At 38.2% G+C, this 144,179-nt stretch overlaps 8 protein-coding genes and 1 long non-coding RNA gene across 24 annotated transcripts in view; 3 read left to right on the top strand and 6 right to left on the bottom strand.

Annotated features, from left to right (window-relative positions):
- The window catches only part of LOC136828962 (uncharacterized), a 26,120-nt gene extending 19,440 nt beyond the window's left edge, over positions 1 to 6,680 (bottom strand). Inside the window, exon 1 of one of the 2 annotated variants that reach the window (XM_067087359.1) lies at positions 5,924 to 6,680. The gene's annotated coding sequence lies outside the window, so the exon portion shown is untranslated. The remainder of the gene's footprint in view (positions 1 to 5,923) is intronic. The other variant, XM_067087358.1, reaches the window with a different exon arrangement.
- The window catches only part of LOC136828964 (uncharacterized), a 52,469-nt gene extending 13,993 nt beyond the window's left edge, over positions 1 to 38,476 (top strand). The window contains exons 2-3 of the long non-coding RNA XR_010850270.1: positions 31,428 to 32,253; positions 38,340 to 38,476. This is a non-coding gene — a long non-coding RNA (uncharacterized lncRNA). The remainder of the gene's footprint in view (positions 1 to 31,427; positions 32,254 to 38,339) is intronic.
- On the bottom strand, positions 14,261 to 27,685 carry LOC136828955 (zinc finger and BTB domain-containing protein 24-like). 2 transcript variants are annotated; one of them, XM_067087344.1, is made up of 4 exons: positions 27,509 to 27,685; positions 21,530 to 21,624; positions 16,491 to 17,072; positions 14,261 to 15,259 (listed from the first exon to the last, which is right to left on the bottom strand). In XM_067087344.1, the coding sequence occupies exons 2-4, from the start codon at positions 21,614 to 21,616 to the stop codon at positions 14,777 to 14,779; spliced, it is 1,152 nt and encodes a 383-aa protein (XP_066943445.1). In that variant the 5' UTR covers positions 21,617 to 21,624; positions 27,509 to 27,685; the 3' UTR covers positions 14,261 to 14,776. The 2 variants fall into 2 exon arrangements, with proteins under 2 accessions (XP_066943445.1, XP_066943446.1); XM_067087345.1 differs by lacking the exon at positions 27,509 to 27,685 and adding an exon at positions 26,294 to 27,475.
- On the bottom strand, positions 30,444 to 45,387 carry LOC136828960 (sodium-dependent multivitamin transporter-like). 4 transcript variants are annotated; one of them, XM_067087350.1, is made up of 11 exons: positions 45,186 to 45,387; positions 39,722 to 40,364; positions 39,381 to 39,569; positions 38,361 to 38,515; positions 37,985 to 38,125; positions 37,563 to 37,787; positions 37,019 to 37,137; positions 34,900 to 35,054; positions 32,005 to 32,234; positions 31,472 to 31,572; positions 30,444 to 30,818 (listed from the first exon to the last, which is right to left on the bottom strand). In XM_067087350.1, the coding sequence occupies exons 2-11, from the start codon at positions 40,046 to 40,048 to the stop codon at positions 30,577 to 30,579; spliced, it is 1,884 nt and encodes a 627-aa protein (XP_066943451.1). In that variant the 5' UTR covers positions 40,049 to 40,364; positions 45,186 to 45,387; the 3' UTR covers positions 30,444 to 30,576. The 4 variants fall into 4 exon arrangements, with proteins under 4 accessions (XP_066943451.1, XP_066943452.1, XP_066943453.1 ...); XM_067087351.1 differs by having other exon boundaries at positions 45,147 to 45,292; XM_067087352.1 differs by lacking the exon at positions 31,472 to 31,572 and having other exon boundaries at positions 45,186 to 45,336.
- Positions 45,388 to 47,355: 1,968 nt separating this feature from the next.
- ND-B15 (NADH dehydrogenase (ubiquinone) B15 subunit) lies at positions 47,356 to 54,327 on the top strand. The gene is made up of 3 exons (XM_067087349.1): positions 47,356 to 47,558; positions 51,246 to 51,389; positions 54,136 to 54,327. The coding sequence occupies exons 1-3, from the start codon at positions 47,439 to 47,441 to the stop codon at positions 54,202 to 54,204; spliced, it is 333 nt and encodes a 110-aa protein (XP_066943450.1). The 5' UTR covers positions 47,356 to 47,438; the 3' UTR covers positions 54,205 to 54,327.
- Positions 54,048 to 69,891, bottom strand: mTTF (mitochondrial transcription termination factor). Of its 3 annotated transcripts, none has more exons than XM_067087347.1 (9): positions 69,552 to 69,891; positions 67,200 to 67,308; positions 64,604 to 64,805; positions 61,976 to 62,160; positions 60,993 to 61,089; positions 60,599 to 60,752; positions 57,909 to 58,115; positions 56,158 to 56,336; positions 54,048 to 55,673 (listed from the first exon to the last, which is right to left on the bottom strand). In XM_067087347.1, exons 1-8 carry the CDS (start codon positions 69,755 to 69,757, stop codon positions 56,177 to 56,179), a joined length of 1,320 nt encoding a protein of 439 aa, XP_066943448.1. In that variant the 5' UTR covers positions 69,758 to 69,891; the 3' UTR covers positions 54,048 to 55,673; positions 56,158 to 56,176. The 3 variants fall into 3 exon arrangements, with proteins under 3 accessions (XP_066943448.1, XP_066943449.1, XP_066943447.1); XM_067087348.1 differs by having other exon boundaries at positions 56,173 to 56,336; XM_067087346.1 differs by lacking the exon at positions 54,048 to 55,673 and having other exon boundaries at positions 56,124 to 56,336.
- Positions 69,892 to 73,396: 3,505 nt separating this feature from the next.
- LOC136828953 (micronuclear linker histone polyprotein-like) lies at positions 73,397 to 102,129 on the bottom strand. 9 transcript variants are annotated; one of them, XR_010850266.1, is made up of 8 exons: positions 101,967 to 102,128; positions 98,255 to 98,329; positions 91,145 to 92,893; positions 82,489 to 82,594; positions 79,280 to 79,440; positions 76,573 to 76,657; positions 75,001 to 75,148; positions 73,397 to 73,521 (listed from the first exon to the last, which is right to left on the bottom strand). XR_010850266.1 is itself a non-coding variant. In XM_067087341.1 (7 exons), the coding sequence occupies exons 2-7, from the start codon at positions 98,282 to 98,284 to the stop codon at positions 75,144 to 75,146; spliced, it is 2,136 nt and encodes a 711-aa protein (XP_066943442.1). In that variant the 5' UTR covers positions 98,285 to 98,329; positions 101,967 to 102,128; the 3' UTR covers positions 73,397 to 75,143. The 9 variants fall into 9 exon arrangements, 3 of the variants coding, with proteins under 3 accessions (XP_066943442.1, XP_066943443.1, XP_066943444.1); XR_010850265.1 differs by having other exon boundaries at positions 73,397 to 73,518; XR_010850264.1 differs by having other exon boundaries at positions 75,005 to 75,148.
- A 361-nt stretch (positions 102,130 to 102,490) lies between these two features.
- Calr (calreticulin) lies at positions 102,491 to 110,360 on the top strand. Its single transcript, XM_067087339.1, has 4 exons — positions 102,491 to 102,717; positions 106,342 to 106,460; positions 107,969 to 108,155; positions 109,110 to 110,360. Exons 1-4 carry the CDS (start codon positions 102,633 to 102,635, stop codon positions 109,931 to 109,933), a joined length of 1,215 nt encoding a protein of 404 aa, XP_066943440.1. The 5' UTR covers positions 102,491 to 102,632; the 3' UTR covers positions 109,934 to 110,360.
- Positions 110,361 to 126,057: 15,697 nt separating this feature from the next.
- Gabat (4-aminobutyrate aminotransferase) overlaps positions 126,058 to 144,179 on the bottom strand; it is a 51,489-nt gene continuing 33,367 nt past the window's right edge. The window contains exons 2-11 of the mRNA XM_067087336.1: positions 136,116 to 136,261; positions 135,384 to 135,551; positions 134,813 to 134,893; positions 134,239 to 134,437; positions 132,247 to 132,419; positions 130,766 to 130,903; positions 130,343 to 130,500; positions 129,336 to 129,474; positions 128,925 to 129,054; positions 126,058 to 126,574 (exon numbers count right to left, since the gene is read on the bottom strand). Coding sequence (XP_066943437.1) covers positions 126,456 to 126,574; positions 128,925 to 129,054; positions 129,336 to 129,474; positions 130,343 to 130,500; positions 130,766 to 130,903; positions 132,247 to 132,419; positions 134,239 to 134,437; positions 134,813 to 134,893; positions 135,384 to 135,551; positions 136,116 to 136,261 — 1,451 coding nt within the window. The 3' untranslated portion in view covers positions 126,058 to 126,455. The remainder of the gene's footprint in view (positions 126,575 to 128,924; positions 129,055 to 129,335; positions 129,475 to 130,342; positions 130,501 to 130,765; positions 130,904 to 132,246; positions 132,420 to 134,238; positions 134,438 to 134,812; positions 134,894 to 135,383; positions 135,552 to 136,115; positions 136,262 to 144,179) is intronic.

Genomic DNA, 144,179 nt, shown 5'->3' with positions numbered 1-144,179 from the left:
TTGAAAACTCGCGGAGACACAGCACAGCCACGCCCCAGACACATTCGCCTGCAAACCAGTTACTCCGATGGCTACATAGATGACACGTTTTTCTTCCATCGTGATAACTTAATTGCTCTTAACAACTTATCTTCTATGCCATTTATGCATCCTCAACGCTTTCCCCGCCGTCTCTTTCTTGAGTGTTTCATGAGCTTCCCTTGATCCATGTGTACCATGTGCAGGTCTTCTCTTTACTTTCAAACTTTCACCTGACTTTCGTAACATACATTAATTCATGATGTTACACAATGGACTTACGTCCATAACATATATTCTTTAAGGTTCCTGTTTGTTTTCATTTCAGTGATGTTCTGATGGCCTACCTCATCGTTTTTAATTATTGCCCCTATTTTAATCTTTAGTCTTTACCACTCTCTTTAACCTCTACGGCGCTATTGTTTCATATCTTAAACTTCCAGGTTTCATTGCAGCTTCTATTAGACATTCATCGCCACTTTTTAAGCCACTTCCTTTCACTATGCACTTTCACTTCCTATATTTATGTTCAGAACTAGCTTGGCAATCAAGAAGAGAGAACTACCAATAAACGGAGAGTTTCTGCCTCAGTACTTAGCTATTATGAAATCATTTTCACAATGATGGGTCCTGTTCGTGCGTCTAATACATTGTTTTTCGATACAGCCTGCTAAACTCAGTTTTGAAACCTAAAGCATTTCTATAGAGAAGGCTGGTCTGCATATGACCTCGTAGCTGGGTAGCGATGACACCCTTTCAGTTTCAGATATTCTTCTGCATTGGAGCAGGTCACATCTCCCTGTCTCTGATCAAACTGACACAAGGCCATTGCTTCAATAACCAGAATGAAAACCTCACTTGTTGCAAAGACTCTGTCATTAGTGCTTTTTCACCCGCTCAGTAAGTTGGCAAAACACTAGTTAACAATGGGTTACCTCACAAGGTCATCGAGTTTTTCTCTATGGAATCGCACAGGCTTGAAGATCAACCGAGCTGGGAATCTGGAACAGCCAGCGAGAAGAAGCTGTTATGTAAGTGCGAAGTTCTTTGCCTACAGAATCATTGGAATATCCTCGAGGACCCTGTGGATGTAAATGTCATCGATTTGATGGAGAGAATGGGCCGCAATTTGAAATGAGGTACTTGACGAACATAATGACCGCTCATTGCTCTTCATCATATATTGCGAGACATAAAAGTGCTTTGCAAATGTCACCTACAGGAACCAGTCTCTAAACGTCTGTGGTTTCTACCCTTCACTATCTAACACATTATGGAATTAGCCCACCCCTCAAAAGCATCCACTTAAAAGGACGAAACGATAAATGAATGCCTCCCAGAAGAAATCATGTATTTTCCCTCCCAAGGACAACAACGACCCTTCGTGACGTGAAAAAAGTAAATAAATAAAAAGATGGCGCCAGTAGCACTCGACGCCCCGCTTCTTAACTGTCAGCTGGCCGCAGCATTCCTCTTAATTTGTGGTTGATTCTTGACCAAGGCTCAGTTTTAATTGGTTCCTAAATCACCAACTTTATCCACGGGTATCATAAATTATACACCGACACGAACTGGGACAAATTGTCAGAATGTCATTTGGTGTATTGTACTTTCTTTCAAAACTTAATCATGTTAGGGGAAACCAGTTTGAAAAATGTTCCTATTGTAACGATACCATTAACACCTCATGTGTAATATGTAGAAAAATCTTATGTGATTCCTAACAGCAGGAGCCCGTGTTGCCACAAGGCCGATGTAATTTAGCACCGAGAACATCTGTGGCCAAAACTCGTCAAAGCTCGAAATCCAGGACTCGGTTATTTCCAGTTAAAACGTCCTTGTAGGCTCTGGAAACCTCAGAGCAGGAATTTGGAAGTGCGAAAATACTGGCAGAGAGAGCAGAACTGCTTAACTTTCATTTTATATATATATATATATATATATATATATATATATATATATATATATATATATATATATATATGTATATATATATATATATATATATATATTATATATATATATATATATATATATATATATATATATATATATATATATATATATATATATATATATATATATATATATATATATATATATATATATATATACATACATTAAAGACACAGCCGAAAGCCTTCCCAGCAGAATCACCCTCAGAATTAGCTGATACTCGAGATACGTTTTTCCCAAGAAACGATGAAACGCCTGTATAAAGAATTTGGAATATTGAAACAGTCGGGGAGAGAGAGAGAGAGAGAGAGATGGCGGTCTTTCATTGTCGAAAAGATAGGCAGCAAAAACCAAGACAGCTGGTTGGATTCAGCAGGTGAAATGTCTTCTTAAATAGTGTAATTTGCAGCCAAGCAACAGAGACCAGCCAGACCACGAGACAATCTGCGTGACGTGAACTGGGAGGCTTCCCTTCGACCTTGCAGGTTGGCACTTCCTGGGTAAGACTGCTGCGGGAGTTGGGGGGTGGGGAGGGGTCAAAGGGCCAGATGGTGAGGGAACGAAGACTCAGGAGGAAACGGAGAATGTGTCACTCAAAGATGGAGAATAAAAACGGAAACGGAAGACATTGCTGGGGAGGAAGGTCGTGTGTGACACCACCGGATTGATTCTCTCTCTCTCTCTCTCTCTCTCTCTCTCTCTCTCTCTCTCTCTCTCTCTCTCTCTCTCTCACATGTTCATTAACTTTATCACATACACAATTGTTCTGTGCATTAGTAGAATCACTAAAAGGACCTCATTCAAACTGGATGGTATGTAATGGAGTATTTATTCAGAAAAAGTTACAAGCTTTCTTGGACAATGTGGACTGTTTGTCCAAGAAAGCTTGTAACTTTTTCTGAATAAATACTCCATTAGATACCATCCAGTTTGAATGAGGTCCTTTTAGTAACAAATGTTCATATATATGTATGGCGAGGACTGTCTGACAGTGCCTGTTGTCTTTCCTGACAAGAACAAGTACCTTATACCTTCTAGTAAATAACTGAATTAGGTTTTGAAACGAGATCGATTCCGCATCATGGAAGTTCTTAACTGCATGCAAATCGCACGTTTTAAAATAATTTCCCTCCGCAGAATGTCTTCTTACGCCTGCAAATATCGGGCAAAATACGTCTTTTTATTTTCATTATTACAACAAAGCGTGCACAGGCAACATTCCGAAACAATTTTTCCATGTATGAAGAGACCTCAGGATTTTTCAGTGAACAACAGAAAAATAACAAAACGGAATAGGAAGGTGCAAAAAGAAAGTCGAAAAATATGACTTCCTCTTCTTGGGGCGAAGTCGTTAAATTGAAAACGGGGTTAACTGCCGTATCTGCGTTTGGAATCTCTGTGAGTTTCTTACTGGTGTTGGTAAATAAAAGGGAGTTCATGAGGACATGAACTTTTTGCAGCTAACTTCTTGTGATCATCAAGACACGCCCCTGATTTACAGAAGAAAACTTGGATGGTGTTGATGGTTCAGGGAGTTGACTTCAACCCTAAACTCTTCTTTTCACGCTGGAATATGGGGCACAGATTCCTAAGGACGATAAGCAGTGACGTGATTGGTTTATATAGAAAGGTAGGAAAGCAAACACCTGAATGCATTAACTAGTTTCCATAGGTGATTTTTAAAAGGAAATATCTATTGAACAGCGTTCCATGGAAATTTACAGTGCAAGACAGCAGGAGTTAAGATTATGTGCATTCCGAACGATATAAAGTGGGGGAAAGTAAATGTAAAAAATAAAGATCAGAAAGCTGACATGTAATTCAGGATTGATATGTTTGTTAATACTTTATATCCAGTCTGTGAAGAACTGCATCGTAATCACCATCGTCATCTCGGCATTGCTCTAGTATTAAAAAATGGAGGGACAGAAGCTCCAAGAATTTTCCGGCAAATAGAATCATAGAGGAAGCATTCGGGAAATAGGTGTATTCCTCTTAGAACTTGCCCAAGGAAATTTTCGAAAGATACCTAAAGGCGATGTGTTATTTGTGAATCTTCAAAAAGTAAAAAAGGGAATCATGATGAAAACAGGATACGTCTTATTTGGCACGAGCTTGCCGGCGCGTGCTACGCGTGCTGGGACCCGGGGCTGCTTTCTCCCTTACCCTCCCGATCCCCTACCTACCCCTCCCCTACCTGGGCGGGCAAACAGGTTTGCAGGAGGAGGGTGGATGTCTCCCCTTCCCTCCCATCCCCCTACCTACCCCACCCAGGGCGGACAAACCGGTTTTCAGGGAGTGGGTGGCTGTGTCATGTCTCCCCTTCTGGATGTCTTGGAAAAAATTTGCGAACTACGTGCCAGACTCTTTAGCAAATGTGAAGGCGTAGAAAAAAATGTCATAAAACCAGGCTTCGCATTATACTGTACTGGTCATTGCTAGAGATCAGTCAGATATCTCAGAGGCTGGAACATTTCTCTAATAGGAAGCAGAATGTTCAGTAATTTGTAATGATATACAATACATAAAGTTCTATATATTTATGTATACACACATATATATGTATGTGTGTAATAAGTGTACGTGTGTGCGTACAAAAACTTACAGGAAGTAAATAGATGATTATCAACGAGATTACTTATGTATACTAAGCTTCACATATGTTGCGTTCTTGGAAGTATTCAGTATATCTAAATATCCATCATTATCTTAACAAATGGCATTTTTGAACTGCCTTTTACGCATGACCTTCAGTCAAACCCTAACTGCCCGTAGCTGGTTAGGTGATACTCACCAGGAATAAGAGAATAGTATTGCTTTCATAAAGTGTGACTTCCCTCCCTCTAAAGTGTTTTGCAAAATAATTCTTTTGGTTATATTGAACTCTTGTCTTCCTTATTATGTTTATATATATATATATATATATATATATATATATATATATATATATATATATATATATATATATATATATATATATAATAGACCTGTCCTCTGTTGACTTAGGTAATGATTTTTATACCTGATAGCTGGTGAACTGCAATGGTTGGCAGTCTCAGCCCAAAATTATTACTGGGAATTATATGAATATGTATACGAGTAAATACAGTATATATATATATATATATATATATATATATATATATATATATATATATATATATATATATATATATATATATATATATATAAAGAAACAGTAAATGTTGTACAAACAATGAAGCCTATTCACTGGAAGGGAAATCCTGCCTCACAGGAAATTAAGCTGTCAAGACGATTATGAGTATTAAGAGCTGAACGAAACCGACGAGGAGTCACATTCTTGTACTTCCACGAGTTTGCTCAAAGGATTTGTTCTTCGAGGAGCGAAAACTGGAGCGAGGTGGAGGTGGCAAAGGTGGACATCTGAGTGAGGAAGAGACGAAAGGGAACGGCTGATAGGTAAAAGGCACAGGGCGATGAAACTGGGGCCAGGAGGAAGCTGCAAAGAACCTTTAGCAGCGTCAGAGAGAGAGAGAGAGAGAGAGAGAGAGAGAGAGAGAGAGAGAGAGAGAGAGAGAGAGAGAGAGAGAGAACCCTGAACACCAGGAAATGTTACGGCGAGGCAGCATCGTGTATTACATTTGATTTAAAGTATTAAGCTTATTAACATCCGTCTTCAGTAAAGCTGATAAATTTTGTTTTTTTAATTTTCTATCATGAAAAAAAAAAGATTTGAGGTCAGAGTATGCCACTGTAATAAGGACAGTGCATTGATAAATAACTGTCCTCATCAGTATGCAAGCAGTTCTATGCAACACAAACCATGGAGACACGCGCTCTGAGAGTAGATAATGAATATTGAAAACTAAAAGACATCCGTAACAAGATTACATTGCAGCACAACAAGGATGTACAAAGCTCTCTCTGTCTGTCTCTCTCTGCAACTTCAATACAATCTCATACTTACGAGAACAAGAACGTTACCTTATATTTCACATCTTTTGAAATGCTCACACCACCTTGATCACTTCTTTATTTTCTCCGTCATGTTGTGTCTGTTCAAAATCATGCGTAATAATTCCCAGTGATGCCTCCTTCTGCCCCCCAAGAAAGATTCTTATCAGTTTCTCCCGAGACGAAACAACACAGGCTTACTCTTGCCTCGCCGTGGGTTCAGGCATGACTGAATCGCCCACTATAATATCAAGAGATTCACTTTCACTCCGCTGTGACTCATGCTCCTATACGGTCTTCGTGTGTCTTTAAACACTTCCCGTTGATGTCTTTAGAGGCGTCTTTGATGTCCACAGCTCATATTTCCCTCGCTGTGCTCATTTTCCACCGAGCTTTTGCGGGATGTCGTGAATTGTAGCACTAGCCTGGCACGCGCTCAGAAAGAAACTAACTGTATGTGCAGTGCAGCATTGAAGTCGCCGTAGTGGGAGCGTCTCGGAGCAGCGAAGGGGAAGGTAATGAGGAGAGCTCCTCCAATGGAAACGCAGCGTCGGGCAGATCTCGAATCTCATTGGCTCCCTCCGTTTCCTTGAGAGTAGGTGTGGTTCGAGATTTTGTTGCCTTCGCCGTAGGATCAAGTGGTATACTTGCTCTCTCTTCTGAAAAGCCAGAGTTTAGGATATGATTTTTTTAGGTATATCGTGATTGTGAAGGATGATGTATTTATCAGCCCCTGAGAATGACGCTGACTAATACATTAGGCTGGTAGATAAAGGTTGGATTAACAGGTGGACGACGGCCAGGAGGAGTAAAATACGAATAGAGGCGTATCCTTCTGCCGAATAGAGGCGCTGCGCGCTGGTACGCCTACTACTGACGTGAACGTCTGAACGAACACACCTGGCAAGCCCCTGGCAAAGGAAAAACAGTCAGATGTAGGCCATACATATCCTTGTTTTGCTTCCATTTCATTTCGCCTCAAAATATCTTCGTTGTACGTTGTAATATTTTATATTTATATTTTAAGAATCTAGCTGTCACAGTTATCGTATACAGCGAGTTATGTCTTTAATTTAATAATTTATGATGGTTTTCTTTTTTTATAAAGTTTGCATTTATCTGTTCATTCTAACTAGTATAACAAAATAGAGCTTTTAACACTACAAACTGGGTTATCGAAATACAACTTAATTACTGATTAACACGCGCATGCACTGTCAGCGACAGCTGCTTGAAAGTTATTTTATTACACGCGCACGCGAGCGCACACACACATATATATATGTGTGTATATGTATATATATATATATATATATATATATATATATATATATATATATATATATATATATATATATATATATATATATATATATATATATATATATATATATATATATATATGTATGTATGTATAAATGTACCATTTGGGCATATTTTCTCTCTTATGCAATTTCTAATGAAGTCAATGGCATTATTTGCAGAGACTGTATTTTTTTTTTTATCTAGGCTTCGAATCAGTCTTGACTTCTTTTCCTCTTCAGTTAAGTGTCTCAGGGATGATTTGTCCTTATTCCTGAGAAACTTGCCTGAAGAGAAAAGAATAAGTAAAGACTGATCCAAAGTCTAGATAAAAAGATAGTCTCTGCAAATAGGCTGATGCCATTGACTATAGATTGAGGAAAAAGATGTGGATGTCTGAGGAAACGTGGAGTACGATCATAAAGAGAGGTGAAGCAAAACTGAGGAGTGAGGTGCATTTTGTTCGTGATGAAGATTTTGAATTAGCCAGAACTAAGTACCCGAGTTTGGATTCAGAAGTTAGAAGACTAAGAGCGATAGAAGAAGATCTGTTAATGAAAAGGTTGTGGAAATTGAAAAATTAATGAATAAAAATGATGGTCAGAGTCAAAGGATAGCGTATAAAGCAATTGAAGAGCTGATTTGCAGTGCTGGTAAGCGTAAGGATATACCAGTCAGGGATATACCAGTCAGAAAGAGATGGAAAGATCGCTCTGAGACAGTTCTTAATAGACCAGTCCCCCCAGAAGAGGGTACACTGCCTGCTCAGGAAGATTTAAATATTGATGACGGTGGGATCAGGCTGGAAGAAGTAGTTAAGGCAATAAAACAGTGAAAGAATTATAAGGCATCAGGAGAGGATGGTTTATTCCCAGAAATGTTTAAAGTGGAGGAGGATAGATTAGTATTCGTCTTGAAGATATTATTCAGTGAGATATGGGTGACGGGGATAATACCATCAGGTTGGAAGAATAGTGTGATCATTAAAGTTCCAAAGAAGGAGATGTGAGTAGGTGTGGTAATTGGAGGGGAATCACTTTGTCACCTGTAGCCTTGAAAATTTTCCATAGGATATTATTGAACAGGTTGGAGTCAGTGGTTGATGGTATTCTGAGGGATGACCAGGCCGATTTTACTGTAGAAAGGGACGGGATTGCAATGATCATAGTTAGGCATTTAATGCAGCAACCAAATGAAATGAAAACTCCGTTGAGTCTTTGTTTTGTTAGTTTTGAAAAGGCCTTTGATAGTATTTCGAGACGGACTATGGGAAAAATCAAGAGCCACTATGGAATACCCGAAAAGTTTGTGACGGTTATCAGGAACATGCATGAGGGCACATCTTGTAAAGTGATGGTTGATGGGTGTTTGAGCGATCCATTTGAAGTCAAGTCTGGTGTGATTCAGGATGGCATTCTGTCTTCTCTGCTGTTTGTATTGGTCGTGGATTACGTTCTGAGAAGGGTTAAAAGAGAAACGGATGTAGGTATATTCTGGGGATAAAATGTGAAACTTCCTGACGTGGATTATGCTGATGATAGGGTTTTGATCTGCGAGGAACCGGAAAATATGCAGAGTATGTTGGATTGTCTAGTGAGTGAAGGTCGAAATATATGTGTGTATATATATATATATATATATATATATATATATATATATATATATATATATATATATATATATATATATATATATATATATATATATATATATGTGTGTGTGTGTGTGTGTGTGTGTGTGTATGTGTATGTATGTATGTGTGTATACACGTGTAAGTGTGTATGAGCAAATGGGAAGACGAGAGCAACCGATATGTTTATTCAAGATCATCGTAGCTTCAGATCAATTTATAATCAGTTTCACTCTCCGCGTGGATTAGATAAGATTGTAAATAATGTTATTCGAAACAGTTTAAAGATAGATATAAAAGTATGTTCAAACGGATTTGTATACTGTGTGAAAAGAATAAAAATGGAAGGTTGATCATCAACGTTCATTGTCCAATACCTCGAAATCGCAAGGAGATGGGTACACGTCGATTCAATTCGGCATCTCATCTCGGTTTCATCGGTTCGCCATGTAAATACTTTTCAGAAAAATATGAATGGCTCCAAGGAGTATTATACTCTTAGGGGTAACACAGATCTGGCAAGATATCATCTCTTGGGAACCCAGACGACCTTTTAACCATACGTCAGAAAAATGTTATTGTGTTTCAGAAAAATTGAATGGCTCCAAGGAGTATTACTCTTAGGGGTAACACATTTCTGGCAACATATCATCTGAAAACCCAGTTGACCTTTTAACCATACGTCAGAAAAATGCAAATGTTTTTCAGAAAAATATGAATGGCTCCGAGGAGTATGAATGTTAATGGAATTCGTTCAGGGTACGCCTCTCCTTCAGGCTTCTTCCACCTCTCTGTACTAACGCCAGCAGTCCTCTCTGAACCTCTGGTCTCCAGAGACGACCTTCGGTCCTGGCCACTTCAGAGCCGGAGTAGCACAGTATATAGATCATCTCATTATTCTCTTCCCACCTGTTACTATATTTCACCACAGTATTCTCGGGATTTTGCAGTCATCCATTCTTTTCCTATTTATATGGATATATATGGGATGAAGTGTGAGACTGAAGCTAAACCAGACGCATCGTATATCACCCGTAAAGGAAATCGAAAGTGATTTTCTTTTTTTTTCTTTTTAGCTGCACCTGACCGGACCGAGCACTTTCACGGGCCACATAACATAGACGATGCCGGCACGGGGAAGTGAACACGGCCAAAGGAGTTATAGTGTCCTTTACATCATTTATTCAAACTTTCTTTAAACTTTCTTTTATAGAGCTGATAATGGCCGTTAGCCAGCGTCAAATACTGCAACTGCAGTAACGATTCGGATTGGGGTAAATACAAGATACTGGTGCTGTCATCAGCATGAGACAAAAAAAAAAAAGAAAATAAATAAGGGTCTGATCTAAGCGCCACAAAAGATTATTATAAGTTTTTACATTGCCCTTTTGCTGAGGGGGTTCATTCTTGATTTAGCATTGTGGATGAACGTGTTTTCTCTAGAAGCATCCCTCTCACGGGAAATAGTTTATATATATATATATAATATATATATATATATATATATATATATATATATATATATATATATATATATATATATATATATATATATCGCCCCATTTCTGGCAGAGTCGAATAAGCATGTAAAATTGATTGAGTCATTTGCATCGATGATGATCTTACCATTGACTTCGTGTTTAAGCCAAGTATCAAACGTGTCTCTTTCACCATATATATATATATATATATATATATATATATATATATATATATATATTAGAGAGAGCGAGAGAGAGAACTGGCAACGCAAGATGTACGTACATCAAGTAAATTAAGGACAGTGATGAATGTAACAAAAGCACAAAAGCTTTTTGCCAGTGCATGCAGACCTAGACTTTGGACGATGTAATAATTTAAAATTTCTTCTCTGCACAGGACCATAAGTACTACATACATTGTATGGGTCTTGTTTTTACAGAAATTTTTATTAGTTTATTTTTAATACCCACAGGGTAGTGTGTGTGTATATATATATATATATATATATATATATATATATATATATATATATATATATATATATATATATATATATATATATATATATACACACACATTACATCATAGTAGGATGTATGCATAGGAAGAACAATTAGGTCATCATTGACATATGTATCAATAGCTGCACTTCAGGATCACCCATATTCCATCTTTTCTTGCTAAAAAGATACAGAAATAAAAATGCTAATTAAAAATTTACAACAGAGCTTACAAAATTAAAATGCTTTAGAGACAGGAAAATGACTATGACAAAGCAAGAAATAGATTACCTTCAGTAGTAAAATAGATTACCTTCAGTAGTAAAATAGATTACCTTCAGTAGTAAAATAGATTAACTTCAGTAGTAAAATAGATTACCTTCAGTAGTAAAGCCCAGAGGACGAAAGTTTAATAGGAGTAAGCAAGATTAGGAAGTAAACAAGAATTGGGGGGGGGTACTAGGCTCTGTATAAGGGGGTAGAAGTTAAATGATTATTGATTGATGGAACAGTTTTCTTGATAACCAAGGATTCTAAAATATTAAGGAGGTGCTCCTTCTGCATTGTGGTCACTATTTCAAAGTTTTTATGGTCTATTGGGTTTTTACAAATTAACGAATGATTTCTAAAGTTAGACATTTCAGGTTTTGCTGGCGTAAGACCTGAAATGTCTAACTTTAGAAATTATATATATATATCTATATATATATATGTGTGTGTGTGTGTGTATATATATATATGTGTGTGTTGCATCCTTCTCTTATAAATTTCCAACTAATTTATCATAAACCCCATTTCGCTTTCCTACGAGGTTCAATAAACTCCTCCCAGAACTCATCTACCGACGTAGCTGCCATGCTTCCCTTTCAGTGTCTAGTTGAAACAGAAGTAAATCTTGAGATCACGCCATAGACGTGGAGGTTTCAGGCCACCTGAACTGAAATGGAAGCCATGAACCTGGCAACAGCAGATTGCGAGCTGGTTGGAGAGGCCGACTGACTCCGCCCACTTTTGGTCGGAGAACACCATACACAGTGAGGTTTACTTCTGGTTCAGGCGACCTGATCCGGCGATCGTGTCGTCTGTGGGGCCCTTAATGCAGCTCTAACCAGCAACTTTATCAAAGGAAAAAGTTCCTTTATATATCAGGCAACTTCTCACAAGAGTTAACCTCTCTATCAGGAGTCATAATTAGAATTGACAAGGCAAAATAATCATTAAAATGATCAAGTGTCGACTTTGTATACTTCATCTGGGCCTTAGCCCCTCTCAAGTAATATATATATAGTATATATATATGTATGCACACACATATACTGTGTATATATATATATATATATATATATATATATATATATATATATATATATATATAGATAGATAGATATATTATATATTATATGTGTTTATATACACCATCAAGAATAAAGGTGATATATGCGAGGGTCTTCCTATGTACCATCCCCAAGAAGTTAGGACCCAAGTCCCCTTTCTGCATAATAATAACGTTTACTCCCTACAGAATACATTTTTTACGGTCACCTGTCAGGAGATCAGCACCTGTCTGCCATTACTGTCGAGGCTATTCATAAATAGTTATTATTATTACGGAATATAAAAAGGGTTTCTGCAGTATTCAATTTGTACAGAGTCTTCTCCAAGCTTCTTGTAACCTGCCTTCCTGTCATCAGCTTGTTATTGGTACATGAGGTTTCCTTGGGTCATATGAAGAAGTTCTCTTGAAATGCTTTCATTTCCCCCCCCCCTTCTCTCTCTCTCTCAGCTTACCTCATCCGACTAACCAACCCCATAGTATCTTTTGCCACTTTTCCTGCAGCTAATCTCCTGGATGGTCTCAGTGTCCAGCTTTGCCCCACAATGTGAAGTATTGACAAAAAACATTCTTTTTATTTCCCCATCCACACAGAATATTGTGATATTTTTATTCAAAATCAATCTTCTCATTCAAGCCATCACTTCTAATTACTTATAAATAATGATTTTGTAAGAAAACAAAGTAATTAACACCCAATCTTACTGCTTTGTCTACCATTCACTGCAGGACACAAGCTTATGTGCCCAACCTATGACCAAAACGGCCTTCACCAAAAATAGGTTTATACAGTACTGGAGTACTTTGGATTTTTAGGATCACGAAATATTTGTTCATTGTACACACACTTTATTTGTTAGTTTTCATTGTATTATTGTTTTGTGTCCAATTTTCTGCTTTCTGCAAAAACACATAATAGCATCATCTGTAAGGGCCATGTAATTATACGTTTGTAAAGTAAATAAAGTAAGAAAACCAACTTATGAAAAGTATGCAAGTTCATATAATATGTAATTGTCTTAATCCACTTCTCACTTATCGAACATGGTTAGATTCCCATGACTGGCTTTCATGAATATCTACATTACAGTATTCGGAATTTAGTTAGCCCAGCATAAGAATATGCTGAAGAGTTAACTTCAAGCTATGTATTATCATAATATACATTTATCCTTTTTGAAATGGCCTTCATTATAAAATTTGATATGAGCTGCAGTATTCCAAACATCTTTTCAGGTCCATCACATTTAATAATCCCTCCCAGAGATCAAAAATGCTCCTTTAACTATTTTCAGTTCAGTGTGATATGAGTAACTTCACGCAGAAAGTATCACTCTCAAATCAAGCACCTTTATGAAGGATGCCACATGGAATCATACATCAAGTATTATTTCAGTCTGTGGTCTATTCAAGCCTAAGCTGACTTACCTTAGCTCAGCTGAATCCATTCAAGGAAGTCTCGAATATCTACCAAGGTTCCTTTTTTGTATTTCCTCATACTGTAAAACTCAAGATGCTTTGTACGGGTACCTTGATTTTACATTGAAGTTTTAAATAGCTTTTCCTTTCTTTCAAAAGACACTCATTACTTTCTTTGTATGGATAAAATAAATCATTTTTTATCTAACACCACATTGTTTCAGCACAAAACCATTGCTTTGTAGGCTATTGTAAAGTAAAGGGTTTGTATGAAAATATAACAGTTTTGTTTCTTAAAAGAATACAAATATTGTGTTTTATGCATTTCATACTTTCTGGCAAAATATTTTCCTCATTTCATAATGTACAGCATTTAAGCTTTTAATTTTTCAAGGTCATAAAAATTATACTCTGACCTTCCAACTTGCTTAATAAAGAAAATATATAAGGTATGCAATCAAACATTCAAGAAATTAGAATGTGTTACGTTGATCTCCAGGGATGTGGAATCCTTTCATTTCCATGTGTTGCCTGATGTTAGTGGCGAAAGAATGATCATCACTTCTAAAATACCGCAACAAGAAAACTGTGAGTGGAGAAATTTCTCAGAAAACACTGGCTTTGCCTTAAAATATGAAAAGTGTTCATGTCAAATACTTACCTTATCCTGTGAGGATTAAAAAACAAGATTTTTTCAAAGGTTCTGTCATTTTATATCAATCTTTAACTATCTTTTAGTCTCTGATATTACATAAAAGAGAAATAATTGCTCCAAATCTGGAAGTACATACCTGGAAGTAAATACTGCAGTGTTAAATAAAAATATATATATTAAAATAAAATTGAATACTATCTACTCACAAATAGTACTTTGCCAATTTACTAAATGCTAATGGTGAACCAACTGAGAAATCTAATTATATTAACTCTTAAAAATATATCTATACAGTGCTAGTAAGCATATCCAGTAGATTAATCAGTTCACCACGTAAGCAATTCACTCAGTAATATCAAAGCTAACACTGTAGCCGTCTGCACCGACAAAGCATTTTAGCTAGTTTCCCGTCTACGGCACAACCCTTCACAAGACTCTTTTACTACTCTATTTTCTTTATACAGTATTCATTTAACTGAAGTCTCACTAAACTACAGTAAAAATGTGAAGAACCGCATAAATAAGTCCGCACGGGAGATTACAACCTATTCGTACTGCATTGCATTCTGAAGCTGGTGTGGCGGGTCTTCCAAGTGCTGGCCACCGCCAGACTGCATGGGTCTGTAGTTTTCCCCACCCTGCCTTAGAACATTGGATGGCACTGATTCACTGGTGTACGAATTTGTGTCCTGATGACTTTCGTTGTTAGGGGAATTGTGTTTTCTGATGTGAATCTTAAGGGAACCTGGATCTCGAGTCTTGTAGTCACAGTATTCACAATGGTACGGCTTTTCTCCGGTGTGGATGCGCATGTGTCTCTTCAGAGCCTCACTGTAACTGGTTCTGTAAGTACAAGTGTTACAACTGTACGGCTTTTCTCCCGTGTGAGTGCGCATGTGTTTGGTTAGGTTACTCCTCCACTGGAATGTTTTACTGCAAGTGCAGCAGGTGAAGGGCCCGGCGTCCTTTAGGCCTCCTTCGGATTTGTCTCCGTGGTGGCCGCCTTCTCTTGCCTGCTTCCTGCCTCCCTGTGAAAGCCAGTGACAGGATTACTTCTGGTTTATTTTATTAAACATGAGTGAATGCATGGCTGACGAGAGGAGTATTATGAATGATTAATGGAAGGTGTAAGAAGTGAATTGTATATTTTTAAAGAAGTTCCAAACCTTTAAGGAAAAAAAATAATAGACACTTTCTAAAAAAAAAATCTATTTTTCCATATACATCCAATACTTAAAATTTAGTTCAAATTCCCAGTCAGCATTTTTCATAAACACTTCATTTCTGATTCTAAACAGTCAACTGGTCAGAATTATTGCGTATGCACCTCCTGCATCAAAGGGAATCTCAGTGGCGGCTTCATTTAACAAGATTGAATTGTTTCTATAAAAATACTGTACGAGAGAGAGAGAGAGAGAGAGAGAGAGAGAGAGAGAGCTCAGTAAGAGCTAAGTGCTTCAGAACGTATGTTCACACAAAGACACAAAGATGTCTATGGTCTTTCATACTGAATGACTTTTGTGTATTTTACTTGGTCATACCTAGAACTACTGCAATTAGCCACATTAATGGTTAGGCTAAATTGTACAGAGTTGTACTGTACATATTTTTAAAAGCAATTTACAGACTTTTCTTTGAAAATGAGTAATAAGCAAATCGATATGTTAAACTGAATGATAGTTACAATTAGGATAGGCTATTAACAACTCTATACAGAATTGCTTTACATTATAAGGTAAGACAGTTGCACCAGGGTACTGTGTGGTATAGACTGTATGTTAATTGTTTTTACTTAATGGATTTTGTTACTTATTCATAAGGAAAGACCCTCCGTTATGTGTTATGCTGAGGTGCCACTTTAGAAATGAACACTAACACAGAAAGAAGACAAGAAAATGTAGGCTAGGTTTATGTTTGTCACTGTGTTAGGCAAAGGTCATTACAGAGATTCAGGAAAGTATGTAAAAACTGTGAAGAAAAAAAAAAAAGAGGGACATTTTTATTTTTGCAGAATGCATTCTTCATAACTAAGGTGCATCTCGTACGCATGCTGGAAAATACGTTATATTGAGATATTACAATAAACTGGGAGGATCCTGATAAAAATGTACATAATCAACTACAACAGAAAAATGAAATAAATAATATTCAGTGAGGAAAACCAACTTCATCAATAAACTTCGAAACATCACTGGATTTAGAATAGCTTTCTCATTTCCAACTACAGAAATACTTACAATAGGAAATATAATCACTCACCTTCTCAGGAGCTTTGCCAATTAAGACTTTCAGCATGGCATTAACTTCCGCATTAGAACTTGTGACTTGGCAATTCTGATCAGGCCTCCTACAGCTGGTTGATGGATTCATATGTTGCCCTGAGGGTACCTCTCCATACATTTCTCCTTCTGATTTAACAAAGTACTCAACTTCATTAGCCCTTCTTCTCTTATAATTTTCATTCTTGGGACACTGAGTAACACCAGTTTTTGAAATGTCTGAATTCACTGCAAAATCCTTACTCTCAGTCTTTATATTTGGGTACTCGTCTTCGGAATCCTCGTCCTCATACGGTACAGCGAGGCCTCGAATCATCAGTGTTTCGGCAGCTGCCACAAGGGTGGGCAATTCATGTTGCAAAACATCTACTATTCCAAGGTACATGAAATCAAGTAATGAAAGTAGTTCTTTCTGTTGGATTGACGGAGCGAGGGTAATAGAGCCTTGATACGGAACGTCGTTTAATATGGTTTCAAAATACTCACTACATGCTGATAAAACAAACTTATGCACCCAGTGTTCTTGCCCCTCGCATACTAGCCTGACATCTGCATACTGATTCTGGAAATAGAAATGAAAGTAAACTATACATATTGAGCTGATAGTGAAAACTAAAGTTTTGCAACTCAACAGAAGTATTTATTCCTCTTCTCCCCATAAGTAAGGTTCGTAATGCATATGTTTCATCTTGAAGAACGTCCACATACTTTCCCACAAGAATGTCCAGGAAAAAAAAAGACAAATTTCAAAAATATATTTCATTTTCCATAAATACAAACCTCCTGTTCATTTTACATTATAATGCCAGTACAGTCCAGCTTAACTCTGGCCACGGGGATAAACTGTAACTGGTTTCAAAGTTTTGACTAAAGGACAGAATGTGTACAAGCTGTGAGCCTTGTTTCCTAGCATGAAACTACACAGCCTTGTGATAGACTATTTATTTAAAGGCTCAGGAACCTCCAACCAAAAGAAAAGGCATTGGTGTGAATGAGCTTGGAAAACAAAAGAAGATTCCAAATCTTTTGTCCCAGCCAGAGCCAGGATGGCCTTACTCTTTAGCCAGCCTGGCTATCTTACCACTTCAAAAGCAAAAGGAGGTTCCACATAAACGGGGACTAAACAACCTAAGCCAGCTACCAGCTTTCACAGGTCTTGCATATGTGTAAATGCCGAAGGTCTTGGTGTGATGATAGTAGGTTTGGAAAAGGGGCAAAAACAACCACTGAGTCATGCTGAAGAAACCAAGTTGCATGCACACCATGAACAGTAATGATCAATGGAACCCTTCATTTACTTACACAGTAGAATGTTAGCTGAGAATGAAAAGTCATCACCAGCTAAAGAAGTCTGGAATCTTCCTATCTGAGTACTCCTCACCATAGGGAGCTCCCTACTCAAATCAAAAGTCAGTGCTACTTAGCTGAGCTAAAAATTGCAGAAAAACCTAAAAAAAGCATGGAGGAGGGCATTCCCAGTAAATTGCAAGTAGTTTTATCCATTTTACAGAATGTATGTTGCCTCACATACTGTACTGTAATGTGCAAACTTGTAGATCAACCATCCCCCACACCATTCACTCTCACAGTATGAAATTTTCTGCCTTTCTTTGTGTTTCCTGATTCATTTAACCAGCCTTCCTATTACAGGCTTGTATATCATAGTTTCTGAGGAGAACTCATTATTTCATACCTTTCATGTAGCAGATGAGCTTCATTTGAGCATCCATACCTGTCTTGGCCACTTTATTATAATAAAAAACTTATTTTATTGCTAGGTATCTGGTTGAGCCTTGGAAGAGGTCTGGCATCTTCCTAGGCCCAATGTCAATGGAACAGCCACCCCCCAGAGGCTTGCTTGCAGTTCCCTTTGCAGACTCCAAAGGTACTTTAAAGGAAACTGCGAAGTGGATGATGGAGTCCTAAACACCAGTCCCCTGTTTTTTCACTGCTGCCTTGGCCTTACCTTTTGAAAAAATGAAGAGGTTCCCAGAACTGAATCCGAACAACTCTGTAAGGAGAGATTGCCCCAGCTGCTGTCTCAAAGAAAAGACCACAGACAGTGTCATGTCTCTTCTAAGCAAATTTTGCTCACAGGTCCTCAAACTGATATGAGGCATACCTTAAGGTTCTTTGCAGCGTGCCTTCGGCCCCTAGCTGCAACCCCTTTCAGTCCTTTTACTGCACCTCTGTTCATATCCTCTTTCTTCCACCTTACTTTCCATCTTCTCCTAACAATTGATTCATAGTTCGACTGCAAGGTTTTCCTCCTGTTGCACCTTTCAAACCTTTTACTGTCAATTTCTGTTTCAGTGCTGAATGACCTCATAGGTTCCAGTAGTTGGCCTTTGGCCTAAATTGTATATTCAGTTCTATATTCATATATGAGAGGAGGATAAACATCCTTCCTCTCAACATCAATGATCTTCGAAACTTCACTTTGTTTTCCTTGAAGGAAAGCAGAATCTACCACTGTGTTAAGCCAGAGGTGCAACCACAATGACACTTGGAATGAAGCCATGGAAACCAATTCCAAGGCTCCTGCTTTGGCAACCAAGAAGTAATACCTTCTGCATGAGGTCATTCTAAGGAAAGATTGTTCATCAAGCCACAAACTGATGGGTCCATTTGTAGGGAACAGGTGTCCGCATCCTCTAAATTGTAGTGTCTCTGCTGCCATATAAGAGGTGGGGGATGCAGCTTCGCTAAGTGACAGACAGACTGATTCGGAGAATAGACATTCCACCTACTCCAGCAAACCACAAGCAAGTGGAGACCTGGGTAGCTAATACAAAGATGAAACCTCTGGAGCAATGTCTATGGTGTGTCATAATGTCATCATGAACCAGGATGTGCACGTTTGCTTCTTTGAAGTTACTCTACTCACAAATGAACTCAATGACCTAACAAAAGTACCTCTTTAACTCAGTCTGCAATGATGCCACAGCTGCGCAGAGAACCAGCAAGTTCTGTGAGCTCTGTTGCCTAACAAGTAGGTCCTCGACTGAGGGAGAAGACATAACAGCTTAAACCTGTCTAGGCTCCAAGGACAAGTGACAAGTGTTTAGAATAAGCTCTGGAAACTTAAAAGGTGACTGAACACATTCACTATCTCTATTTCAGGCCTACAGCTGGAAGGAGAACTGGCCAGGCTGGCTCTGCTAACTGATCTAGAGAAGCAGGTAAGCGTGTTGCCTGACCCATACAGAGCAGTACACCGTCCAAGATGGACCTGGGTCAAGATGAAGCTCTAAGCCAGGCACAGTCCAAAAACACTCCATGTTGATACCGAACATAGATGAATGGCCATGCCAATGACGGTCTACAGCCTGGTCACAAGCACATCTTGAGACATACCGCTAGCTCAGAGGAACTAGGACAGCCAATATTCTGGGGAAGTGTAGATACTTCCCTTTATGCACCCAAAAAAGCATGGACACAGGAAGCGTCAGGATTGGTCCTTTTCTCCAGGGAACAGGTATGAGCAGGCTTGTGCACTGGTGATCAGTCATGAGCAAGCTCATGTACCAATCCACCCATGATCACCTGTCCCTGTGAGCAGTTGCAGAGAATGTTGTCATTCTCAGCACAAGAGCAGTCTGTAATAAGACGTCTTACCCTTCTTCATAAGATCTGCTTTCTGGGTCTCAATCCTATGCATCTGGTGGTCTAGGAAGAGAGAAGATGAGGAGGACGAGGAAGATAAAGTGTAAAGGCACTTTCTTTTTTTACCCCTTGCAACCTCAGGCCTCTCCAGCCCACCAGGAGAAACATCAGGAGATACCAGAGAAGCAGCATCAGCAACACTAATCCCTGATGGAGAAGCTACAGAGGCTCCACTGAGCCCTAGGTAAGCAAAGAGCTCTTGAGCCTAGCCAGGTGCTTGAGGAAAGCATAGAGAAAAAGGTCTGGAAAGAAGGCAACAGTTTCTCCAATGGTTCCATCTTTTCCTGGGGATGTCTCAGAGCTGTCAGCACAGAAGGAGGAGAGGGAAAAACAAAAGTGATGATGGGGTTGTAGAACTACCTTTGCACCAGTCAGACCTCCAGTTTGAGGGTTTTCGTCAATCCCTATCTGGTCTGCATGTACCGTCCTCGAACTGAGCTACGGAAAAACGAAGGGAAACCATCCCAGCTCAAATCAGAACCAGCAAACGTTGAGGAAGACCAGGAGACAGCAATGCATTCCTCTCTGAACACACCGACAACACCTTCCTTAACGTCTTCTGTTCTGACCGATTCTTCTTTTCACTGAGCCATAGACCATGCATGACAGTCCACACCATTAAAGGACAGCATGCATTCATGACCTTTACACAAAGAACAGTAAGAATGAGCATCTACATCAAAGGGTGATATAAACCTACTCTTCAGCCTTCCTCACAAAAAAAGAATTAGATATTCTTAACAGTCATAACCAAAAACAAAATGCAATCCAAAGTCATCAACCACTCAATCCAGAAAACATATGGACAAAAAACTTAAACCACAGTCATGAATTATCGTCCAACAAAATGCAGACTGCCAAGTTAGTTGACAGCAGGCCAGCTGAAGTAAAAGTCAAGTGAGCAAGTGGGTCCCACACCCCTCGCTCACTTACCACTAGTTAGTTACCTTGTTACTAAGCTTCAACAACCAGACAAGATTTCAGTGAAGGTAATCCATATAAAAGAGGAGGTTTGTATTCTCGCAGGAACAAAGACGGGGACAACCAAACACTTTTAAGTGTTCACAAAACAATTAGGAACACTTACCAATGCAAAGGAACTGCACTGCAATAGAACATGAGAACTTACAAAGATTATCTTCACATCTGAACCCATGGTGAAAACCCTCATCTGGCATGATCTTGCAAACTTGAACGAAGAATTCTCATTGTGGCTAATAACAATATAACGCAATGCACTGCAATACATGAAAATATGAAAAATAATGAACCCTTTACCTCTTTATCCTAAGTACACTCCCACTAAGCAACATATACATATACTATTGATGCATAGCACTTCACAGCACTTACTTTCATGTACATGTCTCTTATTGAACGACACATAGCACTCCGGTGATTCCACCATTTCACAGACACAGTCTCCTTCTCTCCTTCCATTATGGGCGCTGAAAGAAAAAAGTTTACACTGCAATACATTGAGTTCCTACATATACTTAAACTTCATTTCAACTGAACGTCCTATTAGTGAAATTTTAAAATAAAATTACTGCAAATCGATAATTTAAAACTGATCAAATCTTGCAGTTAGGAGCTCCCTGGACACACTCAAAAGAAAAGGAGCACCATCCATTTGGCACACACCCCTCTGTGCTATGCCTTTAGTGGCAGTATCAGTAGTTTGGTCATTCCATCTTGTCCAGACTTAGTACAGTAAACCCCGTATTTGCGTTCTCACTATCTGCGGACTTACGTATTCTTCAATGAAGTTAAAACTCAACTTTTGTTCTTCAAGAAAGTCAAAACTTAAGTTTTGTTCTTCAGTTCTCTGTGGAAAGTATCTACCCATTATTCATGGAAAATTCGCCCGTTTGCGGTATTTTTCACTGAGAAATATTCACTAATTACTGTATTTTCATATCGTTTTCACGACTAAATGCACTTTTTGTGATAAAACTATTAAAATACTCAGGTATAAGCATTTTTAGAGGTTTTTTTTTGTGTTTAAACTATCAAAATAGGCAGTTGTAAGTGTTTTTAGAGGGATTTTAAGTATTCGCTGATTTTAGCTATTCGCAGTGCGGGGGGGGGTGGGGGTGCAGCACGCATCCCCCGCGAATACAGGGGGTTTACTGTACAAGAATTATGGGTTTAGGAGGCAGGCACTTATTTTTGTAAAGTAATGGGTTTGTATTAAAATATATATAAAAAACCACCAAATTCCTCAAATAATTTGCATTTTTCCTAAGGATACAAACCAGAGCTTTTAAAGCAGGAATATACCTCAGCATAAGCTGAAAATAGTCACTGAGGCTTGGTAACAAGGTGGTTAACTGGTGGCAGGTGGGTGATTTGGGGGTGCCCTCCACTAACCTGCCATAAGCAAACACTTTTTCTTTTTGCATCAGGGATTGTGTGATGTCTTTGAAATGGGGTTTTAAAATACAGTACTCTGGTTTGTATGCAAAGGAAAATATAGATTTCTTGAAAAATTTAGTATCTGTCCCTACAGAAAAAATCAAAATGACATTTTTATAATAAAATAAGGTTTTATATATATATATACTTACCAAGTAATTACATAGCTATTAGTTTCTACTTTACAGCAACTTTAGATTTGAAATTCGTGGTAGCGCTTTATTGTTTTGGTGCAGGTAAGTGCCCCACCCACTTCCGGGGGAAGTATAGGTACAAAATAGCTGAAGAGCTCAGTTCGTTTATGCTCTGTGTTCATGTGGCCCCCACCGAGTCAAACTGGCCATGCGAACGTGGCCAGGGACTGGGATAAGTCAAGCGCGCGTCTGGCTGGCGAGAACTTGCGTTGTCCTCTAGATGGGCCCCAGTCTTCTTCGAGGCCAAAACCTCTTGGGAAGACTGAGCAGGGGACCTCTTCTCTGTCTCGCCAGGTGTCCGGACCTGAGAGACCAGCGCACCTTCCCGGGAACCATGCTTGGTACTTAAAGAAGTGCTAGCAGGAAGAGTTGGAGCACCTGCTTGCCCGGACTCTTTCTCCCGTCCAGTGCCCGAGTCGGTATGGAGAGAGGTTTCTCTGGTACCAGACCAGGGTACCCGGGTCACCTTAGAAACCCATATACTTGGCACGGCTCGCGAACGAGTGTCCAACACAGCGCTGTCCTTAGGAACGGGCTTCTTCGGCATAGCGGCGGGAGTGCAAACCGTGGTCTGCATGCCCTCGGCTCCTGATACGGCTGACCCGGGGGTCAACGAATCAGTTCCCTGACCCGTGGACCAGGAAGAGCCAAGGAGAGATCCTATTGCCTTCCCTGTGGAAGGAGGCAGTCGCTTAGAAGTCTTGGGGTGAGACTTCTTGGGGGGGGGAGGCTTCTTCTTCTTTGGCTGGCGAGCCTCAGAAAAAGAAGAAGAAGAAGGTAGCAGATGATGAAGACAAAGATGAAGACACCTTCCTAGACCTCTTCTTCAACTTCTTCGTCATCATCTTCAGGATGGTGGTCAGGTCCCCCATCCAAGAGGGAGCAGCAGAAGACACACAGGCGCAGCCAGGGGAGCCAGGGAAATGGGCGCAACCCGGGTAGCGGAGACGTCGGTGCTCGGGCCAGCAGCTCGGGAGCCAGGAAAGCCAGGAGCAGTGCGTGGGTCGAGGGCATCGGTGAAGCATGAGCGGGCCTGGAGAATCGGTACAAGCAGGAGCCGGAACCGGAGTCGGGAATGAGCGTGGGTCGGCAACAGTAGGAGCAGGCACGGAGATGTATAACACCGATGACGTGACCATTCTTGAGGGGCCAGGAAGCCAGGAGGCAGCGGCACAGCATGGAGCGTGGCAGGAGCGGCAGACACCTGGGTGCCCAGGTGTGAGGCCACCGTCACAGGCAGCTTGCCAAATGATGTCATGGTGACGGTAGACGTGGTGGCTGCGTGGGTCGTCAGCAGAGCACTGGACAGATGTGATATGAGGCCCTCCAATGATGGAACGCCAGGAAGACCCAGGTACAGCCAGGTAGATGTGAGGTCAGATACCTGGCCACTGAGAGACGCCTCCACCACCAAACCTGAAGAAAAGGTTGGATCAAAAGCGGGATCCTCTACTTGTTCCAGGGGAAAAAATTCACCCCTGGAGTGAGTAGAGGCCCAGAGAGGATGTCCTGATCATCCACTCCCCCGCAGCCTTCCACACCCGACAAAGCGAATGAGGAAGGGGAGGGAGAGTACTCGCCCAAGAGAGAGGCAGCAAGAAGGGGAAGCTTGCCGGGAGGGAGAAGCAGTCCCGACGGATTAGCCACCAGGGGAGTCGTCGGGGGCATATAACCCTCAGACGATGTCTTGGCAGGCTTCCTTCGGTACTGTCTCCTCCCCTCAAACTTCACCCACTGCTCACCAGACCAGGAACAACACTCAGAGCACAGGGAATTGCGAGAATGCACAATTCCTCTGCAGGTGGGACAAAGGGTGTGTGGGTCCATATCTATGCGTGAGCAGAAGGTATTGCACTTCTTCCCTCCCACCCCAGGACATACACGCTGTGGGAAGGAGGGCTTATGGGGTTTATCAACATTCATGATGAGAGCAATACAAGCAAGATCCCACTGGGAAAACAGCTCAACAGCGGTCAGGGTAGAGAGCGAGAAACACATCTGCAGCGCACGATGGCCGAAACCAAAATTGGAATGTTTACATCCTGGCAGGAGGTATTCCCTCCTCCCGGACGGTAGTTAACTGCCTAACCATCTTGTTCGAAAGTTCAACGGCCGTTTCCAGCTCTGCTGAAAGTAATTCCTAATGTAAAGGACTGACGGTTTGTATATCGTGTCGGAACAAATGTCATTTGCAAGAGAACCTTGGTAAGATTTTTTGAGTGTAGAGTAATTCAACTAGATTTTAGTGCTGCCTTCAGTTTAGTAAATCATAAGGCACTTACAAGTATATATAAACTTCAGAATCTTGGAGTGGATGGAAATATTTTAGAATTACTTCAAGATTTCCTTACAGGTAGGCAGCTGTGAGTTGCTGTTGATGGGATCTTTAGCGAACCAAGACCTGTTGCGCCTGAATTCCACAGGGTGGTGTTCTTGGCCCATCGTTATTTTTAATGTATATGTACAAGTGATATGGTTGTTGGCCTGGAAAACAAGATTGTTCACTATGCTGATGATGCAACATTTGTGGGTCTAGTGAAGTCTCCACTTATTAGAAACGAAGTAGTCCTTAGTCTCAATCATGAAATGGAGCAGATTAATGAATGGTGTAGTCGGTGGGGTATGAGGCTGAACTCCAGTAAAACGAAAACACTATTGATTACTAGATCTTGTATAGATTTTCCACCCCATCCTCCCCTTCAAGTGGGTGAGACTCTGCTAAATGAGTCTGAACCCTTATCTATAACTGGTGTAACTTTTGACTAACATCTTACTTTGAACCCTTATCTATAACTGGTGTAACTTTTGACTAACATCTTACTTTTGAAAAACATATGGTGAAAGTGTCAGGAAATGCTGCACAGAAGTTGGGTATTGTACATAAGGCCTCTTATATTTATAACTAATGATATCAGTGCAACCTGTTTTAGGTCAATTGTCCTTCCTTTACAAGAATACTGTTCTCCAGTGTGGATGTCTGCCTCTGCCAGAGACAGAGTGGTTCATGGTGGTACCTTACTGTTTCTTAACATTCACAACTATGACTCCGACCATAGTCGGATGGTCTCCTGTTTGTCAATTTTTCATAAGTTATATTTTAATGGAGATCTTTTACATTCACAATTGATTCCTGATCCATTTTCCTGCCAAGAGTGACCAGATTTGCTGAACAGCAGTACGGAACAGTCTCAGTGAGGTTATTGTGCAATTGGAACCTCAAAAGTTCAAATGAATATGCAATGCATTACTACCCTAAAGCAATTCTCTTTGTATTTTATAATTTGCATACATTTTTATCTAATTATTTTTTCTTATCTAATAACTGATGTCTTTTTTCTCTATTTTCTGTTACTTTCGGTTATTTCTTCCAAATGAATACCATATTCATTGGAAGCTTGAATTTCAAGTCAATGGCCCCTGTGGGCTTGTTCCATTTGAATAAGGTTCATCTTCTGAGCAGTGAAAATAATAATACTTGTGCCAGCTGGAGAAGGGAATAGTTTACCTTAGAATCCCCTTCTTTGTTCTTCCCCTTGCCTACCCCTCCAGCCAGAGCTGGAGTTGGCGACTGAAAGGATGTGGAAGACCCTTGGCCCTTCTATGAAGAAGAAATCTGCAGGCTCCTTGTTGCATTTTTGAGACTGTCGGGAATCAGGCCGGGCAAGTTAAGTAAAGTTTTACCCAATTTCCAGCTGGAGCCGGGAAAATACCTGTATGAAAGACAATGATTTGTGTTCTCGCGGAAAACACGCAGCCTTAGTTGAGGGGGTGTCCTTTTAACTCTTAAGCTAAGTACTGGCAAACAATAGTGACATATACATTAAAATAGATAAAAATTCACAATACACACCATATTTCCAAAAACATCTTCATACCTACTTTAATTATATATATATTTACTGTTTGGTTTGTTGGAAAAAATGCACACCATCATCAATTTGGCCACTAGCATTAACCGATTTGCTTTGTCTTAGCTAGGAATTAGGCATAGGCTAGTTTATCATAGGTCTCTCAGTGATTCCAAACATGGTGAAGTCAAATAAAATTTATCCAAATTTAGGCCTGTAACCTACCCTAATGAAAAGTTCGGGTACGAATCTCTGCAAGGTAAATTGAGCCTCGGTCGGCTTCTCAAAATGCAAGCTTAAAAAGCTTTTGCGATATTTCTAAGTAACAGCTCCGCACAGACTGTACGGAACGGTTCCGCGAAGACGGAAGTCATATGTTCAAGAAGGGATTGCCTAAGGAAATCTATTATAAAAGGAACCACACTAACCTAATGTACCCTACCTAACCTAACCTAGTAGGCCGCGTTGCTTAGGCGGGGGGCGGAGCCCCCGGAGAAGGAGAAACCACTTTAAACCAAAAGTTCCCCTATAACAGCACATGCTATAGCATCTCAGGATACAAAAACATAATCAGCTCTGAGGTTAATTACGGGTTAATTACAGTCGGGCGACAATAAATAACGGTAAATTATTGATAAACAACCAACGTTCACTTATCTAATAACCTACAACCAACTACAACAAAAATTAAGGTAAGGCGAGCACAAAAAAATCATCAAAATCACTTGACTTTCATCTCAACCCGGACAATGAAATAAAACATTTTAGCTTATTACAACCGATTGTCTTCTTCAACAGAGTACAATTTTACAAGGGTACGAATACAATAGGGTCTGTCCGTTTGAAAACACGCCCGACCATCTTTATATTACCTGAATACCAATGTTACAGAGTACAATCTCGGAATTCTGATCAGTAAATAGAGATAAAATCTTCGTTGTTTATGTTTGATTGATCTAATTCCGCTGTCAGATTTGATGCCTTTGTATCGGCACCTCCTACGAACTGGCTGGGCTTGGTTGTGGATGGTTATGCCTCTCTCTCTCTCTCTCTCTCTCTCTCTCTCTCTCTCTCTCTCTCTCTCTCTCTCTCTCTCTATCATAAATTCAAGTACACTTCACCGTCGTAAAATCGTTTTTATATATTTCCCCGAACAACGCTTCCTTACAAATCGAATACCCCGTAGCGGGGCAGTGCTGTCAGTGCACCTCACACAGTGCACTGTAGGCATTACTAAAGGTTCTTTGCATCATCCCTTCTGCCCCTAACTGCAACCCCTTTCATTCCTTTTACTGTACCTCCGTTCATTTTATCTTTCTATCTTACTTTCCACCAACTTCTGACAATTGTGTCACAGTTCAGCTGCGAAGTGTACACCTTTAAAGCCTTCTTTATTCTCAGTTTCCTTTTCAGCGCTGAATGACCTCATAGGCCCCAGCGCTAGGCCTTCGGCCTAAATTTTGTATTCCAATTACAAATCGACTATTTAATTCTGAGCAATTCCCTTAATAATAAATAAGAGTTTCTGGGGACACAACCTAAAAAAAAATCCTGTTGCCCTGAAGTTCCTCTGAAAGCCAAATTGTAATCAGCGAAATAATGTTTATCAGACTCTCCAGAACGTTATGCAACTTCACAGTGAATAATGTTTTGCCTCTGCAATTCTCATTCAGTTGTTTATTTTTAAAAGAGCTATTGTTCATCTCTCCAATATATAAAAGAACTATTATTTCTCTCTCCAATATATAAAAGAACTATTGTTCATCTCCAGTATATAAAAGAACTATTGTTCATCTCTCCAATATATAAAAAAATTATTATTCATCTCTCCAGTATATAAAAACTATTATTCATCTCTCCAATATATAAAACTATTATTCATATCTCCAATATATAAACGAATTATTACTCGTCTTTCCAATTTTTAAGGAAATCTTTTACAATCCAGAAACATTTCAAACAATATATTAAATTTTCGTTAATTTTCCTATAGACATCATTATCAAAGAGAAATTTATTTTATTTACAGTTTTTTTTATGTTGAAACCAAATTGTTTATTAATATAATGCTGCCCGTTCATATTTACTAAAGTTTCCAACTACCAGGAATTCATTTAGCAGGCATTCCTTGTGATATGTTTATTTTGTATTTTTTTCTTCACATTTTCCATTTGTATTTGGCTCCGTAGGGGGTCAGTGCCGTCAGTACACCTCAGGGGATGCACTGTAGGCATTACTTTAGGTTCTCTGCAACGTCTCTTTGACCCCTAGCTTTCATTCCTTTTACAGCATCTTCGTTCATATTCTCTGTCTTTTATCTTACTTTCCACCTCGTCTTAACAGTTGTTTCATAGTGCAACTGCGAAGTTTTCCTCTTGTTACACCTTTCAAACCTTTTACTCTCAGTTTCTCTTTTAGCACTGATTGACCTCGTAGGTCCCAAGTGCTTGGCCTTTGGTATACATTTTACATTCCGTCCCATTTGTATTTGGAAGACCCCAAAGACATGGTAAACATTTGAGCCTCGAGCGATAGCCCGAGTAGCTGGTGCCTTCAGCCAGAATCGGTTGGCAAGTCAATGGTTCCTTGTAGTCAGAGAATACCCACTTTCTCTTCTCAAATGGGAAGAGCACATTCCAAGGCCTATTGCTGTTGTATCTCATTTTAATGTAAGCTGCTGCATGAGTTATTAGATTACTAATATAAAATTACAGCTACACGACTCCTTTGGTATTGACTTTTCCAAAAATCTCATTTCTGTGCATGCTACGCTTTGTACCCAATCACCAACTGCATGGTTAACCAGACCTCTTACACTCACTGCAAAATTTACCTGTGCTCTGCAGATACTCTCTTCCATCTGGGATATTGGGGCCAGTCTCCTTTCAGCGCTTCTTTCTAGGTAATTTTTTCCTCCTCCCTCCTAATTCTTTTAAACTGTACGTCGGATTCCATTCTCACACATAACGAAATTATCTCATGCCACTCTGAGCCATCCTGTCGTCCACACTAATCTTTTTACCACCTCTGTATCTCCTTGTTTCTTAACCTTTCAGTTCTTTTCTCACATATAGTGTGCAAAGAATTCGTCTCTACATCTTCAACTTTTTCTTTCATATACCTTCAGCATCTAAACTCCTCTTTCATAAAGGAGAGTTGGCTAAACAGTTCCTTCATGCTTTTCCACTTTGGCCTCAATGGGCGGTTCAAGCTTCCTTACAGTCTTTAGCACACATCCTGCTGCCTTTCTTGTTCCACCTATTCTGAGACTTGCCTCTTCTTTCATTGTATCATCATCTGATATATTTACCACCAGATACTTACAGTATATGAATATAATATGAATATATATATGTATATATATATATATATATATATATATATATATATATATATATATATATATATATATATATATATATATATATATATACTAGCTGACCAACCTGGTACTGCCTGGGAAATCTCTGAATGACAACCGATAAACTCTCTCTCTCTCTCTCTCTCTCTCTCTCTCTCTCTCTCTCTCTCTCTCTCTCTCTCTCTCTCTCTCTCTCTCTCTCTCTCTCCATTCCTGTTAAGATAGTTGCTTCAGGTTACATTAGTTCTTCTTCATATTTTTTAAAGTTCTGAATCCGAAGAGGATATTTCAATTAAACGTATCCGAAGAAGACATTTCAAATAAATGTCCACCAGAAACTGCGATACACACAAAACAGCAATCGCAGCTCCTGTAAATGATACAGTTCCCTTACACAGTTTTCAAGTGCCACAGGATTTAAGCAGACAGCTTAGGCAAACACCTCAGTCATTGATGAGACTTTACTTAACCTCACAACAGGGCACCATAACCAGAAGTAGATTATGCAACGCACCATCAACAAAACAAAGAAAAAACAGGAAGTATCTTGCTTGCAATCCTGTGACTTGGTGCAGGCCATCAATCATCGTCTTCTGCATTTTTCACCTTCTGCCCACCTACGCCGTCAGAAGATAATTCTAACGCCGAAGGGTTTTCCGTGTCTCCTTTGTTGCAGCTATTGGACCTTTGGGATGTAGAGGACCTCCTCAAAACACTCTTGACAAGAGGCTCTCTGCCCTGCAGGACAGTGGTTCTTTCGAACAATGCCCAAGACTTCGCATCGACTAGCTTTTTGTCGATATCGTCCAGTCCATTTGTACCTGAGAGAAACAATTAGATGATATTTGAGTAGAAGAGAGAGATTTTGAGTTCCATGACTCACCCTTGGAGGAGAAGATTATTAGTATTGCTATTCAAAATGAGAAAATATTCATATGGAATGACCCCAAAGACCATTAACAGAGAAAGCAAGCTTTCATTGCATGGAGTGCCCAAATGTAACAAAAGGAAAATCAATATAAAAAAAGAGAATAAATAGGAAAGTCATATATAACCAGTGATGAAGAAAAAACTAGTAAACATACAAGTAATGAGAAATATAACTACTCTATTATCAATACTGAATAAAATTCCTTCAAGTAATGTTATATAAAAAAAAATTACCTGTTTCCTATTATAATGTAAAGAAATTTCTTTGGCCTAGGTTTGAAGATGTTCAGTATTTTAATTATTCAAAATATGTCAATATTCGACTGAAATACAAATAATGATGATTTTAAAAATCTGGAATGTACTTTTCAGCAACTGAAGCAAATTTCGAATTTCTCTTAGAATGTTGGCCCACTGGCATGATGCGATTGGGATTGACCTCGCTTCAGTAACTGCCTTTAGAGAGTTTAATTTCATTAACTTCTGATGTCTCCTATCAGGTACTGACTGTGCCTCACAAAAGTAACAGCTAAGCAGCCCTTACCTGTGACAGCCGTAACGATAACAGCTATGACCATGCAAATAAGCGTTCCCCAAACCGAGTTCAGGCAGTAGGAGAGGCCGTACAAGTCACCATCGGAGTGCCTGAAAACCAAACGTAAGTTTTTCTGTAGGTAGACCCTCACTAGCCTGGTCGCCCCTTTATCTGACCGTTTCATGTATAAAGTAGATAAGCAGAACCCTCACTCGTTCTCTGCCATGTTATCAAGTTGTAAATAGTGAAAAGTGTAAATAATTTGACACCAGAAAAATGTACAGTGTACTTTCCTCAGAAATTATGAAAAGCAGTGTTGGAGCACCATTCAGCAACATTCTGTTAAACTAATCCACATTTTGAATATCTGTTAAGAGAATTGTTTTGGTGTCACTAGAATGTAGAAGGAAGAGGACAATACAAAGTTGAAATATCGAGGAAGAAAAGACCTCTTTAATAGAAAATAACGTCTGGTGGACAGATGATAGCCTTTGTTAAGCCTATACTTTAGAGCAGAACTGTGTAGTTTTCTGACTACTTACTCCTCATCGTCCATTAAGGCTGGCTCTGTGGTCGTGGTGATATTCACGAGCTCAGCTGCAGTGGTAGTCAGGTCTAAGTGGGCTATGGTCGTGACATTCAGAGGAGAAGGAGGACTTGGACATTCTTCTCTAGACAAGACAAGATACTTTGAGGGAAGTTGCGTGAACAGCTGACCAAAGACGATCCATAAGTTCAAGATGATAGAGATGACAAAGCCGAACGCAGCGCCCTGCGGAACAAACGGAAAGGTAAAGAGCAGTCACAGTTTGAATTTAGTTATTTGTAAGGGTCTATACAAATTTCGTTCTGAGGAAAGGTCGAAATACTGATGGCAGTGTTTTCCAGTCACATGAAAAGAGTGCTTTAATTATGTTTAAGATGCCAGTTTATACTTATTCTGAACTGTGCTTTGCGTGTTGAATGTATATTCCTCCTCTTTGTTCAGAGCTTGGAGGAAAGATTTTATTAATACAAGATGCCAGGAAAAATGTTCCTGCATTATGAAGGCCCATTTCGCCCCTTCACGTGGTTCTTCAATTACCTTTGACCCTCCAAAAGCGATTTATTATTTCCTGGTTGTAATTGCACAGATGTTTACATTTATCCAAAATCTGCCTTTTTTCAATGGAGTGGTAAGAGTTGAGAACTGTTTTCTTTTTGATTAGCATAATTCCCAATATACGTGAGAAAAATTACATCGCATCTACTTATTTGTAGACCTACAAATACCAGTTGGTAGTGATTGCAGGTGAAAGTAGGTTACCTGAAGTGGAAATGAAAGTAAAATAGATTAGATATAGTTTTTCTGGACTTTCTAATAAGAGGACGAACTCTGAAACGAACAAATTGAACTTGGTTTGAACTTATCATATTGCCAGATAAAAAAAAAAAAAAATAGGCAAACACTGCAGTTAACGAAAACTGACCTGTTAACTAGAAATTTGTCCATTGAATATATTTTGTATGTGCAAAATGTATCAGAAATTATTGTAACTTCATGAAATTTCCGTTCGTGATTGTTCGGTCATTCTTTGCTTTGGATGATCATTCTGAATTTTTACCGGACAGTAGTATTTATGATCATAAATGAAGATTAAATATATATTATATATATATAATGAGTGTGTGTGTATTTATGTATATATATATATATATATATATATATATATATATATATATATATATATATATATATATATATATATATATATATATAATTACAGTTTGAAATTCGTCTAATCATTGTCCTAGACTAGGATAGGTAGGATCCGGTGTACCACGCCTCTAGGAAAAACTTTCTTCGCGTCTTTTTAATTGACACAGAAATTTCCCTGTCATGTTGAAGATTTTTAAAGTTCCGTTCATATACCTCCATGTTTTGGGTTCTAAAATAGACTGCACTGAGAGATCGTGTAAATGGGATTCAATCTGTACAAGGGTGTGCTCGGTAGATGGCGCTTATGGTACTCATCTTCACCGCCCTTCACATCTGTGAGGTCTCATCTGCCTTTGTACAGAGAACTGGGGAAACCTTGTACTTCTGTCCACAATAGCGATGAAGCGGAAACATTCCACCTTAAAAATAACAGGCCTCTTTCAGCCTGGATTCACTTCAGCCAGTTTCAGAATCTCATGTGTGCACCATTTTTCTCTTGAGTTTAATTGTTGCTCTCAAGAGCTCCTTGAGGAAATGCATGAACGTTTTGCATGGCTGAAAGATAACTTAATTTTCTTATCACGGCAGATATTGTTTAGAAAATTTTACCCATAAGTCCGCAGGTTGACTTTTTCCATCCTCTAAGGCAACAGAACTAGTTTTTTGCTATTTTTGGGGGGTCGCTTAAGCCTAGTATGACCTCAACAAACAGGTGCTAATGATCATTGCTTGATTGCGTTGCTTTTTCCACTCTGGTGTAATATCGTGGTAGGCTACACGCATCTATTATATTGATTTCGTTGGCTGCCTTTCTGCCTGTGTAGTGTGTCTGTGTGTGTATCCCCATTCCTCTCACTTTCCTACCCCTAAAAACCAGTTTTAAGTAGGGTTGTCCCTTAACACCACCCGGCACCCCTCTCCCCGGGACCTCAACTCCCTCAAGGGAAAACGATAATCCCCTTCCCCCCTTCCTCCTCCCCTCCCCTCCTCCTTTCCCATCCCTCTTCCCTTTTCTCTTTTCATGTTTTATTGATGGAATAAAATATGCTGAGATTGAGTACTGTTAACAAAATTATAGATTTGTAAAGAAATAATTTTTTTATACAAGTAATGTACAGGTTTATCACATCAAAATTTGACTTGCCTGACCTTTGGAATTTATTATGAAGTGTTTAATGAACCTCATGTGGTAACTATGAACCACCTGCATTATGAGGATCACAGCAAATACTACTCCTGTTACACAGCTGCAGTCTTGAAGATTAAAGAAGACTTTATAATCCAGTGGGCGTTTCTCCAGGGTATGGGTATCGGCGTGGGTATGGGTATTGTATGGATATGGGTATGGAGCAGATATGGGTATATGATATGGTACAGATATGGATATGGGCATGGGTATGGATATGGGTATGGGTATGGATATGGGTATGGGTATAATACAGATAAGGGTATGGGTCTGGTATGGATATGGGAACCAGCAAATGCGAGCGATAGCGAGCATCTGCTAGTCTTCAAATTAAACTAGTGCCCATTCATCGTCACTGATTAGTATTAACTATCTTTGTTGTCATTGCCCATGAGAATAAAATCGTAATGAATATATCAGAAGCTGACATAATTCTCTTAGCATTCCTGAACTTGATCATAGAAGGTAACTGAACATAGGCTTTGTCTTTAATAGTAATAATAATAATAATAATAATAATAATAATAATAATAATAATAATAATAATAATACCGCTGCATTTATCCATGGGAAGTAAACTGCAACAAGAAACAGGCCAATGAGAGGTCCTGTCAGGGCGCCGTTGATTGCCAGCAGAGTCCTAAAGAATGAGCCCATCTGGGATACAGCCAAACCAAAGGCAAGTCCTATGACTCCGGAGATGAGCACTGTGGATATAAAAAAAAGAGTTGACACTATAGCAGGTTCACTCAAGGTAGATTCTTGAACGATGCAAAATCCGATAAGTAAAAACAGGTATAAAGAATTAAATGCTTCTCTCTTCACTTTTACTCGTTGTAATTCCTTTGTGTTTTGTCTTATTGATTTCAGGAAATCATGATTTAGTTGTACAATTAATGCCGAATCCTATGGTACGGCCAAAACTTTCCCATCTTGTGCAAAACGTGAGATAATTGAAGAAATGTAAACATTGCTGGTGTTCTGAGCTACAGACGTAAAAATGGGACAGTGAGCGAGCCGCCTACCTCCCGGTACCAGCCAATCAGAGGCTGCCAAACAAACGTCTCATAGGCTTAAGAATCTACCTTAAGTGAACCAGATATAGTCTCCCTTAAGAATGAGTGAATACAAATGATCTGTTCATTTTTGCATCAAGAGGCTTCATAATGAGGAAAACAGAAATACAAATGAAATATTGATAAGAACATCAGAGTCCAATGGAAAAATCCTTAAATATGTGTGCACAAACATTTGTGCAAATATTTTTTGCTTAAAAATACCTAATCTACTATAAATGTGTAAGTTTAGTTTGTATAAAGATTATGTGCTAGCTGAAAGTCCTTATATAATATAATCCAAGTAAGAAAATACTTTTTCAATGAATAACTCCAAAGAGGAACTTCATTCCCAATACAGGCGTCAGGAGATTAGCAAAAGAGAATCCTACCAGTTCGAACAAAGACGCACTGATTGCTTGCTGTGACATTGCCATGCTTCCTCCTCATTCCTTCTGATCTCTCCTTCATGGGGGCTCCTAAGTGCATCTTGCAAGTAAATGTTCTTTCACACTTGGTCGTTAAGAAACGGGGACTAATGCTTCTGTTATTCAGAAGTTGTCATTTAATCTCCTATTCACTGTCAATTTTGCTCTTTGCACTTCAGCTGATATGAGTTAATAAATAGTTCCTTCGGTGTCAGTCGATAAAGAAACCAAGTTTCATTTGCTCGGAGAGAAATAGAGGGGATTTACACAGGGTGGCTTATTTCAAAACTTTTGTGCTCCTATTAGGGACGTATTGCCCTCAAGACTGATGGCAGTTTAACTTCGGTCCCTTGATGTAGCCACTTTTTAGCCTTTTACTTCACATCCTTTTCCTATTCCTTTCTTTCATCGTGCTGTTCAACTTCTTTGACCATTACTTCCTAGTGCAACAGTGGAGTTTTCTCCTCGTTTGACCCCCTTAGAGCTTGTACTTCAACTCTTGTTGTCCAGCCTTCAGACTCAGTCTTCACTCTCTTAACGCCGAATGGCAGGAAGTACCTCAGTGTTCAACTTTATAGCCAAAATTTTATAATCCCTCCGTTCGTTTGAAATTGCTTTACACAGGTTGCCAGTAAGACGAGAAATGGATTCCACGGAAAGTCGGGCTCTGACTTGTACTTTCCTTGTAGATCCCACCTTGATCCCTTTAAGCTCGTCCAAAGCAACTCACTGACACGACCATTCCATACCGAAAGCACTGTTTGGACCGCGATTGTCTGACGTCTGTATTGTCACTTTATTCGCTATCTGCAACTGGGGGCCTACGGTAACCCTCTGTTTTATAAGATCGCGACCTAAAATCAGCGTTCTTTAAGCAGGAAAGAAAGAAAATTGGCTACCAGAGAGAGAGGGAAGATGGCGTTTTAATGTTTGGCCAATGAATGAGCAAATAGTAGAGTTGAACAACGAAAAATCATGAGGAGTTTGGGATGGATGGAGCAAGCTAGAAGCATGGCAACAGTAGGCATTTCATCTGCCTTGATAATTATAAGCCAAAGAAGAAGATCTATAGAGAATACATATAGTGACAGGATCTTGACATTACTGTATGGACGGGACTGTCAAACAGCGCTTACAAACACTAGCGCATGCAAAAAGGCAACGGAACTAGAAGATGTTGCAACTCACCTAAAATCTTTTGAATCAGTCCTTTCTTAACTTCAGAATACTCGGAGAAGATTCTGACTTCTTTCAGGAAATCCTCCCAAAGCAATGCCGTCATTGAGTTGAGTTGAGTTGACACCGAGCTGGCCAAGAGATAAAACTATGAAATGGCAAAATCCATTGTTATAAAAGAATTCCAGGTAAACTTATTTATTTCACTAAAAATACCACGCTCTTAAGCAATGCACTCATTAACAAACAAACAAAAAAAGATAGGCCAAGTTGAGCATCTGAACTCAGACCCGTTAAGTCTTTTTTCTGAAGTTATGGAATTTTATCTAATTTCGATTTCTGTCCATCTCACTCCCCCCTTGAACGCGTTAATCATTCCGTTGGACTTCAAAAACCTTTGCAGTCCCAACAGAAATTCCTTAAAATTAGCTACAATATGATTTAATATTTACGATTTCAGTTACTCTGACTCCATGATGTGATGCTATGGGCATCTGTAGCGCGCAGCTAGTGCTGTTTCTCTCAACACTAGTATTGGTTCCTTCACAAATCTTACCTGAGGACAGCAGCGTAAATGGCCCCCACGAAAACTCCCGACATCCCAGGGATCTTCGTGAGGACCTCCAGCACATAATTGATCACGACAATAGACGGTTCCTTCATCACATTCTGGGGATGGGTGATGGGATCGCAGCCCTTGAAGTGGGCATACATCACAAGGCCTGCCAAGTTGATGATCGCCTTGAGGAACACCATCCCTGCAGCAGCGTAATATAAGACCCTGGGAGCACAGAGGTAGAAATACATCAGGCGTGAAGGCTCTATCGGAGCATTTTTTCTATTCATAACCATCTCCTTTCAAAACCAGATCAAAATGCGAATTTAGACAGAGTCAGAGACCTTGCACTCCTAATCTTGACAAACTTCCCCTGGTAGCAGATCCACTCTGCTAGATTCCACTGCTCATGCGTGACTTACCACTGGGCTTGTTTGACAGAGCCTGTACTGAAGAATCTCTGCGTCTGGCTCTGGTTGACGCCGTAGGTACTCAGGGCGAAGAAGAGACCAAGGGTCAGGCAGAGCCAAAAGCTGTGTCTCTGGTAGGGGCTGAGACTGAAACTGTTTGGGGAGAGTCAGACCACTTTTGGTGAAATATTCCATGTCATGGCAAAGCACTATATTCCCATTTCGACCCGTATCCTGATTATCATCATCTCTGAGCATACCATTTAGAATTCCACTTCTTAAACTTAATCTATTACCAAACAATTCTTATTTTATGCCAGTGCTGTCAGTTTACTGTGAGACTTCTGTTTTCATTTACTTTCGACAGAAAAATGGAAGCGGTTCTCACTTAAAGAATTCGATCCTGTCGCCGTGGTATGCGATGTCCCAGATCTTATCCAGGCCGCCCATTTTCAGTGACCCTTGAATCACGATGGCCAGGACTCCAATGACCATGACCAGAGCTTGGAAGACGTCGGCGTACACAACTGCTTTCACTCCTCCCTGGAATGAAGAGAATGAGAAAGGTTAGCTTATCCTCGCAACAATAATCGTCTGAGATTTTGGAACCGCTTAAGGGGTGCAGAATTGAATTTTATAGCCATTCATTCTCTCAGTTAATGCTTTTATAGAACATCTAATAATTTAAACTAAGCCACCAAAAATTGCCAGCCTAGACCACCTTGGTTTATAGAAAAATGTTGAAATGAACTAACATTCATTTCAAGTTCCTGTGCAATTTATTAACAAACTTTGTTTTATTTTGGAGATGCGATCCTGTTTCTAACTTCATATAAGTTAGCGTAACAGTGAGTTTCATTTTCCATAATAATTTTCTGCTTAAGAAAGAAATGAGACTTCGTCATTACAGACAGTTTTACCATCAAAGTCTGTAACACAACGGCAACAATAATAATTATTTTAAAAATAATAATTAAAGAACACTTCTGAATTGCTGGAATAATTATAATCTAACACTCATATTGTTGAGGGATTTACTCTAATGGAAATTAACCAAGGTTTCCTGATCTAGGTTAATTAGAATTAAACTCTGGTGATATTGACAAAAAGTATGAAAGCAATTCATTGGTGGTTTTTTCTATTTTAAAAGTTTCCTGTGGTGCTAATTCTGTGAGATAGGGAGCCCTTTAAGACCTTCATTTCCCCCCTTCATGATACTCTGTTATCCCAGCCTTCTAAGCTGTCCTCGAAATAAAACTTCCCAAAGTTCGGAAGAGGATGAGAATACTATGACACATATCAGTATAACCACGTTGTGGGGAGTTACGATGATAATATTAAATATGAGGCTGGAAAACGATTAGATGACAAAGCCTATAAACAGTTGCATTCACGAGCGGAGACCCACAAAGGCCGAATAAACGGTGCAGGTGGCTCCCATGATGAAGATGTTGATCATGATAGGCAGACCCGTGAAGTACTTGAGGGCGATGGATGGCGGATACAGGAGGAAGCCGATGAAGAAGTAGCCGCAGAAGAGCTGAAGGACGACCGTCCCCTGTCGCAGACTCTTGGACTTGAAGCGCCTCTCGATGTACTGGTCAAGGGAAAAGAGATTCGGTGACTGACGTGACAGTGAAACTATATAAAAAAAAAAAACTTCCATGCCTGATGGATGGTGAAATAAACAGCTGCGTTATCACTATCTTTACTCAGTAGTTCTTTAGAATGCAAGCACTGCTGTCTCACCTGATACAAGGACACCATCTGCAGCGGGTACATGATGGGTATGAGGGCTTTGGCCACGACGAGCATCCCCACGGCGATGCCCAGATCCATGACCCAGAGCTGGGTGCCGTACGCGTACATTTCGCCCGCGTTCCCCATGATAGTCACTGCGGAGACGGTGCCCACCACCATGCTCATGGCCAGCGGGAAGGGCTTCATCGACCGCCCGCCGAGGAGGTACTCCAGGGGGGTTGACTGAAGCCCTCGGACTCCATAGTAAATGCCGATGGCCGCGCTGGTGATGAGAGAGATGCTGAAGAGGGTGATGTCCACGGCACTGAGATTCATGGTCGAAATTAGTTTGGCTTTTCTCTCTGAGGAAATCAGTTCAAAGCGAAACACCCACTTTCCTGATGTTGATTTCACCCTGTGGATTCCCCCTGACCCTTAGAAGTCTTGTGGAATTATGTTCTCTGCGTATGTCAGCACCCATAAAAATAAATTCCCACGGCACACTGCTCATCGTCCTTTGGTGTACACATACCCTCTCAGACGCCAAAGATTCCTTTCACAGCTTAGAGAAGTGTGTACTATAGGGCAGTATGGTCTGCAAGTCGCTGTAACTCCGAATCGTATCTGCTAAAGGTATTTGTTAAGCATCACCCTGAAAAAAAAAACAAAAGCAAGTAATTGTAATTACTGATATAACTGTAAAAATGTTCATTTTATTGTAGTGAAGAGAATTTTCACGAATGAACAAAATACCAAAGTAATAAAAGGTCATACCGGTGTCGAGAGACTTGAGGCACAACAGAATTCTTCGCTTTTGAAATATGGCCTGGATCCCCTTATTATCTATTTATAAATATACCTTCTTTGTAAGGATCACATTGCAATTAATAATAACATATCACAGGATCTCTTGTGCTCCAATTGGGAAGAGAGAGAGAGAAACGATGGTATTTTCATCATGCCTTAGTTTTGTAATCATTAACATTGAACAAGCTGTCCCTAAAGTGATGTACGAAAAAAATACCAAACTTTTCAGTCCAACGCCGGAAAACAACAAATTTCCTTGTCCAGTAAATTTCCTTTGATTTGTTTGTATTAGTTCAAGGAGGTTCTTTCTAAAAGAAGATTAATTTGAGACACTTGTCCTATTATGAAGAATGGCCTTACCCTAAGAGATGTTTTGGGTTTGCTGCTGAACTGAGAGGCATAAGAATTGTGCAAGGCAATAGGTCTGCGCGTGATCATGTTTTCACGTTATCATGACACTTTGCCACAGCAAGTAATCCACTTTGACGATTGTATCACGTTGATTGAGTAGAAATCCAGAAAAATATTTAAGATTGCCACTGGAAGTCATAGATATGGAGAAAGAATGGATCGTTGTAGTAAGTCGATCCTCGCTAGAAACTGAAGTACAAAAAGTACCCTTCGTTATTTTCTTATCATCATCTTGGCTTCCTGTCCTTTTGATATAACGTTTCCCCACCCTTTGATGAGCTAACCATGTGTCCGTTCAACAAAGGCCTACTTCGTATCTCATATGTACTTATACAAAATCCTTCATACGTAAGATTTCAATTAATCCATTTTGCAGTGCGATTACATCATTTTTTAATTAAAACAAGAGGTGATGGGTAACCTAATGTCCCTACCCATCTCAGGCCCAATAAAAAAATAAAAAGATCTCTCGAGGTGGGGGATTGCAGAACTGGGTATTTTTGTGGTAATGTTACGACCCCTCGCTCCAGTAATATCTTGAGGCATATTCTATCCCAGATGTCACTGCATACATATGGCGTAGCATAAATATTTGATAAGATATTGATATGTTATCTTTTTGATATAACTCACTCTGACATTCTGAAGACGATGAACGCATAAGGTGACACTGTAAGAATGAATATGGAGGGTTTCTTTACAAGTGTCCACATTGCTGAAATCATCGCCAATTTAAAATTTTTGTATATACTGCATGTTTTAATTGCAGCAGGTGTAAAGCCATTGGCCACTGTTCTTAAAGAATCCTTCATCACACATTGTGACAGTTTGTGACCTTGCCAGGATATTTTAAATGGCAGTGCCATTGTAAGAGTAAAATTTAAGTATGTTTCAGCATGGCAGCAACCGAGGTAGCACAGTTTGTGGAGCTGGCCAGGGAGATGGGTTTGGAAGGTCCAGCATTGAGAGAATTTGTAATATAACTCACTGGATCGAGGGGTCTTAACAGTACCATAACAATACCCAGTACAGAGTGACAGAAAAAGAGAAGCTTCAAGAGCAGAGGCTGAAATGCAGAGGAAAGTGGCTGAAAGACAGAGGCCAGAAACTAAAAGTCAATGTAAGCATGAACTTCAAGTGTTAAGGCTCAGGGCAGAAACTGGGAGTGGAACTCCAGAGGGAGAGTGACAGAACATAATTTACAAGATGAAAGTTCAGGCAAAAGGCAGCCAGTGCTATGGTTGTGGAAGAACTGAGGGAGATATCTCCAAACATGGTATGTGAAGATGTCAACACAGCCATGGAAGACTGTATCGAAGATGGCAACCTGAAGCTGTCAGACAGACCTGAAATACCTGTTGTGTCAAGAGTATGCAGGTCAGGTGAGCAGAGAAAGGCACCATAATTTACCAGTTAGTGAAGCTTATGTTGACAAGAAGAAAGTTACAGTGCTACAAGATACAAGATACAGGTTGTACAAGCGCAGTTGGTTGTAAGAATTTTGGTAACTTAAGACCAAGTGGTCAATAAGAAATGGGTCTGTGCACTCACTGACAGGAGCACCCGTAGATATCCAGTTGATTTATGTGAACACTCCTTACGGTGTAGGAGAAATACATGCTGTGTGCCTAGATAACCTTATTCTTGGAAACATTCCAGGCTGAGGCAGTGATGATTGAGAAAGCTTCAAGGAAGGACAACCAAAAGTTCAAGCCAGAGGAAAGTGTTGTAGGGATGGATCCAAAAAAAGGCTAGTACAGAGAAAGCAGCAGATTGTGGTCAGAGCATAAGCCCATCGAGAGAAATGCAGAACCCATCACCCTGCTTTGAGGAGCAGACCATCTAAAAGGGGTCCACTAGAAAACTTCCAGTTTAGCCAAGCAGTGGGCAAGAGTAACTTTCAGCTGTGTGACGAGGGAATTGCTAGCTGAATTTAAGAACACTGACCATTTTGGTGGACGACATATTAACTCATAAAGTATCATGGGATGAATACTTGAAGATACTCAGAGAGCTACTCCAGAGAGTGAGGAAAGCAGAACTGATTATCCAACTTTCCAAGAGTTACATCAGATAGAGCGAAGTGGAATTTCTAGGACACAAAGTCAGCTGTAATAAGTTAGCCATGGACGAAGAAAACTGATGAAGATGAAGGGTGCATTATCACCAAAGACCAAGACACAAGGATTGAAGGCTAATTAGGAAACTTGTGAATTATGCAAATCTTGCAGCGCCTTTGACTGATCTGGTGAAGAAGGGACGACAGAACAAATTGGGGCCCACAGAATCTCAATAAAAAGCATTTGATGGCCTGAAGCAAGGCTTGGGAGATGCACTGATGCACAAATACCAGACTTCAATACAATTCTCATCTTGAGGATGGATGCACCTAATGAAGGACTATATAGGAGTTTGCAGATGGCATATATCCAGTCGTTTGTGCAAGTAAGGAACTCGGGAACAAACGCAATTAATGCATGATCGAAAATGAATGCCTAGAAGTAATTTTTGAGTTAAGAGATTTCATCTGTGCTTGTATGGAGTGGATTTCTTGATACAGACAGACCACAAGCCACTTGCTCGTATCCAAAAATGCAGGACTGAAGGTCCAAGAGTTATGAGGTGGGCCATAGCATTCTAGAGCTACAAGTTTCGAGTGGAGAGTATTCTGCGAAAGCTCAAAGTCGAGGCAGATTTCCTCATCAGATTAAGTTAAACTGTCGCTGCCTATCGTGTGCATGTGACAGATATTCAAACACACACACACATTTATATATATATATATATATATATATATATATATATATATATATATATATATATATATATATATATATATATTAATAAATACAGTACATATATATAATATATATATGCTATATATATGTGTGTATATAACTGATATTAAATTACTGATAACATACGCACCTGTTTAATGACAGTTTACGCATTCATTGGAATGCGTTGATAGCCACGTGTCTAATAAATTCTTAAAAGGAATCATTACCACGTTTCCAAAAGCGCTTAAACGAAGACTCTTCGAAAAGTAACGAGAAACCAGAAAACTCTGGTTTGAACTATGAAAATAATCTCAAGTCTGTTAAGCTGACATGTGGAGAGAGAGAGAGAGAGAGAGAGAGAGAGAGAGAGAGAGAGAGAGAGAGAGAAGGGGGCGGGGGACGGGGTTGCAGTGCCTGTGGGCGTGGAGAGTAAGACAGAACCAAAGTAGTCACGAAGGCTAATATGAGTAGATTACCTTGAACAGCAGCAGCTGCAAAAAGCATCAGATAGAAGAAGAAGAAGAATCTAGAAAGCCAACAGCTTCAGCAGCTGATAACGACCGGAAATGAGGCAAAACCCTTCTGAGGCATTTCTCTCACTTTGGCGCAGATACACGCGTGCCAAATCCTGAAATAGGCCTCTTTTGCACAAAGGACGGTCTCTCTCAGATTTGAAGTTATGTTTCCGAATTGCTGACTATGAAAGTAAACCCCCTTTGAGGTTTCTCATTCTTTAATGCTATGCTGGAGTATGACGCTTTCTGCTGATCATCTGAATCAGACATTTAATGTTGTGTTAATCCCGAAAACAGCTGTTTTATTCCCTTCGGTGTTCAGTGAAATGCGTCAGCTTCTCTTCCTTTGTATTAATGCATCTCGTGGAGCATATCACGTGTTGCACAGCTGTCCTTGCTACCAGAGGAAAAGAAGGAAAAGAACGCTTATGCACTCGGTGTAGGCTACAGACCTCGTTCGTGTTGCCGTGTGATTTTGAATTCACAGAATCCACTTTCTCTGTTTTTCTTTATCAGTTACATACCAAGAGATGGCCTCGGCTTTCCAGTTTTAACACAGTATCAGCATTCGTTCCCCTTCACACTTCCTTTGCCTATATGGGCTTGACCATATTGCGCGTTTTTAGAATACGTGACATTACTTTCTCTCGTTATTACCTCTGGTTTCGTTAAATTCCCCCCGAATTTGATCTTATGTTTGTTATCTTTCAGTTCTCCTTTCTGTCTAACCGTCACTGGTATGTCATCTGTCGTAATTGCTGTTCGAACGCATATAACCCGAGTTTTTTAAATGATGGGCCTTACATTTTGAACGGGTTCAGTTTTTACACATTTCTTCGATTTATCGACCATCATTATTACATTAAGTACTTAAACGTTTTCATCTCTTTAACTTTGTTGGAAAAATTTTCAAGCACTTACACAATACCATCGAAATCTCAGTACCCTTCACAGACTTACTTCATTCGACTGTGGATAAAACACAACTGAAAACTTTGTGGGAAAATATTGTAGTCCACGACGTTGACTTCTGGCTACTGAGAGCAACAGCAAACTAAACTACGCTGACAGAACCCTGGCCACATGATCTCGTGGCGTAAGTCGCACATATCTCGTCACTTGACTCAGGATGTTACAAAAAAGTTTGTCTCAACAGCCTCTTGGAGAGAGAGAGAGAGAGAGAGAGAGAGAGAGAGAGAGAGAGAGAGAGAGAGAGAGAGAGAGAGAGAAATAGGTGTCCCTGAGTTTTGGCATTCTGAAGTTGGCAATCTACATATATAAAAATGGATGTATGTATGAGTGTGTGTCTGTATGTATGTTCCAGCATAACTCTAAAGCACATTGAGCAATTTCAACCAGACTTGGTATACATATGACATACTGTCGGGGTAAGACATCACTGGCACCAAAGTGGGAAAGGGTGACATAAAATAACTGAAAACGACAGATATTAGTGCCTAATCCATAGTTGTCGAGGTCGCTGAGATGAATAGTGACACTTCCGATGCCCTTTAAGTCCAAGTTCCGTTCCAGTAGGAATGGGGGATGGGAGGGGTGCAAGTCGGGTTGCCGTGGCAGGTGCAAATGCTACAGGCTTGGGCTTCCATGCACAGCTTTGTGTAGCTGCAAATGTGAGGTGTAACTATAATGTTGCAAATGATTCAGATACATCTGAATGAGAATTTCGTCACAGTAAAGGGTGACACCATGCATCTTTAAAATCTCCCGTATTTATGAAGTTGGAACACATTTTGCCCCTTTATTCGTAACCTCTCGGCATCAGTTGCGACGCCAGTTTTAATGACCACAAATCAATCCTTTCTCATTTTGTATTTTTTCATATAACCATGTAATTTTGTCTGCCATGGAATGTACTTTCATTCAGTTGGGGCCCCATCTTTCGTTATGTGTGGAATGGTTTGTAAATTGTGGGACCCTTTTAATTTTTTCATATGCACTGCATAATGCCACATTGATGCATGTTCCACTTATTATTTTCCAGTTCATTACCACACTAATCGCACAGTTGTCTGAGTATGCTAATTTAGGTGATATCCAGTATGGGTGATTTCCTTTTCTTCATCAGTTCCTGTTTTCTACAATCTTCTTCATCTGTTCTCAATCAGGGTTTAATCATTTACTGTCGACCTCTGCTCAGATTCAATTTTATTGGTGTGACAGTACACGTTCCATGATTATTTAATAGACTCAGTTTATTTGCTTAACCAATTTCAGAAGTGTTTTTCTCTTACCTTTCCCTCATTTCCACATTTCAAAACTGCATCGGTCATTAAGGCAATTTTGTCCTGTCGTTGTGTCTTTGTTTGTCTGTTGTAGCATTTCATATATGCTGGTTGAAGCAGGGAAGCATTACAAATGTTCAGAAAATTCTTTCTTCACAAGTTTATTTTATGGTTCTGTATAACAACTGAGACTGTTTCCAATTTCCTTTTTCGCCGTGTTGATAGACTAAACGTATCTTCACAGATTTTTAAACCTTACATCAGGAACCTCACAAAGAGTTAGATTACTTTTGATTCCGCACACCATGGTACTCTTCTGATTTTTCTCTGAGAAATTGTCTCATAGTCTATTTTATTTTCCTCCTTGCAACTTTCTTCATTTTTCTCTGAGAAATTGTCTCAGAGTCTAGTTTATTTTCTTCCCTGCAACTTTCTTCATTTTTCTCTGAGAAATTGTCTCATAGTCCATTTTATTTTCCTCCCTGCAAATTTGTTCGTCTTCAATAAATAAAAACTAGAATGCAACATTCGCTAAGTATATCGTGCAACTTACATGCGTAAAAAATACTGTGTTGCAAGTAAAGAGAATATATCTTTTATTATGATTGGCGTAAACGGTAAATTGCAACAATTTTATTAGAAAATTATATTTACAAAAGACATAACATAATGCAACGTTCGCTATAAAACTAAGCGTATCATGCACCATACATATATAACAAATACTGTGTTGCTTGTAAAGAGAATAAATCTTTTATTATTAATGAAGTGCATGGTAACTTACAACATACTTTTTAGTAAATTTCATATACAAATGACATGACATTTGAGTCATGATAGAAAAGATTTCAAAGACACAACTCCGTGTTGCAACCAAGTTTCTGTCTAATAGCATCTACCCGCTTGGAAGACGGCTACGCAAGACGGAGCCGTAACCGACGACGGTCATTCCAGCTGATCGACGGTAAACATGGCTGATTCCGCTGAAGTGATTCGAGACAGGGCAGCTCGCAAAGCTGCCATCAAGAAAGAGTTTATAAAGCAGATCACTAATCCACATCGCCATGCTTCCGGGGAAGGCGGTGCGCTGGTGAGTAACGTAACCGTAACGGCAAAGGAATGGGCATAGGGTATCCCAGGGAATAACCTCTTGTTTGTACCCAGGGGGCTACTACACCAGTCTTCTTGCCCTAATGGCACCATACCCACACTCACCGGGCACCTTTGGACGAGGGTTCTTGCAGGTATAGTGGGTAGTGCCCCGTAGATAAATTCTAAGACGGTATATGCACTAGCGGATCCAGAAAAATTTCAGGGGGTCACCAATTTCCATATACATACACCACACATATATATATTAATATTATTGGTTTTTCAACTTTTTTTCTACACTTTTATGGTCCGGATACTGGCGGTGCATCTGTTTCTTGTCGGCCAAATGGAATGTCCCTTCGCCGTGTTTAGTACTGGCCCTCGGGGGCGGTTGGGTCCCTGTACGTTAACAAGTTATTGCACTTGTCGGACGGGATATGAACTGTTCGAAACAGACGTCCCCGTGCTCTGTCTCGTGAAGATCGCGTATGGAAACCCCCTGTTGGATGGACTTCAGGGGTTAATTACACTCAAGTGCTAAAAATTAAAGGTAAATTCATAATTGGCAACCAAAAACTGTAGAAAAAGTTAAGTTAGAAGGCAGTCGCCGCCGCGGAGCTACTGTATAGTTCTACCAGATTATTATTATTATTTTTCTCAAAATATTATTATTAGTTCCATAAAAGATTTTTTCCCATTTATGTTATTGGTAGAACTGTTATTGTCTAAATCTTCAATATTATTATTTTGTCATTATTTTTCATGGGGGCACATGCCCAGGTGCCCCCCCCCATCCGCTAATGGGTAAATGGCTCATTATCTCATCTGTACAGCACTATACACACCCTTTTATATATTGTCCTGCCTGAAAATTCTATTAATAAACGTGGGTAGTATGCAGAGTAGGGGGTCTCAAAATATTTGGGGGGTCCAGGGGGAGAAGCCCCCCTAGCCAGGATATGACATGATGGGGGTATTATTCAAAGTAGGGAGACAGGAATATTCAGTTACTTGGGGTGGTCCTTAGGGGGCAAAGCCCCCTTGGCTTGGTCAGTGCACAGTGCCCTAAGTTAGGTTAGGTTGGACATGGCAACCAGGGTTATTTAGGTAGAGGTAAATCTGGTTAGGTTATGTTCCCGCTGAAATGCGTACTGTACTAGGCTGGTTCTACAGTAGCCATGACCCCCTAGGCTACTTTGCATTCACTCCACAGGTTTAGCTTTGCAGTTATGAGCTGGTAACAGTTGTTGAAGAGGCACCTTAGGTGTTTACTCAATTCCTTGCCCCTCCCGCAAAATGGCTTCATCTAATCGGCATCAACATCAGTTTTTACCAGGACGACTGGCTTCTTCGATCCCTGTCGAAGGAGAAGTGCACAAAGGACTTGCAGACCATTCTTCACATTACTCTGGAACTAGGCATACTCATGAACCTTCCGAAAGTCCCAGTTACCCCCGACACAAGAGATCCTCTATTTGGCAATGATTCGCAATTCTCTAACTTTTCGGGTTTTTCCGTCCCCCAAGAGAATCGCCAACTGCCTCCATATGATCCACACTTTTCTCGCCCTCTCATCTTGTTCAGCCCATCAGTGGATGAACCTACTGGGGACTCTAGCATCCATCGAGACGTTCGTCAGACTGGGCAGACTCCATATGAGAGTCCTCCAATTCTACAGCAAAGCCAGCTAGGACAGGGAATCCCATCCAGACTCTGTCGTGTTTCCCATAACTCAGGAAAACAAGTTGGACCTCCAGTGGTGGCTGTGTGAAGAAAGACTTTCGCGGGGAAAGTCTCTTCATCCTCTGAGCCCCAACCTAGACTTTTACTCATATGCCTCAGATCTAGGTTGGGGAGCCCTTCTGGGGAGTCAGGACATTTCTGGGATGTGGGCCCCAGAATAACGGAATCTTCATATCAATGTCAGGTAGTTAAAGGCAATTCATCTAGGTCTTCAGTGCTTCTCAGTCATGACCTACAAGAAGACAGTGGTAGTCCATGCGGACAGTACCAGTGCACTGACGCATATTCAGAAGCAAGGAGGCAATCATTCCTTTTCTCTCTGCCAGGCAGCAAAGGATCTTCTCCTGTGGGCAGACCAAAATTGAGTGATGCTGGTCACTCGATGTATTCAGGGGAAACTGAACATTCTGGCAGACAAACTAAGCCATTGGAAGCAGGTCCTTCCCTCTAGTGGACCTTGGATCCCCTAGTCTGTCTCAGCCTTTAGAGATTATGGGCAAACTGACTTTGTACCTGTTTGCCACCTCAAGAAACCATCGACTTCCCCTCTTCTGCTCTGTCTCTAACTAGATCTGTAGATGCAACTTCCTCTGCATCTCCTTTGACAAGGGACGTAGGTGGAGAGAGCACTATGTTGAGTCTAATTGCTATAATGTTGCTGTGTAATGCTGTGGTTCTCCCATTTCTTATGAGAGGTTCAGGTTCCACTGAAAATTCTCGAGTGAGGGGTCTCTCAGATGTTTGACTGTGTCCCTTGTCAGCCTTTGCATTGGACAGCATCCTTCCTTGGACAGTACCTCCCACCTAAAGATCAAGTCTTCTTATAAAGGCCAAAAGACTGTATATTCTCAAAGAAGAAAATCAGGTTTCAGATAAAATGCATTCCAGGTATACAAACAAGTTCATGTACTACCATAATCCTATTGCCTAACCATCCTGACACTTGTCCCCTTAGTGAAAGAGGAGGGCTGACAGGTGACTGGGTGATACCCCTATCCCCACCTGCCTGGCACTAGTTAATTTCCTTGTTAACAAGCTTCAGTCACTGAGCCAGTTTATGTAGAAGAGATTGCAGTATTCTATGTCTACAAAATGCATTTTATCTTAAAAAGCACTTTTTTTTTTTTTTTTAAGATAATTTTTTGTATGTATTTGCCTTTTTTTTTTTTTTTTTTTTTTTTTTTTTTTTTTTTTTTTTTTGCAATCCCTACTACTGTATTTGCATTGGAAGGGATGAAATTATTCCTTTGCATAGATTGGTTTAGAATTTTTTTTAATAATTTTTGTTTTGACGTATCCTTTGGCTGTAAGCTATTACTGTAATCCCTTGAAGTTCATATGATACCTTTTAAATGCCTCCCCCTTTAGTTTCTGGCGACATCAAATGACGTCAAGAAAAAAAGTAACCGTTAATATTTTAATAGTAGCATTGGGATGATGCCTAAAGAGTGTTTGGAAGTGGTTTAACTCTGATTCCCACATAAATAGGGCTGTTGGAAGGGAATTATTATTAAACCTGTCTAAAACTGAAAACTATAATTTTGTTTATTTAACTTACTTTTTCCAAGTACAATAATTAATATAAGCATCAGAGAGAATTTATATATCCGTTAGTTTTTTATAGCTATTATCAGAAATTAAGGGCTTATATTCTCAGCTAACTTCAACACATTCTGACATGATATTGTTTTAATTTTCAAATATACCAGTTTATATAAAGTACAATTATTTGGCCTCAGGATGACACCAAACCTGACATGCTATCATAAAAAATTCACGGCAAGCAGTAATATACAGTAGAATGATCTAATTTCATTAACTTTAAACCAGAACAGCATATGTTTTACCACAGATGAGTTTAGGCCCCAAGAATCTCAGAGGGTTAAGTACACACATATATAAATATATGCACTTAAATGTAAAAGATTATTCTCTCTTTCAGTTTGATCCAGCTGTGCAGAGGTATATGTCTATGAAAGTGACCTTGTATGATCATTTCAAACCCACTGTGAAAACTTCTCTCATGGGGCTCGGCTTGATCGTTCTCCCCATCATCGGCTATGGATACATGATGAAAGTTCAGCATGTAAGTCATTATCTGTAGTTTGTCGAGCCATATTTTTCACTTTTTATATGATGGTCTTTGTCTTCAGTTTTGGTTGATTTTGGTTGAAAGTTATATTCAAGAATGTGTTCATGTATATGTACAGAAATGTTTTTAAACAGGTTCCTTTACCTCCAGTCAGCAATCTAGACCAGTACCCTCGAAATTGGTGAACAATTCACAAATGCATGATGTTACAGGAAAGAAACCTTATATTTTACTTAGGCCTATTGCCCAGGTAGGCTAAATAAGCTTAGTACTTTTTTCTACAGTGGACCCAAAGAATCTTGGCGTATGTTTTAACGCTTAAGGGATGGGCTAAATATATATTAAACACCCCCCTAGACTGGGCAAACTTTAAGGTTGGCCAATTTAAGAAACATCAGTGGAAAGAGGAAGATATGCTGATGCACATGGTATAAGAAAAAAAATTCTAAAAATTTTTCCATACCTTCCACAGGAAGTTGAAAGTGACTATTTTACCAAGTTATACATGTTTTTTCTAATATCATAACAGATAAGAACTAAAATCCGTAACAAATTCAAAGTATATTTGTTGTAAAATATTTATGAGATTTACTGCTACGGGGAGATGCAGTAACTTTTTGTGAGGTATACATGTTTGATAAGAGTCAGTCAAACTTGTAATGAAATACTGTACGCACAGTAAATCAAGCAAAGTGAAAAAGAAAAATGGCAGCACACGATACTGCACCAAAAAACACATTCTGTGTAGAGACGGTGATGTCAATATTTATACAATGCCTCGTGTAGATGTAAACATACACAGGCATATTATAGTAGGACCAAAATTGAGTGTGCAGGGCAGAGCTAAAGTAGATTAATATAGTGGTGTCAAATGTATAAAATTCTTGGTGTATAAATTATATTGAACTAGGGTGTTGAAAGAACAATTATATATACAGGCAGTCCCCGGTTTACGACGGTGGTTCCGTTCCTACTCTGCGTCATAAGCTGAGACATCTTTGAAAATCTTAAAAAAACCTTAGAAAACCTTACTTTTAATCCTTTGGGTGACTTGAAAATGATGTAACCTGCATTATTATTGAGTTTTTCATAAAAAAAAAAACTCCAAATTATGATTATTATGCCGTTTTGGAGCCATGTTCCGTCAGATTGGCGTTGTAAGCATCGTAATCCCGGAACATGCATCGTAAACCAGGAAATAATTTCTGATGAATGTTTGAAAAGCACCATAAGCTTGGAATGTCGTAAGCCGAACCCGTCGTAACCCGGGGACTGCCTGTACAGATTTGTCCCCAAAATTATTTTTCAACTAAAAAGTTCTCCTATTCATTTTTATTGCCAGAAGATTTAAAAAAAAAAAAACTTACATTCGTCGTAAACGTGGCATGGTTTTTGAAGACCTTTGCCAAATGTACTGTATGGTCAAGAAGTCTCCTAATCTCATTTAACGACCTTGATCCAACTATACAAGACAATGGAGAGTTCCTTAAAGCACTCTTACGCGCCCAGGCAAAGGAAATTGTCTCCTCTTTGAATTTTGTCGTGTAAAGTATGTGCACTATCATTGAAAATGCTTTTCTTTTCTTTGATTAACAATTGTCTTGAATTCATTTATTTAAATAAACATGATATATACATGTATGCATATACCCTGGCACTTATATGATTAAAATGGTGAAAGGGAGAAAGAGAGGGGCAAACATTCTTTGGTTTTTTCTAGTATGACTTGGTGTTTAACCCGATTCATAAAGGGAGCCATAGTCATAGCAGATATTTGATGTTTAGAGGAGGCTAATGGTTGGGAAGTGCAGTTATCTCCAGTGAAGTGTGCAAACTTCTTCCCTGCCACTTTCACACCAGAGGAGGTGCTTGTACCGTAGGTGGCAGAGGTGACTCCTTTGGCACTGTTTGAACCAGCCTGTAGGCTGTATCGATCTCATGTGACAGAGGTTATGTCTGAACAGCTTACATCCAATGCAGTAATTTTGCAATGTTGGAGACCATCACTACAACTTTCCTTTAGACTGTTTAGTGGTATGGCCTATGGTTAATGCGCTAACAGTCTGTGTTGTGACTGGAATCTTATTTAGCATGTAATGGCAATTAGGGAGGTGTAGGAGTCAGGTGTAAACCCTCCTCCTTGGCATTCCAAAGTGCTGTTCTATTGGGTGAACTTGGTTGCCTGTAAGAGAGTTTTGTCTGGAAGCAAGATTCGCTTACGAGTCGCTTCTCACTTTGGAATTCTTTGGTGTTGGGCTTCTCTCTACTCTTTCTGGCCTACCCCACACCCCATTTGAAAAACAAGAGAAAGAGGGAATTGACAGAAAATTTTGCTTGAGTGTACCCCCAAGCAAGGAGTTTCAGGACTAGGAGACCCTATCGAAAAGGTTACACCACCGTCCAGGATTGAAGAACAAAGTTATTTTAGCGGTGTGTGTCACTTGGTGGTCACTCTTTTTTTATATTTGTCCTCAAAACTTCTGAAATTGTGTCCAGGGGAATTAGCCACAGCAAATAAGGTGAATTAAAATTGATGCATATGCATAAACAAATTAGTTTTGTTAATTTTTTCTTCTTGACTGTCAACTATAGTTCATAAAAATTGGGCAACAGAGGCCTCAATAAGTAATGGTCAGTATTTATAAAACAAAAATGGGTTAATTTATATTTTCAGTTTTCAAATTGTACTTTGTGATAAAAAATTGGCTTTGAACTAATGTATTGTGTGAATTCTTTCCAGGATGCTTTTGATCACAAGTGCAGAACTGGGCAAATCCCTTATGCTGAGCGTAAATTTAAGTTTATATAAGGTGATGCGATGCAAATTTGATGTTTTAGAATAGATGAAATTTATGTATAGTCTATCAAGTTATGAATTAACTGAGAATAATTCACATCCCATCTGTACAGTTTATAAATAATTTAAAATTTACTTTACTTTTATTTTAACCTCCAAATTTGTTTAGTGTATGAATCATTATCTTACATCTGTGAAAAGTGTATGGAAAATCTAACTTGGTTGAGTGATTTACATTTGCCTGGTAAACTATTTAACAGACTTTACCATTTTTAATCGTGCTTTATCTTACAAAATATATGCTATAGTGAGTTACTGCATGTAATTCTTCACCTACACAAACAACTGAAAAGCAGTGTAAGAGGGCCGTAAAGGTCTAGGAGACTGAATTGATGAAGGCCTGGGCCAGATATAAATTCATGCAAGAAGTGCACAGGATTTTTATAACATAACATTATTGTATTTGTATTACAGTAAACCACCCGTATTCGCGTTCTCACAATTCGCGAACTCACGTATTCACGGATTTCTCTGTGGAATGTATCTACCAATTATTCGCGGAAAATTCACCCATTTGCGGTATTTTTCACCGAGAAATATTCACTAATTACTGTATTTTCGTATTTTCATGACTAAATACACTTTTCTTGATAAAACTTTTAAAATACTCAGATATAAGCATTTTTTGGGTGTTTTTCTTGCTTTTAAACTATCAAAATAGGCAGTTCTAAGCGTTTTTAGAGGGGTTTTAAGTATTCACGGGTTTTGGCTCTCTCTCTCTCTCTCTCTTAAAAAATACATGTATTTAAATATGCACTGAAAAAAAAAATACATTTTACTGATATTTTGCTGTTTACATTATTATTAATATTTGAAAATTACGAAATAATTTATTGTAAAAAATGCATTTAGTCATGAAAATAACATTAAAATACAGTAATTGGTGAATATTTCTCACTGAAAAAATCCGCAAATTACCAAATTTTCCGCAAATAATTTGGGGATAAGTTCCACGGAAAAATCCACGAGTTGGTGAAGCCGCGAATAGGGGGGTGTCCCTCAGGTTGTCACTAGAATCTCATATGGTGGAAGGACATAGTCAACTTTTATCAATGTCCCTTTCCATAATAGGTTTTTGTTTGCCTCTTAGACCTAATAGGACAGGTCTTCTAAACCTGAAGTTTTCTCAGCGTAAGTGTAAGTATTCAAGGAAAGATCCAGGTCAGAGGCTTAGTATGATAATTGCAGTGTACATCCTTCAGTAGGTGCACTTTTAGATAAGCATCTCATCTCAAGTTGTTTTCTGTTGAAAATCCTCCTCAGTTGTAGCCTCAAGTGGTCGTTCCATTTGTACACGTGTCTCTCAACAACAGACTTGAGTCTACTGGTGTTTCTGGATCCTGCAACCTACATTGATGGTGAAATACTCCAAAGATGCAATATTATATCCAGTCTCTTTGTACCCTTCACTCTTGTGAGAGCTGTAACAGAACAAGTTTTTCACTTTCAGGAAATTCATGAGTAATTATATCATAACTAGTCTTTACAGGGAAGGTCTGCAAATCTATTAAACCCAAGGCAGCTGTTCTTAGTTATAATTCAGTATCGCTTGCTCCCTCAGCTTCCTGAGATTTTAAGCTTTGCTGAATACAAATCTGCAATTACTACATAGTATTGAGCACAAGTAAAAATTATGATTATATTTTGTATAACCAAGGATTTTCTTTAGTTTTTCATGAATTTAAATATTAACAGTTTAATTTTTTCAGAAACTGATAAGCTTCAACCTAAGCTTATGAATCATAATCTTCATGTTTAAGAAATCAATTCTAATAATTTGCTTTCCTAGTTACCTTTTTATTGTTTATTATTGAATGCATTTGACCACATGAATCACCTATGGTCTGAAAATACAATAAATAAAAGTTCACTGGAAAACTATACATTTTATATTATTATACATACTTATATATCATCTACCTCCTTATTTCTCTTTCTCCTGAAGAGAGCTACAATATGATTCAAAACTTCGAGGACTCTTGTAAAGCGTGCTAGGAATAATTTTTGTAACTCCCAAATCCTTTAAGCGTTGAATCCTTGTTCTTGTTCGGTGCTCTGAGTACTTCAGCAGTCGTAGAGAATGTCTGAAAAAGTTGGGATGGTGCTTTTAAAAAGGAATAAATTAGTATTATACAAATTTCATATCAATCAGACAAAAGTATAAATCGGCAATTACAATTAAATATGAGTGAAACTCTAAAAATCTGCACTAATGGGAGAAAGGGGGAGCTGGCCAGTTCTTAGCAAAGTTCTAAACAGCGTAGCCTATGATATAATCGTATGGCAATACAATTTTATCTTTGCTGTCTCCCAATAAGCTAATATTGATAAAACAAATATGAGAAATACAATAGATTTAAATTCAAAATTAATACTTGCATGAAGAGCTTAAAGAACTATGATGTACAGTACTCAATACATGAATGACATTGCCATAAAAATCTCTCTCTCTCTCATGTTATTCTCTCTTGTAATAATTCATGAATAATTTCACTCTGATTTTTAATATAAGGACGATACCCCATCTCTCTCTCTCTCTCTGTACTATAATGAAATATGAATTACAGTATGGTATTAAGCTAACTTTTAAATTAAAGTGCTTTGGGAGCATGATTTTGTCATATTTAGGGTTTACACTCTAGAAATAAGCATTTGCTGTACATGTTAGCATTTTTAGAGACTGTACCAAACTTGTGCGAATCCTCACCTTACACGAGGGGTTCTGGAACTAACCTCACGTAACTTCGAGGTATTACTGTACAGTAGATTTATGACCAGACCTAACTGATTGTCTATGTAAACTAATGGTCTCTGCATCTTCTGATACCTCACAAAATTATTCATTCTCATCAGACCACTCCTTACATTCTCACACTGAGGAAAAAAATTCACACTCATTACCCCTATCACTAACACCCGTGTGGCCATTACGTCCAACCAAATACATTTGGTTTACACAAAAATCATTTGCACAGAACCTAATGCTTCTATCTCTGCTTGTTGTAGATAACATAAAGCAAAACAAAACAAGCACAATACCATACAGGAGAAAACAGCCAGAAATATTCAAAATTATTAAAGCTGATTCACACTGTATGCACAAGCACAGCATGAAAGATTCTGACAAGATCAATAACATTCCAACACAACCTGGTGGGAAACAGGGGGACTACAGACAGTCCATTCAGGTCAGCCAAGCATTATTCTTTTGTATAGTTTGAATGCTGACCGCTATTAACAGCACGAAGATATAAGCTAACTTTAACATGGTAAGATTCATCCCAAAAAAATACTAAATGGCACGGTGGATTCGTATTGTAAGACTAGCCTCTCAAATGCCTTGATTTTATTTAGAGCTTAACCCTGCACAACACTGATTAAACCATCTAACTAACTGTAACAGGAGTTGCTTCATCTCTAAACTGTGATACTTTATTTCTTAGTCAAGACTAAAATAAAAAGGGGGCATAAATTGCAATTATGAAGAGAATCTACATTCACAACGCTTAAGGTTTATTTCAATTATGAGGTTTAAATGAAAGGAATCCCACGTCTTTCTCTGTTCTGAATAACTTCTCTATTAATCAAAGGGAAAAACAATGTCTGTCCTTTGGTGACACCATACAGTTTAACAAAATAAAAATATTTCAACTTACAGAATCTGTTTAGTAGAGAACCCTTCTTGCAATAGCATGTCAATCATTTTCTTCAGTTTTGGAACATTCATTCTTCTTAAAGTGTGGTCAAATTCCCCTTGATCCCTGAGATCATCTAAACTGCATCCTAATCGCATTATCAAATACTCCTCAAGAGATCTGCATTCACCAAGAACATCCTTCTGAGACTGATATCTATTGAGGGTCCTGTAAGATAAAAAAAAAAAATTTTTCACACTTTCAATGTTCTATGCATACAAACCAATTATGTTATATGTGGTTTACTGGTGACCCAGTAGAGCAGAAGAACAAACAAAGTGGTAAATCTAAACTCTGTGACTCTAAGAATCTTTCTGTGGGCTAGAGGCACTGTACTTCTTTTATGAACCATTCAAAGTTAGCATGTTTCAAAAAGCTAATTTTTATGAATTCAATTCACCCCCTATGATTTCTGGACCACCAATTCTTGAAGCTTTCAAAATTAAGCCTATTGTAACTACACACACACACACACAATGTAGCATGAAAAATAGTGTAAGCATTTGGGAGAATGCTTTTCCTATATACTTCGGCTTCAAATCCCTTAGTGTTCGTTGCAAGAGACGGTAGTGTTGATTCCCCGTTGTTTTGGAGTGTCAATTTTAGCAATAGTACCAAACTATTAATTTTTTCAGGCAATGTATATAACATAATTAATCTTCTGTGCTAAAAAGAGCAAAATTGTTTCTACATATCTCTTCCATGACTATTTCACATCCTTCTATATAAATGGTAGGTGATAACATTACTTCATACAATTCCATACACTGTATAAGTTTGCAAATGTGTGAGATACTGAGGAACCTACAGATATTCCAAATGTCTGTCTACATGTACTACCATCATACTGCCATATTGCATTACTGCAACACTTGATATTCTAATGTTTAACTAAACTTTTCTACACAATATGACTCATTGGTCTGGTTAAACTGCTTAATAATAATAAACATAAACATGGCAATGGCTAAAGAGGGGAGAACTCGAGAAGGAATGATAACAGCGGAACAAGATCAGGCCCTAAGATCCAGATATATTCAAAGAACAATATATGGAAATAATATCTCACTCATACGTAGGAAGTGCAATGTGAAAGACGAGACCATAAACCACATGGCGACGAGACCATAAACCACATGGCAAGTGAGTGTCCGGCGCTTGCACAGAACCAGTACAAAAAGAGGCATGATGCAGTAGCAAATGCCCTCCACTGGAGCCCGTGCAAGAAACACCAGCTAGCCTGCAGTAATAAGTGGCACGAACATCAACCTGAGGGAGTGACAGAAAACAATCTGGCAAAGATCCTCTGGGACTATGGTATCTGAACAGATAGGGTGATACGTGCCAATAGACCAGACGTGATGTTGATTGACAAAACCAAGGAGAGAGTATCACTCATTTATGTGGCAATACCATGGGACACCAGAGTAGATGAGAAAGAAAGAGACAAAATTGATAACTATCAAGACCTGAAAACAGAAATAAGAAGGATATGGGATATGCCAGTGAAAATTGTACCCATAATCATAGGAACACTAGGCATGATCCCAAGATCCCTGAAAAGGACTCTGGAAAAACTAGATGCCGAAGAAGCTCCAGGACTCATACAGAGGAGTGTGCTACTAGAAACTGCCCACATAGTGAGAAAAGTGATGGATTCCTAAGGTGGCAGGATGCAACCCAGAATCCCACACTATAAAAACCACCCAGTCAAATAGGATGACTGTGATAGCCTACATAATAATAATAATAATAATAATAATAATAATAATAACAATAATAATGTACTCAATAAAATAACATTTTAATACAATAATATTCCATTTACCGATGAAATACGAAACTAAAGTCAAGCGTTTGTAATTGTACGATTAAAAGGAAGCCAATCATTTTACACTATCACTTTTGCATTTGTATCACAGATGCAGTATTTGTGAATACAGTACATTCTTCTTTATACCAAACAGCATTTATATTAAGAATTTTATTAAGCATCTCTAAGTATTAATTGAAAATTCATTCTTAAGGGAAAAAAAATTAATGTTTACATCAACATGTAGCCAACGAATCTGCCTTGACGTATATTAAATTCCTCTAAAATGCCTATGAATAAAAGAATCTTTATTTATATAAATATGATATTTTTAAATTTGAATTTTGCAATGACTTGATTACAAACTTATTCACATAAAAGAGAAAATGTAGCAAAGCAGAAACACTCAAATATTGGCACAGAAAAAAGCAGCTTTACTGGGGTCTGTTACACCAAGGTTTTAGCTTACTTGCACTGGCAAATATGATAACATTTTGATAAAAAGAGCAGCCTCTTTCTCAGGCTAACAAACACAATATGTGTCAATTTCCCTGGAATCAAAGAACCGACATTTACAAATCAAAAAAGGCGAGCATTGGTAAACTTCATTTCAGCATCTGATACAAGCTGTGGGCTTAACAGATCATGTCATTATGTAGAAAATATGACTTTTATATTTCCAGACTGACAAATCCAGTAAGCTGAAGTCCATTACGCTGATGTGATACTGTAAGTGTTTGACACCCTTAAGAATAACTCCAAAATGAAATACAACTCTTAATTAAATTAAAATTGTTTTAACTACACAACTAAAATGGCTTTAACTATATAACCATACCTCTCAAAAACTTCTTCAGTACAACGACACATCCACAGTTTTGGTCTCTTGCATCCAGCTCTTATAATTGCTTGCAATCGTTTCTCAGCTATGTCCATGTTATTAAAAAAAATCCACAAGTCATTCAGAATGTCTTCTCGCTGAACATTGTATTCTGAAAAACAAACAGCATTCAGTCACTTACAAAACATCAATCAGAAAGGTATCAAAATGCCTACCTAATGTCAACTTGAAGGAATGAACATATTTTTATAATTTTGAACAATTATGGATGAAATATTCAAAATAGATTAAAAAAAATAGAAACTGCAAAATTACTTATCATAAAATAACAAATAATATGCTCTGTTAGACTAACATATTTTAATTACAATTTAAAATCTACCACACTTACTATTTAGGAGTGCTATATACACTTCAATACGATGTAAATCTATCGAGAGTAGTCGATGCACTTTCACTATTTTTTCCGTTAGGAGATCAACTGGTACCTATCCAGTGAAAATCAAAGAATTTCATTATAAAGATGTTATAAATTTTATTCACCTAGGTTAACTGTGTCATAATACTTAAGCAGGTTATTTTATCAAATTATAAACTGGAAAACTCTTCAACACAATTTTCATATTTCATAGACTTATTCCAGCTTTGTAAATGCCCTTCTTTTGACTGTTTCAACTTGCAGACTGATATTAAATCCAAAATACATCCCACAGATACCACTGTACCTTGCTCACTTTTCACTTGTTGAGCAATTCAAGACTGCTGCAATCAGTAGGAATGGAAGGAGGTAAAGAACTCCTACTGAAACCATGATTTATCATATAGAGTAAATGTATCAAGAATTTCTTGAACCTCTGATGTGCATACCTCTGTTTGCATCACTGTAACAAATAGCAACCAAGGTGGAATTAATGGAGAATTGCACCACTGGAAATTCTTAATCACAAGGTTCTGGTATTACTGAATTACAGCTAGCATACATGCACCTTACTAATCCTGAGGTCCCAAAGTGATCATGTCCGACTGATTTTATATGCAAAGAACAGTCTCGTGGTAGTCATCCTAATACCCCACTGACTTTTTCATATTTCTTTTAAGGCTAGCAGTAATCATTTCACATTTAAGTGAGCAAAGAAATGCAATAAGAGTTGTTTTAACTGCATTTTCTACCATCTTATTTCTGTACCAATAATACTCTCAAGCCAATACTGATACATATTGGCAAAAATGGCATATGTGAAGAAGCACTGTAATTATAGTATATATTTTCTACTAAATTTAAATCATGCTACACAGAACAAAAAACACCATCAAAATTCTATTTTTGCAATTATAATACAGCTACCTACTCAAGCAAATCACACTTACACTTACCATTAATTGGTCCGCAATGTAGTAAATCCTGTTATTATGATGGGGGATCTCTTCCCATTCTGATTCAAACTGCCTCTGGTACTGTCGTATTTTGTGAAGTGGAAAGTAACAAAATCCAAGCCCCTCAAAGTAATTTTGAAATAAGTATGGCTCGGAAAGTTTACTAATTTTAGATGCTACTTCACCTGTTGGTAAAAACATAAAATGAGAAATATTACAGCAATTTCCATGTTCCAGAGATACAAACGCTTTACTTAACAAAGTCTGTTTTTTCTGGCTGAGACAGAAAATCCATGCTCTGCATTACAAATTCAGAACATGGATTAGCAAAAGTTAGGTTTGTGAAGCATCCCCTGCTGATGGAATAATGTCTCTAGTTTCACTAAACTTATTTTTTCAAAGTTGTACCTATATGACCAGGTAAATCATGGAGGACACTTCCTATAAGCTAATGGGCTTTAAATAATTTACTGAGATATTTGTGTTCTGTTCACAAAAAAGCATGGTTTTTATATATAAAAAAAATTTTTCATCAAAACCTATTCAAATGTCCCCCAGCGCCATTTTTCTTGTTTAGCAGACATGAAAAGGTGCTAGGTCCACACATGGACCTATCAATGGACACTAATTGCTTTCCTGGTAATTCTTGTTAGTTGGTTATGAATAGCCACAACAAGGGGAAGGGAGGTGGCACTTTATATATATATGACTCAAGGGTTTGAATGAAAAATAGCAGATTATAAAAGTAACTTGTACTAGCCTAATAATCAAACATGAAGTTCTTGACATAGGGATTTAGCTTGTAAATGTGTGCTGGATTGGCCATTCACACTCATTGACAAAGTAGAAAACTACTGACAGGTAGGGGGAAGCCCTGCCCACCTGTCAGTCTGCACTCTCGTTTGCCTTTCAGCCCAGGTACCAGAGAGAGGGGTGGTTGAGGTGGGCCATTGATGTGAAGAACTTCAGGTTTGTATGTTAGGAAAAATACAAATTACTTTTAAAATTTGCTAATTGTTCCTACACAAATACAAACCTTTGTTCCTTACATAGGAGACTTACCCATTGGTGGGAGGAATGTGAACCTGGGGTGTTATTTTTCTGGTCTGTTTAGGAGCAGAGAAAGGGACCCCGCATCTCTAGCTTACTGAACATATGGGATGTAGCAGCTGCTAGGCTTCCAAATCATTAAGCAAAAGGTTTGTATGCTAGTACTTAATCAGGCCACAAGAACCCATACTGAAGTGTTAGAGACAAGAAAACAAGCAAGTACAATCCACAAGTTTGCTTTATTGTCTGTTCTCCTCCCCACTTCCCAAGCGAGGAGGGGAACTTGCATCCCTTCATTGCCAATGAAAAGACTGGTGCCCTGTCAGATACTAGCTAACCTTCACTCACGTCTGTCTAGCTTGTACTGTGTACGGGAAGGCACTCTGACTCTCCACTTATGGGAGAGAGAGAGTGGGAAGAGAACCAGTCACTCCTAACCCGTCTCCGGCCAAACAGATACCTAGACGAGGTGCTACTTGTCCCAAAGGGAGCGGGGCGTACTAGCTGAGCAGCCACCACTGGTCCATGGAAAGCATGTCCAATGCCAGTGGGCAACATTCCACAGGTAAAACATCTTGCAGGTGATCGTACACGATCACCTCTCCGCACGCAGTACCTGAAAGTCTACAAGTTCCTAATGAGTGCCAAGTACAGGGTGATGCCCCTACATAATAAGCCCTTGTCCAGGCTGCAATTCTCCTTCTACTGGAAGAGACAACACCAGCGGATCAATTTACAAAGCCAGGTGAAGTGTACACAGAAAACTTCTTCCTTTGCTCTGTAAGTATTAACCAAAGAGTTGTCGACATACAAACCTGAGGTGTTGAGTTTCTTCAAGATAATACTGCAGCACTTAAACAGACCAGTAGTATCTTACAAGAGTCACTACTGACAAGCCCCTCAGTTACGATAATGGGAAAGATTTAAACTGGCATGACTGACAGTTCAGAATCTCCTCACAAATTTCGGGACAATTCCAAATAAACAGATCTCCATCCTCCTGAGTGCCATATAAACAAGAGCCCAGATGACTCACTTATACCTATGACGATGTCAGAGCTAAACAAGACAGTCACTTTTTTCCCAAACAGGAGTTTAGGGACCAACATCCCTGTTACCTATCTCCGACTGTAAAGCTGGTGTCTAAAGGTATCTGGAAATTAGCCCTAAAGTGAGACACACACTCTGCGCATTGCCCAGGAGTGCATCCTATCCCTCCTTGGATGCATCAGACCATGTAAACATCCTTGGGGGAAATAACCTATGGGCACTTACATGTACAGTTCCCGTCCAGCCATAGTCTCAATCCCCTAAAGACTTAACTTCTTAAGACTCCAAGTTGGGAAAGGAGGGGGAATTCCAAGGCATACTCACCATAGAATAAGACTCAAGAATTCTTATTCAGTACAGTATTCTGTCATAACTATTGAATAAACCTGTTCCCTTACAAGTAGCATACATACAGTAACCTCTTTCTAAGGACTTCACACCAATAAACTCAAGTTCCTTCCTTTCTCTGTGAGATATTGAAATGAAAGTATAAATAAAAATAACTAATAAAAGAATTATAAAAGGTACCGGGAGTCTGCAGAAGAATCCAGGGCATCCGTTGAAGCTGCTTTGATGTTATGTCAAAATCTTTGAGAGAGTGAAGAGTGCTACTGATAACAGCATCAGCTACAAGAAAAAACTTAGGGGACTGAACTGTGGTTACAGCTTCATGACGAGTCATCCCAAACACACTTTCAAGTTCTTGTAGAATGCTTTCTCCAACTGGTATCTATAAAAAAAAGAAAAAGAAATGTAAGTTACTGATCATAAAACTCATTACCAAAGGAAATCCCAGCCCACGATCAATTCTTACAAATGTTCTAGAAAATTATATTTTCACAATAAAATTAAGTTTCATATATACTTACCAAGTAATTACATAGCTAACGTTTCTACTTGCGCGGCAGCCTTTTTGAATATTCGTGGTAGCGATTCTATCATTTTGCGTAGGTGACGAGCCCCGCCCACTATTGAGGAACACGAGAAACAACCTGGGCAATAAGCTCACTTTGTTTGTGCCCTTATGTCCATAAGGAGGGAGGAAGGCTGGCTCCGATCCTGTAATTACTTGGTAAGTATATGTGAAACTTAATTTTATTGAAAAATATCATTTTCTTATAAGTGACTTACCAAGTAATTAAAAGCTGAATCCCACAGTGAATGGAGGTGGGATACATGGATATGTTCTACTCCAAAACATTAAAGCATGGTAATGACTTTGAAATAGAAAATTTGGCTAGCATTAATACAATGCTTGTTGTTTCCTTACCTGGTAAGAGAACTACTGCAGCTCCCCTTGAAAAGCCTTTCGCTCTGACAAGCTTGCGGACAGCCTGAAGCCTGCCAGAGGAAGAGCGGACAACACTTGGTGGTGTCCTGAAGTGGGGCTGTTCAAGTAAATACGGCTTTTGGGGAAGAAATCTTGGAAAATCCACCAATAACCATAGAAGGCCTAGGAACCACTCCTTCAGGGGCCAAAATGGGGCTATGAGGGTCATAGTTACATCGTGATGAGTCTGAAATTTGTTTATCACCTCCCTGACCAAGCTGAAGGGTGGAAAGGCGTAACGATCCAGATTGGACCAGTCTTGCAGCATGGCGTCTTGCCCATGCAAGAAAGTCTGGGGATGGGGAGCAAAAGAGAGGAAGGCGACGGTTCCTGGAGGTGCAAACAGGTCTAATGTTGGCCTGCCCCAAAGTTTCCGAAGATCCAGACAGACCAGGGGATCCAGGGTCCGTTCAATGGGAAGGACCTGCTTCTGACAGCTCAGCTCAGCCAAAACATTTAATTTCCCCCTGGATAAACCGGGGTGACCAAAGTCACTCAATTTTGATCCGCCCACAGGAATAGATCTTTTGCTGCCTGGTAGAGAGAGAAGGAATGAGTGCAGCCTTGTTTCTAGATATAGGCTATGGCCGTGATATTGTCCGCATGTACTACTACTGTACTGTCTTGTTGCGGGCCATGTTCGAGAAGGGCGGAAGGCCTAGATGAACCGCCTTCAATTCTCTGACATTTACATGTAGACTTTGTTGCTCTGGGGTCCATGTACTGGATACATCCTGATAGGAGAAGGAATAGCAGGACTAGCTTTTAAACTAGGTTTAGGAGTGGTTTCTAGGCAAAGTGATCGTTTCTCAGCTCTAGAAGCCACTTTCCTTTCTATCCCTTTTTAATTCATCCAAGTGAGGTCTAAGTACTTTCCACTGTTTCTCATCCCCCATCAGAACATTCATTGCATGTTTGCTCCCTGCTACATTCTTTCTCCCTACATTCACTGCAAACCGAATGTGGACCGTAACAAGATCTTGTCAACCTAGTTTTACAACCTTCGCTGCAATAGAAAAGACTAGAAGAGCTAGAATATGACATGACTATGAAACTAGGAACCTGTTACAAAAAACTAATAAGCTGACAAAAGCTCTGAAAGCTACCAAAATAAAGTAATAATACTTCACAAAAATCCTGCAAATACAACTGAAAACCATGAAGAAAGCTGCTGCAAGAAGTACTGATGCGTACATCAGGGCCGGCAGAAACAAAGTGAGCTTATTGGCCAGGTTATTTCTCGTGTTCCTTGATAGTGGGCGGGGCTTGTCACCTACACGAAACAACAGAAGCGCTACAGCAAATTTTTAAAACGGCTGCCGTGCAAGTAGAAACGTTAGCTATGTAATCACTTGGTAAGTTACTTATATGAAAACAAAAAATTACTTGATCTCTAAAAACAAAACTATGTACATTTCAACCACAACATAGTGGTATGGATAAGCAGATACCACCTTCCATAAAGTTTTCTTAAAATCAGAATTTACTTTTTCATACAAACCCATTACATACTTACATCACAACCATATTTAACAGCCCATGAAATCCCACATAAATCTATCTTTTAGCAAACGAAAGAAAAGCATACTTTGACTGGTGGCTCTGTTCATTTACACGGGGTTTCCTGAGTTCCCAGTACCAAGGGGCGTGCATAAAACTAGGTTTTGACGAAAGAAAAACCTATTTTTGGTAGCCGCTGTGAGCCCTCAAATAAGTTTAGATTGAAAAATCTCCATATTCTTAATAGACATCACTATTAAATATTAGCAAAAGTCACAGGAAAATTAACATTACCTTCCTGTTAAATTCTTTTTGTCTTATCCTCCAGTGTTTTGTTGGAAGTGCAGCCTCTTGACTACGAATGGAATCTGATACTGAGATATCATCTCTGCCTTGTAGATATCTGAAAATTTAGAACAAAATACAGTATACTTTAAAAATCCAAACATTTCAAATTTTGCAAATTTTGCACAATTCATCTTTGGAGTGCTGTTCTATTATCCATATGATCATCCCACCTCACTCACACACATACACACACACACACGTATGATGTGTCTAGTCATGTACGGCAGTCCTATCCTATACACAAACAATTCGTTCAATAACCAATGCAAATTTATATATATCAGTGAAATCCACGTTACATTTTGAGCGGCCATGTAAATTAGAAACTAATAGCTATGTAATTATTTGGTAGGTTGCTTATATAAAAAGTAAATTTTTATTTTAAAAATTTGTATTTTTGAAATTAATCTTACCTCTTTATTGCGATAGCCGATTCCCACTTGAAAAGGGAAGTGGGTAAGTGTATGAGGACTAAAAAATTCAAACACCAAGAGAACAAAATAATTTCTACTCGACGGCAGCTTGAATTTTCAAAATTCACAGAAATACTCTACTTCGTCTGCCCAAATTGGTGACTAAGCCCCGCCCACTTTCCGGGAAGGAGAGGGGACAACCTTTGAAAAGCGTTTCCATTTGTTTTCTGACGTCCTAGAGCTCACACAGTTGCAAGAACGCAGCTTGGTTTTTGGAATCGTCTTGTTAGCTTCTCGTTTCAGTGAAATACTCGGAATTAGTTGCCTTCGGCACTAGTTTTTTGTTGTTTAACAACTGATTTTGACTTTTTCTAACCGATTTTGACTACGTCTGTCTAATTTTGATTATTGTTTGCGACTTTTGTGTCAACCGGCTTTTTCTCTTTGCAAGATTTGCTGATCAGTGTTTGAATAGTTCGGTAGTTCCTTATGAGAATCACTGTTAGGCTATTTTTTTCCTTACTGTTCTCCAGGGATATTTTCACAGCAAGTATTAACCTTTGTAACTTTTTGTCTATTTTTTTATTACGTTAGGCTCTAGCTTATCCAGTTTTCGGTACTGCAGCAAAGGCTGCAATACCAAGTTAACAAGAGTTTCTTATGACGCTCATACCATGTGTTCTTCTTGCAGAGGTCAGGTCTGTTCAATTAATCTAACGTGTGACAAGTGTGTAGGTTGGGATGAGAAGACGTGGAAGAACTTAGTTTCTCATCGCTCTAAGCTAGAAAGGAATAGAAAGAGAAAAGCGGCCGCTACAGCCGATAGTAAAGGCTCAGATAGTAGCTCAACTCCCAAACCTCTCCTGTTTCTAATGTGTCTTTTGCGTCACGCCCTCCTGCCTCCTGCTCCTCCCCCCCTCACCTGGCTCCTGCGCTCCCGAACTGGATCGCTTCGACAGTCTTGAGAGCAAGTTTGACCAAAACTGGGTGAATCAGTGCATTTTTTTATGAATAAATTCAAAGATAAAAGTGCTAGCGAAGTCATTGTGGAGGAGGTGGCTACCCGTCCCGCCGACTCTCCTGGGCAAAGGTCACCGCCAGACTCCCCTGAACCCTGGAGGAGGTATACTGGAGGCCCAAGGGAAAATTTACTGTTATTTTTTGGAGTTGACTGTAATTAACATGTAATTAATGTAATTGACATTGGAACTGATATGTTGTTGTATTCTGGCCATCCTGGAATGCTGTCGCCTATGCGCAGTGTTATAGGGGAGGTTAGGGTGCGTTAGGTTAGTGTAGCTCCTTTTATAATGGGTTGCCTTAGCCAATCCCTTCTTGAACGTAAGGCTCCCTAATGACTTGCGCATGCGCAGAACCATTCCATAACAACATGGCATTTCGTGCACAGTTACCCTGCAGTTTTACCGACCAGCCTGTCATGTTGTTATGGAATGGTTCTGCGCATGCGCAAGTCATTAGGGAGCCATACGTTCAAGGGATTGGCTAAGGCAACCTATTATAAAAGTAACTATACTAACCAAATGTTCCCTAACCTAACCTAACCTAGCAGGCCGCGTTAATTAGCCAGGGGCTCCAGGGACCCCGCGGCGAAGGAAACTCCACTTTTTACCAAAAGCTCCCCTATAACAGCGCATGCACGGTAGCATTTCGGGAGGACCAGTGTACAACTTCCGAGTTTAATTACAGGTTAATCACAGTCGACCGCCAATAAATAACGGTAAATTCTGAATAAGCAACCAAAATACTACATAAAAAGTCACTTTCCAAAGTAACACCCCACACGGAGCTACTGCTTCGTTCCACCAAAAATAATAACTTGAATAGAAAGTCCTACAAAATGGCGTCAAGCCACGCCAATACTTACATATGAGAACGCGAATCTTTGTCTGATGACAACCCAGAGTGCTCTCCTGCGACTGGTATATGCAACACACAATATCTTGGCCTCAGCAAAGACCAGAGACAATTATTCTTTGTTCTCGCGTGAGAAGGGAACGATGCTTGCACTGCCGCGTGTAGTGAATTTGACAGTTTCAGACATTTCCCCAGAGTTCTCGCGTTGAATAGCATGTTTCATACTGTCACGTTCCTTTTACAAACTTAAAAACTTCAATACACGACGGAAAATATAGTAAGGGAAATATTAGTAGTAGTATTTGTGTCCTGGAAACCTATAACGGCTCCCACCTGTAATTCCTATCGTCAATCTGGTTCTTGGTTCATTAACGGGGTCTTCATTAAAAAAAGCACCCTATTTCTTAGGCTCACTTCAACTCAGCTGTGGAAGAGCTTTATTATTCCTAATGATGATGACAATATGACTGTTTTATGCTCACACTAAATGGTAACTTCATTAACAAAGCACCCTACATTTCTTAGCTTCAGCTCAGCTATGAAAGAGCTTTTTATAATTAAAATAATAATGATGACAAGATGGCTGTTTTATGCTCACACTAAATTTTTAAGGTTTCTTTCACATTCAGTATTTTATCCCTTTTGCAAGGAAGACAGTTTTCACTCATAATCTGTTCCTTTCTAGTCTCGTTTGCATCTTCTAGTTATATGATTATGGGCAATGCTACTTGAATGGTTACTTCCCTTTATTGTTTATACTGATAACTATGTTGTGGAGTTATTTTCCTTATTAATACCCGTTTAAAGCATATTATCATTGTAAGTAATTGATATTGACACACAAACTTGTATGTATTATGTGACTACATTTATTATCTATTCAGTAACAATATCGAGTTAATTATTTCACATCTTTAATGGATACTTAAATGATCAGATATTTGATTATCTCTCATTTGTGTACTTTCAGACTTGTGTTCATTGTTGTTCTCAACAGAGCCAATTATAGGAAACAGACAGTTCTTACGCTTATCATTTTTGGTCGACTTATTTATAGTACTAGATTACTGTTTGTGATCACTCCATGACTGTTACAGTTTACCGTACACATCTTGATGATAATTCTATATAAATAGATAAATTAATCCAAACCCTGAAATCATAATTTTAAAACTTCATTTTCTAAGTAGCCTATCCTGTTTATCCAGCGGCTCCCAGCCTAAGATATTTCTTGATGACTGATCTAGTCCCTTCTACCATTTACAGCTATTTTGATATCGTCTAACACCGACAACCAACTCTTCCAATTGCGTGTCTTATTTGGTCGGCAAGCTTTCCATGAAAAGATCGACCCATCATCTTTATTAGTTCCTTACATATGAATCTGAATACATTTTTCTGTTGTCTCATTCAACCCTCCATACACTATACAACAAACCTCAACCTCTTATTTTCCCGTCAAGTTAGCAGAGCCTAGCCTTCATTTACATGCCTGCATCCTTGGTTTACAAGAACCTCAATTTCACTTCTACCTTTATCTATTATGGTCCGTTCTACCTTTTACTTTTACCTTAATTCATTTTTTTGTCATATTTTCTCAAATCTTCTATCTCTGTTAATATGCACTCTGTCCAGAATTGCATACGTGAGCTCTTATTTGATCATCTACTATTTCCCGTTCAACATTTTTATCTCATGTGTCGTGTTATGGCACAAAATACTTATTATGCTCTTTCGTGTAGATACTGGCCATATACAGTACTAGAACCCACTATCTGTCTTTAATACCGTACATTTTTGTCTAATTTTTCATCTTTCTCAGCGTTGATACTCAAGGTTTCTTTGTCAGTAAATAATTCTGCGACCACAATTGTTCCATTCATTTTCTGCCTCCCTTGAGTATGCTATGAAAAAATTGGAAATGGTGCTTAAGGAAATAGTGAGAAAAACTGTTAAAATCAATATCTGTCAGTATGGTTTCATGCACCAAAGATCAACTTTAGTAATCTAAGTAATAAGGCAACTAAACTAAAAGTACCGTGCAAACAGGAAGAGATTATACTGTACCACATATCTGTAAATGTTGAAGGGGATAGATAAAGACTTGATGAGAGTTTAGGCAAAAAGTGCATGACTTACGATAGTGGATAAAACTCATTTAAAATATACAACGAATGACAATAAATGATAAACAGGGAAGCCATTAAAGGTTAAATGAAAGCAGTGTTCTTTCCCTGTAATCCAACTTCTCTTTTACCAGGTAACATTCAGAATGACAGGATAACCCACTAACTGGTAATGAAAAAAACTTCATTTGTGAACTTTCACTAAAACTACTTAAATGGATGACTGGGAACAAAGTAGGTGAATTAAAAATATGTTTGTGTGATGAAGATAAAACAAAATAACTACACGAAGTGACAATCAGTACAAGTCTATGAAGCTGGTACCTTATAACTTACAAGCTGGCTTTACAAAGAATCGGGGCCTTACCTGTTGGGAACCTGAGGATCCATAAGCTTCAACCTTTTCTGTATGGCCAATTGCTCATTCCACTACAATATCTCATTAAATTGTAAGTCTCACTCTAACATTAACATACAAGAATTTGAAAATGCTACTATTTGTGTTCTTAATGAACTGAAACACACACAGAATTCGCGGGTTAAAAATTAAAAATACAATCAAATTGTAATGCCACCAACCGTGCTAAATTGTAAGCAATGAGCTTATAAAACAATTTCAGTGAAATGACTGAATATAGTTCACCAATTGTAACTCTGTTCTCAAAGGCCGACATCAATAATGCAGTGTGTTCAACAAAGCCTATCACAATCACAAAAGTCTCACTTCCCTAAAAGATCTATGATGCATCAAATTGCCTCAATTTAAAAGGAGAAAAGCCCAGCCACATTCCATGCAACTGGTAGCATCTACATTGCTTTTGCACGGCTCTCCCATAATTAACGTTTATCATTAGTTATTTGTGCTCTTTATTATGCTAGAGTCATGGACTGGTCTGTGATGTTCTGGTTGTTTTTTACTATTTTTGCAAGTTTTCTTTACACAGCATCACAAAGGGACCTACTCTCAGATTTTTTGGGGGTTAACATTAATGAATTTTACATCCTCTGGTTGTTTTTGCACTTGAAGAAGCCTAAGTTTTGAGTCGAATAAATATCTTTTGATTCTCTTCTAGTAAACGACATACAGTACTCCCTTTACAAAGTGCAGCTTTTATTACTGTCCTGGAGAGTCGCTCTTTTGGGTCAGCAAGTAGTTATTTGTGCTTGCACACGCTTCCTCTATGTGTTCGAGCTTTTTCAGTTGTTCATTCTTTAGTTGGGCTTATTAGTATATTCTTTCTGAGTCGGTAAGAATTATTTCTGTGCTTCAAGATTTATACCCATTTGCATTTTCCAATATGCAGTTTTTTATTAAGGGAATTAATTTTCAGTAGACCAGCCTTCCCTTTCCATGGCAGCCACTGCCAAGGATACTCCTGGCTTTTTTCTCTAGCTCCTGTTATTTGGTCACTTTCAGATATCAACACTATGAGAGGTTCTGCAAGAAATGAGTCATCAATTAGGCCAGTGCTCTCTTAGCTTATGGGATTTCCTTGACAGAGGATGTTGCATGAGATTTGTTATTTCAGTATTTCTCCCAGTTGTACAGTACCTTCCTCTTTTACATTTGTTTGATGTCATGTAGGTTGTCAAAAGTAACTGTTCAACAAAAGGATGGCAGCATTTGACTGACTTCTGGATCAGGTTTGTTTCCTAAGTCACCACTTCAAATGTTTCACTAACATTAAATAACAACTGCATAGGATAAATATTTCATAATCAAAAGTAATTCAGTAAAAATGCTTTTATTAAAAATTACATATGAAGCATATTTCTTCCTTACTGCTGAATGTACTTTACTGGGTGCTGGGACCTCCATCCATTGCATGAGGCAGTCTACATAACAAAGACCTGCTTTGAATAAATGAGTCAAGAGTGTAGATTAAACTTTTATGAGTAAATATTTAAAAAATAAACAACCAATTTCAATCAACCTATGAAGAATGAGTAACACGACTTAGCAAATTTAACAAATATCAAATACTGTAGTATTATCAATGACCTTTAGAACCTCCATTGTACAAACTTCCCTCCTTAAAATTTCCACGAACTCAGTATGGAGAAAGGCTACAGAAGATTAAAATGATGTTTGTGTTCTCAGGATATAAGCACCACAAATGGGCAGCCAAAAGTTACCTTATGATAACAGAAATGCCACAATTAGAGAATACACTACAGAACTGAGTGGGGATCTAAAAGATGTGGTTAAGAGGATATTTTTGGAGGATATGTCATTAAAGAGAGAAAACATGAGGAAGAAGCAGAACTGGAAATCCATAATACCCACGAAAAGGATCATGAAAAATTAGTTATACTGTACTTCAGAGCACTGGAAAAACAGGTAGATATAATAATGATGGAAAAATAATTATAATTTTGATTAATGTAAAACCTAAAAAAAAAAAATAAATAATAATATTCTTTTGTTTCTAAAACCTCTGTCATTGACGTTTTGACTCTTAAAAAGAGTGAAGTTATCTCAGAAAAAAACTTGGTATTGGTTGCTTAGCATCCAGCAGCTTAATATCCAATTACAGATGCATTTCTGTTTTTATATGGTTACATTTGACTTGAAATTAGTATTCACCCAGGCTGGGCCCACAGCTATCGAGAGCTGGCAGTTGTTCAGCAAGTGTAACACTGTAATCTCATCTAGGAAATGTAAATCAAAGACAACAAATGCAGGAATCTGGAAACTGTAAAGGAAACTAATGAGAAGATCCAGTTTGTGGGCACATGGCTACTATAGACAAACTACAAAGGTTAACGTATTACCATATGCCAATTAAACCACAGAGGTGAAAGTAATACAGCACCTTGTAACAAGTAAATTACAGAGGTGAATGTAATACCATATAACAACTGTAACAGTCAGTGCTAGAGATGTTCAGGCCTGCTAAAGGGAGTTTTACTGCTGTGAACACACACGAAGGCCTCATGGTAAACAGAAGTCAGGCAATAAGAGAGCTATGGTGAAAGTGCTGACCTGGTCGGAAACAGAACATTTCTGTTTCCTTGGAGACTTGTGAAGAGAAACCTCCCAACTGTTAGTGAGTCAGGTGAAAAACAGCTTTAGATATCAAAGATTAGATAGTTTGGGCATGGGACAATAAGACAGGAAGAGAATCAGTTACATAATTTATGGACATGAAAAGGCAGGATGATGTCCAGTCAAACTGGAACATGGAGAAAGGATACACGTGAGGACTTGAACAACAAGAAAATTCAAGGAGAGTGCACGAGATAGAATGGGGAACTCGTATCTAATCCCAAAGGGAAAGCTTAAAATAAAAACAATAATGACAGCTATGTCAGTATGAAGTATGTCATTACCTACCAGTGCTGGGGTTCTCCTTCCTCATAAAAGTCCACAGATGCTTCAGTCAAACTGCAATGTTACAGGGATGCTAAACATAAGCACCTGGATACCTCAGGGAATTCACTTCGGTCCAATTCCTTACACATTTTAACACGTTTTACTCTAAAGGAAAAGAGGCAGGTTGAATTTAATAAATACACAACTGGACAAATACATTCTATGAAAATTCAAAATGTACTGTACGCTTAAGGATGTCCTTGCTTTGGTATGAAGTATTAAAGTCTCACTTGAATATATAAAAATTTTCATATTACTTTACAGCATAATGAATTTCAAATATCTTATTTTGTGTCTCTTAAAAAAAATCTGAATATATAAACTGGGATTTTAGGATTCAAAGCACAAAAATATGTGTCCTCCAGTGTGGTCTTCTAGTGGTGACTCTCATCTCAAATTCTTGGACAGATATGTCGTCAGTCAAGTTTATCTGGCCAACTCCTAATGTTGACTTGTGGCATAGGTGTAGTGAGTTCATTATGTTTGTTGCATAAAGTTTAATCTGACGACAAACACCCTCTCAACTTTTCTTTACCTGAACTAGCTGTTTTTGCTCCCATATATTTGAATGAGAAGCAAATTCAATCCTGTTCTCTGCTATTACCTGAATTTTAGATGTATCTTTTATTTTCTATCACCCCATATTTATTTATTTATCTATCACTTTTTCCTATAACTTGTCTCTCTCTCTGCAAGCTGATTTCCCTTTGGAGACCTCTTGGGTTTATGGTCTATTGATTCAGTCCATAAAGGTTTTCAGCTGAAGATTTAGAGGAAGAAAGAAAGAAACAGAATACCATAATGGATTAATGGATGGATGTCTCTGTGATGAAGATGACAAAGTCAGGGAAAACAACAGAACAAGTATCACATGTACCATTGCTACCACAGGGTCCAAAGAAAAGGCTGTCCTGTGTGTTGCACCCACGGGGAAAAAAAACTTGAACATGATACTTCTGTTTATTCACTGTTTTAACTAAGAATAATTTATATACTTCATTCAAGGTAATATACAGGCATAGCAATTGTTCTCTAGCATATGCCCTTCCTTTTGGGGGGTTAGGATAGGCCTATCAAAATGTAACCTTTAGCCTCTAACATGCACTTTAGAAAAAAAAATTAGTATCTTCGACGCTGGGAAATACAGTACAGTGTAACTTTCCTACATGATAACTTTCTAACTTAATTTTTAAAGGAAATCAACTGTATTACTTTTATATTTTTTCATTATTAACTTTACTGTGAGATAAAGTAAAAGGGTATTAAGTACCAAGATTATACCACAGACTAGTTTTTATGCTAGCTTCTCAAAAAAAAGTTGGGAAAAGGCCAACCAAGACCCCTACCCCCAAAATACTGACACAGTTCTACTGTGCCTCCAAAGGGGTCATCAATACAAATGCAGAAACCGTAAGGTAAATCATTCAGTGACAGAAAACTGTCTCTGCCTCCGATGGCAATTCAAGATATGGTAAAAGATGGGATTTTATTATTTGTATATATTAATTCTGATGGGTTTTAAACCTTACCTTTTTTCCTGGAAGACTTCATTTCTTCTTTTACAAGTCTGTAGGCCTCATCGAAAGTTAATGGATGTTTCTTTTTCTTAATATACTAGAAAAAAAGAATGAAAATTCAAATTTCAGTAACTATGTATACTACAAAGTATTGGTGATAAAGACTACACAGATAATTAAGTAACAAAAGTAAAATGCAGATCCATTGTTAGTCGAGTGATAGATCAACAACTGACTGCTTATGCAACCCTCATTTTCCCTGTAAAAAATCTACTACAATATCCTATAACCACTTACAATCTGTCTATAATCTTTTAATTTCATTATTTATCTTTTGTAAAATCTCATAGAATTATCATTTCCACACATATGCAGTACCTTATTGTAGTGTGTCCGCATTCCAGGGCAAAGATTTTCAAACAAAATCCCAAGAAATATCAGATCACCATACAAACTGTGGCAGTGCAAATGCATGATCACTACATCACAGTGAAAAGCAATGGGCCACTATTGCCAACTTCAAATAAGAAAGGTCTTCAAGTTCATGCCACACTGTAATCAGTTTATAAAAGTTTTACTTATATTAAACTAAGTTATTAGATACAATCTCACAGTCACATAAGCACACAGTTGCATCTGAAGGCTGCTGTAAGAGGCTTTCTTCTCACAGTGGTGCCGTTGGAAGGAAAGTCACCTAATAATTTAAGGTCGCTTGCTAAAATGTTGTTAGTGACATCATCTGCGAGTTCAATTAGGATTTGATGAGCAAAGGATTGGTCAAGTAGATTGTCTAAACTGAAGTATGATGGCTACCCCTCTGTGACGAATGTATAGGCCAGACTTGTGATTTAGAAAATACACAGGAAGATATTAGGTCAAAATAAAAGAGACAAGCAGATTACAGAAAGTAAGAATACTAATGCTAGCCTAGATGACTGAAGATTGTATCCCAGCTGACCTTCCTCTATCCTCTATCCTTCCTGACCCTATTTCTTCTGCTACTGCCCATCAAGTTCCTCCTCCTGACTCCCCAGGGGTTCAAGCTCCTTTGACTAGGGAAGTAAATATCCTTAAGAAAATGGTGTCAAAAATGGCTCGTATGATGAAATTCTGAATAACTCTAATGACATAGGTCCCCTTCATAATACATTAACTGTTTCAAGTTCCATTTTCAGGTTGAATCTGAGAGAGCCCTCCAAAGATCTAATGGATCCTGAAAGGCCTTCTGCATGCACTGCACCAAACATCCATGGAGTAGACTTAAAAGCGGTATCAGAAAACTGTGTGGTATTTAACCTTACAGGGGGAAAGGCAAGAATTTGTCCATATTCACTACTATTTTTGCATTAAAGAGATTTAGGTATAATAGGGACTCAGCTCTCTGTTTTGGCCTAGACTGTTAATTTTTAGAGGAAAGTTCTTTGATGAGAATCTAACATGAAATCAGCGCATATTGGCGCCAAAAATCACTGATTTTCGTCGCTATACAAGCGCCGAAAAACTGGATCGCCAATAACTGAGCCTGCTGATAACCGTGGACTGCCTGTACAACAATTGTGTACACCTCATTAAAATTCTACCTAAAAGCCATTATGTCAAGAAAAAATCCTGAGTAAACATGACAAAAATAGCAGTAAAGTATGGATTTAAACACCACTGAAGTATAATTTAGTTCAAAAATGATAAAAACATTTTATATTGTATCTGAATGAACGGTAAAATACTGGATATTGGGAAATATATACAATACTATTGGAAAATAAATACTTTACACCAATCTACTGCAGAAAATACTATAGTTAACTTTCATGCACAGCTGCTCAAACTTTGTATGTAATATTACTGTACTAAAACTGTAAGATTTGGGAGATTATTCTTAGAAAGCATGTACGGTACAATATAAAACTACCGATCAGATTTCTTGCATGGGATGCTATAGTGGTTTGTGTTACGAATTTTGAATGTCAATCTTATTTTACATTACAGTACATTAACTTTGTAAATTCTATTAGTGTAAAAGTTTTTTTTTTTTTTATTTAGGTCTGCTACCTGTAGGTTGCAACCCACAAATGTGCCCTCATAGGAAAGTGGCAGCTACTGACTAATGTAGAATATATCTACGACAAGGGTGTCAAGATTTAGCACCTGACAGTGAGCAGCAGCTACTGACTTCGAGGAAGCATTGTAAGAGAATTTTGTCATTTGGAGAGAAAGGAGATACTACACAGGTGGTTGTGTTTAAAGGCTCCATCATTCAAGTCTGATGATGCCTTTGTGTCAACAGATTGCCCCCTCAAGTGTGGGACTGTTTTAAGTTACAACAGTACAGTGTTACCTGGAGTATATCCATCACCAAAACCTCAGTGTAAGCATATTTGTAAATAAATTTTTAGTATAAACAATATTATAAGTAGTAGTTGTTAAGTGCGTGTGGTTGTATAACTGAGTGTATATCTTGTCAATAAAGTTAGGTTTCAAAAAAAAAGCTTGATGTAACCCTTTGAACACCTCCATGTATCTACTGCCATTCCCTCTAGTTTCTTTATAATTAGATGTCTGACTTCTTTAATAATATCTTGTTCCATCTGCAGCTCTCATTTAATAAACATATAGAAACATGAACTTATAATGCTTCACTAAGAATGAAAGTAACATATAGAAATCCAATGGATACCTAAATTTTTACATTAGCAACAAGGTTCCAATCCATGTCACAAACCATTTCAGTGTCCTTCAAACTTGTATACCGGTAAGATGAAGTAAGAGTAGCCGTGTATGCATGATATAAAGCTTGTTGGCTATCCATGAACTGCCTTGTCAATGCCACTTGCTGCCTCAAAATGTCATCCACTCCCACAAATCCACTTACAGATCCCCAGCCTACGGACAAACAATGAATATTAATACTTATCATTAAGAAAAAAATAAACAAAAAATACCCTCATAACTAAAAACAATGTATCTAAGCTACTTCTACTGTTTCCATAAAATACAGTAATTGTAACCTATTACAGGCCGTCCCCGGTTATCCACAGGGGTTCCGTTCCGACGGTGTGACAAGCGAAAATCGCTGATAACCGAAAATCAGCGATTTTCTGATATCGGCACCTCTGTTAATATGTATCAGCGCCAATACGCGATTGTCGGTGCCGATGAGCAGAAAAATCGCCGATTTTCGTTGCTAGACAAGCACTGAAAAACTGGATCGCCGATAACCGGGGACTGCCTATACTGGATTTCACAAGACAATGGTCTTTGATTCGACAAGTTTGGAAAAGTAAGATGATTTTTTAACATTCTTTATACAGTACCTGTACTGTAGAGCCAAGTACTGTCATAAAACCTTTGGATGTAAAAAATCTGGCAACAGCTGCTTACTTCTGTTGAAATGCTCTTGAATATGGTCTTGTAAGTGACATAGTAGGGTAAGTGCAAATTTTTTCTCTGTGACCTGTATTGGTTTGTGATGGTTACAATATATGTTTTAAGTACTGTACCAAATTAACCTTGAGCACATCATTTTCTCTATCATTTTAAGTGACCAGCTTGTTAAAAATGAAGGTCCATAGCTTTTGCTAGGAACTTTGCCTGATTTGATTATTGGTAAAACTAGGTTTGTTATAACTAGCCACATTACCATTCTTTGAAAATAGTTTCTGAATCTGAAGTTGACTGTCCAGAACTCCCAGATCCCTATGTTAAGTAGTTTGATAGCTCTAAGTCATTGAGAGTAGATGTCTAAATAGCAGCAAGAGTCCTCCCATCAAAGCAGCTGCTCAGGCAGTCATAAATGGATGGTTTTTGGACCAGAGTAAATAAATTTTTTTAATTATATTTTTTGTATGGATTCATACTTTATGAGGTAGTTTGCCCTTCTCCTGATTCAACAAAGTCTGCAAAGTGGCCAAAAAACCACTGATATGACAATTTTTTACTGATAGCAGGACTTTAGAGTCCAGATCTGCAGATGGCAAACTGGATTCTTCTGCCTGAATATAGCAAGAAAGTGAGGCGAGGTACCAGACTGGTTTAATATAAAAGAAAATCTATTTCTTTCAAGACATTCTTTATACAGGTACAGCCAAGTAATATCGTAAAACTTTTGGATTTTAAAAATATTTTAATAGTCATTTATAACCAGTTGCAACACTTTATTCAACACGAGTGTGTAAGTGACATAGTGGCTCAAGTGTAGATCTATTTTTCTGTGACCTGTATTGCATTGGGATGCTTATATTATTTGTTTAAAGTACCATGTTACCTTGAGATCATCACTTATACCATTATATGAACAACTTGTTAACGATATTGGCCTACAGTTTAATGTATTACCGTACTAAGAACTGAGCCTGGTTTGGTGATTGGTATAACTAGAATTGTTATAACTAGGCATGTCACCATTCTTTGGAAATAGTTTCTCAGTTCGTCAGCTGTAATATTGGAGTAAATAACTTTTGGCTAAGTGAAATAGATATTTGCTTGAATCAACAGTGGTGTATTCTTGACCTGGAACTGTGATACACATGAAGAAAAGGCAAATTCTGATTCTTCAATGGTAAATCAATTATCATGATATAGATATCTGGCTGTTTGAAAATTTATCATCACAAACTATGTTATTTCTTTATATTCATGGAAATATCTACTTAGATTTTATTCACTGCTAATATACACAAAATGTTTCCGAAGTATACTGGGTGGTGCATAGGGATCATGAACTACCTGTTTATTTAAAAGTAATCTCTCTTGTATCCTGATTAATACAACCAAGGGCCTGCCAAATAACAGAAATTTCTAGATATGATATGGTTGAGATACGGCAACTTTGTGCTCTTATCCCCCATCATGTTAATACCAAATTACCATATACCACAAGCAGTCCCCGGTTACTGGAGGGGTTCTGTTCCGACAGCTTGATGATAAGCGAAAATTGTCAGTAACTGAAAATCGGCAATTTTCGGTGCTTATCTGCGCCAATAACTGGAGATCAGCGGCAATACCTGATTATCGGTGCTGATAAGCGGAAATCGTCGATTTTCGACACAGAAAATCGCTGAAAATTGCTAATTTTGTCGCTAGACAAGCCCCATAAAACCAGATCGTCAATAACCGAGCCCAGCGGTAACCGGGACTGCCTGTACACTGAATATGCTTATAAACAACAACTAACAACTTTAAACTGAAAACTTGACGTTATACCAAAATGAACTACCTTATTGTACCATATCTGTAATAAGATATACATACACTACATGCCTATAAACAACACAAAATACGGTTACCACCTGTACATTTAGTACAATATGCTACTCTACTGCAGAATATTTATGCTAAACATGATTTATATTTTTTCTTATTTACCGTATATTTTTGTGTATAAGATGACATTTAGATAAGGCAAGGTAAAAATTTATGACAAATTTTCATGAATTTATCTCATGTCTGTAGTATAAGATGAATGCTAAATTACAAAACCATCTGTGTATAGGTAATGGGCTGCCCTAGAGCTTATACAGGTACCCATATACACAAAATGGCCCTAGTGCCCTTGGGATCATCAGTTTGTTGAGACCAGGCTGAGCACTGGGACGTAAGAAAGGCTAAAAACAGAAAAAACCAAATAATAATACTGCTATTGACAACAAGAAGGGTAGCACTTGGTCAGGCTGTTGCCAGTTCGGCAGACTCATGACATATGTGTTGGTTGGTGGATGGATGGCTGAAGGTCCAGGTGCTGCAGGTTTGCACAAGAGTGCTCCCCTCTTCTTTAGTGAGGAAGGCAGGGTGTCTCTGGGGAGCATCACAGACCATGACATTGGCATCATATGACTGATAGGTTTGTTATGAAAAAACTTATATGTCTACAGTGCATCAAAATTTTCTTTTCTGAGGAAACTCAAGGATCCTCTAATTATCAAACAGTCTTACCTTCCATTGATCTTGGATGTAAAAGTGGAAAAGGACCTGCTGCTGCAAGTGAACTGTGCTGGTGACTACGAACCCACCACCACGGATACATGTACGGACCTGCATCCTGTTAAGCAACGCTCATGAGTTCAAAACAGAAACCAAACTCAAATAATGCATAACACTCCAGTCTGCATTTATTTCTTTAATTTGAAAATCTTCCAGAACCAAATACTGTATACAGTACCAATATTGGGACTCAAGTAAAATTCATAACTCTTTTAATGCCTCCCCTTACTAAATACTATATGGGTATCTTAAATTGTTCTTGAAAGATGAGGCCTCTTATCTGGACTATCTCAAACCTACAAAATATAATTTTCATTATAAATTTAATTATTTGAATACTTATCTACTGTTAAAGTTAGCTTTATCTTCATGGCTTTTGGTGCGATTGGCATTTGATAAAAAAAAAATCAAAATGAGCTTGGCTAACCTGCTTGGACTGTCACTGTAGTTATCTGTTTTCCTACCAGATGGTGCTGGAATGTTTACTTTCTTGTAATACTTCTCCATGACCACCCACTAAGACGTGGGGAGGCTGCATGGGTTTCAACTTCTAACAGTAGGTAAGTATCTAAACAATTTTATCATGAAAATTATCATTACTTAGAATGAATCTTACCTACTGTTAAAGTTAGCTGAATGAATCTTACCTACTGTTAAAGTTAGCGACTATCACATTGAAAAGGGATGGTGGGTTAGTACAGCCAGAGAAACAGGGTTCAGCCAAGCAAACTAAAAGCTTTTTTTAAAAGGGGAGCGAGTTTCTCAACATTCCTGCTTGATGTGTGATCCATACTGATAAGTACTGTTGCCAGACATTGGAATCACAACAGGGTGTAAGGTCCTCGTGGCGAGACTTGTCAGAGGATCCTTACAGGGAAAAAAAGACTATCTCGTAGAGTACTGGTGACTCCTGTGCCTGATTTGAAGGCCCATAACTGACAGTCCAAAACTAAAGACAACTACCACCATCAGATAAGGTGTGCTCATATACACCAAAGGTGCACCTTCATGCTCCCAAAATTCAATAATGGGATTTCTAACAAATAACAATATGATAGAAAGCAAGGTTACTACGGTATCGTATTCGGTTTAGGAGAGAGAGTCCCCGCATCAACGAAAGGACTAAGGGCTTAACACCTCATGCTAAAAATGATATTTTTATGATAAAATAAGGTTTTACTTATACTTACCTGGTAGTTACATATAGCTGTCGTCTCTGACGCGCGGCAGAATTTTAAATTTCGCGCTAGTGCTAAAAACACCTAGGTGATCCCTCTACCAGCGCCCTCTATAGGTAACAAGGAACTATCCCAACAATGTTCTAGAACCCATTAAGTTTTAAGCCCACTTGACATGAGAGGGGAGGTGGGCGGGTTTACTCATGTAACTACCAGGTAAGTATAAGTAAAACCTTATTTTATCATAAAAATATCATTTTTACTTATAGGACTTACCTGGTAGTTACATATAGCTGATTGGCACCTTTAGAGGGGGTGGGATCATGTCAGCCACATATATTGTTAGAAATCAAAAACATGAATTTTAGTTCCTTACCTTGAAGGATTGCTGACTCAGTGGTTACTGCCTCTGTAGTCTGCTTATCCCTCGATTGTATAGACAGGATATAAAGGATCCGGGTGTCAGATACAATCTGTTAGTACTTGCCGTAGAGGACAACGCCGTGACGGACAAGACTTAGTATGCCCTTGCTCTGGGCGCAGAACCAAATTAACAATAAGGGATCACCTCCATCACCAAAATATAAAATTAAAAACTTTCAACCATAAAATTAAAAGATTGTAGGTACTCCTAAACCAACAACATAGTACCTACAAACGACGCAACCAAACTCAATTTCCAACTTCAAGGAGAAAATGTTAGTCGGATAGGGTTGCCCCTCTTTCTCCCTCACCCACCACCGTGTCAGTAACTACTAAAGGCCCTAAGGTACTGCCATTGTCAAAATCAGTCTTCAATTCTGACAAGTAATGCGATGCGAAGATCGACTTACATCGCCAAAATGTAGAATTCACAATCTTTTGCACTGAGAGGTTGTGCCTGAAAGCCAAAGAAGTAGCTACAGCTCTTATCTCATGTGCTCTCACTTTCAGAGTTCCCGTGTCCGAGTCCTGACAATTCACATGGGCTTCTGAAATAACTTCTCTTAAGAAGAAAGCAAGAGCATTCTTAGAAAGTGGTCTTGACGGGTTTCTCACAGAACACCACAAGTTCTCCGAAGAGCCCCTGATACCTTTTGTTCGGTGAATATAGAACTTTAAGGCTCTCACCGGGCACAACAATCTCTCTTGTTCTCCTTCTCCCACAAGATCTGAAAGGCTCTTAATGCTGAAAGACCTCGGCCATGGTCTGGACGCATCTTCGTTCTTCGCTAAGAACCTAAGAGAGGAAGAACAAACAGCTTTTCCTTGAGAGAAACCAATAGTTTTGTCCAATGCATGAACCTCACTCACCCTCCTGGCTGTTATGAGTGTTACTAGAAAAATAGTTTTCTTAGTCAAGTTTCTCAGCGATGCATTTGCCAAAGGCTCGAATTGATCTGAACAAATCCATTTAAGGACGATGTCCAAATTCCATGCTATTTGTTTAGGAACTTTCGTCTTCGAGGTATTAAAAGACTTAAGTAAATCTGTTAGATCCTGATTGTTCGAGATGTCTAGACCTCTGTGCTTAAATACCGAAGCAAGCATTGATCGATACCCTTAATCGTGCTCAAAGACAATCCTTTCTCCTTAAAAGGGATAGCAAGAACTTCGCTATTTGATTTAGAGAGGTTTTAGAAGACGAAACTCCATGTCTATTGCACCAGGTTCTAAACTGATTCCATCTAGCCTGGTATACTGCGCCGAAGACTTTCTTCTGGGTCGCGCAATAGCGCTTGCAACCTCCTTTGAAAAACCTCTCTTCCTGAGGAGTCGCTCGACAGTCTGCAGGCGACAAGTCAGAGCGGACAAGTTCTGATGGAACCTCAGGAAGTGGGGTTGTCTGAGTAGATCTTTCCTCGACGGGAGGATCCTCGGAAAATCTGCGAGGAGGAGGAGAAGATCTGGGAACCATTCCTCGATGGCCAGAAAGGAACGATTAGAGTCATCTTGGTGTTCTTGTGGTTCCTGAACTTTTCCAAGACCTTCCTGATAATTTTGAACGAAGGAAAAGCGTAAAGATCTAGGCAATCCCAACTCATTGTCATTGCATCCACCCAAAGTGCCTTGTCGTCCGGATCTGGGGAGCAATATACTGGGAGGCGTTTTGTTCTGTCTGTTGCAAATAGGTCTACTAGCGGACAACCCCACAGATTCCACAATCGTTTGCAAACCTGCGGATGTAAGGTCCATTCCGTGGGCAAGACTTGGTTCTTCCTGCTTAAAAGATCCGCTGTTACATTCCTCTCGCCTTTTATGAACCTGGTCAATAACGTGACCTCGTTCTCTTCCGACCATTCTAAAAGTTCCTTGGTCGTCTGATACAGGAGAAGGAATGAGTGCCCCTTGCCTCTTGATATAAGCAAGAGCTGTCGTGTTGTCCGACTGAACTAGAATAACCTTGCCTTTTACTTCTTGCTGAAATTGTATCAGGGCTAGATGTACCGCTTTCAGTTCTTTCACATTTATGTGCAGTTCTTTCTGCTCTTCCTGCCACAGGCCCGAACATTCCTTGTTGTCTAAAGTCGCTCCCACCCCTGATCCGAAGCGCCTGACAAGAGTGTGAGGTCTGGGTTCTTGATAAAAGAGAAATTCCCTCCTGTAGCCTTTCCTTGAATTCCACCAGAACAGCTCCTTCTTGATCTGATCTGAGATCTTGAAAAGAAAGGAATCCGGATGGGTTTTGCGTGGCCATTGGCTTTGTAGATAAAACTGCAGAGGCCTCATCTTGAGTCTCCCCAGTTTTACGAACTTCTCCATCGAGGCTAAGGTCCCCAGTAAGCTCATCCACTGGTTGGCTGAGCAAACCTCGCGATGTAGAAAGTCGTCTATCATGCTTAGACAAGACTCTACTCTCCGTATTGATGGAGAAGCCCGAAAAGTCAGAGAGTCCATTCTCACTCCCAAATAAACTATCTGCTGTGATGGTGACAGGGACGATTTCGGAACATTGACTAGTAGGCCTAGTTCCTTTACCAGAGATAATGTCTTCATTAGGTCCTCCACACATTTGGCTTTGGAGTGTGCTTTCAGAAGCCAGTCGTCCAGATACATTGACATCCTTATTCCTTGTAAGTGAAGATTCTTCGCCACCGTTGACAGAACTCTTGTAAACACTTGAGGTGCAGTTGACAGTCCGAAACAAAGAGCTCTGAACTGGAAAACTTTGCTTTGGAAAACAAACCTCAGGAACTTCCTTGATTCCTGATGGATAGGAACGTGGAAGTACGCATCCTGGAGGTCTATCGAGACCATCCAGTCGCCCGGTTGAAGAGATGCTAACACTGACTCTGTCGTTTCCATCGAAAATTTCGTCTTCTTTACGAAAACGTTCAATGCGCTCACGTCTAGAACCGGCCTCCAACCTCCCGACGCCTTTGAAACTAAAAAGAGACGGTTGTAAAACCCCGGAGAGCATGGGGTCGGCACTAACTCGATGGCTTGTTTCCTTAGTAGTGCTTCTACTTCTTCTCGAAGGGCGCAAAACTTCTGAGAGTCGTTGGAGTATGTTGGAAAAACGACTGGAGCGTCCGATAGAGGGGGCTTTTGTTGGAATGGGATGGAGTACCCCTCTCGGATCACCTGTAAGGTCCAAGGATCTTGAGTGACCTTTTGCCAGGCTTCCGAGAACGACTGGAGTCTGGCACCTACTGCTATGTGGAGGACAGCACACTCATTTCTTTTGTTGAAAATTGGAAGGTCGAGTAGAAGATTTTCCTTTCCCACGAAACTTGGAAAAGGGCCAAGAAGCAGACTTGCCCCTGAACGTCTTGGAAGTGTCCGAAAACACCGAAGTTTTGGTGGAAGTAGCTACCGGAGTAGTCTTCTTCGGCTTCTTTGCTGACTGAGCCAACAGGTCCTGTGTAGCTTTTTGTGTGAGAGCTTCAGCAGTCTCTCGAACTAATTCCTTCGGGAACAAGTGGTCCTTCGACAAAGGAGCAAAGAGGAGAGCAGACCTCTGGCTGCGGGAAACACCCTTCGCCAAAAAAGAGCACCAGAGTTGTCGTTTCTTCAGAACTCCGGTTGCAAAACCGGTTAGCTCCAAGGCACAATCGCATACCCCCTTGTCTATGCAGTCGACTACCAAGTGAAATCCGTCGACTGCGCATCCGAAAAGTCCGAATTCTTTGACTTTCCTAGCCAGAGCCGCCACTGACCAATCAAGGAAACTGATGACCTCCACAACAGCGAAAATACTCTTGAGAAGATGATCCAACTCTGACTGCGTGAAAAAGATCTTCGCTGATTGAAGAGCTGTGTGACGACTTGAATCCACTAGACTGGAGAAGTCTCCTTGAGCGGAGGCAGACACACCCAAAGAAAAACGTTCTCCAGTCTCGTACCACATGCGGCTGCGATGAGCCAATCTGGAGGGTGGAAGACAAAACATACTCTTGCCTTGCTCTCTCTTGTCTGAGAGCCAGGAATTAATTTTCTTGATAGCCTTCTTGGCCGAAATCGCCAAAACTAGGCGTGTAAAAGGAGCTGGATCCGAGGCGTTATCCCTCTTAAACTGCGATCTGGGAGAAGCCGGAGTCGAAGGCTTAAAAGAGTCCCCAAAGTTTTCCACGAAAAACTTGAGTAACTCCTTATAACCCGAAGATTTCTCCTTGATTCCTGGAAAGTCCTCTTCTATTTCTACATCTTCTTCGATTTCTTCGTCTACAGAAGACACAGGAGACAATTGGTGCACAGGAACAGTTTCCTGACGAAAAGTAGGTCGTGCGGAATCTAAAGTCTTACGACCATGCCGATGTGGCGCCGAATCCGTCAAGTGTGGCGCCGAATCCGTCAAGTGTGGCGCCGCGCCAAGCTGAAGTGGCGCCGCGCCATGCTGAAGTGGCGCTACGTCAACCGAACGTGGCGAATCCGGAGCCAGAGAAGAATGCTGAAGCGTCTGGTTGAGCCTCTTCATTGGTGCATGCGAAGTGGGAGGCTCTTGAGTCAAGACTTGTGGCGCATTCGAAGGAAGTGTCTCCGCAACAGGTGCTCCCGAAGCAGCACGAGCGCCACAAAAGAACTGAATAAGATCCGTCAATTTGTCCGTGACTTGAGCGACAAAACGGGGATCTTGTTGACCGGTAGTAGGAGGAGGCACTTTCTGCGATGAGGCTGGACGAGATGTAGACGCTCCTGGAACGGAAACACGCTTATTACGGGCAATAGTACGCGTAGGTTCCTTCCGACGAGGGGGCTGATCTACCGAAGAGGAGGAGGAAAAAGGTTCAGGATCCTCCCAGAAGCTACAGCCCGCATGCGGATCCGTCAACGATCTTTTCTTCGGAATCGCTGCAGGAGAGACGGCGCGAGACCTCTTGAGAGGGCGAGAAGAATGCTTGAAGCGCCCACTTCGAGGAAGAGTCAACGAATCATCACCACTAGAAGACACATCCCCAGCAGCGCCTTTTCTATGGCGTGCGGAAGCATCCTGGGAATGCACAACAGGAATACTTGAGGGGGTGACTGCTCGGGAGCAAGCCCCACTCGCCTCCTTTCGGTTTTCGACATGCCCTCTCCCTGAACCAGGGGAGTCCGACAGAGGTCTAGACCTGGGAGAACGAGTGGGCCGAACAGACACCTCCTCCACTAACACTTCACTTGAGGAGCCAATTTTTCAATGGCTTGGCCCATCGTCTGGATGGCTGAAAGCACAGCTGAAAATTTAGTGTCCATTTGGACTTTTAACTCTGACACGGTGATAGGATTGGGATCAACAGGGTCGGACAAAGGAGAGTTAATAGGAGAGGGGTTAACAGATTGAATTACCTGCCCTACAGACTTAGCAGATGATGACCTCTGCGAAGCTTTCCTAACTCTGTCCTTTTCTAACTTCCGTAGATATTTTTAAGGCTGACCATTCATCCGTTGTTAGATGCATACATTCCTCACATGTATTCTCTGAATTACAAAATTTACCCCTACATGAAGAGCAAACTGAATGGGGGTCGATAGCCGCCTTAGGCAAACGAGTCCTACAGCCTAAAGCACAATATCTATACTGGGAACCAGAATCAGACATATTGTACAAAGAATTAAATCCGACCACAAAAGCAAAGCGCTAGCAAAAAACCACAAAGAAATACTTAAGTATATATTGCAGACAAAAAATTCAACCACAAAACGAGACCGTGTTACCGGTCTCTCGGCAGAAAACTTAATGGGTTCTAGAACATTGTTGGGATAGTTCCTTGTTACCTATAGAGGGCGCTGGTAGAGGGATCACCTAGGTGTTTTTAGCACTAGCGCGAAATTTAAAATTCTGCCGCGCGTCAGAGACGACAGCTATATGTAACTACCAGGTAAGTCCTATAAGTAAAACTGAACATTCACAAATAATGAGGCAAAAACAATTATAACTCCCTGAGATGCAGGACATCCTTCCTTACACTGACGGCACTCAAAGGCACATGATCAACAAACATGAAACCTGAAAAATATAATTCCTTATTTTCCTTGAAAAACAGTTGGATAATCCCACAATAAATAAAAGAACAAACACTACATACACTAAGCCAGAATGACTTGAACACATCCATCCAGCTATTTCAAAGCTGTGCATATACTGGAAACTAAGTCATATGCCTGCTGAACAGCTGAACAATGCTTGCAAAACCATTCATCAACATTACAAATCCTGAAAGCTCTAATTAGTAAATATGGAATCATCACATAAGCAAAAATAAGTAAAAGATTCTGCATTCAACCAATATTTCAGGCACTATATATTTGCTATGAAAACACAGATAAAAATTTGTTGCAACTTACAAGATAAAAACCATAATACTCCAGAAATGACAACTTATGGGCAGCTTGTAAAATAACATCTTCAGCTGACCCTGAAATTTTTGTTCATCCAAATCACTGGGCAGGCAAGTTGGGTTTCGAGAGACAGTGGCACTGGCGGCAATATCAGAGAAGTGAAACATGCCTTAGAAAGAATAAAGAAATTTTAGATGAGGCACGTCAACACCTTCAACAGAAGGCCACATTACCAACAGTTACTAGAGCAAAACTGGAAACTTCAGCCACCTTAAACTGAAGAACTGCTAACCAAGTTAGTGGCTGAACATGACTTGCCTGATAGTGCCATTCCGATCAGAAAACAAAATATTTTAGTTTTGATACTGCAATACTGCACTTTGGGTAAGCACATTAAAACAAAGTATGAAGAAGAAGAAGAAGAAGAAGAAGAAGAAGAAGAAGAAGAAGAAGAAGAAGAAGAAGAAGAAGAAGAAGAAGAAGAAGAAGAAGAATGACAATTTGTGTTGATGGCACCCCTTTTGTCTTAAAACTGAGCAAAATAGGGCAACTACTAAAGGGCATCCCTCATCCACCTTAACTGACAGGCATTAAAGCGACAGTTTTATTATAAGGCAATGGTTTGTATCATATTACCATGGAAACTACAGTATAAGAATTGTGCAAAATGCAACAGAATAAATACATACCAAAGGGTTATACATGTACTTGTCCCTCTTGTACTTCCTTTTCTTATGTTTTCTATGTACATCCTTGTGGTTTACTGAAATACATGGTGATGGGGAAGAGGATCTCATTTTTTGTTTCCTTCTACTTTTCTTCCTAGATTTTCTTCCTGAAGAAGAAGAAGAAGAAGAAGAAGAAGAAGAAGAAGAAGAAGAAGAAGAAGAAGAAGAAGACGAAGAAGATGAAGAAGAAGAAGAGGAGGATGATGGGGTTCTCATTCTCTCTTCCCTTTTGCTTTTCTGTCTTGATTTTCCGGCAGACTTCCCGTCAGATTTATCTGCCTCTTTGTGAGATTTATTGCGTGTTTTTGCAATGCCATACTCTTTACCATCACTGGATGCTTTGGAGACTTCTTTTTTGGAAACGGTTTTTGTATTTTCATGGCTGCTACCTCCTACTGACTTGACATTAACCATGTTTCTCTTTTCTCCATCAACTACTGATTTCTTAGATACTGCTTCATGTGGCACAACATGAGATGCACTCTTCCTTTCTACTGCAATGGGTCTTACAGCTTTATTCTTGGACAAATTTTCATGATTTGACTCCTCAAAATCTTCACTGTACTTGCTGACAGCATTGTCACTACTGTTTTTTTCTGCAACAGATTCTGCAATGCTACTTTCACAGGGAATAGATAATTTTTCAATTACACTCTCTGCACTATTATAACTAGATGAACTGTTAACATCTTCATCTACTTGATCTTGAACAGACACAGAGACTAAAGATTTTGAACTACTTTTCCTTTTAATCCCTGGAATTACTAGCGAGTTTCGTCTGGACGAGTGAAACACATTTTTGGAAAATTCTGTGAGCAACACTCCTTCTAGCTTGTCTACACTACGATCGTCTTCCTCCACTTCGGCACCTGGGTAAAAAAGACTTACACTAGATTTCCTCATCAATTTCTTGAAAACTTCAGAGCTTCCAGAGAGGTTGCCTTTGGAAGGCGAGGAGAAATCCTCTCTCTCATCAACGGATTTTTTTTTAGCGACTTCACTTCTCACAACCTCTTCTTCTACCTCACTCAGCGAGTCAGAATACTCTCTCTCTTCTGGCCCGATATCGTTTTGTGAAATTTTGGATAGATCAGCATCCTCACTCAACTGTCCTATTATATCTTCCATGGTTATAATATTATCTAGGTTAAGCACATCATCGCTCTCATCTTGTACACTGCTGGTAGCAGAAATAGATTTTCTTGCCCCATCGTTATATTCCCTTTCAGCCTCATCTACATCTGAAATTGAACTTTCATTAAGATACCTGGCCAATTCATCATCTACAGACGAGTCATCATAGCTCCTGGGTTCCTTTTTGCTCTCAGTTTTCGGTGGATGAGAAACTATTTTATCATCACTAAAATCTTTCCTGCTATGTCTCTCTTCCTGAGTAGCCATTGTTGATGCAGCCTTTTTCTGGGGACTTTTCATATACTTTTTCTCAATTTTGCTGAATTCATCATGAGGTAAGGGTTTCTTGGCAGTTTGTCGGCCATATTTTTCACTTAGAGCCGTTATGTCAGAAGTAGTCACCAAGTGACCAATCTTTTGCGTCTTTTCACTTGCATGTAAATCATTTTTGCCGGGCAAACCTAAACTGTCGGACAATTCATCCTCAGGACTTGCGGGGCGGGATGAAATGTCGTCAAGTGCATTAATATCTTGTTTTAATTTGTTTGTCTTCCTACTCAACTGATTCAAGTACGCCTGAAATAAAGAAGATTAAATTATCTGACAAACATAACTATGAATTTGAAAAAAGTAAATCATTCTGGAAAAAAGTCATTATGTTTCTAATACAAACCACAGCCTTACTAGAATTTATTACTTTAGTGTATTCAAAAGGTATGCCGAATGAAAATTTAAACAAGAAAAATGCTTTCCTGCTACATTTTCACTCCTGTTTAGTGCCAACCTTTCCTGTTTGTTAACAGGAAGGAAGGAAGGAAGGACTTTGACAAAGGGCAATGCAGTTGCCTGCAGCTAAAAAATAAAGTTAATTCTTTCTGATGCATACAAGTATGAACTATTGCCTTACTTAAGCAAAGGTAAGCCAAGGAAGACGATAATGCTCTAAGGTAAGGATATTTCTCATCTACACCGAAATTATCAACACATCTTCAGATGAAAACCTCAATAGCCTAGCCTCTTAATGAAGCAACACTAGCTTTCAGTATGATCAGAAATGGAAATGGAAGACACGCAAAAGTTGGCCTAGATGTGTGTTCCAGCAAGATGAGCAGTTTGAGAACTAAAATCTGGATATCCAACTATAAACTACACATAGTATTCTGGGAGATGGTCTCTGATAAGTGAAGTAAAAACCTTAAGAAAAAGTTAACCAGCTTTGCAGTAGGAAATGGCTTCACTGACTGACATGTTAAGACACCATTGCAGAACAGACTGAAACAACATTAAGGTACTTGGGAGTGATACTTCTGGGTAGTAGTAACCCCTTTTGTGGTGAATGAGCACCACAACTCTCTTTTCTTCAAAACGTACAAAGAAAAGAGGGAAGTGAGCTCTGCGGATCCATCCCTTTTCTGCCAGGACTAGGCAATCCTCAGTCTTCCTGACTAAAGCTCCGATAGTCTTAACCTGACCCTCTCGTTCTAATACTCTGCATGGGGATTTAAATCCTGCTAAGGCCTTCAGAATTGCTTTATATTCTTGGGCTTTGTAGTGACAAGCATATCCAAAAAATGGGAAGAATCTGAGAAGCCAAGAGGGCACTGTAGTCATCACACTTACATACCGCACTCTGTTTGCATAAATCGTTTCCATGACTGAATGGTCTATTCTTCTACTTAGCTAGTCTTTTGTCCTTAAAACTGTCTTATGGTCTGTTGTCCTTCAAGCAGTCTTATAAATTTGCACTGCTTTCCAGCATATTTCTATTTACTTCATAAATCTTATACACTATCACTATATTTTACCTATTTTTCTGACTTTATAACTGGAGCAATTCACTGACACATATGGCAAATTCAGTGGGCTGAGAGGAAGTCATGCTGATGATTTAATTCCTACATTAATGCCTCCACGAGATGTCCATAATGGTTTCTATGACATTACAACGAACCAAAGTGAGACCCAATACGGGAGAAAGTAGCTAATTAAGCCCATTTTTCAAAATCCTGATCATTATCAAATCCAGATATTGATAAATTGTACCATCCAACAGGAAGTGCTAGATATGCAGTTAATCTGACCAGTCTTACCTTTTTACCTTTTCTTAGGGTTACCTCCCCAATCATGTACAGTAATGGCTTATTGGAACTTCAAAAATTCAAATTGGGTGCAAATGCTATTTTGTGTGGTAGGTTCACTTGAGCCTCATTTCGTAGTTTGTGTAATTTATTAATTTTTGTTATTTTTTTGTTTTCTTTCGTATTTTACTCATACAATTTACTCTACCTCTGTCAATTTCTTTCTGTACTAGGATGCTTCCCCTATTGAACCTTTAAGGGTTGCACCAACATTCTAATTCTAAAACCAGATGCAATTCTAGTTTTAAAATTAGAATGTTGGAGCAAGCTTAGAATGTTGGTGCAAGCCTTACAAGTTCAATAGGGGAAGCATCCTAGTACAGAAAAAGAATGACAGACGTAAAGAGTAAATTGTATGAGAGGAATAAGAAAGAAAACAAAAAAGATACCAAACAAAAATGAATATAATAAATGAAACAATTTATCAACATCTGGGTGTAGATAATGATCAGAATTTTGAAAAATGAGCTTAATAAGCTACTTTGTCATAGAAACCGCTTTGGACATCTCGTGAAGGCATTAACATAGAAATCATCAGCATGACTTCCTCTCAGCCCACTGCATCATAATAATAATAATAATAATAATAATACCACGACCGGTTGGTGGCCTGTCCAATATCGCTGCCAGAAGCACGATTACGGTTAACTTTAATCTTAAATAGAATAAAAACTACTGGTGCTAGAGGGCTGCGATTTGGTATGTTTGATGATTGGAGGGTGGATGATCAACATACTAATTTGCAGCCCTCTAGCCTTAGTAGTTTTTAAGATCTGAGGGCGGACAGAAAAAGTGCGAACGGACAGACAAAGCCGGCACAGTAGTTTTCTTTCACAGAAAATTAAAAACGTGAGTCAATAATTACACTAAAGAGGATTTTTTTTTAATTCTAAAGAGGATGCTTTTAATTTATTCTATTCTAAAGAGGATGTGGTTATTTTTTCTTAACTTTGTAAGAAACAGTCTTACATTTTGTGGCGGAACTAAAGACTGTTCAGTTATTTGAAGATTTTATTGGCAATTGCAACGCCGATAAGATTGCATTAATCTCATGTAATTACAAATAATTTCTACAGTGCATTTTGTAACACAATCCCAGTTTGATCAAAGTGTTTATCACAATGAATTTTGCGATGCAAAAATTATCTCACGAGTACTTGTAAGTTCTGGGACGGGAATTTTAATTAAGAGAATACTTTAACTCCGCCTGCCTGCTACTCCGAGTACCCCAAGGCTTTCGCTGCTTCCTATATTGTTTGTTTATTTTTTTTTTTTAAACGGCTGACTTTCAATGCTGTTTGTTTGTTTGCTTGTTACTGTTTTGTAAATAGCTGACTGCCCAAGGGTTATGTTCATAATAATAATAATAATGAACCAAACAAAAACTTCTTTCAGTTTTCTTCTGAAGATGGAAAGAGAAACCCACAAGATTCTTGTGTATAACTTGTTTACTGGTAAATATTTACATATCACTTTTGATCTCGAGTACTTTCAGGTCCTAACTGTGACCCTTTTTCACGAGATGAGGTAGTCAGGCTGGTTCAAGGCCCAGCAATCTTCTGGAACTTCTTCTCCCTGTGCTGCCATTTATATGATGGCTGTCCTGGTTTCCATTCTCTTGAGAGTTGTTAATCTCCTCCTGTCAGTCTGATATCCTTACCTGATGGTCAGTGGTATTAATCCTTGTGGTATGTGAGTAGTCACCATCGGTCTGTTGGGCAGGAGACCTAACTTCCAGGTCAGAAGGGTCGATCTTAGCTTCTTTTAATATTAAAGATCGGCTTATGGGATCTTCTGAGGTAAATCCTTTGTTTCCTTCTATCACTTTAATCTGTCTGATGAGTGCCCCTTCCACTAACCTCCTATGACTGATGTTATTGCTTTTGTATATAAGCCTACTGTTTTTAAAATCCATCCTATGGTCCTTTTCCCAACAATGCCTAGCTATAGCAATCCCCTGCGAGTTGAGTTGTACTGCCCTCCTGTGTTCTTGGATTCTAGTCCTTATTCCCCTACCTGTTTCACCCACATATTTGTCTCCACAATTGTTGCAATTAATTATGTATACTCCCCCTACGTCATCTGCATTACTATCTTCTTCCAATTTATTTTTATATACTTTGTTTTTTACGGTGTTGTCAAAGGTATACACAAATTTATATTTAATTTCTTTCATTTTTTATGTAATTTGTTTCATTTTAGGCATATAAGGGAGGGAAACTATTTTCTTGTTTTCTGTATTCCATGTACTCTCTGCATTTTCCCTGTAAAATAATAATAATAAATACCCGTATTTTATTAAAAACAATAATTACTTCTTTTTGAATACTCTATAAGAACCTGATCACCATGGAATTCAACATATTTGGGCTGTGTGGCAGTACAACTTCAGGAAAGAGATGTTCATAACCCTGAATTGCTGAAGTAGTCTGTTCTTTCCCTGAAGAGGATAAAGACCACAAGAACGGAAAGAATGGTCTAGGTTCGAGCCAACAGCATGAGCATCCTTTGAAAAAACAGCCTTTATTCTGACTTACTGAACATCAAAAATTAGACAGGATGTCGATTTGAATAGCGCAGGTAGACATTTCCACGATATCACACTGCCACCGCACTTGTCTGCATATCAGCTGGATCTGAAATGGCAAAGCTTCTCCATCTTGGTAGGGGGATAAAAAGAGACAGTGAGAAGGATTGTGAGGAGGAGTCAATAAATGAATGTGCTTCCTGCTAAATGAGGATGGGGGGATTCATAATGTAAGTTTTGTTAAAAAACGTCCGGGCTTTTACTAGTGACGCAAAGAGGAACATTCTGTGGAAAACCGCTAAATTCAAGGTGAGATTCTGAAGGACCCACTGCACTTTTCCAAATCTCTAATAGATCAGCAAAGGAAAAACTGATGATGGCAATCTCATCTGCATGGGAAAGTTATGTTCATTTTAGACAAAGATGGAGAAGAAGAAGAAAGAGAAGAGGCACTGACAATGTGTCTCCCTTAAAAGTAAAGAAAAGCACAAATACAATCCCCTGCTTTGCTGTTCCTGACTAACTTCGGAATGTTTTTTAGCACCAGTATTCCAGCTAAAGATTTCAGAGCTAAGCTTACAAATTTTACAAGACTACAACTATATTTCACTCAAGAGCTAATTTTAAAGGGAATCAGGTATCAATGGACAGAAATTAAAAATGCCATTTGGTAGTTTGCCTCTCCAGCACCCCAACTGCAAAAATTTGTGATCTGCTAGGTCCTACCCTCTTACATAGCTACGCAGACTCATGTAAACTAATAGGTTTTGCATTAAAACAAGTTGACTTATTTTATTGAAAACTTCAACATTTATTTTTTAAATACAAACCCACCAATTTCCACAGGCCTTCCCCATGGGACCTCTCATTTTGTGACCAGTAATCTAGACAACACTAGAGAATGATTTACCAAAGTTGGTTGCTGACTGGAGACAATGGGTCATATAAACTGATGGGTTTCCACTGACTAAATTTCGTTGTTTTCATAAAAGACTTCATTTTTATAATTCAAGTACTGTCTAGTCTAGGTAAAACATTGTACACTGACAAAAATACCAGAAACATGTACTGTACAGTAATTCACAGTAAGGCTGATGGCCTCAGAAAGTAAAACATTTCCAAACAGATACTCATTCAGTCAAAACTTTCATAAGAAATATCTACTGTTAGATATTTGTACATATATAAATAAAACCACCCACCAACCTCAGAAAATTTGTGAAATACTTTTGATATTACTTTTGATAATCATTTAAAACACTAGGAACTCACCTCTAAATCACTGTCTGATGCCATGGTCATCAGATTAACCAGGTGCCTTGACAGTAACCTAACACCAGGCTGTACCTGAAATGAAGAGAATTTAAAATTTGTATGTCTTATTCTTACCTCTACCTATTAAAAGCAGAAAAACCGATTAGTAGTAAGATCTATCTCACCATGGAGAGCCTGAGACCTGCTCAACTTTCTTATTTTTGAACTATGCTTGTACACATCAAATTTTGTACTTAAGACACAGTTAGGAAAGGGATCACACTCCCTGAAACTGAATACATTTACATCTTGTGATTGCAATAAGACATAACATTTGTTACACTTTCATATAAGCAGCAAACCTCTATATAAAGTATTTACTTGGGCCAAATATCTACTTCATATATCTGATTTGATATCATCAGAGTTGGTACTGTCTTACGGCCACTAAAATTTTAATAAATATCTACGGTAGTAACTAAGGACACTTCCCAAAACTTACTCTTCTCCAGCACAGGTTTACAGCTTAAGTTCACAGTTATTGTAGACCTTTAACATAACTGTTTGTCTATACTGTATTCATAGTATCCTCGGTTAGAATAACTGTTAGATTATTAGCACATGCTACTGAGTCACATTTGAAGACTCTAAAATGGGTCGCCCATTTCAGTTCTTTAATATGGGGGTGAAAATGGGAGCAAGGTATAGTCAAAGAATCTGGACAGCCGGGAAGAGTAAAAGGAATGGATGATAAGTATATGGCAGAAAGCAGTGCAATGGGGGCCAAAGAGACTCTAGGAGATTTCTGGACTCCTAGTGAATGTCCTTCCAGTGCCCCCGCGATAACCGTAGCCAAAAATTATGATCTTCACAAGGCACGTCCCACACTATATGGCAGGTAGGTCACTGAAACACAAATGGAGAGGTTTTTATAAGGTGTGACTTTAGGAAGCTAAGATTCAAGATCGCAGTAAGGTTGAAGGTCACGCTAAAAATGAAAGCTGTGAAGATATGTTGCGTTCAGCTGTTGGAAAATAGACTAGATTCCAGTAGGAAGGCCTAAAACTTCATGGAATAAGGGCATACAGAAAGACCTACACCAGATGGGATTGTAGAGATAATACACAAGAGATCTACTTTCATGTATAACACCATAAAGGAGAAATCTAACATAAAACAATAACATCAAGGATGTAAGTACACCTACAAAGTATTTGGAATGAATTAAGCCTACATAACATGAATACTATATAAAATCATTTGGAATGCTAAGGCACTGGTAATTTAAATTATATTAGGCTTCAGATCATACTACTTTAAAATTTCTTTATCTATTACACAAATACTTTTCCAAAAAAGGTCAGGATGACTTAGTTCTTACATTCAACAAAATTTTTTTAAAGTTGAACATATAACAGCCTGCAAATACAATACAGCAACCAATTTTGAAACTTATCTATGCAGGTGACCAGATGAAGCAGTTACGTGTTGGCCTTTTTTTTTTAATTTGGTACTTATGTTAGTTATAGCAGTGACTGAGAATACTGCATATAAATCATCATTAGGCTAAGCTACGGGATACCCTAAAAACTGGCCTGAAATTTTCACCATGTAATACAATAACTATAAAAAAATACTATCTCTACAAGCTGTTATCCTTTGTCATACAACTGAGACTGGAAGAATTAGAGCACGCATAAGCTACAGGGCAAGGGAAGTGAGAAAACGTAAGCTTGCTGAATATGTATTTAGGAAAATCATCAAATGTACTTAAGATGAACAGGCCTTTAATGCCACAGGAGTTATTTGTAGCAAAACCACTCTCGGGGAGCAGCCATTACATGTCTCAGCCCCTCGTGGCCTTGGTTAAGAGGATACCTAAAAGAGCAAATTTTTACTAGGAGTTGTTAGTTATTAACATCTTTAGTGCTTTAGTTTTTCCCTATCTCATCAACTGCAATATCTTTTCTTTAATACAATTCCTATCACTGATATACTATTGAAATTGACTTTTTTCAAATATGGCACCATATATTTATTACGAAGGATTTTCATCGCAGTATTCAATTTAGTGTAATGTGCTCCTATCTGCCTTTATTGTGATATTCAACCAGAACAGATTTTCAGCAAAAAAAAAAAACTGTTTTCGATTATGATGAAAACAGAGAATCTGGTAATTTTTTGGGGGAAAAAATGGTAATTTGCAAATAAAGATTAACCCCCTACTCACACTAAAATTACAAGATTGCCTGGAAAGGGGTGACACTAATTCAAACTGGATCAAACAAAAAGCAAAATCCAAAAACCTGCATGCCACAACCAACAGTTATTAGGCCTACAGAAATAGACCACGTAATCTCCTAAGGTGCCAAATCCTACCTACCAAAGAGGATTCAGTGCCTTGGATTTTACTTAATTTTCACTGGGCTTTGTTAGCTATTAACATCGTGAGTGCTTTAATTTTTTCCAGTCTCACCAACTGCAATAACTTTTCTTTACTATAATTTCTGTCACAGATATGCTGCAGAAATTTGACTTTTTTTTTAAATATGGCACCATATATTCATTACATAGGATTTTTAATGCAGTATTCAACTTAGTGTAATGTGCAGCCATCTGTCTATATTGTGAATAAAAATGTCCAATCAGAACAGACTCTCAGCAAAAAAAAATTGTTTTTGATTATGATGAAAACAGAATCTGGTAATTTTTTTTTTTAAATTAGTAATTAACAAATAAAGATTAAAAACACCTACCCACACTGCAATTACAGGACTAACTGGAAAAGGGTGACACTACTGCAGAGTGAGTCAAACCAAAAGCAAAATCAAACTAACTGCATGCCACAACCAATAGCTATCAGGCCTATAGAGACAGCCCACATAACCTAAGGTGTCAAATCCTACCTAGCAAAGAGGATTCAGCACCTTGGATTTCACTTAACCTTGGATAAAAGGGTGACAAATGGTACTTGTGCCCAAATGTCCAATAAAAAACTGACAGACTGATGGCAGCAAATTATACTAATCCTACACACTAAAAATGGAAAGCAATTCTGTATATTCATATCAGCATATCAACAATAAAAACTTTTACATCTTACAAATACAAAACTGTATGTTTCCCATTAAATTCATAAAGAAAAGTTGTGGCACTTGACAAGTCAGACACAATGACAGGCCTACAGAACACGACACTGCATTCATAAAAACTTAACGAAGGAGAAACTAGTAAAATGTTCATTGCCCTAATATACTTCCATAACATAAAATATTGCAGTACTAGAGGTTAAAAAATAAAGTCTACTTAATATTCAAGGCGGCCCAATGGACTTAACCTACGTGTTTTACAAGATCTGTTTGGCGTGCCTGTCAGTCTAGGTAATATATAGTTGTTTGCAGTTTTTGTCTGATATTTGATAATTACTAAAAAAAGTTACAATCTAAAGTACGGTATTTATTAAGGGGCATATCAGGGTCTGCCCGAATGAAATCCCACTGGGTTATCTAATAGCATGTCTCAGCCAATCTTACAAAAACATGTTAAACTGAACCTTTCAACACGAAATCGTTTCTAAGATTAATAATGGTGTCCTGACCTTCTTGAACTAATTCTAAAATGCTCGAATAATATTAAACACAAAATACTGAACATTGGCTGACATACCGGTTAAAGCATTGGTACCTAGGTACTTTAAAGTCGCGAATGAAACAGTTTTGACGCCATTTACCTGAAGAATGAATCCCTATCTCCAATTCAACAACTCTGCTGCGCTTTCCCGGTCAGTAGGAATTTGGACTTTGACGTTTAATAAAACAACTAAAATAAAGATTTCGCCTACATTTCATCATTTTCCTCCTCAGTCGCACTTTGATGACGTCACACCAAAACAAATTACATAGCCAATAGCATTACTACATGAAGCACAGTTGGCCAATGAAGTTAGTCCAAGTGAAGAATTCTGGCCAATCACGTTTCTCCAAGTTAGAAACAACACGCCTATGTTTATACTATAGATGAATGAATCCTGGGATTCCAGTGGAGTTGTCATAAACCCCCAACATTGAAAAACGGGATAAAAATTGATAAAAGCATACTTTTTACGACTTATCTAATAAATATATATTTCTATAATCACATATATTGAAATATATAAGTTGTTTTCCTGCAGACGAAGCGCTGTGTAAGAACAGAAGACGACCAATCCCTTACCCTTTAGTCGTTTCAAGTTCTCTATAACGTCCCGGTTTTCTTACTTATGAACCTTTTGTCAGAGGACCAATGGGCGCTCTCCACTTGGATCGGCTTCTGAGCAAAATCTTGGAGCAGTCGAGGTTGAATGAGAGTGCGTGAAGGTCCTCAATCGGTACCGGTCGGCCTGCTGAAGAACTAAAGCATGAAAATTTTGGCGTTTTTAGCCTTATTAGGCTTTGCTGCGGTGGAATCTAAGGTGTTCTTCCAAGAGACTTTCTCCAGTGCAGGTAATTTGAAAAGTTTCGAGTTTAAACTGTACTTACATGGTGACTGAAATACCGGCAAGTGATTTTGACTGGCCTTAAAATCCTTTTGCCTTTATATTCTTTCTGCACGACTTTTAACCCTTTAAACTGTTGCCAGTTGACTCTGCTCGGAGATTTCATTATTGCACGTGAAAAATCTGTTCGTATTAATGGACAGTAAAAAGTGAAAGTTCTAAGGGTAGACATGCCCAAGCTTGACCGGTAGCAATTGTTGACGTGGTGCTAGTTACTTGGGCTTGCCGGTAATTACCCTGTTGAACGATGCTTTTGGAAGTCGGTGAAAGTCCTGGGTATTCTCATTTAAAATATTTCAATCTGATTAAACTGTTAGCCAAAATGTCGTGGCAAATCAGGCTTGGTAAACTTTCAACGTAGTGCAAACCAAAAGTTTTTGAAAGGATAGTATCTTGTTATAATGCACAGGACTTTTGCTAAAATCCTCGATCGTCGTATCTCATGTTTTGCTTGCGACGTCTCCATATATAACTTGTGCTGTGGACTAAGGGCTGATCTTACAGTTCTTAAACTAGACTTTGACCCATTTCCTTTACCCTCCCGAAAACACATTTTCCGCCCCAGTCAATTTGAATGGCTAGGCTTTACCCTCTCCCCCCAATATCTAGCCATACCCAGATATCCACAGGCATAATTTGTAAGTGAAATTCAGAAATTCATCCCAATCTAACCTTTCTACACCAGTAGGGGCCCACCTGGCTTCCCTAAAACCACACAGCATATTTCGTTTTGTGCATTAAGGTTGGGAGGTTCTCTGTAAAAAGTACTACACCTGGTCCACTAATTTTCTTTAGCTAAGGACAAGCTGCCCATAATTGTTTGATGCTACTGTGACTCACTGATATGTGTACAGTTGTCCTTGGGGGTAGTGTTCACGGTGTACTTAGGGTATATGGAGGGTTATTCTCCCAGGTCGCCATTGAATTCTTGAATGTATGCCCAATTTAATGTAATTTTGATGTCCAGCCATTTCAGTTCCCTCCACTTGAAAGCTGATTGGCTGGAAGTGCCCCAGTGCTTGGCTTTACCCATCTTTCATTGCTTTGTCTTTGTGAAAAGACTTGGGTTATGTAAGTTTTCAGTTTTTGTTAGTGAACCAGTCTCAATTCCTTTTGTACACTAGATGTTGATAGGCTATCATACGAATTTAAAACCGTTTTGTTGAATCTAAATTTTTTAGCCTGTCTTTAGTATTTTTAGGATTTTTTTTGGCCAGGAATAAGCTCTTGAATGTATTGGAATAACATCAAGAATTGTTGTAAAGTAATAGTATTTTTCCCTTTCAGTGATGCCATTTGCAACAAAATCAAAATTCATTTATGCACATTAACATTCAGTTGTCAGGATCTCTTTGCTGACCATTGGTTATGAGTGAATGCTTTTACATCCTAGTTCTGTATTAAGTCAATGAAAAACTTTTGCAATCTAGTTCTGTTTCAAGTCTGAAAAATGGGCTTGTTTGTTTCAGCTGATCATTTTCATGTTAGACATAATCTGATGTGGATAGAGAACAGATACACACACACACATATATATATATATATATATATATATATATATATATATATATATATATAATATATTTTTTTTTTTTTTTTTTTTTTTTTTTTTTTTTTTTTTTTTGTTTTGGCAAATGTTTGAGGTTAGGTAATCTTATTTGCCTGCTTATGCAAAAGTTTTGAAAATGAAAGTAAGGTACTCTTATTTGCCTGCTAATGCAAAAGTTTTGAAAATGAAAGTAAGACCATACTGTAATGATGTTTTTAGGAAAAAATTACTTCGAATTGTTTAGTTTTCTTAATTAAACTTCCTGTAAGGGGGGATAGTTACATCAATGCACCTCATGTGGTGTACTGTAGGCATTACTTAGGGATTTTGCAGCGTCCCTTTGGCTCCTAGCAGCAACCTCTTTCATTCCATTTACTGTACCTCTGTTTATATTCTTCCATCTGATTTTCCACCCATTCCTAAAAACTTTAACGTTGCAGCTGCAAGATTTTCCTCCTGTTATTCAACTTTCCCTTTTAGTGCTGAATGACCTCGTAGTTCGCAGTGCTTGGCCTTTGGCCTCAATTCTATACATTTTATCTTAATTCTCCCAGAGCAAGTTAATTTGATATGCCATATTTGACTTTAAATATTAGCTTTACTTCTGTGCAGTTTAACCAACTCATTTACTAAACATAAAAGACATTGTGCAGGTTGTATTTCCTTTGGGTCCACAAAATGCTATGTTCTTGGGTACAGCTGTTTGGGTAAACTGCACTTAGTTTCCCGCATTGTTGGCATTAACATTGGCGAATGCTGTGGTAAATCACTGGGGTCAGGTTGTAAAGATGGAGTGGTCCCTACTTCTTCAGATGGTGTATAGGCTGTTTTAGCTGTGGGGTTCTTCAGGCTAGGCTTGACTTTTTTGCACCTGGGCTGAACAGAAAACTTTCACTATTCTCCCATTCCAGTCTTCTAGGTGGTAATGGAAGTGGTATTCCAATATCCCAGGAATAATTAAGGAAGTTCACCCTGGTGTGTTGGGTGATCGATTATGATCACTGAGTTTCAGGATAAACCAGATTACTACTCAGTGGTATAAAGAAGTTGCATCCAGATCTGCTGACCCTCCTGTTTAGGGGTCATGTTCACCTTTGCTGAGACAAGCTCCTGTCAGTCTCTTCCGTAACTGTACACAGTTGTAACCGGGTTTCAGATTGAAGAGCTTGGATCTCCCCTCGCAACCCGGAACATCGCAAGAAAAATGTTTAAAAATTAGAAATAATGAAGAGAGCCTTACCTTACCTTTAATCCTTTGGGTGGACTGTAACGGTATTTTCATTCTGATGTAGTGTGCATCAAAAGACCTCCGAATTTGGACCATGTAGTAGCTGTATGTACCCGTTGCGGCGTAAGATATATCTTAGGAACATCCGCTGTAACCCGGATACTGCCTGCATACATCACTCAGGTCCAGGGCCCTATTGCATTGTCATCCAATATACTAGATAGAGTAGGTTACAGGAGTCATTGCATCCCTTGCTTGCTTTCGTAACGGGGGTTCTTGGCAGTCCTGGGTGGAGCTCAACTTCAGTCAGTTCAGAGACTACCTAGCACCAAAGGAGTGAGTCTCCTGTATAAAAGGGAGTACAGCAGTTTGTATTTCCTTAAGAATAAATTTTGAAATTTGTTTTTCTAAGGTATTACAGATACTGTAAGAGCATAATCATACTCCCACCTCAGCCACCCTGCTGTGTCCCTGTGATCAAAGGAAAACATGCCTAGTGGCAAGTTAGTATTCCTCAGCTTGCCCTCATAGCCACCAGTTAAGCCCATTACAGAGTTCAAATTTTAAGGTTCCACAAAAGGATAATGCTGCAGTACTTAAAAGGCTCTGGTTTGTATACATTGGGAAAATACTTTCAAAATTTTCAGTTGCTGTTCTGTATATTAGATTTTTTAAGGAAATTTTGAAATGTGTATATTTTTTTTAATGCAAATTGCACCCCTGGGAGTTTTCAACTTATTCACATTGATCTGTCTTCTGTAAAGGATAGTGACTTCATTTCAATATCTTTTCAGATTGGGAATCAAAATGGGTCCAGTCTGAGCACAAAGGCAAGGAGTTTGGTAAATTCAAGTTGACACCTGGAAAATTTTATGGTGATGCCGAAAAAGATAAGGGAATACAAACATCACAGGTAAGTTATTTTATTTTAAATACAGTACTTAATATGTAATTGTATCTGATCTTCCGGTAGGTTGCATAAAAATACACTGTTGGGAAATGTGTTAATAGTTGAGGTGGAGCCTAAATTACTTATCTACTTGTAGTCCATCTTGGTTTGGTGGTCTCATCGAACTTTATCAATAGCAGTGGGAAAAGCATTTACACTTGCAATTTTAAGGGACAGCAACATTGAACTGTTTTTCTGTGAAGTGCATAGGTTTCTCAACAGTTGCCATACAGAAGGAAATCATTACATTATTATTGTAAGGGAGAATTCCTTTTTTTTTTTTTTTTAATATACTATATACTCATATTTATGACTCAATGCTAGCATGAATTTTTTTTGGATGTAAAAATAAGTTGGGCAAGTTTAAGATTTGTCCACAGGAATACCAGTAGAATATTGGTGGCTTGGGGATGCTGGTATTTTGAAAACTCCAATGCACCGAAGTCTGTATAGACTGTAATGGCCTTAATTTTAGTTACCAATCATTTTTTTTACATGTGCATTAGTTAATTTGTACCTTTACCATGTTAGATACTTGTGTAATGATTATAGTTCAAATTATGGCATGGTAATCACATTAAACTGTAATTTGGGAGAACTTCTGAAGGTTTAATAAGCATTCCCCAGAATGAGCCAAAAGGCTGTGGGCTTGTAGAACATGTTTCAGCAGATAAGGGCCCAGATTTGATGAAGGAAAAAGTTGCTCAAAGAATTGATATTTTGAAGTACAAAACCAGAGTTGGTAGGGAAAAAAAACTGGAGCTAGCGGTGAACATTTACGGGCTGTGGCTCGGAAGTTTTGAGGACAGCTGTTATACCAAATGGCACAAGGAGCTTAAATGTTGTGCCAGATATTCCTACCACAGATGCATCATACTTTACCCATGCACAATTGAAAGGTGCCTAATCTGCCTTGAACATTAAATATTAGTGTACCTTCATAAAATGTATTTTATTTCAAGAGTGGTTGTGTAATACTACTTATTACTGAAATGCTCAAGTTCCCTTGGTTCAGATATTTTAGTTACTCTTGCCCAACAAGTGCTTGCTTTTCAGTTTCAGTAGTTTTATTTTTAGCTCTACAAAATTCTTTCCGGTGGTGGGTGTTTGGAGTGTCAAACGTTGCCCCTTAAGAACATAACTTTTCTAAAAAATATAGTTAAGGTTGGATGCCTGAGTTGTAATTTTGTCTTTATTACTGAGACCACGTTGCAGAAGCGTTGGGGGAAGTTAATTAGAAGTTCCTGGTTTGTTTGAAAATAGGAACATTGCCTACAGTCAAATAGCTCGAAGGTTTTAGTATCTGCAGTTTTGTAGGATATATTTAGTGAAATCTTCGGTCTGGCACCATTATTGATTGTAATAATTCATTGCCAGTAAATGGCGTTAATTTGTATTTATATAGTTTAGACACTATATCAGTATTTCACAGAGCAAATGCAATTATTGTAAAAGGAATTCTTGTATTACAGGATGCCCGCTTCTATGGATTGTCATCAAAGTTTGAGCCTTTCAGCAACAAGGAGTCACCTTTGGTAATTCAGTTCACCGTGAAGCATGAGCAGAACATCGATTGTGGTGGTGGTTACCTAAAAGTATTTGACTGCTCCCTCGACCAGAAAGATATGCACGGCGAATCTCCATACCTTATTATGTTTGGTTAGTATTTTTTTCATGCGGTTTAGTATCTCTCAATGCATTCCTGAGTTTTAAAATATTGTTTTTAAGTGTAGGCCTGTTAATTTCTTTTGCATTTTGTCATAGCCGCTATAGTCAAAGGTCTCCAGTGGTTTTTCAGTTCTTTTCCATTCTAAACTTGGCTTTTTTTGGGGGGGGGTTGCGGCTTGTTACATCATTTTCTTTATTGGGCTAGATGGGGAGGGCTATTTTATAAGTATTTTGTACTATAAGTTTCTTCAGGCATTTGAAGTGAAGAAATTGGTGATTAAAGGCCATTCTAAAGGTACTGATGTGAAGTATTCCATTAATTTAGTTTGTATTACAGTACCTTGATTGAGTAGGCTATGTAAACAGCTAAAAGGGTATCCATTAGGTGACTATAGTGGATTAATTTGAGTATCATTACAGTGTTTTTAAAACTGTCCAATGTGCATTTTGTCTACATACAGTACTTATGAATGGTTAAGAATACGTATTGAGCATTAATACAACTGGATGTTGACCTTCCCTAGGAATTTTTCCTCAGTTTATTGGGTCACCTATACCTTTTTCATAATCTTGCACAAATATATTGCTATTTTTTTATTTTTCTGCTGTGAGAGTTAAGGGTGTTTAGTTTCCTGTTACATAAGGTGGTTTACATTTTCTTTAGAATGTCAGAATTTTTTAAGTTATCAGAGTAGGTGACTTTCAGATTCAGAACTATTGTCAAGTATGGTGCCCATTGAGTTAAATATCTTTGGGAATTTTACTGTGCAATGCTGCCTGTTACTCCATTGCACTGAATTGTTCCCTTTGTTCTTAAGGGTTTGCGTGTGCACAAACAATTTGAAGAGGTTAAAATTGCTGTTCTGTCAGCAGTAGTTTTCCTCTTTTATTAATTTTATATAATTATTATCATACCAATTAACAATGATTTAAATCTCTACTCAGGTCCCGACATTTGTGGTCCAGGCACTAAAAAGGTTCATGTAATCTTCAATTACAAAGGAAAGAACCAGCTTATCAAAAAAGACATCAGATGTAAGGACGATGTCTTCTCCCATTTGTACACTTTGATTGTGAATCCTGACAATACCTATGAGGTCTTGATTGACAATGAGAAGGCCCAGTCTGGAGGACTTGAAGATGACTGGGATTTCCTACCCCCAAAGAAGATCAAGGATCCAGAAGCCAGCAAACCTGACGACTGGGACGACAGGCCTACCATTCCTGACCCTGAAGACTCCAAACCAGAAGATTGGGATCAACCAGAGCACATTCCTGACCCAGATGCCAACAAACCAGAAGATTGGGACGATGAAATGGACGGTGAATGGGAACCCCCAATGATTGATAACCCAGACTACAAAGGTGAATGGAAACCCAAACAGATCGATAATCCTGACTACAAGGGACCTTGGGTTCATCCAGAGATTGACAACCCAGAATACACACCTGATAATGAAATTTACAAATACGATGAGATTTGCGCTGTTGGTCTAGATTTATGGCAGGTAAAATCTGGTACCATATTTGACAATTTCCTCGTTGGTAACGACATAGAGGAGGCACGAAAAATTGGCGAAGAAACATGGGGAGCTACCAAAGAAGCTGCTAAAAAAATGAAGGATGAACAGGACGAAGAAGAAAGAAAGAAGGCCGAGGAAGAAGCGAAGGCAGCAGGTGGCGATGAGGAGGAGGACGACGACGACGAGGACCTGGATGATGAAGATGACGATGATCTTGACAATGAATTGGAGCATGATGAGCTTTAATTTTTTTAATATTTATAAGGATATGAGGCAGTTATTTAAGTACAGTAGCCTGTTTGAGAGGACTTTTTAGTCAGACAGGAAAGGAAGACTTTCATATTAGTTTCTCGCTGGAACACCTGATCTTACCATCATGGTTAGGATGAAGTGCTTCAGTAATAGTCTCGGGGAACCTGTAGGGTGAGGTTGCGCAATATTTGATCATTCCAAAGTCTCGGCCTGAGGTTCTCGGACAAACGCCGTCCCCAGCGGAAGGTGTTCGCATTTCACTTATCACCTGTCGTCATCCCATTCCCATCGTCATCAATGAGTATGCAGCACAATCCTGAATGTTTGTAAATCTTGTGTGAAGTGCTGTAGTGCTATACATTACTAGTAGTGCAGCACCTAAGGTGTGAATGATTTAATTTCCAATAAATATAAATTGGGATGCAGTTTTTCATTACCATTCAAAATTAGCTTAAACAGTCCGATGTACAACGCATACTTTGAGAATGCTGGTGCAAGGATGTAAACGAACATCAGGTAATGCAGTTGAAGTAGTACCTTTCAGATTACGGCTTTTAATTGTCAGGCCTTTTGGAACAATACCAGGAAAATATGTAAGACCTGTTATTTTGCTTGAAATACCTCATGTTTTGCATAATTTCAGCTGCATGAGCAGGAAGCAAGTTGCTGTGCAGTAGTCCAAATTGAAGAAATCTAACATTCAAGTGTAATCATCTTGAATGGTGTAAAGTACTGAATGTCCATTTGTGCCATTAGTTCCCGTGGCTACAGTTAAGTAAACTTGTTTTTGAAAGTAGTAAAACTTTAATCTGTTACTGTTCTTTGTTCTTGATCTTTTGTTACAGACAGTAAAGGTTGAACATGAGCAGTTCTGTATTATAAGTTAATTAGCATGTGGGGGAATCATTGTCGGACTGTACCTTCATGGAATAATGCAAGAAATTATTTCTTGACATCTGCAATATCTGGCTGAACTCCCGTCTGGGTTAGGTGTTCAGCTATGAAATTCTGATTTAATGGCATTTTCTGCAAGTCATAATCCAGTTAATTTTTCACTAAATTGCCCGTCATGTTATGGGACCATCAAAGTCTGAGATTATTTTTTTTTTCTCTCTCTAACCCACTAAGTCCAAGGCCCTGAATAGTCGCTTATTAAAAGGCAATTCATGCTGCTGTAGGCTTGTGAGAATCACAATTAGGTCTTGCTGGTGTAAGTCGAAGTTTTTTGGTATTTTTGAAACAAACCTTGACATTTCAAAGCCTTAGAGATCAGAATGGAGTATTTTGCTGAATAGTGCACCTTAATACCCTGTAGGGGTGCTTCTGCCATCACTGCCCCTTTACTTGGTGCAATGTAGGCAGTACTTGAGGTTCTTTACAGAGTCCCTTCAACCCCAAGCTGCAAACCCTGTCATTCCTTTTATTATACCTCCGTTCATATTCTCTTTCTTCCATCTTACTCTCCACCCTCGCTCTACAATTGTTTCAACTTGCTTTTCAGCGCTGAATGACCTCATAGGTCCCAGTGCTTGGCCAGTGGCCTAAATTTTATATTCAGTTTGCACCTTGATGTTAATATTTCGGTGATAAGGCTTACATCTTTTAGATATTCATGTCAACTTGTATTTCCACTCTTTAATACCATTCAAATCATATTTGTTGCATATTTGCCACAGCATTGATCATCACCCTTCATTTAGCAGGGCATTTCTTGCCTCTGTCCAAAGCTATGCTAATGGTGTCATTTCTTACATTATTATGAAAGACAACTGGATCACATTTCATTGTCATTCCTAGTATTCCCAGCATCTGGATTATCAATCAAAATATTCTGTCAGTATTTCTTTCAAGCAGGTTGCTTATGAGATCTTCCTTTGACAGTTTATTCAAATACAATCATAACTTTGGGAGATCCTGCAGGGAGTTAGTGCCATCAGTGCACCTCATGTGGAGCTCTGTAGGCATTACTTAAGGTTCTTTGCAGCACCCCTTGAGCCCCTGTCATACCTTTTACTGTGTCTCCGTTTCATATTCTTTCTTCCATCTTACTTTCCATCCTCGTCTAACAACTGTTTCCTAGTGCAACTGCAAGGCTTTCTGCCTGTTACACCTTTATGACCTTTTTACTCTCAATTTTCCTTTCAGCGCTGAATGATCTAATAGGACCCAGCGTTTGGTCTTTGGCCCAAATTCTGTATTCCACTCAACTTCGGAAGAACACCACTACACATTTTCATTTATCAACATTACCAATCTTAAATGGAGTATAATAATATCCCTGCTTCAAAATTTATAATTTTATTATGTAAGTCTGCTGCTGTCAGCTTCCTGTACTTCTCTTGAAGCCAAACCTTTCAGCAGTTTTCTTTAAAAAAAATGCTCATCTCCAGAATTGTCAGTAAATTAATTTTTACTTTTCTTCCCCTTCTTGACCACATCATCATATGGAGAATTCAAAGTGTGAGTAATGAAAGCCTCTCCTTGATTATCAATGACCCATTTTTCACTTTACCTTTACAGAAATATTAGCAACTATATGCCCCAGTGTACTACAAAATGTATTGTGCTGTAGGCTTACCTATTCACAGGTCCGTCCATTTTCCTTGTCAGTTCCAACAGACAGATGTTTTAGTCTGTGACCTTTTGATATCTTGTATCTAGAAATGTATGCATACAAATACTGTCTTATGGACTGCTGCAGGTTTCATGTAAAGGTCACCTTGATTGTTATATAATCTATGTCTGAATTTCTTGAGAATATTTTTGTATCCAGTGGATACCTTATATACCTAAGACTAATACTGGCTGTTTTTTTTTTATAGCTATAAAGGTGATTTAATAGTACAGTGTTAGGCAAAAGAATTAGTGGTTTTATTTAACTGGAATGAGATTGCAATAGTAGAGGTATCACATTTTCGTAATTTTAGCCATGATCTTTCGTGTTCGGTGACTGAAACAATTGGCCTGATTCTTCATTCGATCCAGTGCTCTCAATTTCCCTTGTGCATGCCTGATAGAGATGATTTCACCAGTTTTGTGACTCAATTTGTGTCTTTGCATGTACAGTATGTGTTTACTGTTTCATGTAAAAATGTTTTTATGTCTAGTATGTTTATTTTGCTGAAGGTTAAGATTTTGAATTTACTGCAGTTCTCTTAAGTTGTACCGGGTATTAGTCCATGGTTTGATTTTTATTGGTCAAGTTTCTTTGCTGCTTGATGTAAATTAATGTATTGCAGAATTCTTATAAGTATTAACCATGAAACTCTAACTTCATTTGTTAAATGCACATCATTCCCCTCCACGGTGACCGTTTGGTCTGGATTTTTGTGTGTTTGTAATTAGTCTTTTTCTCAAACATTCTTTCTCTCATAAAGTTCCTTTTTCCAGTTTTTCTTACTGTTTGGACTGCCATTCATTTTTAAGTAATGAGAGGAGGTTATTTCCTGCCTGATTTATACAAGGAGATCTTATTCTTCAGTAGTGATGACTAAAAGTGGTGGTCCACCATTATTTCATCACTCTTTGAAGTTCATTCTACCATGCTTTCCCTCGTAGGAGCTGACAGAAGCGCTGTGTACTGCCTTAAACAGAGGGCATAACTTTTACTCAATTTTTTTGTGAGCAAACAGTATGACGTCTTTCGTGTTGCTTAAGTTATGCTTCTCAGAGCCTAAGTTGTGTTCAACTGGCTTTCAGACCTAGAGAAGTCGAAACTTTGTTGTGTCCAACTGGTTTTCAGATCTAGAGAAGTTTTACGGCCCTAACTTGATCTTTCTCAGCATTTTTAAAGAGACTGCTGATTTCACTGCCCTTAAGATTGCTGCGAATTTCCGAATGTTAGTTGGACTTGCAAGTTTTTCTTTTGCATATAGGCCAGTTTCAATTACCCCTGTTTATCTGTTATTGAGAAGCTGGTCTCTAAGTGTTTGATGTTTACTGACGAGGATACCCCGCTACCAGCATTACAGTTTAGGTTTTTGTAAAGGCCCTTGTACTTGTGATACCTTCTTGTCAATATCTACTGTCTTGCAGCGTGTTCTTGATGAGGGGCAGAGGCATTTATTGTCAGTTTAGATTTTAGTGGTAGCCTTTGATTTGCCTTTTTTAGTTTTTCACTAAATTCCAGTTCAAGAGAGCTGGTGTTATATATCCTTGATCCTAGTCAGTCCCAACCATTCCAAAGTAGACATTGAAAATGACACTAAAATCAGATTTACGAGTAAAAGAAAAATTAAGGGTAAAAGTTCGTTTCCGGTCCGAGCTCCAATTCCTCGAGGGCTAGTACTAAACAGTTATTCATCTACACTGTTCACCGTGTTTAGTACTAGTCCCTGGGTGGCAAATGTATTTCGCTGTTTAGTAGTAGCCCCTTGGGGACAGTGGCGTAGCCAGGAATTTTGGTTGGAGGGGGCCAAAAAGTCAAGACGGTTTTGAATATTGCACAAATTTTTTATGACATATATATACAGTATATATATATATATATATATATATATATATATATATATATATATATATATATATATATATATATATATATACTGTATATACATATTAGGTCACTCCTTTCCCCACCCATTTGGGGAACTCCTACTATCTTGGTCTTTAATCTTTATTGGAAGCGTCTACTCTCAGTGTTTCTCCAAGAAATTTACGGGCTGCTTTATGAGCAAGAGCCCATGCTGGCATAAGGCCAGCTTAATAAAAAACAACAACTCCAAGAAATAAAAAAAAAAAGATAATAGACTTGGAAGCTCACTACAGACATTCAAACTAAAAAACTGATGGATTAGGGTACTGATAAATATAAGAACAAAAAGTAAAAACTTCTCATAAGATACTGATTCTTAAACAGGAATAAACTCCATATTCCTAAATGAATTCTCCAGATGGATATATGTATATATAGAATGTATAAAATAAAGATAGTTATTGCAAAGAAAAAATTTCAACCTAAACTAATTTTCATCTAAAAAGAGGTATTTTATTGTAATTAATACAACTATTTAATGTCCATTGGGGGGCGATGGTGGCCCCCCCTTGGCTACTCCGCTGCCTGGGGATCAATTTAATGTCCCTAAGTGCATTTCGCAAAATTGAGGCTTAGAAAAATCCTCAATCATTTACACGTATTTTATTTTTTATTGTGATAAATATTAGCTTGCAAGAATTGTGTATAAAGAATATTTTTTTTTGTATGAAGATTCGAAAGATGTAATAAAAAATCGAGAAGGGATATTCGTACCGGAAAGGAACATTATCCGAATTTAATAACTAGTGAAATGAGTGCCCAACGAGGAAAGTGATAATATACCGAAAGGAAAACGATAGAAAATCATTTTTTGAGTTATAGTTATGTGCGCCTAACTCGACCACAATTAATTTTTGAGTTATAAAGCTGTCCGCCTGATCGTAATGGACGCTGAAGAACCGGAATTCTCATACATCTGGACTCCTTGAAGGTATGCTATTATTATAACTTATATTATTATATGAAAAAATAATGTCATAATTGTTAGAATCTATTATTATACGCATTATATTTTGAAAAATTTTACCGAGAAGGTGTTTAGATTTGTATTTTAAAAAATTGGAGTAGGCCTTCAAATAAAAATTCAGCTATGTGGTTACTTTCAACATGGCCTAGCTGCTTTATTGCTGCCAGAGGTAGGTTAGGTTATGTATATGTTACAAGACCAGTCACAGGAAGGGCTTGTACTTTGACCACCCGCCCTAGATTAAATTGGGTGATTTAATTAAATACATCAGAACAAAATGACTTGAAAGTCTCGTCAAAGTATTGGTAAAAGTTTGTTTCCTGTCCGAACCCCTATTCCACATGAGGGCTAGTACTGAACAGTGATTCACCTACATTGTTTTGCCGTGTTTAGTACTAGTCCCTTGGGGTCAAATGTATTTTGCCATGGTTAGTACTAGCCCCTGGGGGGCAAATGTATTTTGCCATGTCAAGTACTAGCCCCCAGGGTGGGTCAAATGTATTTTGCCATGTTCAGTACTAGCCCCTAGGGTTGGTCAAATGTATTTTGCCGTGTGTAGTATTAACCCCTGAGGGTCAAATGTATTTTGCTGTGTTCAGTACTAGCCCCTGGGGGTCAAATGTATTTCTCCGTATTTAGTACAGTACTAGCCCCTGGGGGTCAAATGTATTTTGCTGTGTTTGGTACTAGCCCCAGGACAGGTCAAATGTATTTTGCCATGGTTAGTACCAGCCCCTGGGGGGTCAAATGTATTTTGCTGTGTTAAGTACTAGCCCCCTGGGGACAAATGTCCCTTCAAATCTCCCTAATTGCATTTTGCAAAATTACAACTTAGAAAAAATCCTCAATCACTTACAGTACATGTATTTTATTTTTGTGATAAATATTAGTTTGCAAGAATTATGTATATAGAATATTTTTTCATTTTTTTATGAAGATTCTAAAGATATAATAAAAAAATTTTTCAGCTGTTTTGTAATATATTGTTTTTGTTGAGTTTGAAGTCTGTAGGTTCAGTAACTGCATGTATGAAGCAGGTTATCCATCCTGGGATTTTATAAATATTTAAATTTATTTTATAAATATTTATATATTTAAATTTCATTAAAAATTTGGTGTTGTATAAATATTTAACTTTCATTAAAAAATTGGTGAAATATGGTTTTATTAGGCTAGTGTAGTGTGATGCTGACAAATTTGATAAGTTTTCAATATCAGTTTGTAGGTTACCCACTACAGACCATCCTCCCCCCCTTTTTTTAATGAAAATGGGGTGCCCCAATGAGGAACCAGGGTTTAGGGTATGGATGGGGGAATGACTGATAGGCTAATGAGTCAGAACCAGAGATATACATAAACCAAGCCTGACCTCACTTTGGAATTTGGGTCTTTCCCTACTTAACCTGAACTCTCTGGGTCTTTCCCTACTTAACCTGAACTCAAAGGTATCAGACACTGGCAATATTGGGCACCCTGGCACTGGGTAAGGGCTGGTTGTATCATCACACTATTGGTTTGTAATGGGTATTGGTATGCAAAGCACCAAATCAGAAAACCTTTACTGGTCAGAGGAACAGCAGAAAACTGATCAGTTCTGTACCAGATCCCTGTTGGAAAAAGCAGTGGACTGGGATAGTGATAAACATGGAGTTTTGCATACAGTGCATGATCATGTGATTTAGATGAGAGCAGCACGGGACACTAGCATTGCGCAGATGTCCCTACAAAGATCATTCTTTAAGTACAGTATGTCCACAAAAGTTTCCAGACTGTTTATCCAGTGGTTTGCATATTTATGCCCAGCAAATGTCCAAAATCACCATGACTTGTGCAGAAAAGTGCCTGAAATGACTGCACTTTGGAAATGAAATGTTCATTTCACAGACACATCTTGAGATAAAAGGCTGATGCTCATATCCTGACAGCTGATCAAGAACTGACCAGTACTCATCATGAAAGGCCAGTTTTATAGCAAAACATTGTGAGAGTATAATCTATCATGAGAGTTGATAGTGAGCCATCCAACTTGCCTGCATGGATTTAAAAGGTAAGGGGTCATTAGATTCCAATTGTTCCCTGCAAGTAAGAAGGATCCTTGAGAGGGTCCAAACAAGATGTCATGTTCAATTAAAGGACGGGCAAGGGGAGATAGATGAACAGCCTGTGAAAGCTTCCAAGCAAGGTTGAATGGCTTGATGATCTTATTCACGGGGCAATCAGTTGGTGCCACCTTCTCCTAGTACCTTAATTTAACCTTTTTTTGGGGGGACCCAATAACTGATGATTTTTATTTCAGTTTATGGCATACGACGTTTGCAATTTTTCCCTCCTAAATATAAGTTGTACCATAAGACTGGTTGACCTTCGTTAGGAGTTTTCAACGACAGGATGAAAAAAATTATTTTGGGGGGAAAAAAAGGATTTTGCCCATTTATAACATTTATTCCTTGTATTGGACTTACAGAGATATGGAATACTAGAATGGCAGCTTTTCTGTTTGTCTATGTGTACATAATTGAGTGTGTATGGATATGTGCTTGTATGCATATGTATTCATTATGTATAAATATTGCTTTATATTTTATATTCTCTGATACCTTTATACACAAGGATACACACATACCATAAATAATATATATATATATATATATATATATATATATATATATATATATATATATATATATATATATATATATATATATATATATATATATATATATATATATATATATATATATATATATATATATATATATATATATATATATATATATATATAAATGTACTGTGGGTATATATGTATATATATAAATTATATATATATATATATATATATATATATATATATATATATATATATATATATATATGTATATATATATATATATATATATATATATATATATATATATATATATATATATATATATATATATATATATATATATATATATATATATATATATATATATATAATTTATATATATACATATATACCCACAGTACATTTATATATATATATATATATATATATATATATATATATATATATATATATATATATATATATATATATATATATATATATATAAACTCTTGTTTATTTTCTAGAGCATACACACTTTCTCATATTGAAACATTTACCTAACTGTTTACATTGTTAGTCAAACTATAACATTGGACATTATTACAGGTAGATAATCAAAACACAGATACCTAACACAAATGGCCTGTCGTAAAGGAAATGTAACTGCAGAATCATAAAAATAGAGAAATGAACATTACTCTGAAATTGTATTTTTTTAGCTTTTTTTTTTTTTTGCACAAGCCGTAAAGACTGTAACTTGTGCAGCCTATGTTGGAAACAAAAGACAAACATCGTCACGACCACGCGAGTGAGTGACACATCAATAAAGCTACACACATTGGGGACAGAGCAGCAGCAACACAACAAATGGAAGCCCAGATATCACTTTTACCACAGGATTGTGGGTTGGCATTCTGTTATAAAACTAAAGACATTCATTTATGTCCTCATTCTTGGTAGCCATGCTTGATTTTGTGCACAGTACTTACTGGCACACACTCTACAAATTCTTAGCATTCCTCATTTTTCCTGCCGTGTGTTGAGTATTCTGTTTGTTTTTTCCTATCCTTCAACCAACCTCACTTTGATATGTGGTCACAATGCGGTACTAACCTCATTTCTGCTGTTTACTTAATCACCAATCTATTCCAGTCGTATCGGGTCAATGCCCTTGCATTTTGTTGTCTGTTGATTGTGTCAGTCGCCCTAGGCGAAAAACGATGTCCTCATTTTATGATAAGATCAAGTTTCATTTGACAAAATGTTCATTTTCATTTTTCAACTCAAGTTTCAAAATAGAATGGAGGTCGTGGCATGTCCCTTACTTTGAAACTTTTGAAGTTTTCTTGTGGAGATAATTTCTTAGCCCGTAATCATTATTGAATTAGATGTCAGGTTTAAAATTGCTTCATTGCAGCATACAACACTTATTAGTAGTTATAGCAAAGGGGGTTTGATGAAAATTATGGGTTCTTTTGAATTGGTCAACTCCAGTTTGTCTATTTTTTGTACCCTTGGCATAAGCACGTGCAGACAAAGGCTTGTACAAATGCCCTAACTATTCCAGTTGTTTTTGGCATTTTAGAAGTAGGATTCAGTTGCTTAGCAGCATTCATTTTATGTGCTGTATGCCCATGTATTTAGGTTATTGCATTTCAAATCAGTCATATGAAAAAGAGTATTCAGGGGTATTTGAAAATGGCAGAAGAACTAAAAAAATGAGAGTTTACTGTAATTGTGTAAAAGTAGTTTACACATGACTCTGTACCTCAAAAAAGACACCTCCTCACAATTAAAGACCTGTTCAGACTCATGGTATGTGCATCTTCCGTAATGCAAAATCTAACCATTATTCTCATAGTCAATTTGTCACATTCCTGTGTAGATTTTCTTTAAAAAATATTATGATTATGTTCATAATTATACTTGAAAGAGGCACAAGATTCATAAAGGTTCTCACACTGTACTTCGAACACTTTAATGAAAACTTAGATAGCATCTTTGACAGGGGCAAACAAAACTTGAATTATTTGAAGACAAAGTTCTTCCTTTTCTTGCAAACGTAGCGAGAATCATCATAGCTTCGATTAGTAAACTCCTCACATCCTTAATCATATTGGGTTGAGCAGTAGGCTATACCTTAACAAGTTTTCTTGACTGCTAGAAGAAGAGGAACTAAGATTTATCACCTGCTTCTTAGATTTTGGGTCCTGCTATATCTGTGTGGACTTTAATTTGTATGGCATATTGGTGTCTCCCTAATGGGCTCCTCTTTATACTTATTTTCTGGTCAGAGTTGTATGGCAAGTTTTCCGTGTCATCCACTTGTGTTTGGCCTCAATTCTCCTGTGTTGAATGGACACCTTCTTATGTCTTTTCTATGAATACATCTTAGGCATCTGATGGATGTAACCCATTACCTTTGGTTTGTGATGTTCAGGTCAGTCCCTTTAATTCATTCACTGTCAAAATATAGAACGTTCTTCCTTCCATGTTGCAGATCCTTTTATCAGTTTAAGAAGCAGATTTGTCCCCACCCAAATGCATCTGTTATAGTTTTTGCTGTTAACCTAATTTTTGTTGGAATGAATAGTGATTTTTAGTGCTTGTTCATATCACTGGTAGGATTTCCTATTTTCTTGAAATATTGTAGTATGCAACAAGTAACCTTTTCTGTACTGTGTCAGGAGCATGTCTGCCCTCTGATGTGTTGTCTAGTCATGACATCTCTTATCTTTATTCTTTTAATAAGATTAGGAGGCATGGACATGCATTAACAGAAACATTTTTTTTTTTAGTGACACTTCAGTATGGCTGTTGTCTTTTTAACTTTTAGTCTGAATGGACTCATGAAAGATTGGCAGGTCAGTCACTTATGAGTTGATGCAAAGTCAAGTCAGGTTGTGCAAATGGTCAGCTTATGCTTGAATATGGTGGATGGTAAAATCACTGCATGGTTCTAAGTTGATACAAAGACTGTATTTGATAGCAATTTTTCTGTTTTCAGTTTTCGTTTATGGCTCTAGACCTGATACATAGGTCCTTGACTTACGGTGTCTCTCTGTATTCAAATTTCCTTCACTAATCCTGTGTTTATGGTATTAGTGTGTCTTCCAAGGATTTTCTTGATTTTTTCTGAGATAGTGTCCATGTAATCATAAACAAAATGTATACCACCTTCAAGGACCTCCAGTTCTTCTAGCATTACCAGATAGGACTGGCGAATATTTCTTCTGTAGACTACTAACCAACAGTGTAAGACTTTTAAATAATTATCTTGCCTCTGTACACTCAGTAGACTGATCAAGTATTCATGTATTCAGAACATTTTCTCCTAACTAGCTTTAATCACAACCTAACACATGCTAGCTATGGCTGTTCTGTCATTGTTAAAAATAACTTCTAACTGTGCTAAAAGTTCAAAGGGAAACAATTACTTTATACCTAAAACAAAATGAGATAAAGCCTTTTTAGTAAGAACACCAAACCAAGCCCATATAGAATATTCATTCTAATTTACTTATCAGTAAAGAGGAAGATGAACTTGTGCAGATCGCCATGCCAAGAGATCTAGGATTGAGGCAGTGTTTTCTCACATACATGTGCTAGTTTCAGCAACTTACTATTGGGTTACGGCAGTACCATTTTGTGCGTGCGTGTTTTGCAGGCATGATGGTGAGGTGCTACAAATTGGCTTTCTTGGGGACATGCATACCCGATCCAAAGAAAAGACTTTTCCATTATTGTTTGCTGGCAAAAACTTAAGCATCGCCCAGTAAACCAACAAAGTCCTCTAACAATGTTTCTGAACAGGTTTAGTTAAACTCAAGGGCACCCAAGGAGTGCTCGAGCCTTTCAAAGGTGTTCTGTGAAAGTTTTCTACAATCGTGTTAGTCTTAGGCCAATACAAACGAAGAATTTTAGGTGTGTAGTTAATGGTTGTGCCTTGTGAGAAAAATTACCCATAGCTGTGAGGAATTTGTCAAATTTAGACTAACTGACTATTAAGGCAGCCACTAACGAAAGAGATGCTCAGGTTAAAGATATGACTAAATTTTACATTATGGCCAAGTCTGCATTTTAATTAACAAGACCTTTTAGGAGTGTGACTATCAAGACAGACATTTTAGTCTTTGCATTCCTCAGTAAGATTATTTCAGACATCCCACTTTCTCACGGCAAGAGAGGTCAGTGCTAGAGTATAAAACACGTTTATTTTTGGCAACCAGTTTTGGAAACTAACAATTTATCATCATCAGGCAGTCTTAAAGAGACTGAATTTTAATGCAGCTAAAACCAGTATACTAATATAATTATAATTTACATGATATATATAAAATGGTGAAATTTGAAAATACAAGCCTAGAAATATAAGCAAAAATATATATTATAATTTTGCTCGCAGATGAAGCTATAAGGAGCCCGTGAAGGTTGGGTACCTATATGCGCTTCAGTTTTAAAGACAAATCATCTACCTTTTATGGTTGACTGATTGATTTAGTAATACATAAAAAAATGTTGCAATGCCTGTGATCACCAGTGGTATCCCTTTGTAAGAATGAAAGGTCAGGTGAGTTACTGTACTTTAGACCTTTCCTGTCATTTGTGTATTAATAGTGCACAGTATATATATTTTGATTACACATTTTGGTAAACTCATGACTTGGCATGAATTGGGTATAGGCTTTGCAGAAAAGCAGCCTATTTAGATTTGTCCAGTGCCAAAGTTAAAGGCTGCGTGGAATCAGTTGCCTTCATGATTACATCAAAAGTTGCTGAAAGCAGTGACTTGCAGAATGGAAATTTTTGCCAACTTTTTCTAAAATTGTTTAACCCTGCTAAGCACTTTTCAAACATAGCCACATTTGTAGGAATTGTTAGCATTACTATATACGTCCAGACAAACCTTATACCATAGGTCTTTTTTTATACATCCTTTAGTACTTCTAACATCAGCTCTGCAAATGGTTAGGTAGACGATGACTCACGATACATACTTCAGAACTGAAATCCATCGCTTTTTCCGAGGTATTTGGTATGACCCATGCAGATGCAAGATTGTAGAGAGAAACCCTAGCTCAAAGAGTATCAAGTTAACTGGAAGTGTGCAGTACTAATTTACACTCATCATCAACATGACATTTACTGACTGGACAGTTGCAACACCTTTTTTTTCAGTTTTACTTCTTTGTGTGGTTAAGACATTAAGATGATTTACTGTTGTGTAATATATCAAAAGTTTCTGTGATATCTAGCTTAAATGCCTCATGCATTACTAACTTACAATCAAATGCTTCCCTATATTTTTCAGGCAGAGGCAGGGACATTTGTTTATCAGGGTGATATTTACTGCTCACCAAGAATATATAACTGCCATAAATTGTTGTAATTGTCTGTCAGTGAGAAACTGTCAAGAAATAATTGCACTATACAAAAGATAAGCTCCACTTTAACTCATTAAATTTGCATTTTGATAAAGTATATTTTGGTACATGTTTTTTCAATTTTTCCAAGTTTATATTATCAGTCCCATATATTCTTAACATATAGTTAATAAGCATATGATTTATGGTTACAGTAATAATTTGTTTGTCAGCGCATCTCTTATTTCATATACTAAAACTGGAATTGCTCTTTTGGTAAACAAAGTTCCTTTTGAAATATTTGGTCGTTGATCAAGTGATGTTGAACCTTCAGCAGCGTGAGGATTTATGGCTATCACTGTGGCAACAACGCTAAGTAACTTAGTCAGTAATTGTCAAATGTAGCCTTCAGGACAATAGTATCAGTTACCATTCCATAATTGCCAACTCTGGGGCTCTGACAAGTAGAACACAACTATCTGAAAACCTAATTGATAATGTCAATACATACAATACAAAAGTAAAATGGCATGAACTTCAAAAAAGAACAGATCATGGTAACCCCACCCCCACCCTTAAGGATTTAACAAGATAAATATTATAGATAAAAGAATAACTCAATGAGTGCAGTAAGCAGATAGAAAGCAAAGGTAAAATCTAGTGTAAACGCAAGTGAATGAATAATCCCGCTCTTGGAGTTAACAATAATTCATGGGCATTGTTTTGTTGTTAGATTCAGATGGCCTTATGCCAGCATGGGCTCTTGCTCGTCCAAGCAGGATGTACCCCTGCTGATCACATACAGAAGAGCCCATGCTAGTATAAGGTTAGGCTTGGGTTGACATTCATACGCACATCCATTCTTGAATGATACATGTCATTTCATGCACTCAGACATTCATAAGCATGTTCATGAAAATTGAGCTCCACTTCCTGTTTAGAGAGAAATCAAATGTAATCTAGCTGTTAGAATGTTAGAGCTACGCACTCCAGAGACATAAGAGGATTTTAAGTACGACCTCTTTACACCCAGTTCCGGGTGCGTAGAGTTCTTGCAATTCAGCTCATTGGAAGCTTGCTGTGTGCAGTGGAGCATAATTATTCCTTGTGCATTATGGCCTCAATATGAGACCAGTTACGTCGGTAAAGTAGTGACAATTACATCGAGAAGATTAAAATCGTGCTGATGATCTTGGACAGTGATAAGCAGTAAGCATCTACAGTTTGGTCTAGCTGTGAATCTAACCCAACTGATTAAAGATGGAGAAGTTGACTGTAAGCTGCATTTTGCTAATACTGCAATACATAAATCTGTAAATATTTGATGTACAGTATTTACTGACTGTAAACCTGTACTCTTCAAGCATTAATAAATGATGACCTAGTTTTGGATCCAATATCACATCATTTCTAACTACGGTATATATGAATATGGCTATCATGGTTATCCATGTACTAATCCGTAATAAGCTCATCCTTTTATAATGGAAAAAAGAAAGAAACATTTGTCCCTTAATAAACAAATATACGTTACAGTATTCGTATTGTGTAAGCATTTGAAGTTCATAAGTAGGTGAAATTGGAATAAAAATAGCAATTATGAGTGTATACAAATGGCATCGTGACCTACATTCTCCTCCAAGATTAATTTTCTAACATGTAAGAAAACTGTTTGACCATAACCTTGAATCTGCCCTATACTCTCACTTTCATTCAGGAATACTTGATAAGTATGTTTTCCTAATGCATTCTCTATGATAATGTAACACAGTCAGTACCCCTGATACCAAAGACACTCTTGTGATACACAGAATGAATATTCAAGAGTGAATAGACACTAATTAGGTAGACAAAAGCACTTCATTCTAGTATACATTCTGTGGGAGAGGCAAGAATGTTATTGGTGAATGGATGCATATCCAGTTAATATTGAACACATTCATCTTCTGCTACTCCCAAGGTCGGGGCATTTGTGATTTTGAGGTCATTGTGACTGAGATATATTATTTACACTCAGTCTTCTCATTTCCATAGTGGAATGCATAAATTCAATGAGTTCAACAGAAATTCCTCATAAAATAGAGGTCAGGCTTTAGACCATATCATTGTGAAGCAGCCAATGAAGTTTTTTATCTCTAGAAAAGGCACTCATATCCTATGAACATAAAATAATCATGGCATGAGATAATTAGTATCTCGGGTAAGCATTTGGACTCGGATTTGACTTTTGATGGACAATAGAAGCCCGCGTCCTAATCGTGGCACTGATATTGTATAAGTTTGATATAAAAAGTCTTGCAGGAAATTCTTGTAGAATGCATTTTCTCCAAAGAACATAATTTTTATAGTTGTACAATGAAAGGGTATGCATTCTGTCTCCATGCAATTACTTTATTCAAAGTGGTGTTGCATGGCAGGAAGCTCATGGTTAACCATTGGTATGAGAGATTAGCTTCATTACCTAAATCTGTTTCAAATAAACTGGAATTCAGGAGATCCATCCACCAACCTCAACTTCTGTGCATCAAAAATTGTCTTTGAAAATGAACAAATTTCCAGCTATCTCAGCGTGAGTAATGAATTCAACCTTGAAATCTAAAAGAAAAAAAAAATAAATGAAAATACCTCTTGTAGAATAATGGAAAGGAACAAAAAACTCAGAAACAGAAAAGAAAATATTTAATCTTCAAACGTAAAGTAAAACTAAAGTAAGGATCAAGTGATCTTTGTTTCATTCAACTGCCCAAATCGTTTGGTACATCTTCAGACAATTCACGTTGAAGAGTTAAGATTATTGTCTATATATATTATATATGTAAGTATATATAATCTATCATTAAGATTATAATTGAAAATAAAGTAATTAGATATAATTTTCATGCAATACAAAAAATAGTTTTTGATTATATATATTTATATATAAACTTCATAATCATGTAACCATCTTGTCATTTTCTGTAGTTTATCGTAAGGTAGACATTTCTGTCGTTAATCTTAAAGAAGTCTTATCATACCCTGGTTGTTTTCTCGTTCGTGTCTGTTGTAAAAAGTGTGTCGTCGTCTTATAACTCGGAGAGAACGCTCTCTAGTTTATCAAGGAATATATTAGCGTGGTGAGGCTGGAAAATGAGAGCTGGTCTCAGACGAACAGCCCTATCTCCACATCCTCCTGAATGAATGCCTGGAAAAGCAAAAAGGCACGAAATTAATGATTTGGAGAGCATTGAAACATGCCAGTGTGTGACCTACCAGAATAACTTCCTAGCTATGGTTACTGGCAATTGTGATCTTAAAATTAATGTCGCTTTTGGGACCATTTCAATCATCTTGCAGGCAGTAGTAATTCCTAAGATGGAAGGCCACTCTGTCTAATACATTTCTAAATTCATCAGCATGATTTTAGGGGTAAAAGCAACCTTAGTTGACTGTTTGTAATTAAAAGCTATTAGTCCAACATCACCTTGAATCTCATGTGAGGGTTTAGTCCTCTAAACAGAAACAAATAAAATGCTATATTTCTGAACCAGAGAGCTGAAAGATCTGGAAGATTTGCTTTGTTCACAGATACAAATAAGGTGCACTGGAATTCATCATTATTCCCAAGACTGAAGCTTCCTCTAGGGAGTACAAGGGTTGTTGTCACTGTTGGTCAGATGTTCATAAAGGAACTTACATCATTCTAAGCGATTAATCTAAAGTCTTGAAGAAATAAGGATAGGACTAGGAATGCACCTGAGAACCAGTGAGTTAACAGACTTGAATACAGCAAGAAATTGAGGCAAGGGTACCTAGAAGAAATCTGGCGTATAAGAAGGCAACATAAAACCTGTTTCACAGTCAAGAATGGAAGCTCTCAAATCACTTCCAAGCATTTGAAACACCTCATTGAAAACCAGCAAATTACTGTATGTGGTAAAAGTAAGAGAGATAATGTAAGGAAAACTGAGATATGGAAGGATTAAAAACTGAAATAGTAATATCTAATGAAAAGAGAAGAGGACATAAGGGTACAGACTAGTTGGAGAGAATATTTTGAGGCACTGTTGAGCCTGAAAAAAAAAAATGGGAGGGCTTATGAATCACTACCTGTAATATTAGATTCAGTTCCAGTGTCAGTAGAATAGGTAAAACTGGTAAAAAAACCTAACATCAGTAAAACAAATGCATAAGTAGAAGAGGTAAATGAAATGAAGAAGACTGTGTGGTAACATCTTGAGGTAGAAATGTAAAAATGTGGGAAAAAAGGGATGATAATAGTGGAGTTTGCTCCAAATTTTACAGTGAGAGAGAAAGAGAAGGGGTAGAATCAGCTGCATGAGGTATTTATACTGTAACCCATAAAAATGCATTTCTGTAATTATGCTTTGAAGGAGCATTACATATTCACTCTTACTCCAAGGCAGGTTCAGTAAAACATACCTAGATGAGAGTTGGATGCTTTAGTTGTGTCATTTCAACCATGGAAGAGGATATAGCATGGCACACACAATTTAATTGTTCAGTTTCCAGAAGAAGAGGAGAGTACTTGAATAGCTGATAAGATTATATGATATAGAGATGATAGAAACTCAAGAGTCAGCAAATAAATTGTGATACAAATCTTGAAGGTTTAGAATAAACTGCACCAAAGATAATCACGTCCTTATTTTTATTAATACAGTATATGTATTGGATGTGCTCAGTGAGTATGGTAGAGGTTATGTTGTGGGAATGCAGTTGTGTATGCAGATGACTGTCATGACCTGGAATTCATTGCAAAACACCTAGCATGATGAAAGATTACACAGGAAAACTTGAGAAAGAGGACTTCAGTTTTACCTTCAAAAATAAAATCAGTTCAAGTTATCAGAATGAAGGACTGAAGACATAAGAGAGGACAAAGACTGGAGAAGAAAAAATGATTATGTATAGTTTACATGCTGGATAAGAAGTTAAATATTGGAGGAGTGAGAGTTATCAAGTATGCATATAGTCTTGAAGTCCCTAGGTTTAATATCTTCAAAATTGAAGAGGTATCATGTTCAGGAGAGCATGTAGTATACTTGTAGAAGGAGCACAGATATCGCAGATTAGACGGAGGAACGAAACTAAGACAAAAAGAAAGAGATTGCACTTGTGATGAGAGGACTGAGGTCAGAGAAAATGTGGTGATGCCAAGTGTGGGGATAACATCCTTTGATTTCTGTACACTCACGTCAGTCATTCCGGATCAGGCAAAAACCTTGCTCGCATGAGTATTTGTTTATCATCATCATGGGTGTGACTATTATTGCCATGAATCAGATGCACAGTTGAACAAAACACCATGATTTTAAACAATGTCTTAGGACTAAATGTTAACTACAACATAGCTAGAACATCAGAATTCCAGGAATTAATATTTAAATTTTTTTTCTTGATAAATCTAGTTTCTCTTTACGTACCAACTCGAGTACGGAATGACCACAGCACGTTTTCAAGAGCTTTTCTCTGATGGTGATATGGCTAAACTAACTTTTGTGACCCTGTTACATAGTTATATGAATACTGACCTTTCATCTTGAGTTTACCAATGATAGCATCTCGTTTGCTGGCATCGCTCCCATCAAATGCAATGAAAGTGCCGCGGCCTCTGGTTGAATTGATGTGCTGAGGGTATTGCTTTTCTAAGGTAGCGAGACCCTGTGGAACACGCACAGTAATTAATTGTTATGAAGCTTACTGGTTATATATACCTGTCTTGTCATTTTAGAACACTTACGATCAGTGCTGCAAATTCAAAATGCTTTTAAGGTGCAATTCTGAAATAAGTGAATTTGGAAAAATAAAATTATGTCATTCAGCTGTAACCCTCTTTATCTTTGTTCAAGGACGAGTGGAAGTTACAGAATTTCTCTATTCAGGACTAGGAGTGGAGAGTCAGGGCCAGCTCGGAAGAGATCAAAAGAATTTCCGTGCTGTACCTTCATCAGAATATCTCCACATTCTTGAACATTTTCCAGAAGATGGTCCCGCTTTACGACCCTGATGACCTCCTCCAGCATGATAACCTTTCCGGGGTCGCCCATCCATGTGTTGTAGATTCTGTACCCTTGAGATGGTCTGATGAAAAAATGTGAAAGGGAATCATAACACAGACCTAAATAGAATTAGATTGTCATGAGGGGCAAGTACAAGGAAAGATGGACAAAACAGAACTGATTACTTATTTTTAAAAATGACGTCACGTCCACCAATACCATCAGATATCAATTAGAATAGCACCACCAATGCTGGCTCTAGATTTCAGATGTCTGTGATGCGTTGCCACTGCTGTCAACCTCATCCAGTGATTTTTCAGTGTTTGCAAGGATTGAGAGAGAGTGTCACAAACAAGCCAAAATATAATGACACATGGAAGTATTACTCTACGTATATCCGTCACACAATTTCTTAACCTTGACAGAGGACAGTTTTAAATCCTCCTCTGTTGCTGTGAACATGGATTCAATTTCCTTATTCCTTGCTTTTATGATGGGGTTCATTGTATCCCATCGTTTCATTCTATTACAGTTTTTGAGTGCACTGATAAAATATGGTGGTATGTATTTCATCACTGAGTACTTAAATCTAAAAAATATTCTATTATTGTATGGGATTTTGTTGCTAAAAATTAACTTTTTTTTCCTACAAGTAATGTAATTAAACTTTAATTATGTAAACTATGTAAAGTTAGGTTTGATAAGTTGTAGCCATGTAATATCAATTGATGAAAACTTTCAGTGCACTAAAGAGTAATTAAACTTTCTGGATTGAACGAGCATGAAAGAGGGTTCAAACAATGTTATTTTGGGAAGTGTAGCTTCAGAAAACCTCTGATTTCCCATAACCTTGGCAAATGCAGCCACCCCATTCTGCCTCATACTTGTTTATGCTTATATTCTTACACCTGGTCGATTACTTTTATTCTCTCCCATCTTGGGTGACTTACAGAAATTCTTTTTTGCAGTAGTAACCTCCAGTGAGCATCTTCTTGCTAAATGTAACTATGTCTGGAGCCTCTGGCAAGTTGAAGTGTTCGTGGGCCCAGTATTTTCCAGTGGGCCCTCCCCCAGTCTGAACCTCATCTATGAGAAGAGCCGATCCGTTCTGTTGGTTGCAAACGAAAGGTAGAAATCAATTTACGAGAACAAAAACATTGCAAACGAAAGATAGAAATCAATTTACAAGAACAAAAAACAAGGATGTTTTCATTAAATTTCCTCCAAAATATGAAAGCCATTGTTATCCGCTCCTCCACCGAATCACTCTTCTTGTCACGACATTCTGTCTGTAAACAGGAGACTAACTTATTTATTCATAAGTACCTAGTGATCCAACTATTTTTTATCATTACATTTACAACTGTACTCACTCTCTTTGCGACCTGCTGAAGGTTCTGGAAGAACTCGGGCGACGCGTGATTGTCTCCACCTTCAGCCTGAATAGGTTCGATGATGATGCCGGCAACCGGTGTTCCCTTTTTCTTGTATTGGTGAATAAGGTCTTCAACCTGCCCAAGAGATATGGTGCCATTACTTCATGTGCTGCTGCATAATAGTAATTTAGATTGCAAACTACAAGGTAAATTGTTTGCTTAGTATATGAGAACAGTGGCAAAAAGTATAGCTCAGGTGCAAAGACAGAGCAGATTTTCTTGGGATGGACTGGCCATGTGGAGAGGATAGTAGGCCAAGGAAAATGATTATTAGAAAGGAAGATCTTTGACAGAGCAGTTAAAGGATGAATGGGAAGTGACTGCTGTCTTGTTTGTAGTCTGAAATCTCACGCTTTAGGGAGAATGACTTCCTGGGGTGTCACGTACCTGCCCAAAGCTCACAACAAAGTACAGCTTTAGATAAGGGCTGGTTGTGTGGGATGTTGGCAAATCTCCAAATAAACATATGGATGCACAATTTGTAAATAATAGACAAAAATACACAAAAATATATATACTATACATATATGTATATATGCAATATATATATACACATAGATTGCATTTATATGTAAAGATATACACATATACTGTACATACATTATATATGTGTATACATATGTATATATACATATATGTATATATATATGTATATATACATATATATACACATACTGTACACATATGTGTGTGTGTTATGGCCAAAACCCAAAATTGGCTAAAGTGGGAAGTGGGCGGCCAATTCGGGAAATGGCCGAGGTGGTGCGGCCAAGGTCCAATTACTTGGAATTAACAGTGTATAATGTGTTTTGCCATGTTTACTACTAGCCCCTCGGGGATCAAATGCCCCTAAGTACATTTGCGTCCCGAGGGGCTAGTACTAAATGCTGCAAAACATTTGATCCCAGTGGGCTGGTACTAAACATGGCGAAACAGTGTAGATGAATCACTGTGTCGCCGTGTTTAGTACTAGCTCCTCGGGATCAAACGTCCTTAGGTGGATTGGTGATTTCACGAATTCCCTGAAAATTTCAGGGATTTTGTGAAATCTCTAGTTTCATAGTCTTACTATAACATATATATATATATATATATATATATATATACTCATATAGACTTAATTCAAGTAATCGGACTTTGGCCACACTACCTCGGCCATTTCGCAAATTGGTCGGCCACTTCCCACTTTGGCCGATTCCGGGCTTTGGCCGTAACATGTATACAGGTAGATATACTATATACATGCATGTATATATACATATATACTATATATATATATATATATATATATATATATATATATATATATATATATATATATATGTACATGTATATATATACAATATATATATATACACAAATACAATATATATGTGCATGTGTGTTTGTCCATAACTGATTAATTTTCATTTGCTTACCTGTTCGAGGCACCTTTTGTCCTCCTCTGCATTTTCCCTCGTGTGCTCCTCGAGTGGGTATTTGTATCTTGGGAAAGGTGCAATTGGCCAGTCGAGTGATGGGATATCCAGTTTGTGAATCGCCTTAGAGTGAGTGGCTGCTAAGCATCCCATCGTCCTTCCATGGAAAGCACCTTTAAATTGAGGAAAAATTGTATGACTTTATAAATTGAGTCCCTGTGTGTTTTTGAGAGAGGGGAGCCGAGATTATTGATAAGCCATGTTCAGAGACACGTGTCGTCCCAAAGTGGTGAATGTATTGAGAGACATTTGATGATCAAATTTATTTATTTTTCACTTTTGCGATGGATTCAGATATATGTTACAATGGAAGATGAAGAGATTATGACATACATCAAGCAACAAGGACGCACACACGCACTTTATCTCATGTTGTAATGAATGGAAAGTGGAAGTTCTCTGTACAGCCAAACCATTTGTTACGTTTATTTAAAAAAATAACCAAGACTTTATGAAATGGTATATTTTTTTGCCCGTAAAATTTGCTTAAACTTTAACAGCAGAACCTTTCCATATCTTTTTATTATGTACAATAATGTTAGTTACACCAAGATTGCGAGTACACTGAGTGCTGGAATATCCGTGTGCCATAAGTTTTTAAATGTGCTTATGATATTGTCATTAACAGCCCTAAATCAACAATAATTGGTTTGAATATTTTTCGCTTCAGTATATGAGACAAATAAGGTTACAAACAAATGAGACTGAGATAAAGGAGGAGGAATTTTTTGAAATTACAAACTATACAAAGCAGAGAGAAAGTGGGGCTTCACTTTCAAGTTTCCCCGCAGGGAGTGACTGGCAGCCCCACCTCTCAAGGTAGTATGAATCGAGGGAAACAATGTGGAACAGAAATTCTACGTAGGCATGTCATACTACAAAAATAATAAATAAATAAAAAATAAACAAATAAAATGGAACCGAGGCTATGGATACACGACAACAATTGTGAAGGAAAAAGGAAATATTTAGGAGAACGAAGAGGATAGGGGAGGAACGAAGTGCTTGGGGCCTTAGCAGAAAAAAAAGAGGCGATCGAAGGACGAATGAAGCACAAGGAGCCCTAAAGAGGCTGGCTGGAGAGAGTTTGGATTCCGTGCTGCAATGAGGGAACGAAGACGCTTCTTAGAAGTCTTCAGGATTTTTTGTGATTCTTTAATCTAGAGTATTTACTGTGATTATTTCTTTAATGCTAATATATTATATATATATATATATATATATATATATATATATATATATATATATATATATATATATATATATATATATATATATATATATATATATATATATATATATATATATATATATATATATATATATATATATATATATATATATATATATATATATATATGTGTGTGTGTGTGTGTGTGTGTGTGTGTGTGTATGTATGTTTGTGTGAAGATAAAAGGCCCGTAAAACACTGTATGAATGTTTTCAATCATATATTTCCAGTACTTCCTTGTGTGCCCCTGTTCACTGGTAAAGTATGGACAAGGGCAGAGAAGGAAGTGCTCGAAATACATGGTTGAAACGTTCATAGTGTTTTATGGGCCTTTTTATCTTCGTATTATACTGTTGTATTACAGTAAAAGACATTCATATATATATATACATATAAAATGTGTGTGTGTGAGGGTGGACCAGGGAAACCAGATAACTCCCAACATATTTCTTTATTTCCGACGTTTCGTAATAATATCTTCATCACATCATCAGGCATCTGTTGTAATAAAGATATTACCACGAAACGTTGGAAATTAAGAAATATGTTGGAGTTAACTGGTTTCCCTAGTCCACCCTCACACTGATGTGACTTGCTGGTCGTCGCCTGCCCTTGCTTTTTCAATCCCCCAGTCGTCATTCCCTCCATCACATTCATGACTACCCATGCCCAACCCGCAGTTTTACGGGGCAGATACTCACCCATGAAAGACAGTAGTGTGTAGGAAGGAGAACCTGGCTCCTTGTTGATCATGCAACTGTCCAGCTCCTCTTGCGTGACTTTGCCATCGGGGCCTCTCTCCTGGTTTCTGTACCACATGTAGATGGCCTTGAAGGCATTCTCGTTGCTGCAGGAGCCACAGGACATCGTGCACAGGTGTTGCAGACCAGGTGGTGATATCTGGTGGAGGAAATGAGCGAGAGATTGAGAACTTTGATAATATTTATCTTTTCAGATGACAACTGAAGAGTAGCATTACAAAGCTCTGGTGATGGTGTACCTTCCAAATGTTGTCAATACGACAGAAACCTTTGATGCAGTTTTCATGACAGTCCATTTGTAATTTACCTTGAATACTAACCATTAAGGTTCCTGTTCAGTTTTCTCTCGGCGTCAGTAACCAAATGTTTCTAGTTTTTAATGACCATAAATAGATGAATGAATAACACTTCTTATCTTGCATGGACATAAATTGTCCCTTATCAGTTGAATCCTAGACACCGACAGAGAAAATGAGATTAGAACAAAACTTCGAAAAAGGATCGTTCTACGTACTGCCAAGAGTGAATTCTTCAGGCGATCCGCCCAGTCAGTCCCGGGAAAGGCGCCTAAGGCAGGTCGGTTGATGAAGGATCTCTGGAATAAAACCAAAGTAAATCACTGAGCGCATTTCTGAATGTACTTCGAGTTCTATATATCTGCGACATTTGAAAAAAGGCAGCCATTCTGCTGAAGGTTTTTGGATATTCATCATTATTAATAGTATACGCAGTACTGGGATAAGTGACCAGTTAAGTATACCTTAGTTTAACCAGACCACTGAGCTGATTAACAGCTCTCCTGGCCAGAAGGATTAGATTTATTTTCCGCGGCTAAGAACCGATTGGTTACCTAGCAACGGGAGCTACAGCTTATTGTGTGAACCGAACCACATTATAATGAGAAATGAATTTCTATCACCAGAAATAAATTCCTCTAATTCTTCATTGGCCGGTTGGAGAATCGAATGCGGGACCAGCAGAGTGCTAGCTGAGAACGATACCCATCCGTCCAATGAGGAACTCGAGTACTCAACTCTGTACTTCCAGGCTGGTTAAAAGTATTTTTTTTTTTTCTGGACACTCACCACATTATCGGCATCATTGAGCAATTTGAGAAGGTCCGGATGAGAGTAGCCCAGCGGCAGGGATGAGATCTGAGTGTAGACATCCAGGAGGACGTTGCCGTCCACATCCACGATGTAGTTACCTAGGCAGCGGCTGTAGTCGAGGAAGAGCTGGATGCTATTGGTCTCCTGTTAGTGGTGAAGCGTTACGTGTCAACTCGCCATTGGCTGACGCCTCAACAACGATATGGCGTCATTCAGAGACGCCTATACGTTGCCGGAGGAGACTTGTTTCATCGTAATCTTGGCTAAATAATTGGGACGTGTTGCAAATTACATACTTTCGTCATTGGCATATTTCATGACTTTTTTTCACTTATAAGTAGGAGTGGAAATTCATTTTCAATGTAATTTATTCACCAAAGGAGTAATTTCAAAGGCTACAGTTTGAAAGGCAGAATTTTGAACGACGAAAGTGCACAATTTAGCGTTTCATTTAAGCAAAGTGAACCTATTTCAACACTTAAGCAGAACACCCAACAACTGAGTTACAATATTTACCTATCATAATTGTTTTTATAAAACACATTACCCTTTTGTCCTATAGCGATTTTGATTTTGTATGAGAGTTTCTCAATTTATGAAAAATAGATTAGACATAATGATGAAAAGATCATGAAGTATCTGGGAAAACTGTTTCGACATCAAATCATGGCCAAACAAAACAATCCCCACACCCTTCCAGAAGCAGACCTGGAATTGTGATAGCTCCGCCAGCTTGCTGTTGGATACAGGCCCTGGAATGGTTTTCGTGGCGACCATCGGCTCCGTTGGTTCGTTAGCGATCAGCGGACGTTGGTGCAGCGGCTTCGCGGCTGTCTGTTGGCCCCGCAAGCTCCCTGGAAAGAGGAAGAGAAATGGTCAGATGTTACTGAAATAATATCGCCAGTGTTTCTTGTGTGTGTGAGTGACTCTAATATTATTACAGTTTCAGTCTTGGATGTTTAATAATGATTATAATTGGCAGCGTTATAAAATTGCTAAATCAGTTTTGATAACTCCACGCTTATAGGTTTTAAGGACATTAAGTTTCAGATGAAAATCGTACGATGTTTAAGAGCGCTCACGTTTTAGCCTTCACATGACATTAATAAATACGCAAGATAGAAGAAGATGGAGAGGGCTTACGCGGAACAGCGACCCCATGTAGCGATGGGTAAAGGCTGAAGACAAAGAAGAAGAAGAAGAAGATAACATTAATAAATACACCATTGAACGTTAGGAAACCCACCGATGCTGGCGCACTATAGATTTCAGGTGGAGGTAGAGTTGAGGAATTTAAATTACTCTGATCACAGATTTCCGCTGAACGACTTTGCAAATCCTGTATTTTTCCCTCTCGCTTGGTTGAAGGAGTCGCAGCGTAAGACAAGTGATATTTTAACACTTTCGTCCCCCCCCCCCCGGCTCTGTTGTGTTTCCAGATTCAAAGCTCTTTTAGGCTTTGTCAAATTTATTAAAACTCAAAGTATGAGAAGCATAATACGAATAATTATAATGTTAATGCCAAAAGTATCAAAACTCTTATTATACAGTAAAATGCGTTGTCGTAGTCTCAGTGCGTCACTCGCTGTTTTTTCATCTGACGCAGGATACATAATAGCAGACAAAAGAAGAATCCTTGGCGTCTCCGCACAATTTCAAAGGACGGACTCTGGCGCCAGATGGGTGCCAGATAAGGGGTTCATAAAGGAAATAATAACTTTTTATAACTGTATATAGTACTTTATTGAAAATTTAAATAAATTTTATATTTATATTTAATGAAGGATAAAATTCACAATTTATCAAGATTTCATGACCTTCCTTTGGCGCCAAAAGGATGACGTAGGATGTCTCTCTCTCTCTCTCTCTCTCTCTCTCTCTCTCTCTCTCTCTCTCTCTCTCTCTCTCTCTCTGCACACTGAGGACGTCTAAGAGTCGCATAATCTGACTACTAGATGTGGCAACCGTTTGAAAACATTTTTGTGGGATGCTACAAAGCATTTTTATTAAGCCTAACGGTGCTTTACGATGCTCATCCTAGACGTGTGTAAGCTTTTTTTTTTTTTTTTTTTACTGGGAATCTGTTTATAAAATAATGAATATCCATCCCAACAGCTACGGCATTCAAAAAAGCAAAAACAAACCTTTTCCTCTACAGAATGGAATGGGATACAAAATTTAGGCCAAAACTCTGGGACCTATGAGTCCATTCAGCGCTGAAAGGGAAATTGAGAGTTAAAACATTGCGGAAAACCTCGCAGTTGCACCATGAAACAATTGTTAAGAGAGGGTGGAAAGTACGTTGGAAGAAAGACTATGAATGGGGGCACAGTAAATGAAATGAAAGGGGTTGCAGCTAGGAGCCGAAGGGACGCTGCAAAGAACCTTACATAATGCCTGCAGTGTACTGATTCGGGTGCACAGACGTCACTAACCCCCTACAGGGTTTTGCTCTCAAGAGACTGTCCTTTCTGGCTAAGTTTCCATTAAATTTGTACACCTACTCTAGTCTATATAAAATCCCATTATCACCGGAGTCTACCTATTATCAAGACTCGCCATCCGCGACAGAATTCGATCCCACCACCGAGATTCTGTGATACGATGGTAGAATTAGGTTCAGTCAGCATTTGGTAAAATGTATCTGAATTCGACAGATATAAGTATGCATGAATTGAACTACACTTATACTCGTCTTCGTAACAAAGTGCGACCGGATCCTTTAACAGGAGGTGAATGTCTCTTCAATTATCCCAACTTGGGTATTATATAGGCTTGTAGTGATAAGCGTATCCACACATATATATGTGTTGTGTGTGTGTGTGTGTGTGTGTATGTAAAAAAATATTTCTCTCACGGGAATAACAGCTTAACATAAAATATAAACAGAATATATGGCCACATGCAAATGTTTATTAGGGTGAGTCCCGTCGTTTTACATAACTTTTCAAACGCTCATAAGAATTATACGCGGCATAAATCATTTTTACCATACGTGCTGGCACCCTTCCCGGTATAGCATACATGCTGTTCATACAAATGTTTTGCACAAGCAATATATTTCAACAAAAGGAAAACATCTTGTATAAGTTAGAAAAATGATTTACATTTCATATTTCAAAAGAAAACTTTTTTAAAACAAAGCATCCATATAACTGGTAAATAATATTAAAACATTTACCAAAATATTCACGCAACCAGGATGCGAATCAAAAGCTGTAGCCCTTATGTTATACGATGGAGAATAAAGGCAAGTAAAGATTAGCATATAGCCTAGTCAGTTAAGAAGGTTTGCCATGGATGTGATTCTTATAGTTACGAAGACCGAACCTCCTCTCAACGGCAGGAAGGTCACGAGACTGGGAACACAGAAAAGGGTTAGAGTTCCTCAATTAAAAAAAGAAAACGGGTGACAAAATAAAGAGGTGCTTTGGAAACCCTAGGCTGAAGTCCAAAGAGGCAGATGAAGCAATCCTGTTATTCCCGCCTGTAAGTCATAACTGTGAGCCTAGAACTTATTCAGATGACTCTTTCAAGCTCTTATTTCCACAATATGAAATTTCCATCCACATTCTGTTTATCGTTGATCATTATGCCGGTTAAAAAAAAAAGGATCGTGTTAAGATTAGCGAACCCACTCGCAGCAGGGTTCGCTATTCTTTACAAGAAGATTGTTGGGTTCGTTTTTCTTTACATGGCAATAATGGGGTTCGCTGTTCTAGGCATGAACACTTCGGTACCAGACATTTGATCCCCCAGGGGCTAATACTAAACAAGGCGAAATATATTTTACCCCCCAGAGGCTAGTGGTAAGCACGGAGAAAGTGTAAATGAATCACTGTTTAGCCGTGTTTAATACTAGCCCACATGTGGAATCGGAGTTAGGACTATAATTTATATGTTAGGTTAGGTTAGGTTGGCGAGCTCAATACTGTACGAAAATGTAGAACGTCTTTTTCATTTTGTCTCCTTACAATCCGTTCTTCTCACCAGGTGTGCCCCTCCCCCCCCGCCCCCCGTCACCCTGGCTACCGGCTCCGTTCTCTCCCGCCCAAGCTGATTCATGATGGGAGTCACATGAAAATGGTAAGAAGTTATTAGCACTGTAATGCATAGATAATGAGGGAAAATGCCAACAATTTACTAAACGAGCTTACACAGAATGGGTTCTCTCTCTCATTACAGACGCACACACACCTTAAACCACCAGCCAGTGTTGTGTGTTTTCCTCTCTAACCGGAATACGAGGCAGACAAAATCTCTCTCCCTCTCTCTCTCTCTCATATATATAATGTATTATACTATACACACACATATATGTGTGTGTCGAGTCAAAGAAGAACGAGAAATAAATAAAAATATCGATGAAAAATAAAAAAAAATTAGTAAAACGGAAGAATACGTGCAACATAGACAAAATATCCCGAATATTTATTGTATGCCTCACGTTAACCTCATCAGACCAGCTTTGGAAATAATACTGAACTTATTTAAAAAAAAAATATATAGGATTTTCTGCCTGTGTACCTGTGGTAGTCTCTGAATAATCCTGTATCTTCACTTTATTTACTTTTGCGCCTAAATTTCTGTACACAGCCACTGCTCCATTCATCGTCTGCACGAATTTTTTTTTTTTCATAACGCCAGTCCACCTCTTATCTCCTTCATCACAGTCTCTCTCTCTCTCTCTCTCTCTCTCTCTCTCTCTCTCTCTCTCTCTCTCTCATTGTTCTTTCCACGCCATTCACCTCGCTCTCCCTCCCGTGTTGTCTCGCGGCTCGCCATTGCTCTGTAGGGATCAATAAGGCTTTTTCAAGGGAGACCTTGCTGACCAAACTTTGCCCGGTTAACCTGTGTACTCGCTCTCCATTTTAAAATAGAAGAAGAAGAAGAAAGCCTCAGATTAATTATATACCGATGAATGAAAATGACTTCCATTAGAATGTTAAAAGTAACGGAATGTGATCAGAAACCCTCTGTGGCAATGGTAAACGGTAATTGATATATATATATATATATATATATATATATATATATATATATATATATATATATATATATATGTTACAGTCAACATGCGTAATCAGTCGTTACGCGAAATGACTGAAATTTCAGTCAGATAATGAAATGCACTTTGGGGACATTTGATCCCCCAGGAGCTAGTACTAAACACGGCGAAATATATTTGACCCCCAGGGGCTAGTACTAAACACGGGGAAACAGTGTAGGTGACTCACTGTTTCGCCGTGTTTAGTACTAGCTCCTGGGGATCAAATGTCCCCTAAGTGCATTTCGCTATCTGTCTGAAATTTCAGGCATTTTGCGTAATGACTGATTACGCATGTTGACTGTAACATATATATATATATATATATATATATATATATATATATATATATATATATATATATAATATTGTCACGATGCATTCCAAGTACCTGGTTATTACACAGCTAACCACAGATTTCAAAAATATACCTCGCTTCAGCCAGATACCTGAACTCTCATAACAGTAAGAATTACGACTGAGTACTCTAAAGGTAACAGTGGTCCCTTAAAAAGCTCATTAATCACATGGAAAATCAAATTAAGTTTATCAAGACTAGTGTGAGGTATAAACAATTAAACAAGAAATATACTAGAGTAAAAGGGCATGACTCCATCAGACAACTGTAACTGTTTCCCTGGTATTAATTCACTTCAGCAAAACTAAAGGAACAAAACATGTTTATCACTTTGCCTTATGCACACAATTAATCCTATTCACTGGTGGTCAATAAATAAAACACTTTTAAAAATTTTAAACAAAAAAATTGATTTTTAAATTCAAAATTTATAATTAGAATTCACAATCTGAAAAATTTACTGTAACTTGAAAACAACACAAAAATTTAATTAATTCTTGAGTTAAATTATTAAACAAAACTAAATCATAAAAACTTTAATTTACCAAGAAATTAAGTTAAGCAAAATTTAAACTATCAAGAGTTACTCAAGATTTGAAAAGAAAATCTTAATAAATGAAAATTAAATCAAGTATTCAATGTTAAATTATGAAGAAATATTTAAAATGCTAAGTAAATAAATGTTAAATCACCAACATAAAAAATGTGAAAAATTAAGATTGCAAACACAAGAACACACAAAAGATTTATCAATGATAATTTCACCTAGGCAAAATTTCTCTCAATATACCCTACACCATGGTAATAATTAGTAAAATTCACTTTACCTTATACAAGCTTGTGAAAACCTTTGTAAAATAACAGGATATGCAGCTGCTTTCTGTTCACAAAAACACTTTTTTTTTTGTCTGGCGCCATTATGATTAAACATTTTTACTAAACTCAGATCTCAAAAGCTATACTTAGTACCAGTGACCACAAATATATTACATTGAAATTATCCTCTTTTGAAGAAAGAGAGAGAGAGAGAGGGGGGGGGGAGCCAAACTAATTGGTATCTCGAATAAGAATGAATAGATTTTTTTGGGATTCCAGTAGCACATGAAACACTCAAGTGACCTCATTAAGGCATTTTGGGGGCGAGATACAAAAGTTCTAGAAGAAGGAAGGTGACGTTGCTTCCAGTAAAATGTTTTGAACAATTTGGATGATATGTGATCAGAGCAATGCAATCTTAAACATGACACAACTGCCACGTGCTTCTGTGCAATAATTGTTCTCAAAAAGGCATATGTGATCAGAGCCATGTATGTAACATCGCAAAACATTTGTCTTCTTCTCGTATGAGACAGAGCTTTTACAGAAATCTCAACACGACTCGATTGTTATTCCCGACCTGTCATCGCGTTATCTTAACTGGTGACAGATGGCACATCTGGTCTAAAACTCGAATCTCTCTCTCTTCCGCTACTGCTTTTATCAAAATGATATCTGTTCTAAATTACGCTGTTAAGTTATCCAAATCACTAATTCTTTTGAGATCTGAGACCACACTACATAAGATATTTCAATAATTATTATTATTACACATAATACATGATAAATAGAAGAGTAAATATATCAAAATTATAGGAGGATATACATATTACAAGGCAACTTCATGAAATTATATATATATATATACATTATATATATAATATATATACAGTATATATATTATATATATGTATACATATATATGAATTAATTTTATGCTACTTAATAACTTAATATAACATAGATATTTCAACCTCATTCTTATCATTTCCTTACGAATACCACCGCATTGTTAGGCCTCTGGCGGAAGACTTTCGGAGACAGACAGTGGGGGGGGTCGTTAGTGAATGACGCAAGGGTCCAAATAACAGTGATTGTTCTATCGATCTCTCTTGCAGACACTGCAAAATCAGAATGCAGGAGAATGTTGTAGCTTGAGGTAATCCTTTGTAAGTTGGGCTGCTTAGGCCTCCTTGTCAGTTCACTCTGGCCTCTGGGGTCTTGTCATCCAAGGCCTTGTTGTCATCGTTCCCCAGGAATAACAGGGCACTCTATCAATCCTGGACAAAACAAGGTCAAAGTATCGTCATTCTTTTTTTATTGTGCTACTCATTCCGGACGTTGTATAGCTCACTCAGTTTCGGAACTACAAGAAAAAATTGTAGGCCTATTGCTTTAAGTTTCGAAACTAAAAAAAAAATTGTTGTTACGCAACTGAAAACCATCATAAAACTAAAATCTTTTGATATGAAGACTCTTTTTGACGGGGTGTTGCAGTTGACGTCTGTTGATTATTTATGACGAGTTTACAAGCAAAGAGAATAATCATCCTTCTGTCATCATAAACCATTTGTGATCAGAATCAAAGCTAAAATGTTCTGCCTTCGCCCTGATATAAACCCATCTGAAACTGTGAAAAAAAAAAAAATTAATAAAAACATGGGGTTTCCATCCTCCTCTCGGTCGAGTTATGATATTCGTGACGTTTCACCATGAAGGAAACTCAACTGAAGTTTAAGAAAAACGTTGACCAGTGCAGATTTAACTGAACCTGAGATGTTTTCAAAACGATGTAAAACTGACAATTCACAAGGTGGCAACACTGCATTCAATGCATAACTTGTAAAGCAAATATTCAAGTTGCTTCAGACGGTTAGTATAATTATGACCGTTAATTAAAATGCACGCGCATCCATGCAGAACAAGCGAACGAGCCACGGGCACAGAAGAGCAGCACTCGTGTGAAAAAGGATAAAATACACAGCCAAGAGAAATATGTCCAATTTGACAAGTGAAGTACACTGTACACAACTGTAACTCATCAGACGACGAGAACGTGAAGTCCAATTAAATCAATAGAAAAGTCTTGCATGATCGTGGAACTGACATATCATGTGAGGATTGGAATTATATAAAGTCTTCTGGACCTGATACACACACAATATATATACATATATATATAGGCCTCTATATTACGTGTGTTTGTATGTATAGTGCATTACGTGCTTGAGCGCTCACGCACATCCACGGAACGTTGCATGCGATATATCCCTTTTGTTTTCTCTTTCTATATGTATCCTACAGTAATGCTTCGGTTTGGTGCGGTAAATGATTGTGCGGAAGTCTAGAAATTAAAATTTCTGGAAATAGCCGAAAAGACATACATCATAGCCACCCGATACACGGAGACTGAAAAAATCAAGGTATTTTCCGTGTGAAGATTTCTACCTTGCGTCACGTAAAACTCTGGTTCTATCAACTTCCATGACTGAGTGGCAAGAGCCTGCATGTAACACGAATATACTTTGATTCATGCGATACGCCCCTGTGA

Source organism: Macrobrachium rosenbergii, chromosome 43 (assembly GCF_040412425.1).
Source record: "Macrobrachium rosenbergii isolate ZJJX-2024 chromosome 43, ASM4041242v1, whole genome shotgun sequence".
NCBI lineage: Eukaryota > Metazoa > Arthropoda > Malacostraca > Decapoda > Palaemonidae > Macrobrachium > Macrobrachium rosenbergii.
The sequence above is the reverse complement of the archived record's forward strand: the minus strand, read 5'-3'. Positions and strand labels throughout refer to the sequence as shown.

Coding starts and splice junctions, on each gene's coding strand:
- LOC136828955 (XM_067087344.1), bottom strand. CDS start 21,616: ATGGAAGGAGAGAAGGAGACTGTGTCTGTGAAATGGTGGAATCACCGG. Junction 17,073..21,529: donor TAAGAGACATGTACATGAAA/GTAAGTGCTGTG, acceptor TTCTATTTCCAG/AATCAGTATGCAGATGTCAG. Junction 15,260..16,490: donor TTGGCAAAGCTCCTGAGAAG/GTGAGTGATTAT, acceptor TGGCTTTCACAG/GGAGGCAGGAAGCAGGCAAG.
- mTTF (XM_067087347.1), bottom strand. CDS start 69,757: ATGCTATTCAACGCGAGAACTCTGGGGAAATGTCTGAAACTGTCAAAT. Junction 67,309..69,551: donor AAAGATTCGCGTTCTCATAT/GTAAGTATTGGC, acceptor CTAAATTTTCAG/ATATCTACAAGGCAGAGATG. Junction 62,161..64,603: donor GATTCTTCTGCAGACTCCCG/GTACCTTTTATA, acceptor TTTTACCAACAG/GTGAAGTAGCATCTAAAATT.
- LOC136828960 (XM_067087350.1), bottom strand. CDS start 40,048: ATGAATCTCAGTGCCGTGGACATCACCCTCTTCAGCATCTCTCTCATC. Junction 37,138..37,562: donor ATTTACGCTGCTGTCCTCAG/GTAAGATTTGTG, acceptor TCTCTTGGCCAG/CTCGGTGTCAACTCAACTCA. Junction 35,055..37,018: donor ACTGATTCAAAAGATTTTAG/GTGAGTTGCAAC, acceptor TTATATCCACAG/TGCTCATCTCCGGAGTCATA.
- ND-B15 (XM_067087349.1), top strand. CDS start 47,439: ATGGCTGATTCCGCTGAAGTGATTCGAGACAGGGCAGCTCGCAAAGCT. Junction 47,559..51,245: donor CCGGGGAAGGCGGTGCGCTG/GTGAGTAACGTA, acceptor TCTCTCTTTCAG/TTTGATCCAGCTGTGCAGAG. Junction 51,390..54,135: donor ACATGATGAAAGTTCAGCAT/GTAAGTCATTAT, acceptor AATTCTTTCCAG/GATGCTTTTGATCACAAGTG.
- Calr (XM_067087339.1), top strand. CDS start 102,633: ATGAAAATTTTGGCGTTTTTAGCCTTATTAGGCTTTGCTGCGGTGGAA. Junction 106,461..107,968: donor AGGGAATACAAACATCACAG/GTAAGTTATTTT, acceptor CTTGTATTACAG/GATGCCCGCTTCTATGGATT. Junction 108,156..109,109: donor TCCATACCTTATTATGTTTG/GTTAGTATTTTT, acceptor ATCTCTACTCAG/GTCCCGACATTTGTGGTCCA.
- LOC136828953 (XM_067087341.1), bottom strand. CDS start 98,284: ATGACCATGGCATCAGACAGTGATTTAGAG. Junction 82,595..91,144: donor AGTACATGTATAACCCTTTG/GTATGTATTTAT, acceptor GTTGCTTAACAG/GATGCAGGTCCGTACATGTA. Junction 76,658..79,279: donor GTTTGAAGGACACTGAAATG/GTTTGTGACATG, acceptor CTTTTTTTCTAG/TATATTAAGAAAAAGAAACA.